This window comes from Haemaphysalis longicornis, unplaced genomic scaffold, assembly GCF_048455015.1.
Source record: "Haemaphysalis longicornis isolate Haplotype H1 unplaced genomic scaffold, Haemaphysalis longicornis Haplotype H1 scaffold_6, whole genome shotgun sequence".
Classification (NCBI taxonomy): Eukaryota; Metazoa; Arthropoda; class Arachnida; order Ixodida; family Ixodidae; genus Haemaphysalis; species Haemaphysalis longicornis.
Genome location: NW_027526407.1, coordinates 111946334 through 112090512, shown reverse-complemented (window position 1 = coordinate 112090512; position 144179 = coordinate 111946334).

Genomic DNA, 144179 nt, shown 5'->3' with positions numbered 1-144179 from the left:
TATGAATGGAAGAAAATTACCTTTACTCTTTTCTCCTAGACTGAAAATTGGGCGCACTAATCAGTTAGATTTTGCTGTTAAATAAAGCTGTCTCCTCCTTCTCCTTCTCCTCCGCGATTTGAGTGCCGTTTTTTTTTAACGCATATCTTAATATGTGGACGATATGGCTGTGGAAAATTAACTGAAGTATCCCTCCACGTCGGAGCAAACATAGTGTTACGGTACTTTTACCGTAAACGTGACTCGTTTTGCTCAATAAACCTCCACATTGGTTAGAAGCTTGGTATCAAACCAGCATGGTCCTATACACACAGGGGGTTATTTAGAACTCAACCGAGTTTTTGCAGCCCGTAGTCCATATTTGCATACTGTTGTGATGAAAACGTAAAGAGATTTGATAAATGCTTTTGAGCGTTCAAGAAGGTTACAAAAACTGTTTTACCATCTCCTCACCTACGATTACCGGGAATCGTAATGCCTTCTGCCAAAGCCGACAACCCCGAAGGTCTGGAATTTGTTTTCATCTTGCATTTTCACTTTGTCGGTTACTAGCAGCTGGCTGTTCCCTTTGTTCGAAAGATTGCTTACTACAGAAGCTGACGCCTAGCTCCGACTCTTCACGCTCCGCACAGGACCGGCTTGCCAAGGAATGCGGCGACGCCGGAAATGTGTCTTTCGTAGTGGTATCCAAATCTATACTTTAACTCATGCCTTGATCTAGTGGATGCAATTTTAATTCTATTATTGGGATAAAAACTTACGAACACGCAAAACCTGTTGCGGACAAGCATCAGACGTCAGCCGAGAGCAAAGAAACACCAGGTACAGCGAGCCGTAGTGAAGCAGACGAAAAATGCGAGAATCCCTAAGCTACGTCACAGACGCGCGCTTCGCAGCGCCGCCCGTGGTCGCGCTCACCGCCATAGCGCCAGGCTCATTGAATGAGCTCTGCCGTGAAGGTCGTTCCGCAGTCTGTGATTCAAATCAGGGCTTCATGCGGTAGCACCACTTGGCCGATAAAAAATTTGGTTACTATTTGTGCAGTACACTTGGCAGGAGCGGTCGTCTCTACATAGTACGTCATGTAGACTGTGGCTGCAGTATTGAAGTTATTTCCAGCTCCTTTCAAAGACCTGGCTTCTTTCAATAATCCTTTGAATGATGGGAAGACTCCACATGTAAACAAGGCAAAAACGCTTATCTAGCAATAGTGAGCTTGAAATAGCGACCTATTTAAGGCCCCTTTAAAATGGCCTGCCGTAAGCGTACCGGCGAACCGAATGCTTGCGCGTATGCACTGCAACACTAACTTTCCGTGGGGTTTATTTCTTGAACCTTCGAAATACATCCATAGCACTGGCCAAAAATGCCTAAAATTATAGTTTAGTGAAGGCGGGGCGAACGATTTTTTCTGCCAAGAGAGAGAGAGAGAGAAATCACTTTATTGAGAGAGAAATCACTTTATTGAGAGAGAAATCACTTTATTGAGAGAGAAATCACTTTATTGTTTCTGCCAAGAAAGATAGCCAGTGCGGCATACAACCGCAAGACAACGGAACATGCTCCGTTACTACATACCGACGCTGCCAAACACTGCCCCCAAAGCGCATAATAAAAAGTGGGGTTATGGTTTGTGGCAAGAATTTAATATTATTGCTATTAAATAAAAAGAATCCGGACTGTCCTTAGATTTCAGATGGAATAAAAGATGGTGATCTAAGGCTTGCTATTTGTATCAATCATGTTTAATTGCGGCAAAAAAAACGACGCGAAACAAAGCGAATGGGGACAGAAAAGACACCTTCACATGTTTAGACGCAGTGATGTTATAGGCGAAGCTTGGCTCCGCCTACGGATCTGTTCGGGGCATGCAGGCTCGGTGCGCCGTTTCCCCTGGGCGAATTTAGCAGGAGGAGCTTTTTTCCTTGATAGGCGCCGTTTCCCCTGGGCGAATCTAGCAGGAGGAGCTTTTTTCCTTGATAGGCGCCGTTTCCCCTGGGCGAATCTAGCAGGAGGAGCTTTTTTCCTTGATAGGCGCCGTTTCCCCTGGGCGAATCTAGCAGGAGGAGCTTTTTTCCTTGATAGGCGCCGTTTCCCCTGGGCCAATCTAGCAGGAGGAGCTTTTTTCCTTGATAGTTCATCGCTAACGCCACCGGACTAACTTCCAGTTCACACAGCTTTTCTGTTAAAAATTTTAAAAATGACCCAGGAAACCTCTTGAAGGTATATACTGTGGTCAACCGTATCGAGAGCTTTGTTTACTATGCCAATAAGATAAGAGGTTATTTGCCGTCATTCAAAGCGGTGTTTCTTATACACAACAAGGCCATTAGGTATATTTTAGCTTGTAAAATGCATGCTGCCGGGGCACTAAAATGCCGAATTTTCTAGGGGTGCCAAAACACAATAGCTATAAAGATTTTCATGCAATTTGTTATTAGCGCAGACTACAAGAAAGCGCCTTGAGTTTTCTAAAACATTATTGTGGCCACTTTTGTATATAGGTGTTACTGTAGCAGAGTTGAAATTTTTAACGCAGCACAGCAAGAGAGACCGCGTTAAACATTTTCCCTTAATATGTACTCAGCACAATTGTTGTTCGGCATTTTGCTGTAATTTTATCATATCCCACTGCTTTTTTGTATGACATGAATCTACGGTAGAGCTTATCTCTGCTGCAGGGATGCCCCGAAAGCAATGAAGTTAACAATTGGAGAGAGAGATAAAAACTTTTATTCACACCACTGGCCTAAGAAGCCGCCATGGCGGCCCGAAGGGCCGCCACCACGGCTTGTGCTCGGGTGACCAGTGGGCGCTGGGAGTCTTCGTCCGACCGGCCCAGGGCCTCCGTCCAGTGGTCAGGGGAAGTTATGGTGTGGTGGGGGTCAGAGGGGCAGGCCCACATGTGGTGTTGGACTGTGGATTTAGCACCACAATGTCGGCAGAACGGAGAGGGGTAGGCGGATGGATAGATGTGATGAAGGAGGGCTCGGTTGGGGAGCGATTCCGTTTGGAGGAGGCGCCACAGCCGTCCCTCCGAGGGGGTTAGAGATGGGTGAGCCGGGGGCAACGTGTTGCGGGAGAGGCGGTAGTAATTTGTAACCTCCCTGTAAGTGGTGAGGCAGTCCCTGGCGAAGTAAACTCTTTGACCGGAAGTGGTCTCGTCAGGCGCACGGGTGACGAGTGCTCGTGCAGCCTTATGAGCCCACTCCGCGCCGTCTAGTCCCGTGTGTGCCGGTAACCAGACGAGCTCCGTAGGATGCTGGGGGGCGGAATTTTGAAGCAGAATTTTGCAGGCTAGCGTGGAGATAGTGCCGCTAGCAAAATTTTTTATGGCCGTTTTTGAATCAGATAATATTAGATCAGGGGGAGGCCGGTGTGCGAGAGCCAGGGCTATGGCCACCTCTTCCGCAACGTGTGGGGTTGTGGTGGAAATAGTGAGAGACGTGAGAGGAGTAGTAGTCGGCGAGGAGACGACAGCTACAGTGAAGGCCGGCTTGTGCCTGTGTGCTGCAGCATCTACGTAGAAGGTGTTCGGCGAAGGGGGGAAAGTGGAAACGAGGGCACGCGCTCGAACAGCTCGTCGGGCAGTATGATGAGTAGGGTTCATATTACGGGGGAGTGGACGGATTGTTATGCAATCTCTGTAATCAGGTGGAATGCGAGCCGTGGGGGTTGATGTAAGAGGAGTATGTATTTGTGCCTCCTTAAGTAAGAGTTGGCCAAGTGTGTGTTTAGCCAGGCGATTTATCTGGCCCGTACGGTGCGCTTCAATTAATTCGTCCAGGGAATTGTAGGTTCCGGTGGCCCATAGTTTGGCAGTGGATGCGTGGTGAGGCAAGCCGAGAGCAGCCCTGTAGGCCTTACGGATGAGTCCATCTACTTTGGTGACCTCCGTGGTAGAAAGGGACAGATATGGGAGGGAGTATGTAATGCGGCTCAGTAGAAATGCTTGGATAAATCGGCAGCGGTCCTTTTCCGTCGGGCCGTGGCCCCTAGCAGTTACGCGCCTCAAGAAGCCTATGATTTGCGTTACATGCGAGGAAAGGGTGTGTAGGATTGAAGTGTTCCGGCGATTCGATTGTATGACTAGGCCGAGTATTTTTATGCGAGCTTGCAGTGTGAGATGGGTCAACGAAAGTTCTCGCAAACCCAGATTGGAGGTAATGTTTCTTAGACATTTTATGACGCAGTTTTTGAGCTGCATTTGAGATGAACATTATAGGGCGCCATCAGGAAGATTACGTGTTTTATTTCCTTGATGACTGAGTCAATTAACTAACAGGGCTTTCCTGGGTATTTTATTGCATGAAATTCTGCAGGTATATTATTGTCCTTTATTGCGGCTTAAGATAGAAAGGACTTTGTTTCTTTGGTTTTTATACTGATTTTGAAATAGATGGTGGCTTTATCTTGTTCACCTTTTCGAAACCAGTAGTTGTTTGTGCGTACAAGTGCAAGGGATCGATACCAAAGGAAACATTTGCTCTTCATAATTCTTTTCCGCCGGGACTGGGTTGTTATCATCATTTGTAACTCTATTAGGAACGCCGAATGGCAGAAGCACGAGAAGCGAGAAGAGACGTCTGAGATTTTAACAAGCCGAATGAGAACACACTCCATAAAAACACACGAGCAATGTCTTTTTTTTTCTTTTTTTCTAGCTGTCAGTTTATACCAGGTGTGGAAGCTGCCTTGACCAGAAGTAATCAACGGACTTGCAAAAGTCCACACAGTACAACAAAATATGCACTTCACTGCATTTAAATTGACGAAACCTGTATTCTGCCTTCTTCCGGGCCTTGAGCCGTTAGCAAACATTTTAAAGCAGCTGTTATAGTATGGTTAGTTGCCAAGGAAGGAAGAATTTCAAACGAAAAGGTGGAAAACTTATGAATAGTGAGCAACTTAGCATGAAGTCACACACAGTCTGGACAAAAGAATTTAAAATGGACCTTTGAAAGTAATTCGCGCTCTTAAATGGGGAGAACGCGAATAGTGTGGGCAGGTTAAGTGACAAGCTAATGAGGGCAATCACAGTATCTGTAACAGCTGTGGTACAGGCAGAGTGTAGGATACAATCTACACTCAGAAAAGAAAGGAAATATTTACAAAATATACGCTAATACAACTCTCGAGTATGCGGGATCAAATTGAATTATAAGAACTGCCAAAGATGATTACCCTGACTTACCCGCAATACAGGCATGTACACGATATGGCAACGATAAAAAGCACTGCAAATAGGAGGAAGCTTTAAAGCAATTATTATGAAGCTGGCTATTGGTAAATGCACAATGTACACGCTCAGACACGACCAGGCAACCTTACATAAAGCATATACGACAAAACCAATGTAACAGAGCAATTTTACACCCGGCTATACAGCACCGACGTTATACCAAGTGAAACCACACACCGTACAGCTAAGTTTACGATTTCTCAATAGTAAGTTATGAGGAAGTATAAAAGGTACTCAAAAACAGGAAAAGAAGAAAAGCTGCGGATGGCGCCAGCATAACCACCAGTGACTGAAAGGATGCTGGGGATATTGTACTGGAAAAGCTGGCTGCCCCATTTTCAGAGTACGTACGGTCTCAAAGAGTTGCCATAGACAGGTAAAACGTCAACCTAATTCAGATTCAAAAAAAGGGACACATCAAACACCTTAAGAATTGCTGACCCTTCCGCACTCTCGCAGTTCTGCACAAGCTTTTTGCGAAAGTAACAGCTAACCCCATACGTGACAGCCAAGATTTGCAACAACCAAGAGAACAATCTAGGTTCAGAGAACAATACAAAACAATGAATCACATACTTGAGGTCCATCCCATAACAGAAAAATTCACTGACTTCATTAGGCTCTTTTACATGTCCTTTACAAAATATAACAAACGCTTTTGATTCATTAGGCACCGCTGTAGTCTTGGAAGCGTTAACTGACCAACAAATAGACAAGGCCAACGTGAGACTCCTACAAGACATACATGCTGGGTGTACGGGGTGGACAACCCTCCATAAGCAAAGCGATATGTTCCTGATCCCGAACGCAGTGCGATAGGGAGATATCATCTTACCAAACGTGTTCACAACATGTCTGAAGGAGTAATCAGGCAGCTTGACTGGCAAAACGCAGTTTTTCGGATAAACAGAGAATACTTGAACTATTTCAGACTTCCGGACGACATATTCTGTCCAGATCAATCTTCAGAACAACAACGAAGTTGATTGACGAACTCTATCCAGTAAGCTGCGCCGTAAAGGCCAAAAAATATGAATAAATATGAATGCGCCTTCGTCATCACAGGCAACGAAACGCTAGAACAAGTTGCAGCATGTAACTACATTGGCCTCGTGATCAGAGCTGATCCCAACCACGGTGAAGAAAGCCGACATGGAATAGGAACGGGCTGGAGTGCACTTGCAAGCAGTCACAAATACAGAATATTAGGATGCCTCTGTCCTAAAAAGTGGTAGAAACTTTATTGGAGAGGAGGCACGAAGACCATCCTTTCTATTAATCAACCTGCTAAGTTTAAATATTAAGCGAATAAGGAAGGAAGGATAATACAGTGCATGAAAGGCAGGGAGGTTAACCAGGTTACAGTCCGGTTGGCTACCCTACGCATTGGAAGTGGGCAAGGAGGGATTTAAAGAGAAAGAAAGAGTACTGAAAAGACAGGAATAGAGCTTGAGAAGCAAGAAGAGAAAAATTAAAGATAACTACAAAAACAAAACAATAGGCGCTAATAAAGCCTAAACTGAAACGGTAAACTAACCAAATAACAAATGAACAATAGTGCACAGTGTCCCTACAATCGTTCAGACAGGCCTGTGTCCTTTAAGAACCGAAGTAGTGCTTTTGTGGCCTTTTCGGATTGTGATTGGCTACGTCTGTGACACAGAACAGTTTGCGCAGTTAATGGCTGGTTGTCGAGTTTCCGGAAAACGGTTGACAGGTGCAGTCTCTGTGTTGCAAACCGGACACAGTGACACAAGACGTGCTCTATTGTCTCGTCCGTGGCGCACACCTCACATGCAGGGCTGTCAGTCATGCCGATAGTGAATGAGTAAGCTTTAGTGAAAGCAACTCCAATCCACAGTCGGCACAGAACGGTGGCATCTGAACGTGGCATGTTAGTGGGTAAGTGGCGCTGCAGGTCAGGATCCAGCGAGTAGAGGCGGGGGTTTGAAAACTGTGGCGTATTCCAAACGGTCAGCGTGATTTCGCGGGCGATGTAGCGCAGTGACCTTGCTGTATCATGGCGCGACAACGGGATGTCGGCCAATTGGGCACTTTCATGGGCATGATGAGCCGCTTTGTCTGCACATTCATTCCCATAAATGCCGCAGTGGCTAGGGAGCCATTAAAAAATAATATTGTGCCCATGCCTTGTTAGAAAGTCATACGCTTGACGAATCTCGGCCACAAGCTGTTCGTACGGGCCGCGGCAAAGAGCAAAGTGCAGACTCTGTAGAGCTGGCCTGGTTTCCCAAAGCAGAGCCCATTTTTGTGGTAATTCTTGCTTTAGGTACAGAAGAGCCTCGCGAATAGCTGTGAGTTCGGATGCAGTTAAGGTTGTTAAATTGGAAAGCCTGAATTGAATGTGTACCAATTACAGCTCCCGCAGAACTGGAGTTCGTTACCGAGCCATCAGGTGTATATATGAATCCGGTCTCTGTAGGCTTTATGTAAAAGGTGCATAGAGAGCTGTTGGAGAACGTCTGATTTATTGGTTATTTCCGAGATGGTTAGCTGCACTTCTGGCTTCGAGAGGCACCAAAGGGGCGTTGATGGTCGTGCCGCAGGTGCGTATCCTGAGGGGAGGCTCTCGCAGTGAGCGGCGACTATCTTAGAAAAGGATGCCTGTGGTCTAGTTGACGGCAAGGATGCAGTGTGGTGATGAGGCAGCCGAGCGAGATGTCTAATGTGAGCCCGGAGTGCATCCACTGGCACGTAAGTCGTTATCGGATGGTCTTTTGCAGTGCATATGGTTGCCACCGTAGAGGCGCAACGCGGTAGACCAAGACACGTTCGGAGACCTCGGGCTTGCATCGCCTGAATTGCACGCAAGTTGGTTTTGCTTGTATTGGACAGAACGGGCCGGCTGTAACGCAGAACACTGAGAAATAGTGCATTGTAATGATGTAGCATTGAGCGAATAGAAACGCCCCACGTTTTTCCAGCCAGAAATTTGAAAAGTTGGATAATTCCAGTAAGCCTTTTTTTCAGAGATGAGATTTGTGCTGTCCATGATAAGTCCCGATCGATCACGATTCCTAGAAAGCGGTGACTCTTCACGTAAGAAATGGGGTGTCCATTTAAATAGATGCCATACTGCGACATTGTTTTATGAGTAAGTGCCACCACTGCACACTTATCTGGTGATGTTTCAAGTCCTTGTAAACGCAAGAATGCGCATGTGTGGGTCGCGGATTTTTGAAGGCGTGCCCGAACCTGAGGACGTGAAACTCCTGATGCCCAAATGCAACTATCATCAGCATACATGGAGAGATGTACAGTGGTTGGTATGGCTTTTTGAAGCCCGATCAACGTGAGATTGAACAATGTCGGGCTAAGAACAATGCCTTGTGGGACCCCCCGGAAAATGTAGTGTTGGGAGGTTGTGCCATCGGTGGTGTCAACAAAAACTGATTCTCCAGATAGAAAGCTTTGAATCCATCTGTACGTTCGGCCACCCACTCCCGCATCCTCCAGGCTATTTAAAACGGCGTTATGTAGCACGTTGTCGTAAGCCCCTTTAATATCGAGAAACAGGGCTGCAGATACTCGTTTGTGCGATTTCTCGTGTTGCACCGATGTCACAAGGTCAATCACATTGTCGATGGAAGAACGGCCTCGCCGGAATCCAGCCATAGCGTTTGGGTAAATATTGTGGTGCTCAAGATACCACTCCAGACGGAGCAAAACCATTCTTTCCATTAACTTGCCTATGCAACTTGCTAGGGCTATACGGCGATACGACGCGAGGTCGAGCAGAGACTTGCCTGGTTTAAGGATTGGCAACAGACGGTTCCACTTTTCAGGGACCGTGCCATCTTGCCAAGACTGGTTTATACGGCAAAGAAGGGTCTGACGGGCTCCTTGACCTAGGTGGCGCAGGGCAGCGTATGTGACACCGTCTGGCCCTGGAGAAGATGTACGTCGACACTGAGCTAGTGCAGCGTCTAGCTCTTCCATTGAAAACAGCAGGTCCATGCGGGAGTCCCGTGATGTTCGAGCAACGCGTATATCGTCTTGGCTCGGCAAAGATGGGCCCTGGGCGATTCTGCGACAAAAGTCCTCCGCAACCTCCACTTCCAGGCGTTTCTGATGAAGCGTCAAGGCACTAAACGGGCGTCGTTGCTGCGTCGTGCTTCGTAGACCCCTAACAGTGTTCCAGATCTGAGCTAAAGGCTTTCGAGGATCTAATTTTCCGCAGAATGACTTCCATCGTTCTGCTTGCACTTGGGCTATACGGCGTTGAATTTTCTTTTGTGTGCGTCTGGCCTCCCGAAGGTCATGAATAAACTTTGTGCGCTGGTATCTCCGTTCCGCACGATGACGAATAGCTCTTAGGTGTTCTAAAGCTTCGTTGAACTCCGTAAGTTTGTAATGTATCCGAACACACCGCGTTGTGTCCTCCGCAGTGCTAGTTATGGCGTTTTCGAAGCTCGAGAAAAGTCCTTTGCTGCAGATGTCTTCCATGCGGGATTTGAAACTTTTCCAGTCTATTCGCCGGATAATATTCCCTGGACGCAAACTGTCAAGGCCCTCAATCTTCAAGTACGTCGGAAGATGATCGCTCCCATGGGTTTCAATATCTGCAAACCACTGAACACTGTCAGCCAGACTTCTGGAGACCAATGCCAAGTCCACACAACTGAAATATGTTGCTCCATGAAGAAAAGTTGGGCTGCCGTCATTTACAAAACAAAGCTCATGTCGGGACGCCAGTGGAACAAGTCTTCGACCTCTAAGATCATTCTTCTGGCCACCCCAGAGCACATGGTGTGCGTTGAAGTCTCCCATTATAATCCGTGATCCAGGGGTGTCTTGGTGTGAGGAGGGAAGGAAAAGCCCCCTCTGCAGGTTCTTGAGTAGGGTGTGTTCGGTGACGAGTGGGGCTAGCCACAGTCGCCAGTTAATCAGACGAGGGCGCTTTATGAGGTTACGAAGAAAACATGCATTTTAGAACAAAGCATGATGCAGACAATAATACTTAGACTAGAGACTACCAGAGAGCTAACAACACAAAAGGAATAACTAGTCTACAAATGCGACATCAAGAAACCCAAAACGCTAACTGATGGACCGAAAAGCCTATAAATCTAAACACCGGAAAAGCGCAACAGAAAAGTTCATAAACAGTTCACCGTGACGTGGCGTAGTACTCGGGGTGTCGGGGTGTCGCGTTGCGTTGCGCTGAGGGCCGCGTCGGGAAGTCTCGCGTGCTGGGCCGTTGACAATGCAGCTCCGTCGCAGCTCTTCCACGAACGGTAGTTGCGGGAACGGTCGTGGCCGGAGCTTGGTCACCACCAGGCGCCACGTCACCGAAGGCCGCGGGCAGGCGGCACCCGGTAGCCGCCGGTAGACGATCTCCAGGCCGTTGTCGTTCAGGACCGGGGCACGACGCAGCGCGCGTGCCTGCCACGGGCCAGGACACTGGGGAATAGGACGCTGGTCAGGGGAGGCCTTGGCGTCAGGTAGATCCCTCCGAGCTTGGGTCCCCGAGACCCGATGAGCTCTCGATCTGCGCCTGGACTCCGCTCTCCTCGAACCGTCCTCTCGGAACTCCTCCACTGGAATGGCCGTCCTTCCTCGTTCCCCTCTGGCCTCATCACCCCACCGTCGTGGCCGGCTCTCATAGGGCCCTCGCTTTCACCGTCATCGGCTCGTGTGACCTGCCACTTCGTCTTTTTCGGCCGTGCCGAAACGAGGACAATCCCTTCACGGGCATGTGTCCGCGACGTCGTCGTCGTCATCGTCCCCGCCGACTGAGCGCTTCACCTTACATGTGTTCCCCCTTTAGAAAGTTTTTTCTTCCGTGAAAAAAAAACTGCACAAGGAGATGAAGAATCACTGCTGGGTGGTTGGACGGGGTAGACGTAGTTGGCATCACGGTGAACACCATCCCGCACACGGTGAACACAATCACTTACATTCAGAGACTGTCACGCACACTCGCGCACTATAAGTCTCCCGTGAGTCACCACAACACTTCACGATTCGTAGTGTCATGCCACCACTAAGTACAAAAAGAACGTCGTCAAGAACACTTGGCTTGAACCCAACAACACCAACCACTGCACCGTTACCCTATTACCTCAATTATCTTACTTATCGGCTGGCGGCAACAGGCGGCTCATGTAATCCGCTCCTACGTTCTCGGACCCCTTGATGTACTCTACTCTGAATGAATATTCTTGTAGAGTTAGACTCCACCGGAGAACTCGACTGTTAAGGTGTTTGGCGCTAGCGAGGTACTTCAAGGGCTGATGGTCAGTCTGGACAACAAATGTTGTTTCGTACAAAAAGATGTAAAATTTCTCCACGGCCCAAACTAGTGCCAAGCAATCCCGTTAGATGGCTGAGTACCGGGTTTCACGAGGCAGGAGTTGTCGGCTGGCGCATTCGGTGCACGCCATGTCGAGGGCCTCCGACGGTAGCTGGGTGCGAAGGCAGCGTCCCCTCCAGTGATAGCATCTGCCTTCGAGAACGCGCCTCGTCTACTCCAGTTCCGTGCTCGGGGCGCACATTTGGCTTCCGCGTTGGAAGTGGAACTCGCGCTTCTGTCGACTGCCTGAACAGTGGCCGAGCCGTCCCTGTGGCGGATGGGGCCCCGTCTTTCGAGTCTCTGTGGCGGGGACTTCCCAGCCTGCGGGACTGTAACCGGGCAGGATCCGTAGCTGCGGACCGAAGCCTCCTTGCCCGTCCATTGGTGCGACTCACGGTCCGTTGCGCGTCGTCGGTTGCCCTTTGATGACTTTGGCGATATGGGACCAATGATATCGACCGTTACTCGTTCAAACGGTGTATCAATGAGCGGAATGCACCGAAGTGGGGCCTTCAGGACTCTTCCTTTTGGAAACGTCCGCTGGCAAGCGTGGCACGAACGGACGTACCGCTGCAAGTGCGCTTGCACCCCGGGCCAATAAAAGGCTTCTAACAGGTGCCCAACGGTCTTCTTGATTCCTAGGTGTCCCGACATTGGACTCCCGTGTGCCAAGCTCAGTATTTCGGGACGAAACTTCTTCGGGACTACGACCTGTTGAAATACGTTGTCTCTTGACATTTCGTATTGCCTCCACAGAAGACCGTTTTTGACGAAAAACGTGTGAACCCCCACTCGCTTGCCGGTTACGGTTGTTCCAACCCTCTCCCAACATATCCGTAGAGTCGGGTTTTTTTCTTGTTCTCGCCGAAGCTCCTGCGGGGTCACTTGGATGACGTTCAAGGCTACGGCTGGGCTCCTTCTGCGTGTTCTAGGTCCTTTCGTCCCCATGAGGACTTGGGTGGAGGGTGCGGCAGTCACGTCACCACTTGTCTCTGTGGGCCATAATAAGCTGCCGTTTTCCCTCCACGCGGGATCTGGATCTGAGGCATCGCGTGCCCCTGGAATATTTCCCACAATTACATCATATATTGGGGTCTGCATACACCTTGCGGTAGCCTTTCCGGAGAAATAAGGCGGTTATACTTCCACAACTGCCTCTTCGAACTCGACGCTCTCCCCATTTGCTAGAAGCAACGTAGCTTTTGTCCCTGTCATCGCCGAATCGGTAACCAGGTACCTACGGACCACCAGTGTATTGCTTCCTGTGTCCCGCAACACAGAAACCTTCTTCCCGAAGAGTTCCCCTTCGAGCACTGGAAGACGAGGCCGCATGGAGTTCTTTTGTACCGCGCGGGCAACCCTCATTTCTTGCCCCCTCTCAGGACAGGAATGATCACAAAGAGGACTCCCATCCCTGTCCTTCGAAGAAACGCATTGGCGTTCTGTCGGTGACATACAGCAAGATGCCGTCTCCTTGCTGTTGGCTCGTTTAGGGCAAGACTTGACGTTATGACCAACTTGACGGCAATCTGAACAGTACGGTTGCTTTGTCCTCGACCGACAATCTGAGGATTGGTGACCCAGCTTGTCACACAGAAAGCACCGAGGGGTTCTGGCTGGGTTCGTCATATTCCTCGCCTCCTTTGACAACCCAGCGTCCTGCGCTCCCTTAAAGCGCAGCAGGTTGATTTGATGCTGGGCCTCGAGGAAGTGATCGGCGGCCTGCGTCATTTCCGAGAGTTTCGTGCAGTTCCTTTCCCGTAGGAAAACTGCTAACGCGCTGTGGCAGTTGGTCACGAAATTGCTCCGACACAATTAACTCTCGTACTCCGTCATAGGTTTTAGGAGTACCTCCCATCTCCACCCAGCGGTCGAAGAAACTCTGTAGTCTCGTCGCATATTGCTTCGCCGTCTCACTGTCTTGCGGCTTGCTCTGCCGGAACCTTTCCCTGTAGCCTTCAGCCGTGAAACGGAAACGTTGCAGTAGCGCCAGTTTAGTCTTGTCATAATCGACGGACTCGTCAGGAGACAGCCGTCCGAAGACCTTCAAAGCTTCTCCAGCTAGACACAGACTGAGCGCTGTGGCCCATTTCTCTTTCGGCCAACGCTGTCCGATCGCCACTTGTTCAAAACGCTTCAGATAAGCGTCCAAATCATCACGAGCTTCATTGAAGACGGGAATGAAGTTGTGCGGATTGACATTAAAGACAGGGCTTTCCGCAGACTGCGCATCACCAGCAGTCGCCCCCGAGCCCCTACTCTCTCCAATTTCTGCCAACCTGAGTCTTAGCTGCAGGTTCTTTTCTTCCTGCTCGAGTCGCACTCGTGCAGCCTCGCGCTCCTGACGGCTAGCCTCTCGCTCTGCCGCCCTCTCATCTCGCGCTTTCGCTAGAGCATCGTCAACCCACGCACGCAACTCCGCCTCACGCAACCCAAAACGCTCCCCGGTGGCAACTAACTCCTGCACGTTCATCGTACACCGATGCAGGGATACCTGTCGCACCGTAACCTCTCAATGCGCAAACGCCCTCGTCCTGCCGTGGACGCCAATTTTGTGAGGAGGGAAGGAAAAGCCCCCTCTGCAGGTTCTTGAGTAGGGTGTGTTCGGTGGCGAGTGGGGCTAGCCACAGTCGCCAGTTAATCAGACGAGGGCGCTTTGTGAGGTTACGAAGAAAACATGCATTTTAGAACAAAGCATGATGCAGACAATAATACTTAGACGAGAGACTACCAGAGAGCTAACAACAACCCAAAAGGAATAACTAGTCTACAAATGCGACATCAAGAAACCCAAAACGCTAACTAATGGACAGAAAAGCCTATTAATCTAAACACCGGAAAAGCGCAACAGAAAAGTTCATAAACAGTTCACCGTGACGTGGCGTAGTACTCGGGGTGTCGGGGTGTCGCGTTGCGTTGCGCTGAAGGCCGCGTCGGGAAGTCTCGCGTGCTGGGCCGTTGACAATGCAGCTCCGTCGCAGCTCTTCCACGAACGGTAGTTGCGGGAACTGTCGTGGCCGGAGCTTGATCACCATCAGGCGCCACGTCACCGAAGGCCGCGGGCACTCGGCACCCGGTAGCCGCCGGTAGACGATCTCCAGGCCGTTGTCGTTCAGGACCGGGGCACGACGCAGCGCGCGTGCCTGCCACGGGCCAGGACACTGGGGAATAGGACGCTGGTCAGGGGAGGCCTTGGCGTCAGGTAGATCCCTCCGAGCTTGGGTCCCCGAGACCCGATGAGCTCTCGATCTGCGCCTGGACGCCGCTCTCCTTGAACCGTCCTCTCAGAACTCCTCCACTGGAATGGCCGTCCTTCCTCGTTCCCCTCTGGCCTCATCACCCCACCGTCGTGGCCGGCTCTCATAGGGCCCTCGCTTTCACCGTCATCGGCTCGTGTGACCTGCCACTTCGTCTTTTTCGGCCGTGCCGAAACGAGGACAATCCCTTCACGGGCATGTGTCCGCGACGTCGTCGTCGTCATCGTCCCCGCCGACTGAGCGCTTCACCTTACACTTGGGTAATTTTTTCTAATCTCTTGTAATCAAAGCGCCCGGATGGAGATATATAAACCACTACTAGCGTGAACGATAAGCCCTCCTTTTTCACCGTGAGGCATTTATACTGGTTACTGTCATGTGGTTGAACAGAGTGTAGAACATATGTGAGCTCTCTTCGGATGAACACCAGCACTTTGCTCAATACGCCAGAGGTTAATGAGGTAAAATTTTCAAAACCAGAAAGTTTCGTTTCCTTATTTGCGTTTGGCTCACAAATAACGATGATGGGGAAGGTATTTATGAACACAAACTGACGAAAGTCCGACAAACGGGGTTTTAGGCCTCTAGCATTCCATTATAAAATAGTGGCGCGTTTTACTTCATCCCGAAAAGATCTTGAATTAGGGGCCATGATGTTGACTAAGGGGTGACTCTGGAGAGGCATTGAACTGTGGTAGCAGTGTCGCAGAAAATCCCAAAATGACATGTTCCAGGCTTAGCAGGGTCTCAAGGATGGTTTTGCAGAAGCTTGGAGCCATAGAAGTAAGGTGGGATCATAGGGCGGTAACGAGAGCTCGCACCATGTTGGAGTAGTCATCTACCCTGGCTGTCCTGGAATGGACACCACGCTCCCTTAAGACTTAGGCATATTGACCACGCCCGCGTTGCACGTCAGGAGGCTGGGACTGTGTATCGTGAGGAGCTGGTGTAGTGGGGATATCCCACCGTTTTGGTTGCTCAACACTGGTCGCATTTTTCATGCTTTCCGACACCTTTACGGACTCCTGTGCAATTAGGGCCGGGAAACTGTCACTGTCCGGCGGTGTCTGCTGTGGCGGTGGAGGGGATTTTGGTCCTTCGATGAACGCCTTCCTCCTGTGTAGCGCGCTAACGCGAAAAGGACACCCGCTGAAACTTGCGGGGTGATCGCCGCCGCAGTTGCCAGAGGTAAAGTTTGCCTTGCATTGATGAAAATCATGTGGGCCTCCACATCGCTTACAGCGCAGGTCTCCTCTGCAGAACTTGGCGATGTGGCCAAAACGTTGACACTTGAAGCAGCGGGAAGGGGTCTCCGTGTAATCGGCTGTTGTGTGCCTTGTAAACCCGAGGTTGATCATGGTCGGTCGTTTCGTGTTTGGCGCAAACGAAAGCACCACGGCATCAGATGGAGTGGTTTTCCAGTTGTCCACCGAAGAGCCAACGCGCCGCATAAGCCTTCGAACGTGCAGCACACCTTTAGGCCCGAGATAGCCTAGAAGGTCTTCCTCCGTGTACCACTTGGGAACACCTTTAATGATGCACGTGTTCTTTACGTAGGAGAGAGGCAGGCGGGCGGACACAAGAATTCCCCCGACCCGGTCGCATCTCAGACGAGTATTCACCTTCTCCGTGGCCACGTCGAGAAGCAAGGCACCCTGAGCAGTCAACCTGCTGCGAAGTGGGGCCTTGCCCAATAGAGACTCGAACGCTGAGAAGAGGCTGATAGGGTTCACCTTTCTGAGGTCCTGGTCGCTCTTAGCCGGGGACACAACCACACGTATGCCAACGGTACGCTTTTTGCGGTGACTCACCAGCTTGAATTCTTCCTCGTCCGCGTCAGTCATTTCAGCGACGACTTCTCCTTCACCCACAATAGTAGTATCGTCTCCTTGGGAAGTGGTATCATCAGTGTTCTCGTCGTCGCCCGATGCCGGTGGAACGAACGTGGAGTCCTCTGTAGAGGCAGCTAAGCGCTTCTCGGCAGGTGGGGGGCATGGCGTGATCTCCGGTGGCAGCGTCACTCGGTCTGCGGTGCCCTTTCAGGCCGGTGGACTCGGAGAGGGATCCAGGCGACGCATACGGAGTAAACCTCCGTAAAGAGGCAGGCGTTCTTGCCGGAATGATGGCTCAATTCGTGAAATACCAAAGAAAAGAGACGAGGTACGAGGCGATCGCAGTAACACTTAGGGAGATGCGATAGACCTAGAGAGAAACAACCTAATTGCAATCGAGAGGAGCTAGAAGGGGAAGGGCTGGGAGCTACCTGACCTTCTCTTAAATGGTCAGCTAGGAATCCCTTACCTTTGGCAGCATCTTCATCTTAGATCAGTAGTTTTTGTAGTGCTTCTGCCGAGCTCAACAGCGCTGTCTCCGATTGCTGGGACACCGTCAACCTGGATCAGTGAGCAAACTAGAGTGGAAGATATTGTCACGAACAGACGACGAAGAAGACGAAGTTGTGCGCGTGGTGCGTGGCTTTGCTTTGAGCTGTGACGGCCGATATAATGCAAATATATTGCTTCGCATTCAACCATTGTTCTATCATTTGTCCTGCAGCCACGTAACAATATCATAGTTGAAATTATGAAAAAGAAATGGCATTAGGTTGGCCATGCATCGAGATGAACCGACAACCACTGGACCATGAGGGCCACAAAGTGGAAAATAGAAAGAAGGGACTAAAAGAAGGAGAGGCCATCTACTCAATAGACCGAAGAATTAAGACAACTCGGAGGCAAAAAATGGACTCTTACAGCTAAGGAAAATAGCGGGTTTCGGCCACGAGGAAAGCGAGCAACATCAACATTCGAATCGGCCTGCCGGGCGTCAGAGGGAAGAGGCGCGACCCCCCCCAAAAAGGCCTTTGCCCTACAGTGAAGCTTAAAGCCTGTTGACGAGGATGTTGATTATGATACATGTTGTTAACATACGTACCATTCAGATTATTATTTCTTGCTCCGCACAAGCGTTCGTACCGGGGCTTATCGTCGACTCGGGTTGATGGCGGATAAAGTGGGTGAGCTCGCTCACAGTCCCGTATAGCAAGTAGGAAGATAAGGCAATAGTCGGTTACATCGGACTTGACAACGCCTCAAAGAAAACCTAATGTGTTGAGGGTGCGCAAAATATTGTTTATACGCCTACTAGATTCGTACCTACAAGTGTTGCATAACTAATTGGTCTGCGAATCTGAAGGATAGGAACATAGATTTATATACTCTAGTATTTTCCAGTAGGTGGGTATTTTGTACGACACAGTCCGTCTTTCTTTTGTGAATTGTAATATGATGTTGTAAGCTCTCAACATTGTGAACGTCTAAATTTGTTTCAGAATTTTTCCAAATGGTAACAACGTCTACACTTGTTCCATTGCCAAGTTCGAGAAAAAGCACTTCGTTTTTATGGCTACAGGCAATTTAGGAATGCGCACAGTTGGCAGTAGCATTTGTCCCTAATTAACAGTGGTACCCAATCTGTTAAGGTTTTTGTGGGACCACTGTGAAAACAACTTTATATGCAGGAATGTTATTTGATTCCCCAGGCTTAAGCGAGGTTTCCATGGCATCCATTACCTTCTTGTTCAAAATTATGTGCCCAGCATTAGGTGAAGGCTGTGTATGTTTCTAATAATGTCACGTATGTTGCAATCCAGGTGGCTGAAATTGTAGCTTGAAATGCAACAACTACTCAGATGGCTGATTGAAAGCCTGGTCTGTAGCATCAGTTGTGTTTCTGGATAAAATAATTTTTCCAGAGCGCTTTCCTGAGCCACGTGAATAGCTGTCGACTTCTCAGCCTCATGCACTAGAATGGACCTTTCTTCAATTTCTTGGAGATTCTAGCACGTTGCTGCGCAAATATTGGCATACAAACCAAGTAATCATATTTGGTCTTTGCCTTTTCACTACACCATGTGAACGACTTCGAAATCTTATATATGAACCTTGACGTTAAGTTTGGTGCTAAACGTATCAACTGTGTTCTTCAGCATCTTTTCGGGATGAAAATTTATTCCTTAATTTTGTACGCCACTTTTTATGCCGTACTTTTTAACTCAGTGATATCTGATGAACTAAAAGCTTTGGGAGTGGTGCTGTTCTAACAAAATGCTGTGGCAGCCATGCATAAAATTACTGGTGTCAACAATATTCCTGTGGAGATATTTGTAGTGTATAGTATCGATGGTATTCGTACTGTCGAAACCATGTGGGTGTGTCGACGATATTTGTGGTAATAAATAAACGGTGCCTTTATAAGAACACAGCATAAAAATTAAATCTGCATCAGTTCTATTATCTTTACTAAATCGAGAAAAAAGTAATTGCGAAGTTTTAATTAAATAAATGCCAACGACATCCCTGAATATACGTTCACCTATTACTCTATCGGTGCATGCCTGAAGACATGTCAGGACCATGCTTCCAAAACCAAATCTTCACTTATATCGGAACGATTACTGCTTACGCAGCATAGCTAAATTTTTCTGTAACTATCTGTTTTTGCTAGGAAAAAATAAGCTTTTTAGTTTTTAGTGATAGCAATTTTTTGCAAAGAGTGCCATACCATTACGTGATATTTGCAGCGAGGAATCTGGGATAAAAAAAAATTCGAGAGGATTAAAAGTTCTTTGCATGCCGGACCTCAGCTTTTCCGATCTGTATGCACCACGCGGTCAGCAAACGACTGGCTACACATAATTTGAGAAAAAATGGTTCCGACTTATACTTGTCTAGCCGTTATCCAAAGTGGTCACTCAAGGAAGTTCTTTTACTCTACGATGTAGATTATCTTCCCATGTGGCTTCCTAATCAAGTGTGCGCCAACTAACGATGACCTTTTCTTGGGAAGGTATCGCGTTTTCTACTACTTGGAAGAGACACCAGCTTCCGGACACTGATAGGCGACAGTACAAGTCCTGATGATTTAGTGTTTCCGAATCAGGTACTAAACACCACTTCGGAAACACGTAAGGCACAAACTACACAGTAATAGTAGTTGAAATCGTCAAGGACCAATATCACCAGGTTTTAAAAGAGAAAATCTTATTACCATCGTTCCATATACGGGTGCGTCCTCCATCAAAACAAACAAACAAATCTCACCCCTCCCCAAAAAGCATCGAACACAATTATAACAAGTTTTCGACGCGCAAGTAAGACGAACAAATATATTGAAAATTGTGTTTATTTTCGTGGGGACAGAACGGGCCACGTATGATGTTTGACCTTGGCGACTCTGCACTGCAGATCTGAGAAGTGAGAAGAACTTTTTTGAGCGAAGAAAAGACCTCGTCAGAATACAGGGACTATCAGTTGAGCTTTCGTTGAAGGGTAGGTTAAACGTTGGCTGACGGAATACGTGGAATCTTTTGTACTACCGGGTGTTTAAAAAAAGAAGAGGGTGAGCTCAGATTTTTTCCACAAGAACACAGCGCAAAAAGTACAGTTTCAAACATGCCCAATAAATACTGCATTTTGATATGACGCTGGTCGTCCGAGATAATTCCCAAGTAGAGTGTGCCTACGCATAACCTTATATAGGTAAAAAAGGTTGCTATTTATTCGAAAATATCCATTGGGAACTCGCCGCATTGAACGCACAGAAGTTTAAATGGTCGTGAGACATTGTTGCAAATTAGGGAAAAAGCAGTCAGGGCACTGCACATTTTTAACTTTAAAATAGACACTGCCAGAACCGAGGGAGTTCATTAGGTGCCTTTTAAAAAAGTAACCTGCGGGCAAAGACAATCTTATATTGTTTGCTGCTAGCAGACAACGTTTTTTCATGTTGTCTTCTACCAGCCTAGTTGCTCGTGGATAGAAAACTTAACCAGCCTGTTAATGTTGCGGATCGAAGCATAATCACCCTGCCATCGACGGCTTTACCTCGGGGGCAAGAAAAAAACAGATGTATTGTGCTTGCGGCTAGTGTTGGTAAACGCAGTAGGCGTGGCAGCTGCGGCACCAATGGCACTATTTCAGCTCTTGTGCTGCATCTGTAGGGACATGCACCAATCAGAAGGAAGTTCCAGGGGCGCAACCGTGAAGGATAGCCGATGGCAGCGAGGTGCACGTCAACTACTCGAGCGACACGTCATGTGAAGCCGTGACAGAGCAGAGACACCTGAGAAGAATTGACACAGCGCGTTTATTCCGAGCGGCAGCAGAGAAACATAACACCAGAAAAGATGATGTAGTGGTTTATGACAAGCAGGTGAGGTAAGACATGATAATTTAATGGTCGTGACAAGCCGACGAAGTGCAGGGTAGTTTAGACAGAATGGTCAAGGGCACTTTTCAATGTGTCTTTCATGTGTTCACTAGAATAGCGCGCAGATTGTTGCTCACAATGTTTGATTTTATTTAGAAGCAGGTATCATGCAGGACACTTGGAAGCTGTGAAATAAATAGACCATGAAGGGATTGTGGCAAGCATGGTAAATATGCATCTAAAAAGGCAAGTGATGTAACCAACAGTCAACTTGCCGTGTGGAAAAGACAAGATGGGGGAGTTCATAAATACGCATCAGGCCTAATTGTTGTCCTACTTGACGATCTTCCACCGATAAGTGATAATTTTAGCAGCGAACAATAAATCCGCAGTCCCCACAACCTATAAATAATCGCAGCCCTGAAATGAAACTTGACCCCGATTGCAAAACACGAAAAAAATCACAAAACGCAATTCTATAAATGGGCCAAGAAAAGAGGAAAATGAGGTTGATGATGACAGTTTGTGTAATGGTGCTACGTCAACTACCGTAAACAGCGCCAAGAGAGTTATTCATTGCCCGTGGTCCAAACGTATACAAAGTTCTATCAGTAAAAGCAAAAATAAATGACCCATACGCAAAGATGACCGGTGTAACAGGAACGTTGTCAATATGCATGGTATGCATTGTAAGAAATGAGGTGCAAAGCTTCAATATCGGTACGAAAATGAAAACTGCGCCCTTGACGAATAATGGGGTCGTAACTTAAAAAGTCTGAGGAATGTAGTGAAACGTGTTCTCTGTATAGTTGTCCAAGATGTTGGATCGTGTTGTGTCGCGTGCTTTGCATTGAGAGAGAGAGAACATATTAATAAGCGCAAATGTGAAAGTGCAACCCTATAGGGTCCGGGAATTATAGTCCGGGATACTATGTGTTGCCCTAGCTGTCTTGGCCCGTACACCAGGAGAGTCTCGTCTTCCCGTTGACAGCTTGTGTATTAGGAGACATGCCAGATCCACAACTCTTACATAGGGGTCTTGCAGATCCAGTGATAAGGTGAGCAGAAAGTGTTACATCTGTGTGGCCTATTCGTAACCTAGCTTAGGCCACTTCAGTGCGTCTGTGGTGCGATTGAGTTGCGTATCGTTCGAAGTGTGGTTTTATTACGTGTAGTTTTATTACGGGTTGTTTAGTGACTCGAGTCTGCTTGCTATGTTTTAAGATGATGTTGTCTGATATGTGGATCCAAGTCGGTGTAGGTTAGTGTTGTTGTATACACTGTATCTCTGAGTGCAGAATCAGCTGGCACTTGAACTTCGGCCTCGTTGCTAGCGATTCCACAGTGTCGCGGAACCTAGCCAGTAGTTATTTTTAGTTTTGAGGTAGATGCGACCCCATTAGTCTATAAAGAAGATCGGTTTCACAGTTTTAAGCGGGATTTCTGGATGACAATGAGCGAACAACGAAAGAGAATTCGTGTACAAGATAGGATGGAAGTTGATGTTAGGCAAAGTGATTTAAAACAACATGCCGTATGATTCTTCGCGCTAATACTCTCTACATTAAGTGGATCGTTTACAGACATGAAACGTCTACCCTTGTGCAGCCCAGGATACAGTGGTAGCAGTCCTTTACACTTCGCTGTAAATTCTCTACCGTGGTACCTTACACTTTAAAAACAAGAAATGCTCGAAACTCGCAAATATTAGTTCCCTGTTTTTTCTTCAAGCTCCGTAAAGGACGTCTCGCTCAGAAATTGGCGGAACTTCTATGGGGGTATAAAACCAATGACGGGTGTTTTTTCTGTGTCCCAGAAGCAGCGTTAAGCTCAGAAGCTTTTCCTTTCGCTCTGAGAGAGAACGGCAGAGAAATAGCATGAAGATTTAAAAAGAGTAGCTTTTGCGATGCGTCCAAATGGTCCAAATAAAAGGATGGTTAGCCATAACATACTTCTTGAGACATACAGCAAGTTCATGTGAATTCTGTGGTGATGAAGAAACCATTTACCACTCTCTACGTTTAAGCTCTAGACTGGGCTTATGCGACAAGCGCCAAACTCAAGGCGAAGCCCCAGATGCCGCACCGGATCCAGCATTTCGGTGCCGTTTATTTGCAGGCCGATAAACGGCACTGCCGTGCTCCAACCGGAACTATACCGAAACACTCCAGTATGAAAACGCAGAACCAATTGTTTGTCTGCCTCAGAGAATGGTACGAGACAGTACTGAAAAATGTCTATTGCTTTGAGGTGTTTTTGTCTTAGCAGTCTCTGGTGTCGGGTGAATGTCAATTTGTTTCTGAGTACCTAGCCTAAAAACTTGTGTTGTTTTCGACACAAATTGCCAGGCCATTAAAAGTAAGTTCAGTGTGCGGAAGGATTACCCTTTTGGTGCAGAACACAACGCACGCACTTTTTGCGATTGAGTTTAAACCCTTTCTTTAAGCCCAGCCAGCAAATGTTTTTGTTTTGTTTTCCGCCAAGCGGAATGTGAAATACAGATATTGACATGTTATATGATATACAAGATATGTGGATGTCGTCTACATATAGAATGGAAAGTTACAGACGTCAATGCCTTCCAAAGAGATTTCGTCTGAACGATAAACAGTGTGCAAATGAAATTGATGCCTTGAAGCATGCACTTTCTTTAGACATAAACCCTTAAAAGTCCTTTGCGAACTCTCGTGCGGAAGGTTCTGTCCGACATGTAACTTTCGAAAGTGTTACGCGTGTTTCCCGACAACTCGTGTGATTTCTAGTGGGTGAGGATACCATAATAAAAATCGGTGCCAAAAGCCTTCCCGAGGTCAAAACCATCAGTAAGAAAAAATGTTTAGGAATTAATAAAGGCCCATAGAATCGCTCAATATGAAAGATTCTCGAAGACTCGGACAGGACAGTACATCCTAAAGGATCTAAGTATATCTTATGAAGGAACACAAACAAATAAGAGAACCCGGTCCCTAGAGATGTATTTCAGCACCTCACTTTTAACACCATTCGTAAAACTATGCACCCTATTCCTCACAAGGAAAGGAGAAACGCTAGAGCCAAAGCACTCGAAAAACTGTTTAAACATTGCGAGGAGGTAGTGTACGTGGATGCAGCCGAATACAAAGTGCAGGATGCCTTTGAAGTTGCAGCCCTTCGATAACAAACACAAGCACATCACCGCAGCCACTGTTTATGGAAGGCGGCCTGAAGAAGCGGAAGCTGCTGCAATTTTTGTTGCAATTATTAGTACCAAAGCAAATTTATCTTCAGCGATTCCAAAACGGCTGTGCGTTTCACGAAGCGGCATCTGAAATACTATTAGAAATCAGTTCGAACCCCGCCAGATCCAGATTATCAGGGTTCCTCCGCACTCGTCCCATCCAGGAAACGAAGCGGCCCACAGTTTTTAACCGCGAACTTGTCAACCGGGCAGTGGACCAATCGTGCGTGCGAGAGTTTAACGAGCGTATGGTACTTTTCAAGAGAGAACATCTTACTACAGAAATGAAAGATTAGTTTACCCTGCCCCTCATTATTCACTAACGAAAATCAAGCAGGCGACATGGAGGCAACTCCAATCACATAACTTTCTGAACCCTTATAAATTGGCTCTAAGGTACCCAAGTCTGTACACCCCAAAGTGCAGAATGTGTGAGGCCGAAAAAGCCGACTTAGCCAACATCCTATATGAATGCCCTGAGCTCCAACCTAACGCCGAATGGCATCTCTCTAACCAAATAGATTGGGAGACTGCAGTGATCAGCTCCGAGCCTGAGACCGAAATTCAGGCCGTGGACTGGGCTTTGGAAGTCGCCACGAATCAAGGTCTTCTGGCCACTTCTTGGAGGCAAGAAGAAGCCCATCAATAATCAAACTTAATGATTGTTGACTAAATAAAGTTGTTCCTCCTCCTCTTGCTCCACAAAGAGGTTCTTAATGTTCAATTCAATGGCCGCGAGTTAATCGTTTGTCGATCGCTTGGCCCTGAAACCTGCCTGGTAGCTCTCCAGAACATCATTCTACTCTAAAAAGTAAACAAATTGACCATCTTCTTGAGAAGCCTGCACACGCAGCTTATCATGGCGATGGGGCAATGACATAAGAAAAATATATCTTCTTCTTCAAAAAAGCCATGACGATGGTCTTCCTCCGAGACGTTAAAGAGTGTTTCTTAAGCCCTAGTTTGTTTTATAAGTGCAAGACTGCTTCCAGTGCTTCCTTATGTATGTGTTGTGGCATGGCCTAGGCAATGTTGTCTGCCCCTGACGAGAGAGGTTGACACGTGCTAAGAGCCGCTCTCAGCTCATGAACCGAGAACTCACGATTATAAGACAGGCTTGAACTTTTGTTAGCAGGTAACGTCTTTGTTTCGACAGATATTTTGAGTAAAATGAAAGTATTCCTGTAGTTTACAGAGCTGTATACGTGTTCGATGTTTGAGAAAGAACGCCAGGCTGACCTTCAAGTGTTCCCTCTGTTGGGCTGACAAGGGTCCGGCTGCATGTCTGATGTCCTTTTAGTCTTCTTAATCGTGCTTATATGTTTTGTTCGTCTGTGTATGTGTTTATTGATAGAATATGGCCACACCAGACTTCCCTTTTGCCTTACGGCGCCCGCGAGTACAACGACCCTTTGACAGTTTAAAAAATATGGGGCTATCTGACGCTCGATATGAATGAAGGATACCCCAAGCTTTGTTCTCGGGCTCTCATGCCCGCTTGCAGTCCTAAGTACAAATGGGACCATTAAGGTTGCGCGGGGCACTGGCGGCCTATGGAATTTACCTTTCAGTGGCGTCGGAGATTGGTGCGTGAGTTGTGTGGTTTCCTTCTCCACGTGTGGGTGTTCTTTGGATCATGGGAACAGGTTAAGCGCCAGGCACAACTGGAGGAAGGAAAACAGACAGGAAAGGGGCGCACTAACAACTAAGCTTTATTCGTCATGGGAACAGGTTAAGCGCCAGGCACAACTGGAGGAAGGAAAACAGACAGGAAAGGAGTGCGGCAGCTGCAATCGTTTCCACACGTGATGCAACTAGTGTCACATGGTGTTTTTTCGTGCCTTTATAATCGCTTTCGGAACGAATAAAGCTTAGTTGTTAGTGCGCCCCTTTCCTGTCTGTTTTCCTTCCTCCAGTTGTGCCTGGCGCTTAACCTGTTCCCATGATGAAGTACCAACTAGCTCGCATCGGCACATTAATTCAGTTCTTTGGATCCCTAGCATGATGGGACGGCGATTTTATGCACGCGGACATTACTTCCGGCGCGCCTAGCAAATATTCGTTACCCACGGCTGCCAGACCGCTAGTTGTGTTGCAGTCGCTGTTCGGGCAGGCATTCAACTTCTCTGCGCGACGTGGTTCAGCCAAATGCAGTGCACGTTACCAGGGTGACCCAATCGTTTGGTCAAAGCGGCCTTCCCGACGGACTAATCCTTCTGACTCGGCGTTCAAAGTTACCACAGCCGGAACCAGCATCATATGGCCCATTCCAATCTACACATAACGTGCCGCATGTAGGCAACGTGTCCCGAGGGTCATGGGCTGGTAAGAGTACTGTAGACAGGGCTGCCAGTGCACATTCGTTCGCCTGGACGCATCCCGCGCTCTAGGCTGCTCTGTTGAAGGCATCGAGGAACTCATGCTACTAGCCTTCGGCAAGAACCACAACAACAGCCCAAAAGTGGCCTCGCCATCAGCTAGGGTGTGCAGCCAAAACAACGGGAAAGAAGTTGCCATCGACGCCCTCGAGTTGCCAAGCATCTGGGCCATTAAGAGTCGTCTACTCGCACATCAAACACCCAGAGTCATGAACGACCATTGTCATTTCACTGCTAACACTTCCCTTACCTCGGTTTACATTGCAAGACTATAGCAGCATCCTAATGCGTTCCAATTACTACTGGCCAGTCACCTCGGGTAACTTTTCACGGCGGACTTCGTATCGCAACAGCATAAAAACACGCTTAGGCTGGACCCTCCAGGGGGCACATTCTCACGAAAATAACTGTCTTGAGCTCAATACGGCGAAAACAAATCCCATGCCTCAATGCAAGCACCGTATACCTGCCGTAGAAGGATGTTTGACGTTAGGTTTGCGGGAACCGAACTATCATAACAGAGGGTGGCCGTAACAACTAATTAAAAATACCGAGGCGTTTAAGACTCCAAGGCCTCAAAAATGGGTACTTCTTCTAAAACACAAAATTCTGCCCTTCCGAACCGTTCCGGCAGTTTGATACGTGAATCCATGAAAATCTACAACGCAGCTTCGAACGAGTGCAGGAACGCGGTATTTGCGCTACAGAACAGCCTATATATGGACAGCTGTATCAAGCAGGCCAATTATGTACTTACACCAAAAACTACGACACTATACTACAGCGCTTCCTAATGCTTTCATCGCAGCGATCAGTGGTATTAAAAGTAATTGGCTTTCTTGCGACGACGTTACTCCTACCAATTCTAAGATCAAACGCTACGAACTAAAACCATATCCACCGAAAGTGTGCGGAGCAGTCCCTGCATGAGGCAAGACACTGAAGATTTACACAGCCTTAGGCGTCAGACGTCCATCCAAACCCTACTCCAAAATCAACACGCCATTGGAGAGAGAGAGAGAGAATCAACTTTTATTGAGCCCAATGAGGTATTGGCTAGTGCACGCAGGCACCGGATGGAGTGGAACCCTCTTCTCGGGTTCCATATGCGCCTAGCAGCTCCTGGCCCCTGGCTGCCAGCGCGAGCTGGATCGTCAGGTCGGGGCTAGACAACAAGGTCTCCCAATGCTCTCGGGGATCCGGTGTGGGAACAGGGGTGGGGGGCGAGCGGATCTCAAGAGACTCGCACTCGGCTAGGACGTGTGCCAGAGTGTCTTGTCTCTCCTTGCAGAACGGGCAAGTACTCTCGTACCTGTCCGGGTACATCTTGTTTAGAAGTGTGGGATGCGATAGCGACCCAGCCTGTATTATTCGGATTACGGTCTGCTGTTTTCGGCTTAATTGCGGGTGAGGCCTGGGAAATCTGCATCTGCGCTCTCTGCACATTTGAGTAATTTCTCTATAGCTCGTGACGGGGCGCTCGTGACAATATCTCATGTGCCGCGGGGGACACCCTCCCTTTTCGGAAGCTGGCGTACGCCTTCTTAGAGTCCGTTACTATAGTGCCGGCCGTCGGATCTGTTAGCGCGATGGCCACGGCAACTTGCTCTGCTTTGATCGATTAGGTCGTGCAGACCGATGCGCAGGTCACCAGGTTGTCTATGGTGGTCACCGCCACCATGGCCTTGGTTCCGTACTTGGGAAGCGCCGCGTCCGCGTAGAGGACGTCGGGGTCCTCTTCGAGCTGGCGGGACAGTGCCCTGGCCCTTGCAGATCGCCTCCATTCGTTTTTCCCGGGCTGCATGTTCCTGGGAAGGGGCTTGGTCTTTACGACGTCCCTCCACTCGGTAGGTAATGTCTCGGTGTCTGGTTGTGGTTCGATGCTCCATCCCACCTTGCGCAGGACGGCCCGTTTGTGTTCGGTCGGACTTAGTCTGATCCTTTGGTTACAGAGGTGGGCCTCCACCATTTCGTCCACCGTGTTGTGCCTACCCATGCCCAGAAGTTTCTGCGTGGACGAATGGACGGGCACTCCCAGGGCGAGCTTGGTCGCCTTTCTAACCACCGTGTCCAGGGCCTCACGGTCCGCCCTCGTCAGCTGGAGGTACGGGGCAGAGTAAGTGATGCGGGACACGATGAACGCCTGCACCAATTTCAGGGCGTCGACTTCCTTGATTCCTCGGTTCCTGTTGGTGACTCTTCTGATCATGCTCGAGATCTGCTCGGAGACGGTCTTGATTTTGTGTTGCTGCGGTGGCCTTGCCGTCGTCACGCAGCAACAGGCCCAGGATGCGGACCTGCTGTGTGGGCTCGATCTTCGTGCCGTCGATCGTGACGATCACGTTCGGTGGCGGTTCCTTCTCGGGTCTACCTGGCTGCGCCATCAACAGCTCCAACTTCTCCGGGGCACAGCTCAGCCCGCAGGTCGTTGCGTACTCATGGACGGTGGTCGCCGTCCTCTGCAAGGTTTCTTCCACCCAGGCTTCGGAACCCACTAGGGACGTCCACACCGTAATGTCATCGGCGTAGAACGCGTGGTCCACGCCTTCGATCTTTTGGAGTAACCTAGGCAGGGGCACTAGGGCCAGATTGAAAAGCAGCTGCGACAATACCGACCCTTGCGAAGTGCCCCTGTCTCCGAGCTCGATCGGGTCGGACCGCTCCTCTCCTATCCTTAGGGCGCCGTACGCTTGGTCAGAAAGTTCTCGCCATAGCCGTATGTCCTACGGCCACAGCCCGTCTTGCGGAGGTTCTCGAGAACACTTCCGTGGGACACATTGTCGAAGGCCCCCTTGAGGTCCAACGCAAGTATCCCGTGGGGCGAGTGTCTCGTGGCCTTCTTGAACACCAGTTCGTTTAGCTGGAGGAGGACGTCTTGGGTGCACAGGTGCTGGCGGAACCCGTACATAGTAGCCGGCATCTGATTCGTCTCGTCCAGGAACCCTTGGAGTCTTCGAAGAACCATGCGTTACATGACCTTGCCCACGCAAGACCGGCGCGAGATCGGGCGCATGTTCTCGATTGTCAGCGGTTTGCCCGGCTCGGGAATGAATCTCACTTCTGCTTCCTTCCATTCCGCCGGTAGTTCCGAGCGTTCCCAGGCCAGGTTGATGTGGTCTAGGAGCTCGGCCGTCGCCGCGTCGTTCATGTTGTTCAGGAGTCGGTAGGTAATGGCGTGCGCGCCGGGTGCGCTCTTTTCGTTACTCTCGTCGATGGCCGTCAGTAGTTCTGTGGTGGTAAAGGGCTCGTCCAGCTCCGGATTTTCGGGTCCCCCGTATTCCTCCGGCAGCGGGAACTGCCCGCGCTACGTCTTAAGATACTTCACCTTCAGGTCTTCGATGAGCCTCTTGCCGTCCCCGCCGTAGGCGTTGAGGACCTTGGTGAGGTTTCGGTTCGTGGCCGCCCTACAATTTAGCGGGTCGACCAAGTGACGCAGGAGGCACCAGTTATTGCGCGCGGACAGCATTCCCTCAGGCCGTCGCACGTGCTCATTCAGTTCTCCCGGCCGAGCTTGGCGGCGTACTCGGAGATTCGCTTGTTCAGTGAGGCTATGCGCATCGGCAGCTTTGTGTTCCTTCTCTGCCCTTTCCACCTCCGAATGAGCGAGTGTCGAGCCGCCCGCATGTGCGCGAGCTTGGCGTCGACGAACGGTGTCTTTGCTGTCGTGGCGACGGTCTCCGTGAACTTATCGAGCACGGCCTTCTGTTCTCTTGCCCATTCCGCGTACGGTCTTCCACTACTCTCCACCAGTGCCGGATTAGAAACTTGGGGGCGCGGGGCTACTGTGTCCTTGGGGTCGCAATGATGATAATGACGACGGCGGCGACGATGATGATGAAGGAAGGAAGGAAGAAAACTTTATTAAGAAAGGATGGCCCGAAGCCGCAGGGGAAGGGGGAGGGCAGGAAGGAAGTGCTTCGCGCCCAACACCGCCCGGCGTGGGTTCACTCCTACGAAGAGTGGATTCGGCCCTCTTGGCGTGTCAAGGACACCTTGGCAGCACTCTGGAGCTTTGTCTGTGCGGCGTCGATGGCTGGACATTACGATGATGATGACGATTCCGCTTTATTATGCTTATTTTTTCGGGGCCCATGTTATGTTGTGCGATCAGTGATAAATTATACATACTTTTACAGTTTCTGGGAACAAATTTCTCGGCTTGATGTCTAGTATTATATAGCAAATTTTATCAGGCGGAAAATTTAGCATGGTTCAATAAATGGTCCATTACAAATTCACCATTATTCGATGGGCCTCGTCGGCCTGCAAATGTCACTGAACAGAACCGTATTCTGTTATAAGAGGCACATTTTATAAGAGATTTAAGGTTGTAGTTTTATATGTATAAAAATCAACAGGACAAATTATTGTCGCGAGTTGTAATGAGTAAAAAATTTTTCGGATGTGCGGTGCCAGTTTGGAACCAAATCCCCGGTCTGTGGCTGATTTGGCAGGGGGCTCAGCATGGAGATGGTGTTGAAAGTTTCGGAGATTGTGACCAGTGGGACGAATTCAAGATGTTGTTGATGTAATGAACGGAAGTGAATAATATATATATATATATATAACTATATATATTAACAAGGCGGAGTACATGAGTAATAAAATAAGAACTTCAAAACTCCCGTTAAACTCCATCTACAAATGCGTGAACACCCCTTGAGCGCCCCAAACTCAAACTCTTCTCTCTCGCTAGATCCTAGTGCACACAAACCACGGTGTAAGAAATAACTATTCTTACACCATCACATAAACCGTTCAAGCGACAACGACCGGGACTCGTTTCATGAAGCAACATCCGCCAAATCAACCATAACCCAGCTGTATCCATAAATGAAACCATAAAGAGAAAACACAAGTTTATTTCTTTCACAGGATTGGCTCGTAAGAATTGTACTGACGCCACTTTTAACGTAAACGTCGCTCAAATAAGCTACATAACTAGGAAATAAGGGAACGGCCATTCGACGCACTACCTCATTTTCCGCAACAAAACCTATGATGCCATACCAGCTGGCTCCGCGATCGGCGGAGAGCGGCAAAGAAAACGCAAAGTAGGCAGAGCTTAGAAGCTTTCCGAACGAGCTATTTGCGCTTGAATTTAGGGTACATTATTTTAAAGCCGTAATAATGGTGGGCAAACAGTGGAAGTTACGAAATCACCTGTAAACATAGAAGCCTCTTCATTGAACTGTACCAAAGGGGGCTGGGGCATCTGTCAGGCTTTGTATCCTTTAGTCCCAGCACGCCTCCTCGTACTTCTGAGGTAATAAAATATTTGAATCTTTGAATCTTTAAGTACCGATGCGTACTGGTGTTCGTACTGCGCGCACTATGCTTAGCTACACTGGACTACGTGAATTTTGGGTTATCTGAGATGATACTGGCCGATTGACGCAAGCAACAGTGTCTTACGGGACCATATTAGTGTAGTGAGCGCAATGTTTCACGAAACGATAATTTTCTCTTTGAACAAGAACAAGCCAGATTTAAATACGGTAAAAACAAACCAAAGGCCGAAAACGGCTTGCCACGGTATGGTGGCGTCATCTAGGTTAACTATATGTCAACAAGTCTTCCCAATCGGCTGCAGAGCGGTTGGTTCCGGTGATGTCATTGCAGACCACGAAAACGCACTATTACGGAGAAAATCAAAATTTTATCTTAATAATTTCTGAGTGAATGAAACCTTGTTTGCGTTGAGACAAGCTCTGGGGGCATTATAAAACACGAAATCTTGCAAATAACACAAACTTGTATTTTTCTTCATGGCTCCTTTAACTTCCGATGCAACCCTCAATCTGTCTAGCATCAACGGTGGGGAACCCAAGTCTCATGAGACACTGTCTAGCTCGAATGAGCCGCCAAGAACCTTCTTCATGGTAAAACATGGCATTTCTACAATGTTCCTCTAGTTCTCCACCTGCATATATGAGAGGGCTCAAAGTCCGCGCAGGCAGCTGTCACTCACAGACATCTGCCAAACAGTTGGCCGCCACGGCTTACTGGCCAAAATCCTGTAGGTTACCCGCGCAGACGAGAAAGCACGCCGCGGTTAGAACACGCGCCGCCTGTGAAGGAGGTTGGGGGTGGCGTAGAGGTGCTGCGCAACTTAACCTTCCTATCGCAGCACGATTACCACAAATACGATAAGCAGAAAAATGTAGGTTCTTGGGCTAGACAGCGGTCCGTTTCATGGATGGGTTTGCGGATGGCCGTCGAGCGTTCAGTGGCAATGAACTTTGTTGCGTTGCTGTGATGGTCTAGATATTCGGCAAGCCGCTGCACATTACCGGATCCCCTTTGGGTTGGAGAGTGTCAGGTGAGTGCGACAGATGGCATCAGACAACAGTTTAATAGGGGTAGAATGTCTCTGCTCACCCCCACGCTGCTGCTCCCGTTGGTTCCGCACAACAGTTACAGCAGCCAGTAGTTCGTTGTCGGTCCGTGGGGTCATCGTTCGGTCGTCACTGACTGTGGAAACACGATGACGTTTCTCGTCTAGATCAGGGATCTACGACGGAGGCGAGTCAGGTCGACCTCTCGCTTTCGAGTCCTCAGCACGTCTGCCTCATTCACTGTTTTTCTAGCGCTCCTTCGGGGGTTCCTCTCCACCTGCTGCTGTGCCCAAGCGGGACCAGATCTGTGGGCCGCCCTTTGTTCTGAGCCTTCCGCCGGCTTATGCCAAAGCGAAAAGCCCCCACGGGGACAAACAGCTTACTACCCCCGAGTCGCGGCGCAGGTCCGTTTCCAAGACTGCATCGAAGGGGTCGCAAGCAGGATGGGTTTTTAAGTGGGCGCAGCTTTCATGGTCCCGAAAGGAAACAGACGTTGTTGTTCTTTGTCTGGCGACCACGCCTGAGTGCTTCATACCGCCTAGGCCTTCTGATTCCCCGGCTCTAAGGAAGCTGCTAGGGTGGAGCTGGCTCGACGGCTTCGGCGTCTACACGGAGTGGCGGCTCGAGAAATACGCTACAAATGGAGCCGCGCGGACGCGTAGCTTCCGCAACGCTTGTCCCTCGGACAGCCTGCACAGGTTACATCACAGAAGAGTGGGTTGAAGCGGAACGACCACGCGAGTAGCCTCTCAACCTTTGAACATATAAAAATCCATTCGCTCACCATTGGCGCAGGGGCAGGTGCATTCCAGCATACAAACATACATAGGTTGTGCGCAAATCAAGAAGCAAATGACAATGGGAAATCCTCGAGGCATTTCGCATTGGCGAATAAGGCAACGGCTGTGTCAGCGTCTCTTTCGAGGCATTGTCCAAAACAGAAGTATGGCTACTGAATCGCAGATTAACGAGCACGAGTGTAAAATGAATGAGGCTTCTCCTTTTTTTCTGTTATGCTTCAGGTTTTTTTTATTTGCGTCCAATCGATCGTTGAACCCCCAAAGACCCAAATCGCAAAGAACGAAGCCATGCGATGAATTTTCGCGCACTACGTGAACGTTTCTAGGAATGATCTGAATGTAAACATACGCGTGGTTAATGCGATGTAGGCATACTATTGTACTCCTGGCGGCCCATCTCACAAGGTTAGGTCTGCCCGCTGGCTAACTCACTCACTCACTCACTCACTCAGTGTTCAGTCTGCTAGTTCGGTACAGGAAGAGTTAGGTATAAACATAACAGCAATGTAAATCATATATTCTGCTTTATCATTTTGAAAAGATCACTCGCGAGTGTGTCTTAGAAAGTGCAACAGTTCAGGTAGTGCTAACAAACTGAATCACTTGAGCGGAAATATCGAGTCCAAAGCAATCGCCCTTATGCTATTTAAATTTCAAAACTTTATAGAACGGGTCGACACTAGGTTTATGAAACGAGTAGTCACCGCAATGAACTGTCAAGCGCTATAAATTGAGTGTAGGGTTTAACGTGCCGATGCAACGCTGGCGATGAGGCGCGCTGTAGTGGAGGGCTCCGGATTGATTTTGACCACCTGGGGATCTTTAACGTGCGCCGAAATCTCGTACAAACGGGCGTTTTTGCTTTTCGCCTCCATCAGAAAAGCGGCCGCCGCGGCCGGGAATCGAACCCGCGACCTCGTAAGCGCTATAAATTAAAAATTCTTACAAACTGTGTACGAAGATATCTGACCTCCTAGGGCAATTCTTAAGTTGTCAACAATCACATTAAATACCTCGGTTTCAACAATTTACAATCTTCTTCAGGCATTGTTTGTCTGATCCTTCGCATGTCTGATCCTTCCTTATATCGAAACGTCTGTGCACTGAAACGTTCGCGTACTTAGAGGTACGTTTACCGAAAAGACTACTGAAACGACCTGTGCCAAAAAGATAGGAGCTGAGCTCGGGGCCTCTTTATGTGGCTTCTTAGGCACTCCCAAGCTGTCTACGCGCGACTTTTGGTCCAAGGCGTTTTCTAAGAAACCTTGAGAAAACGAGGAGTTGGAGTAACTAAATCGAATTGAAGTTGACTCGAAGGTTGTCAACCATAGCGTGTGGGGCCCCTACACCTGCCCAGCTGTCACGAGTTAGCTTCGGTGTGAAAGTGAGGTTGAAGATCCTGTCTTCAAGTTTCGATGCGGACACCAAGCACACTCAAGAACGTTTTTTTCATGTGGACGAGCGGGGCCCCTGACAAGGGTGGGGCGCGAGGCTGCAGCCCCCATAGCCCTCCCCTTAATCCGGCCCTGCTCTCCACGGCTTCGGCGGAAGATTCGGCGGCTTCTACCGCGAACTTGCGCATGCGGTCCCAGTCGGTGATCGTCGCCGGGCCGATTTCCGCTCTGAACTTGGGTCCTCTGATCGTCAATCTCGGGATATCGTGGTCGGATCCCAGGCTGACGTCCTCGTTGCGCCAGGTCCCGTCGGGACTCCCCGCGAGCCACGAGAGGTCCGCGACGGTGTCCCGGTTCGTGCCGGTTCCCCTTCGGGTCGCTACCTCAGGCTCGTTGAGGAGCGCCAGTTCCAGTTCTTCCATTGTTTTAACAAGGGCCTTGCCCCGCTTGGATTGAAGCTTGTAACCCCATGTGGTGTGCGGGGCGTTGAAGTCTCCGAGGACCAGGAGCGGCCTGTTCCCCGCCAGCTGCTTCGCCTGCCCGACCGTCTCGTCGAAATCAAGGTCCCTGCGTGATGGCCTGCAGTAGGCGCTCATCACGAACAGGTTCCCTCCGCTGCCTATGGTTCTCGTGTGTATCTCTACTAGGGTGTGTTCGCAGCCCTAATGGGCCGTGAAGTGCTGGGTGGCCGCCACGTTGCTCCGTACCAGGACCGCCGTCCCTTCTTCCGACGGGTCCGCGTAAGTCATGTATCCCGGGATTCTGGGTCTGCCGCGGGTCTCCTGGAGCGCGATCACATCCGGCTTCTGGTCGAGGCTCTCGATGTGTAATTGAAATTCTGCCGATTTGTTCTTGATTCCCCTGCAGTTCCATTGGTAAAAGATTGTGGTCTCCGCCTCCCTCCCCCCGGTTGCGTCTAATATTGTTGTTCCTCTTCATCGTCGTCCGAGGTCACCTGGTCGCGCCTACTTGCGACCGCCCCCTTGATTTTACTGGTACTCGCGCGCTCCCTTCTCATCCCGGAGAGGTCCGTGTACCGCATTTTTGCTTCCAAGGGCGAGGTCTTGGCGGCTTGTTGATCCAGCTTGGTGGATAAGTACCCCATCCTGCTCTCAATCTCCACCATTTCGTGCTTCAGGCTTCCCACTTTGGACCCTAGGAGCTCCAGCTTCGTTTGCATGTCGTTCTGCTGTTGGGTTAGTTGGTTAACGGCCGCGACGACAGCCGCCAGGCCATCCTGTAGCTGTTGCATCTGACTTGGCTCTAGCGACGCACCCTTCGGCTTCTAGGTCTCGGCGTCCATTTTCTCGTGACGGGCGACGATGACGTTGACGGTTCCGCCTCCCGATCGGGTAGAGGTGCGGGTTTCCGCCGCGGCACCTTGCGTTTCGTGTTGGCGTGCCCGGACGCTTCGTTTAATATAACTGCCCCAGCGAGCCTTCCGCTAGCTAGCGCATCCATTTTCTTCATTAACGCCCTGATCTGCAGGTGCTGTTGGTGGACTTGAGCGTTCTGCTTTTCGGTTAGCTTTTTCAGATCCGCGCATTTGCTACATTCAGCGGCTGGTGCGCTTTGGTTAGAGGGAGGAGGAAGGAAGGAAGGGGGACTGAGGGGAGGGAACTCCTCGCATGCGAGAGGGACGGAAGACCTGTCGGTCCAGCCCACCTGTTTCTCGGCGTTCTTCCGTCAAGGGACCCGGCCCGGGACTTGGACCTCGATCCCGAATGGGACACGCGTCTGCGGCTGCTGCTCCGGCCACCCTTGGCACCGCCCGACGTCGGTGCACGATGGTGACCCGAGGGGCCGCCCGATGGAGTCCGGCCCGCGCCCCTTGGGCCGCGGGACGTGGAGCGTCGTCGGCTCTGGTGGCCGCCCTTGCGGGCCGGTGTTCCCGATCGGCGGCGAGGGCTGTTGCTGCGTTGTGGTCGCCCTGTAGGACCACAGCCTTCGTGACTTTTTTCGGCTTCAGTCCGTCGGCGTTCCCAGCGCCGGCACCGCACAACGTAGGGTGTCTTGAAACGGGCTTTGCAGGCCCGATCTGCGGTGAGGTGGTTGCCCCCACAGAGACCGCACTTTGGGTTACAGGTGTGCTTAGAGTCCGGGGTGGTGACGCCGCACCCCTGGCAGATTCTGTTTCGGAGATTGGGGCACACATTGATTCGATGACCGACGCGGCCGCACTGGTAACATATGTCAATCTGCTTGCGGTACAGCGAACCAGGAGGTTCCCATACCGGACGTATTATCTGGACAGCTTCGTGCGACACAGAATCAAACGCTGCTTTAACATCGACAAGCACTGCAATGGTGATGCGACGCAAGCCTTTGGCTCGCTTGACATGACTTACGAGGGCCTGGACATTGTCAATGCTGCTTTTGCCTTTTCTGAAACCAGACACCTTCTGAGGATATATGTGTGTGTTCGTCAAGTTTAAATTCAGGCGTAGGTGCACCATTTTATCGATACGCTTGCCGACACAACTCAGTAGAGTAATCGGTCTGTAAGTGTTGATGCCCGTGTATACCTTTCTGGGATTCAGAACAGGTAAAACAAGACCCAATTTCCAGCTAGCCTCTAAACAACCGGACTCCTAGGAACAATTGAAAATGGCAAGTAGGAATGTTTGGCCTTGTTGCCCAGGTGAGACAGTGCTGCGTATGTAATGCTGTCAGGGCCAGGAGCCGAATCTCGGTTAACCGACCTAAGCGCAGCTAACAGTTCGGCAATTGTGAAGAGAACGTCTGTGCTAGCAGCATTATATTGTGAGCTGTCGAAGCAGCGTGGACAAAGTGCTGAAGTGGTTGTTGGTGCCGAAGTGATTTTGACAATGCAGATTGTGCCAGTCGGCTTCTGGCGACCTGTTCGTCGCTCCGGAATGCCTTGCAGGACTCACTGACGCGGCACGTACCCATAGATGAAGTGGACAATGTATTGACCGCAAGGTGATCCGGTGGATTGCCATGTGAAATGTCAAGAGTTCCGTGACATGACCCCTCCGACCGGGAAGCGTCGTCTCGGTGCAGATTGAAAATGAGGCTCAGAGAACCGGTGGGGCCGCTGATTAATATGCTTGAGGCGGCCGACGTGGACGAGTTGAGCTGGTGGGTCCAGCGATGCTGAGGAGGAAGGAACAGGAACGGCTTCGTAGGTCAAAGATGTGACCATACGCTTGATCCGATAAGGGTCATTGACACGAGGCAGCTGTTTCTCGGAGACCCCCATGCGGTGGCAAAGGAGGCTTTAAAGAAGCAAGGAGTCGGTCGTAAAGTGGGCGGTGCGGTGTTGCTCGTCATAGCGGTGTCTATAAAAGGACAGAGAAGCCGAGAGCTTGGCACGGGCAACCTGGCGGGCCACATCAGCATAGCGACAGCATCGCGAGCACATTCGGTAGCCAGAGGTGTTGCATAAGAAGTAGGGCATCTAAGGAAAGAGTGGGTTTACGACCGTAGAGAAGGAAAAACGGAGAATAGCCCTCGGGGTCATGGCAGGATGAGTTATATGCGAACGTGACATACGGCAAAGTGACGTCCCAATCCAGATGGTCCGCGGAAACGTATATCGCTAGCCTGTCGGTGATGGTCTTGTTAAGCCTTTCCATGAAGCCGATAGTCTAGGAATTGTAGGTGGTCATTAGCTTGTGCTTCGTGTCACAAGAGCGAAGGAGGTAGTCAACAACCCGATACAGGAGCTGACGGTGAGCACCGTGTTGTAGGGTGACGTTGTGAACACCGAAATCAGCAACGTCCGGGGCACAACTGGTGGGGAAAGCAGGCGTAATAGTGTAGCGAGTCGCATAATCGGTCGCAACACCGATCCAGGGATTTCCCAAACGAGAGACGAAAAAGGCCGGGCAGGTTCAAACCAACACGAAAGAATGTGGCACACGGCACCGGCGCCAGTTCATCAACACCGCAGACGGCATTGTATACAATATCCCCCTCTCCTGTGGTAGGTCTTACGTGGGGCAATCAGGCCGCTGTCTCAATGACAGATTACAGAAAAATCACAATGCTTGCGCGCAACTGGCGGTAAATGTAACTTTTGGGCGCGCATGTTACGAGTTGCGATAAGAGTTTTTCGCGGCTGATTTTCAGGGGACAACCATTGTGTTTCGCTCCAAAGACAAGATTACAAGCGAAATCTTGGAAGCATTTGCAATGTTGTCAGAAGTGGAGGGAGAGTGCGTTAGTGCACTTTGAATACGGCGTTCGACGCGCGGAATACGTTTCTAAGTGATGAATATATATCTTGTCACGCGTCGCGTTGTATTGGTAGTTTTTGTGTGTGAGTTTTTTATGTCCATCATATATAACCGCCCCCTTTCACATGATAATAAACAGTTCATAGTTTGTGCATCTCCTCGTCTGTTTCTGTGTAATTCCCCTTGATCTTCCTTTTTCTGTCAGGCAGAGCACCTGTGCATTTCAAAACAAAAGAAAAGTTTGGAAAGGATCTCTATCAGTTGCAGCGGTCCGGCTGACGCAAGGAAAGGGTTTTCCGGCGTTGGCACTGGTGGACTGAACAGCGCCAGCGCCGGAAAACGGTCCCATACTGAACGCTGGTGGACTGAACAGTAGAGCACGGGCCAATAAAAGCGCTTACGTACACGGTCGTAAGTTCGAGCGACGCCAAGGTGGCCAGCTGTTGGCTCCGCGTGCAGCTGGTGGAGGATGTCTGGTCGGAGGTGTTCAGGAACAACGATAAGCTAGTCAGGACCGTCTGTGCGAAAGTTTCGGCTGAACAGTACGCCGTCGCGAAGCAAAAACGCGTTTAATGCAGGGTCGGACGGCATGGTGGTAAGACGGTTAATGATCGACCGCAATGGTTGGTCCCGGCGATAGTTTCAGCCATGTTGAGAACGTCAGATAGTGCAAGGACAAAAGAATCAAATTCGTTCTCAGATGTATCAGGTTGGTCGACCGGTTGACGCGACAGGCAGTCGGCGTCGCTGTGGAGCCTGTCATAATTGTAGGCCACGGAGTAGTCAAACTCCTGAAGGCGTACAGCCCAGCAACCAAGACGACCTGAGGGATCTTTTAAGGAAGCAAGGCAGCATAGGGCAAGGTGGTCAGTTACCGCAGAAAAAAGCCTTCCGTATAAATATGGGCGGAACTTGTTCACGGCCCATACAACAGCTAGGCATTTGCGCTCAGTGATTGAATAGTTGCGCTCGGAAGGTGGCAAAAGGCGACTGGCATACACTCTCACTCGTTCGAGACCGGAGTGTTTCTGAACCAGTACACCACCTAATCCGTGGCCGCTCGCATCCGTGTAAACTTCGGCTGGAGCGGAAGCTTCACAGTGCGCCAGAATAAGTGGATTAGTGATATCGTTGACGAGAGTTGAAAAAGCGCAAGCTTGCTCAGGGCGTCAGGCAAACGGGTTATCGTGCTTAAACAAGTCCGCGCGGGGCCTGGCGATCTCAGCGAAGTTTTTGACGAAGCGGTGAAGGTAGGAGCAGAGCCCCTCAAAGCTTTGAACGTCTTTTACAGATCGGTCTAGAGGGAAGTATTTTACTGCGCAAAGTTTGTCGGTATCAGGTTGAACTCCGGTAGCGTCGACGAGGTACCCAAGGGTGTTCATCTGACGGCAATGTTAGTGGCACTTTGACGAATTTAGCTGAAATCCAGCTCATCGAAAAACTGCCAGGTTATCGAATAGGCGATGCACGTGTCTCAAAGGTGGGGGAAAAGACGAGAACGTCATCCAGATGGCAACATCATGTCGTCCATTTAAATCTATAGAAACGAGAGTCGATCATCCCTTCGAATGTGGCTGGGGCATTGCAGAGACTGAAGGGCATGACCTTAAATAAGTACAGTCAGCCTGGTGTTAAAACAGTGGTCTTTTCACGGGCTATGGAGTCGACTGAAATTTGCCAGTATCCTGATCTCAGGCCAATGGACGAGAAATACGACGCGCCATGCAAGTAATCGAGGGCGTCGTCAATGCGAGGAAGTGGGTAAACGTTCTTTTTTGTTATTTTGTTTAAATGTCTGTTATGAACACAGAATCACCATGAGCCATCTATTTGACCAGCACAACTTGTGACGCCCATGGCTAGAAGAGGGCTCACTAACAATTTTTTGCAACATTTTCCGCTTCCTGCTGAATTACGGTACGTTCGGCGTGGGAGACACAATTTGGACGTCGGCGGATGGGGGTCGCATCCCAGTGCTTATGCACTGTGTCACAGGGGAAGTCTGGCCCAAAGGACGGTGGTCCAAGAAGGAAGTGTCCTGATAGGGCGCTATAAGACAACCGAGCTATCGAGCTTCCGGAGGTGAAAGGTCCGACGCTATCACCTTCATCAAATCACTGGTAGCCGGTAAAATGCCCCTTTGGCCGTCTGTAGAGGATCCAGAGGCGTCAGTTGTCACCCCGGAAACTTCGCATTCGGCCAAGGGGATCGGTGTAGCAACTTCCATTCCCTGGGAAGGACGTGGGTGGAGAAACCGAAGTTCAAAAATGGGAGGCCTATTTTGTTCTTTGCGACAGTCATGGCTGTATAAGAAAGTCTCACGTTGCGTTCAATTAGTATATCAGTTACGGGCGAAACAAGGTAGTCATCGTCTGGGACTGGCGGGCACGACGATAAAGGCACGTAGTTCATGACCTTTGGAGTTAATCGAGCATGTGCGGTGCCGCGAAGCCGGTAAGTGGACGTGATATCGTCAAGGTGTGCTGTGGACAGTTTAAGACGTAAAGCCCCGGCGGCGCAGTCAATGAGGGTGGCGTGGTCTGTCAGAAAGTCCCGTCCGAATATTATGTCGTAGGGGCATGTGTCCAAGACGGTGAACAAGACAGGGATGTCATGTCCGGCAATTACGACCCAGGCGGTACACATTCCTCCTACGCTGGTCATTCCTCCGTCGGCGACTCGTACGGCACTGCATATCGCGGGCGTCATAACTTCCCAAAGAGTGCGACGAAGGTCCGAACTCATAACCGAAATTTTGACGCCTTTGTCAACTAACTCACTAACACGAACACCGTCAACGTGAACATATATCAAATTAGGTCTTGGAATCGAAGTCAACAGAGGATTTGCAGGCAGGCCGGGTTGTTAATGCAGTATCACCTCCGGGAGCTGCAGTTGCTAGTTTTCCGAGAAGGAGGTTGAGAAAATGGGCGGCGGAGTCAGGCGGCGGGGCTGCGGCGAACGCGCTTGCGACGTTGAAGTGACGGCGAGCAGCTAGAGCGGTTGCGTCGTGTGTTGTCGGCAGCAAAGGGCTGCTGAGGCATGGAGGAAAACGTCAAGCTGTTCTCGGGAAACCGTTGACGAGGAAATGGGCTGCAGCAATAACGTACGACGTGACCAACGCGATGGCAGTTGAAAAAAAATGGGGCGGTCATCGGCTGTTCTCCATTCACCAGGGCTGCGCCGTCGGTAGCGCGGTGGCACATCGTAGCGCGGCGGGACATCAGTGCGCGAGGAAGGTGTACAGAAGCAGTCGCAGGGATCCTGGAGTCCCAAGGCACAAACCGAGTGAAGCCCCAGGGAAGTCATCTCGTTCCTAACGACGGCTTGGATGAGAGAAATCGTGGGGCCGTTCCGCTCATGCGCGCAGTGCGGAGCGATTGGTGCCATAGCCTCGTTCTCACTGCGTACACTCTTCGTCAGGCTCTCAGTCGGAACCACTATGTTAGGCGTCAGCGTTGTGCGGGGTGAAAGAGACACATCTTCACGCGACTGCGTTGCTGCCGTGTAAGGCATCCGAGTAAACTGGTGGGCAATGCGCCGACGTTTAGCTTCCTCGAAGGAGTGCTATATATCGGTACGCTATGTACCGGGCTAGGGTGCACGTGCCCACGGAAGACGAAGTTCCGGTGCGCCAGAGCGTGCAGCTGACTGACGCCATGTTTTAGCCGCAGCCAGCGGCTGGATTCTTTTCGGGAAAGCGTCGGCATTCCTCAAGAATGGCGTCGACGGTAGCGGCATCATTAGACATCAGCAGATGGAAGGCATCATCTGCAATGTTTTTGCGTACGTGGCTGCCAATATCTAGGAATCAACCATTGAGCAGAGGGTCAAATCATCGTGTATATACGTGATGTACGATCCAATGGAGTACTGGGCACGAGAAGCGAGGTTTTGGTGTGCGGCGCGATGCTGATCCGTGGGTCTTCAAATAATTCACGCATCTTTTCTTTGCAAACGTCCTAGCTGGTCAACGTGTGTTCATGATCCCATTCCAGGATTTGGCTGTGTGTTTTAAATGATAAGGCCGGGTTAAGCAGCATGATTGTGCCATCCCACCTGTTATGAGTGCTGGTACGTTCGATTATGCGCTATCATTCTTCTACGTCGGTTTCGTCCTTACTGGTGAAAAAGCATGGGTCACGGGGCTGATAAACAATGATGAGGGGCGCAACTGGTGCGGTCTCCTTTGCAGTAGGCATCGTGCATCGACGAATATTTCGCCCACTCCGAAGATCTGTGGTGAGGTGTGCTGCGCTGTGGACAGGCAGAGGGACAGGAACCCCAACCTCTACCAAAACGATGTTACGCATCAGATGCGAACTATTTACACACTGTGCATAAAAGCAATATATTCTCAAAGAATCAGTCTAAGGCGAATAGTCCAAAGTCGAGGATACCAGCACAACTCGTGCCAGTCTGCCTCTGGGCGACCTCTTCATCTACGCTTCGGCGTGCCTTGCACAACCCACTGATGCGACACGTACCCATAGATGAAATGGACGATGGATTGACCGCCAGGTGATCGAGTGCAATGCCATGTGAAATGCAAGAGTTCATTGACAATATTTTCCTCGCGCTTGTTTTGTGCTAAAAAGCACTTCAAATGCACCTCAACAGAGTACCAAAATATTATATGCGGCATTAGGCAAAAGGAAAGTTTGCCTAAAAGGCCAAACCTCAGCAACAGACTGGCCCTCGCGACAGACGCGATCTATCCGGTGAGGGCCTGTATACATGGCTCAGAACGAAAAGATCAACCTCTGCCAAGATCAAATGATCAAGACCTCCAGGCCGGTACATCAAGATTCTTGGCACTGCGATACATGAAAGCGGAGGCGCGGCACCATGGATGCCGCAGCTATAGCATAAATGTAAACAGCTTCTGCATTTTGTGAGACGCATACCTCACAAATCCGGAGCACCCAGCACACGCACAGCTCGTTTTCTCACAATTGCAATTCTAACGTCAAAAGCATGCTACGGAGCAGCCTGTTTTGACCTGACAAAATCGCAATACTGCAAGCTATAAAGACGACACCTTTAAATACCTTCGGGTGATAACGGGCTCCACCATTACTGTCGCATCCCGCCGCTCAGAGACATCATGGCAGAACGCAAGGCAGCACAGGATCGCCGCCTTCTCTACACCCGAGCGGGCCAGTCGCTGTTAGAGCTGGACGGGGAACAGTGGGTGAGCAGGAAGAAGTGCGCCGCGCGATCAATCCCTTGGAGGATGTCCAGGTTCGTGTAACGAAGCCGGTCACGCACAGACACACCAAAGGAGATCCCACTTCGAACAACCGCCATTGCCGAAAGGGCTGACTTCTAGGACAACGCCTTCTTCACAACGCCGCCTGGGATCCAGCTACGTTCCTGGAAGCTGTTGCTGCTGTCCGACGGTAGCATCAGGGCGACGCACAGTCGTTTCAATACTGCGAATAGCAACCATTGTGGTCACTTGAAGTGCAAGCCATCCTCTATACACTAGAGAAATTGGCGGAATGTGGAACGTCAAGTCCACTTTCGGTGCGAGGCAAAACCTTCACAGTGTTTACTGGCCCTCAAAGATCTGACGAGGGCAACTAAAGCCGGCATTACGCATAATGTGAAAGTCGCTTGCGGAACCTTTCGCGATCTCCACGACATGACGGTGCAGGTGTACTGGGTCGTGGGACTTGTGGGCAGCATCGGTGATGGTGCCGCCCTTGACGCGGCGAAGGAGCTGGTACGTTTCCGCTCGTACCCCTTTGAAATAGCCCCTCAGGCTCTGCTGCGCTTTGAGCAGGACGAAGAACGCGAGCGGATAAAAGCGCAAGGTAGCGGGAGCTCAGCGCGAAAGAGCCTTAAAATCCCCTCCCGCTTCCAAAAGGGTTTCCGTGCTATGCGAAATTGCCAGTCTACAAGGTTAGGGCAGCTGCTCAGATGTTCTGGCAAAGTGGCGAGCATACACCGCCAGCAAAAGAACTCGTGGCGCTGACCCTACACCACAGGTGGAAAACACCAATAAAAACGAGAAGGAGTCACTGTGACGTGGTGCACGTGCAATGCCAGTGCCTATACAACGTTAAGGCAAATGCAGTGGGACTGCCCCTGCCTTTCACCGCTGAAGAGGCACAAGGTGATGGCTTTACCACGTTGGAGGAATAGACAACCCCAACCCCTCACAAGGACGCAGCGTGCACGATTCTTTCCTTGTGAGAGTTCATGCGTGAGGCATACCTGCCTGGACGACTCTGACGGTCATCCCATTTCCTTTCCATACTTCCCCCTTCCCCAACAAGGCTACCAAGCCCCCTGAATCGCAAATAAAATTTCATTCATTCATTTCATACATTCCCCAGTGATAATTCACTGGAGCATACAATGCTCTCCTCACGCATAACAGGGGTTGCTGCAGCCCGCCTGGTGAAGAGAGCGTGGAAACGACAATTCCGCTTGTTGGAGACCATGTAGGGTCGTTTTGTGAGGACTGTCCTCCTTTGTTGTTTTCTTCCTAATTCGGGGAATTTCTATGGAGGAAAGCTTGCCCACGCGCAGATACCGCAACTAGCGGCTGCAAAGGGGCGAGGGTCCTGCTTCTCGCGCAGCCGAGGAGAGGGAAAAAAGAAAGAAAAATGTCTTCGACCCTGGGCGCTACGTGGTATCAGTTTTACGAATCTTTGGGCGGTACCCCACAATCATGGTCATGTTTATCTTTCAATAATTCTATGTTAGCATAATCAACAACACCAGCATCCATAGTTTTCTTTTGCAATCAGTTGAAGCTCGAGTACCCGGATTTGCACACAAATTTTGTTTTTTCTTGTGAAAAAATTTTTGTTAGGCGTGATAGAAATTACTTCTCAGCTTCAATATTTGTAAGCTTAGTTACTAGGTGTGAAAGCTACCACTATGGATTCCGTGTGTTGTAAAAGCTTCATCACCATCATCATCATCACCAGCCTATCTACGCCCACTGCAGGGCAAAGGCCTCTCCCATTATTCTCCAATTACCTCGGTCCTGTGCCAACTGTGACCAATTTATCCCCGCAAACTTCTTTATCTCATCTGCCCATCTAACTTTCTGCCGCCCCCTGCAACGCTTGCCTTCTCTAGGGATCCACTCTGTTACCCTTAATGACCAGCGGTTATCTTGCCTTCGCATTACATGTCCTGCCCACGTCCATTTCTTCTTCTTACTTTCTACTAATATGTCTTTAACACCAGTTTGCTCCCTGACCCACTCCGCTCTCTTCCTGTCCCTTAATGTTACACCTATCATTTTCCGCTCCATTGCCCGCTGAGTTGTTCTCAATTTAAGTTGAACCCTCTTAGTGAGCCTCCACGTTTCTGCCCCGTAGGTGAGTACCGGTAAGATGCAGCTGTCATACACTTTCTTCTTCAGCGACAATGGTAGGCTGCTATTCATGATCTGAGAATGTCTGCCATATGCACCCCACCCCATTCTGATCCTTCTAATTATCTCTGCCTCATGGTTTGGATCTGGGGTCACAACTTGGCCTAAGTAGATATATTCGCTTACCACTTCCAATGCCTCGCCACCTATGTCAAACCGCTGTGCTGTCCCGAGGTTATTGATCATTACTTTAGTTTTCTGCATATTAATTTTCAGTCCCACGGTTCTACTCTGTTCGCCCAGTACGGAAAGCATGCTTTGCAATTCGTCCCCCGAGTTACTTAGCAAGGCAACGTCATCAGCAAATCTGAGGTTACTGAGGGATTCTCTATAAACCCTTACACCCACCTGTTCCCAATCCAACGTTCTGAATACTTCGTGTAAACATGCCGTGAATAGCATTGGAGAGATTGTGTCTCCTTGTCTGACACCCTTTCTTATAGGTATTTTACTGCTCTCCCTATGGAGGATGATCGTAGCTGTAGACCCATTGTAGATATCCTCTAGTATTCTTACATAATGCTCATCTACCCCCTGGTTCCGTAATGCCTGAATGACTGCTAGGGTTTCGACCGAGTCAAATGCTTTCTCATAATCTATGAAGGCTATATATAGGGGTTCAGTATACTCAGCGCACTTCTCTATCACCTGATTGATCGTGTGAATATGGTCCATTGTTAAATAACCTTTACGGAACCCTGCTTGTTCTTTAGGTTGACTGAGATCTAAGGTTGCAGAAATTCGGTTGGCGATTACCTTGGTAAATACCTTATAGACGACTGACAGTAAGCTGATCGGCCGGTAATTTTTCAAGTCCTTTCTGTCGCCTTTCTTATGAATTAGGATGATGTTCGCGTTCTTCCAAGATTCCGGTACCATTGCGGTCATTAGGCATTGCGTATACAGGTTTGCCAGTTTTTCAAGGACAATTTCTCCGCCATCCTTCAAGAGGTCTGCTGTTATCTGATCCTCACCAGGTGCTTTGCCCCCTTTCATTTCTTTCAAAGCCTTCCTTAATTCTTCGGTCATTACTGGTGGGATGTCTATCTCCTGTGAACTACTATCTCGTTCGGCATTATCCTGTATGTCCTGGCTACTGTACAGTTCCCTATAGAACTCCTCGGCCACTGTGACTATTTTATCCCTATTTGTGATGACATTGCCTTGCTTATCCTTAAGTGCATACATCTGATTTTTTCCCACGCCAAGACGTCTCTTCACTGCTTTCAGGCTACCTCCGTTCTTTACAGCGTATTCGATCCTCTCCATATTATACTTCCGTATGTCAGCTGTCTTACGCTTATTTATTAGCTTGGAGAGCTCCGCTAGTTCTATTCTGTCAGCTGCGGTGGAGATTCTCATGGTTTGCCGTTTCCTGATTAGATCTTTCGTCTCCTGTGAAAGTTTACCAGTATCCTGTCTAGCTATAGTGCCCCCGACTTCTACTGCACACTCCGTAATAATGCGTGTAAGGTTGTTGCTGGCTTCCTGCGTCGTAAACTCGGCTTCCTCGTTAAGAGCGGAATATCGGTTCTGCAGCGCGATCCTGAATTCTTCTACTTTACGTCTTACTGTTAGCTCATTTATCGGCTTCTTTCGTACTAGCTTGTTGCGGTCCCTCCTCAAATCTAGCCTAATTCGGGATCTTACCATACGGTGGTCGCTACACCTTACCCTTCCGAGCACTTCCACATCCTGCACGACGCCAGGGTTATCGCATAATATGAAGTCTATTTCATTTTTGTGCTCCCCATTCGGGCTCCTCCAGGTCCACTTCCGACTCTCCCGTTTACAGAAGAAGGTATTCATTATGCGTAGGTTATTCCGTTCTGCAAACTCAACTAGTAGGTTCCCCCTGCTATTTCTACAGCCAAGACCATAATTCCCAACTGCCTTGTCTCAAGCCTGATTCTTGCCTACTTTAGCATTGAAGTCCCTCATAACTACGGTATACTGTGTTTTTACTTTAGCCATTGCCGATTCCACATCTTCATAGAAGCGTTCCACTACTTGGTCGTCGTGGCTGGATGTGGGCGCGTAGCCCTGCACCACCTTGAGCTTGTACCTCTTATTTAGCCTAATTACAAGACCTGCTGCCCTTTCGTTAATGCTATAGTATTCGTCTATGTAGCCAGCTATGCTTTTATTGACTAGAAATCCCACTTCCAGTTCTCTTCTGTCCTCTAGACCACGGTAACATAGGACGTGTCCATTTTTCAGCACCGTAAGGCCTTCGCCTGCCCTCCTAACCTCGCTAAGCCCTATTACATCCCATTTAATGCCCTTTAATTCCTCGAACAACACCTCGAGACTTGCTTCGCTAGATAAGGTTCGCGCGTTAAACGTTGCCAGGTTCAGATTCCATTGGCGGCCTGTCCGGATCCAGGGATTCTTAGCACCCTCTGCTGCGTCACAGGTCTGACCGCCGCCGTGGTCAGTTGCTTCGCAGCCGCTGGGGACTGAGGGCCGAGGGTTAGTTGGCGTATTCATGGGAGGTTGTGGCCATTACTACACCAGGGTGGCCAATCCTGCTCTGGTGAGGGAGTGCATTACCGGCAATGGTCGCCGGGGTCAGGCCGCACCCCAAGCCCCTTTGTGCAATTCCATCAATACGCGGATTTTTTTTTCCGGTGGGAATTGTCCGGCACCGGGATTCGAACCACGGTCCTTCTGCACCCGAGACGGGTGTTCTACCTCTACGCCATCGCTGCCATGTAAAAGCTTGCCTTGGCTGGATTGTGTGGCCTTCACATGCAATTATGTCTACTAAATGAGTGAATTCATTAGCTCACGTGCGCTGACGGGAACGCGCAGACTACACCCCCCCCCTACCCGGAGCGCCCCCGATGACCAGACTGACGGACCAAGTACCACTAAAGCAGCCCGTAAGCCGGGTCCCAGACAGATTGATAGCTTGTGCTGAAGCACACAGACCGACATCTCAACTGGCTCTGAGTGATCAAGCAGAGCTGTCGTTTGGGGCCTCGCCGCGTGACGTATGTGAGCGGCTGGGACATGAGTAAGCGAATACGTGAAAGCAAAGGCACAGCTTGTGCCCTAGCGGCTGAAAGATTTATGAATGTTTCATCTCAGCGCTTGAAGTTCACATTGGCCACTGGTGAGAAAGTTGTTAAAAATCTAACCATGCGCCATGATATATTTGACAAGTACGAACCAGGTGCAATACATGTCTTTTGTTCTGTTCCAGTTTTCTCAACCATTGCAATTGCATTTTAGTAATTCTATTGCTTCGCTGTCTACTGCACTAGTTTGTTAAATTTTTGCTTCTGAAGTGAGGTTGATAGCACTGGTATTTCTTTAAATTATGTGTCATGTTTTATATATTGGGTATAAATATATCACTCTATTGCGATACGTTTTACGCTGTTTTATTTACCATGTTTAGCTTAAGTTCCGTGGTTCATTGTCTATAATAGAAATTGTTCATCGTTTTGTAGGTCCGAACTTGTTGCAGAGCACCGGGGTAATGATATCTGCATACAACAACAAAGCACGTGCCGCAGCCGTGCAAATACAAATTTGTTTTTGTGCGTTGTGTAAACTGGTGCTTCCATAATACTAAAAGAAACGGCCTTACCCAAGCTCTACAGCCTAAATGAGAGCTCTATTTGGACTTTTAATCGTTTACAAACCCTTTTTCAGGAATTTGGTGTGGCTGGTTTTATTACGGAGATTCACAAAGTCCGGCGGGGGAATGTAATTATCCATTTACATATTGCTACCAAAAACTAAAGCTTGACGTAACGGAAACAACTTTAGTAAAGAACTATGGCTGCAGGAACAGCCCGTGTAAAATGTCGTATTAGTGCTTACTATCCCCATTCTCCTTTACCAATGTATCTTACCAATGCCTTACCAATGTGCTTTTCGCTGATGTAAAATTGCCTTTTTTGAGTTAAATAAAATCAGGTCACCTTTGCTGGGGACATTTGTTTGTGATTCCGAATTTTTCGGTTTTCCTAACTGGGTTTGTTGGAGTACGCGTTTTTACTTATGCATTTTCTGAACGATAAAAGGTGATGAGTTTGAAGAAGAGCTATCTTGTCGGCCATGTGTGGTGTAAATTACATAAAAATAATTGCGCTGATTTACCCAGTCTTTTTGTACACTGTAAAAAATATCTGTTAAGAGTAGAACTGTTTTACGAAATTTTTGTTCTTTCGAAGTTTTTTCATAAATCAGACAGAGCAGTCTTTTTGTTGAAAAACGCACATCTTATGTTAACGTTCAAATATGGAAGTCTTCATAAAAGTAAAGGAAGTATCCTTGAATATAAAGGAAAGCAAAAAAATATTTTAATGCAGACATGTCTACACAATATAGGCATAAGAAAATATTGCGGGAAATGCCCGGAACGTTCTATGAATGTGAAAATCAAAGCCTTCTTCTGGGCCTTCTCTTGATCTGTCGTACAAGTTGTTGTCGAACTTTGCGGTCGTGCCTGACCCCACATGATCAGCCCCCCGAGCAGCACCCTCCGAAGCTTGCTCCCCTAGCTCACCAAGAGCCCCCTGCTCGTCCGGGTCAGTACCTTCACTCCTCAAGGAGGCTCGCAAAAGCACATGCGGAAGCATCCTTGCTTCGTCAGGCACTACTGTTTCCTATTCCGGGTACGCGAATACGACTCGCGCATGGCGGTCCTAATTTCTGTGCGATTATGTCTATCTCACAGGGATTTTTTTACCGCAAGCATTCCATGAACACACACATCTACAGTTTCGCATAAAAATCTACATAGTTTTTATAAATATTCCACAAATGCGCAAATAGTTTTACGCCGCTGCAACGCTCTACCAGCCTTACATGTGTCTTGTGGTATTGAACTACACATCAACATAGACAGCGTTTTTTTGTGCTGCCCTTAGGTTATCCATATGAGGACGATGAATTAGCGTGCACCTGCACGATTGGGCTACTTAATTTTTCAGTTTTGTCTTACATATTTCGTTTTTTTAGTTATTCACGGCAGCGATGGATTGGGGAGAGCTTTGCAAATAATTTAGTGTTTTCAGTAATTTTTTTCTTTCTGCCTCTGTTTTGCGACTGGGGATGTCTACCAGATTTGGCTATCAACAGCTATATTCGCTGATTTTTGTTTTGTGGTGTATATTTTTTTGTTTTTTATGTCTTTTTTAGTCTGATCAATGATCTGCACTTAGAGTACTGCATCGATTACACGACAACTTCACCAATGACGCATTTTTGTGGAGTTATAAGGCCCTATGGGGTGCTCACAAATGGCCCAGATGAAAACAAAATTCATTTCCAGAAGGAAATTTGACCCAGTAACCTCTTACAGCTGGGAAATATTCTGCCTAAAAAGCACAATTATGGCTGAAAATGTTGGTGGAAACTTCTAGTTCTTATCGAGAAATGGGGTATTTTCCGACGGCATTTTCAGCAGCAAATACTTCCAGTTCCATAATACAGCTGGAAATATGTAGTTCCATCCTTAATTTACAACTGGAAATTGGGTTATTCGAGCTCCATTTCTACCTGGCAACGTGTAGGTTCAGCTTCCCGTCCAGCTAGTCATTTTCTGGGCTTCGCGTACAATTCCAGCTGAGACGTAAGTGTTCTGAAAATCTCGCCGCATTCCCATCTCGATTCAGGTAAATCTAACAGCAACGGGCTGTAAAACATCTCCTGTATTATGTTCCTGAAACTTTTGTTCTGCTACGTTCCCTTGCAGTGCAAAAAAGAGTCTCGTACTGTAGCAAAGCGGTTGCTTTTGAAGGTAATTCACACGAAAAACACTTCCGCACATAAAACATTACAACAGACATTCATTAAAATTTAAATATGAAAGAACTTGCACATAGTCACCGCCATGCTAGCAGTGTTATTATAGCCAACAAAACTAACGAATGTGGTAAATACAGCAATACAGTTTATTAGACTGATAAACTGGCATTAGGGTAACTTCTACACAGACAAATTGGCTGTTGAGCTGGGAGGTGCATGGGAGTTTACAAAATAGAGCGCGATAAGTCTGGACAAACAGAAGCGCAGCTGTTTGTCTCAATTAATCTGTCTGTGTCCAATTTGAGCGCTCTGCTTTGTATATTCACCTGGATCTGTTCTCAGAGGAACAGTACATTTCGAAATATGCAAATGGCACTCCATATGAGATGAACTCATAGTGAAACTGTTGGGGTAACTGCACTTTAAACATATACTGTACTACCTAAAATGGCTTACAAACAAGGAAATAGGAAAGCCCAAGCCTACCTTGTCATTGTGCACCATGATTATGTCGGGTAGTTGTTGTACGCCTTCAGCAAAATCACACCTCGGGCAATGTTACCGGGTTCCTCAATGAGCACACTGGCTTACGTGGACAGCCTCATAGATGCAGCTCACTTGTTTAAAGTCTTCTCAAATTTGTAACCCCGTATCTGAGCGCCCGTTACGGCTTCTGAACAAAACAACAATTTTAACCAAAGTATGACTGCCTAGCTGTGTTAAGACTTGGCTTGAGAACAATTTGTTACGAGCACTGTTGAAGCACACTTCTAAATGGGCTAATACACATATTGTGAGCATTCCTGGCCACACTACCGGTGGTGGAGAATTCCAGCGCACAATTCTAGAACCTGGTCTTCATCTGTACAGTCGAAAGCTTTATGACAGTAAACGCTGGAGCGGGTGTCGCTCAGTGCACACAGTGTGGTCTAGCCATAAGATGGTGAACTGTCGCAGTTCGTAAATTTGGCAGATCCACTCCCTGAGAATGGTTGATTGCACTGTTTTCTGCTGCGGCAGCTGCGTTAGTATCGGGAAACGATTCCAGAGAATGCATGTGCCGATGAGGGGCTTTTTATCAAGCGCGAAACAGAGCGAACCCTTTAAACGTTTGCTTTTCCTGCCGGATGGGGTGATAAAGAATGTGTTAGCCTCCGTGACGTAACAGATCCTGCAGGCAGCCTCGCGAGAAAGCGCTTTCAGGGAGCGCACCCACCCACCACACAAACTGCGAGAGCACGCCAGCCTCTCACCAGAGCGCTCTGCATGTATTCAGCGGCACGCGCTCCCGTGTTTCCTGTCATAAAGCTTTACACTGTACATACTCATCAGCACCAGCCAATATGGCCCTGTTTCATCATATTCGATGAACATAATCATTATCATTGTGTGTTTGGGGTGCTTGCTGCTCAAACGCCTCAATAAAGGCCGTTCCTAGCCCTTTTCTCTCAATATTTCTTTTGCATTGCGAGGCTTGTCGGCCTTCGTACATTCGTAAGACACACTATACTAATGAAGCTGTTCTGAGTAACACCAACTTGTTTAAGTCTTCCCGACTAGACAATATGTCTTATACTTTGATGTCTTCTTGTATCTAGCAGCTAGTAATTGGTGACTATATCTTTCACATTGCGGCTTTCACAGAAGCCACGCAAAACAGAAATAATTAGGGTAATGGCCACTTGAAATATCAAGGCCGGTATAGCTGGCTCAAAGTTCAGACCAAGCACATTTTCAACTTCCTCCTTGGAAAAAGTACAGCATTTCCAGTGAGGATGTAAAGTTTGTCTAACCGGAATGCAGGATGAGCTGATAGGCCAGTATGCTTTCTAGCTAGGAACAGTCATTTTCAGCTAGAGTGCCGCATTTCCAGCCAGGCTGGAAATTCTCTCCATCTGAACCAGCTTTAAAGAATTCTCAGTCTAGCTGGACAAGGCAGCTGCCATCTGGAAATGGCAGTTTCAGCTTAGCTGGACATTTTTCCACCTGGAAACGGCAGTGTCTATTTGGTATTACACACTCCACCTGAATATGAAACTGGAACCTTCGGTTGCAAACTGGAAACAGTGTGCTCATTTTTATGTGGAACACATACGCAAAAACAATTGCGCGGGGCACGTAAGTCTGCTTTCTGGCTTTGGAGGCAAAACCACCCCGCGCGGAGCACCTTGAGTAATCTTGGTGATGGTGCTGGCGACACCACGAACCCCGAGCCCCCATACTCTTGCTGTAATCTGCCGTGGCTACGAGTTGTAAGGTGAAGGGCAGAAACCACAAACGTGGCCGTCGGAGCCCAGGTGAAGCTCCGGCGGATCGGCTCCCTGCCTGTTTACCAGGGAGTGAGCTACGGGACCTCTTCGGCTATCAGGGTAAGGCTGACGACGAAAGTACCCCAGTCTCCGGCTTTTATACTATGCCATATGGTATTTTCTACCCCCCCCCCCTCCAAACGTGATCGGTCCCTAAATAGGGACCGCACCGAAGCAGCTTTTCCCCCATTGCCATCAGTAACCTATCCTGAACCCGATCATTACTCGCGATCAAACTACCATATGCGTATTCAGAACTGTATTGTTTATAATACTTTGTTCATATTGAATTGTACAGCCTCACAGCGTATTTGTTGCCCCCCCCCCCTTATTTAATGTCCTCGGGCCTTTAAGGATGCAATAAATGAAATGAAAATTTCTTGTCATGGAATCCCGCAGTATAGCCCACCCTCTTGCATCACAGTCAGTCTTCTTGATCGCAAAATATCTGAAAGCCATAATAAGGAAATCGCATAAGGCTAAAAAACAAAGCACTGGTGGGCTCCTCATCGAGGTAAAATGACAAGCAGCAGTCCACAAAGCTTCTTGTAAAGACTTGACTGGCTGATCTAGAAATCAGTGTTACACCCCATCTGAGCCTCAACAGCTCGCAGGGTGTGATATCGGAGGCAGATCTTCTGAACGAAGCGGCTGCAGATCTCCTTGCGGGCTCGAAGGATCAGGGCGTCACTGCCGTGAGACGCGTCACCTTCCGCAGAGACGACAAGAAGATTCCCACGAAGCACATCATCTTGAACTTTAACCACTCAACTCGTCCGCAATATATAAGTGCCGGCTTTATCCGCCGCTCCATCCGTACGTACACCCCGAACCCACAGCGCTGCTTCAAGTGCCAGTGGTTCGGGCATGGTACAAACTTTCACCGTTGCTGAACAACCTGTGCAAAATGCGCGGAGCACTATCATCCGAGCGACAACTGTCCATCCGACACCCTCTCGTGTGTGAACTGCGGCGGGCCGCAATCGGCATAATCGCGCAAATACGAAAAATTTCAACAAGAAAAAACATAATCAACATTAAGGTCACTGATAACATCACCTTCCCAGAGGTGCGGCAGAGCTTTGCCTCTTTCCCCCTGGGTAGGTACGGCCTCTGGTTTCCACAGGAGCGGCATCTGGTTTCCACAGGGACCCAGTTCAGGGAGTCTGACCTGATCCCCCCAGCGCCCCCCGCTGGGTTGCCTCAGGCAGCCCAACCAGTCACCACACCGCCTGCTAAGGCAGCACCGGGTGTGGTGCCAACCACTTACGTCGGGAGCGGTGCCGCGCCCGCCCCTGCCTCCCTGTCCTCCAGTGCGTTGGAGGGCGTCGAGGGGATAGACACCGGGGGCACCGCACCGGCTCGCAACGTTAACGCACCGCCCCTGCCACCTCTGGCCCTCCCGACGCTCTAGGTGGTGGCGGGCCAATCGAATGGCTCCTGAAGGGGGACCAAGCCCGGTAGGCATGGTCAATCAGGCACCCTTCGGACATCTGATGATGATATGGATGTCGGGCCGTTCCTGCCTGCATCGCAGCGCAAGAAGCGGCCACCGACTTGCAAGCCTACAGAAAGGCCCAATAAGCCCAATACCAGAGTAACAGCCAGTGTTGTGGAGTTACCAGTCCGGAATTGGAATGAATCCGGAATCATTCCACACTTTCGCGACCCCGGAATGGAATGCCGACAATACCTGAAGGAATGGAATGGGAATGGAAATAAGCGCCTTTTGCCCGGAATGGAATGGGAATAGAATTACATGTATTTTCCCCAAAATAAAGCGCGCTTTTCCTTCTGCGCGCTGTTTTTTGTCAAAATATGCAAAAATACGCAAAATATCCCACCAGCCCAAGTTCAAACATTAGTAAGCCGGACCCTTGAATATAACAATAACTCGGTACTGATAAAATGGTATGGCTCATTACAAGCACGGTATATTTATAAGCAGCGATTGTACTACAATTATATACTTAAATACAGCGCTGCTACGAAGTTCGTCGCGATTCTCCGCCTAATAAACGCTGCTCTAAGCCGTTGGTATCTGTGGTGGGGAACTAACGCGGTGGCATCCCCCCTATCTTCCCCACCAACTTCGCCTTGTGATTTTTTACCTTAGCGGCGCATTCGCTCCGGCTGCGAGCTGTCTCCCCACGCTTCACTTTTGTTTTTTGCGTCCGGAACAGTCGGTGATCGCATCCCACCTCGCCGTCATCGGGACGCTGGCGCGGTGCTTGTGTTCACTGCGAAATTTCGATATCAGCTTACGCCCCATCTTCCTTCGCGCTCCCCCCTCCTCCCCCAAGACGTTTTGCAATACTGGCCCTCTTATCTAGAAACTCGGACGCCTTTGCCCGAAGCAGCGTCTACGAACGCCTAAAATAATGGTTCGAGAATCCACCCGAAACAGGAGAGCCCATGTGATAGGAACTGCGGTCACGCCTGCGTCTGCAAGCTGCACGCTGCAAGCTTTGTTTCTAAACGATTCCGACCTAACGGAAAGCAAACGCTGGCCACTTTCCCTTGCTTTGCCGACTCGCAAGGGCAGTTTGCGTTGTAAATTTGACGTCAGCTGACGTGGAACGCGTGTTTTACACAGCATCTCTTTTAATGACAGACAGCGAAGCGAAACTGGCTCTCAAACAGCTCTTTTAAGCAGCTCGTTTGTCAAGTGCAACACACAGGCAGAAGGCGACTGTATTAGTTTACTTTTTTTTGTTTTTAGAACTGATCCTTGAAGCAGCCGTAGTTTACCCTTCGTGTTTTCAGAACTGAACGGCGAAGCGCCCATTTGGCTCACACAATTTTGTTACGTAATTTTGATGAATGAAACCAAAATAAAGTTTTTTCGACCTTTCACGGCAGCTTGAGACATTTATTGCAGCATATAAAATTCACGAGGAGACCTAATTGGGCTGCTGAGCACGAGGTAGCGGTTCGATTCCCGGCCGCGGCGGCCGCTTTCTCGATGGAGGAGAAAAACAAAAACGCCCGTGTGTACGAGATTTCGGCCAAAGGTGGTCGAAATTAATCCGGAGCCCTCCACTACGGCGCGCCTCATTGCCTGCGTTGCGTCGGCACGTTGAACCCTAAAATATATCAACGAGGACACCTACGCACTTTCTTCTGGCATAGGGATTTTCGCAACACTAGACTGACCGGCTGCCGAACGTGTCCTTCTATTATTATCGTTATCATTTTCCTTTACACTTTTTCTTTCGGTTGATCGCCTAGACAAGAGAACACTTGGGGGAACCTTCATTCCTACTCCACTGCATGAACTCGTCAAATTAGTTATACAGGCCTCAGTTATACAATTAGTTACAAAGACCTTGAACTCAGTTTTGCTGAGTCCAAGGACGCAACGCATTCCCTAAGTTCTTCTTCAGTTAGCTAGAGCCAAAGGTTGCATGGTGCTAAAGTGTGAACAATCTTCGAATTTCGAAAAGAAAAAAAAGCAAGACGCAGATTATTCTACGAACCAATGCACTATCACAGTGTACACTAACGAGAGAAAAAAGAATTTTCCCTGCGCATTGGTTCTCATCGAGACACCCATACAAACGTCGCGGATATTCTAACCACAGCCTGAACTTTCGCTCGTGTGCAGTAAATGACACATGACGCACGTAACTAAGCTTTTCGTCAAGGGCGACATTGCATACCTGCGCACACGCAAACACAGGAAGTTTTGAACCTATTCGTGCTTTCAAGGCGCGCTTCACTTGCGTGAGTGCTGACGACCTGTGCAGCCCGTGATTCGTATTTGGTGCAAAGGCAGGACAAGGTGCTCGAGCGGTAATTCTTCCAACTGATACCACCAGATCCGGAGGTTCTGTTCCTCGTCAACATAATTATAGTTTTAACCATGCTCACGACCGCTCCATACGCGTGTGAACTGCTTAAGGAATATAATGTCTTCTTCAACCATACTTTTGTCATCCCAAAAATAGAACATGTCCTCACGTTAGCATTAAGACATTCACTCTTATACAATATTAAAGCATCACAACTCGTAAAGACGTGCTGACCATGCAAATACTATAACACCTACCTAAAGAACTGCCCCCGTTGGAATTAGTAGTGTGATTGCACTGAACGAGATATGTCTAAAAGCCACTATCCCTCGACCTTGGTTACGTGTTTTCCGTATTTTAGCAGTTCTTAACGCGTGTATTAACATCAGCTTAATGGTGGGTTCATTGGTAACTTGATAGTCACCCGATAAAACGTTGAGGAAGTAGAGGAATGGAATTGAACTGCCCGGCAATTCCCGGATTGGGAATAGGCGATGTTACGGCATTTCGAGGAATTGAAAGGAATGGAATTTAGGCGATTTGTAATTCCCCGGAATGGAATTGGAATGGAATGCTCGAAACAACATAGCGTTGGATGTCAGTACCGGACAGCAGGTACGCTTGTATGGGTAGCTGTTTTTCAGCCGGCAGAAGAATATGGTCCAGGGCGCACAGTCGCTGTACAGCCTCAGGAGACGACACCCAGACAGACACTGTGTTGGTTCGGTTGTGCTATGCGTAACCAGCAAATCCGGATGTTCCTAGACATCCGTCGACTGCCTGCTCCAGTATCTTTGTCGGAAGAGAGAGGATGCTGAATCGCTCTCGACGTTTGATGGCAGCTTTGTACACCGAGGGACTCTGCCCATTGGTTTAGGGCCATGGGAAGTGGAGGCGGCGGTACAGGATGAAGTAGCTGTCGTTGTTGTCTTCCGTCCATCGGTCCCTTGCAGGGATGTGTTTGCGACAGATGTACACGACCGTTTGGCCGCAGGCGAGGGTGAAACCTTAATCGTAACTGGGGCCGCACCTTTGCCCGATGGCCGCTTTGATAGAGTAGAGGGGTCAGCCGGGGGTGGCGGGAACGGTAGCGTTATATCCATTGGGAGTGGGTCGTCCAGTGCCGGGTATGAAGCGACGCCAGAAGAGGCGAGCGTCGTGCCAGGTTGAGTGGATTGCGCTACGCAGAGCTTTACCGACATGCGTGACATAGGTACGCGGCGTCGCACCCACCCGTGATTGAGGGACAGAGTGGTTAGGCCTAGCGGCCGGTGGTCGGGATCCGATGCAGAAGAAAACCCAGAGGGGTCATCCTTTTGCTTGCCGTCGGACCGTGGAGGGGCCAGAGATGTCCCAGCGTCGTTACAGATCACTGGAGGTGAAAAACCAACCGAAAAACATGAGTTCAGGCGAAAACAACGAGCAGAGGAAGAACACAAACGAACCGCTCCTTCTTCGTCGTCGTTTAAGGTTGTGACAGTCCACCATGCGCTGTTTTGAGTCGCCAATTTGAAGGACCCCTCTAGCCGCCTTGGGCGATGGAGCTTGCGCCTGCAGGAATTCGATCTTACAATGTTCTACAAATCCGGCAAGAAAAACTCCGACTGCCGGTCCGGCACCCCCGTCTAGAATCCGATCAAGACAGCGCGTTCTTCGGAGTCGTTGCGGAGAGCGACCTAGCCTCCCAGCAGCGTGCCGACCCCGAGTTGCGCGTCATGATCGACTACCTCGAATGACGCAACGTCGCCATGACTAGGGCGTTGAAACAAAACTTACAAACATTCAGCCTCAAAAACTCCGTTCTCGTGAAGAAAAATTTCAGCCCCAGAACGAGAACGAATTACCTTCTTGTCACGCGGGAAGATCTTCGTGACGACATTTTGGAAGCGGGCCATCACGACCCGTCTTCGGATATCTCGGCGCAGCTCGCCCAATTGGAAAATACAAGGCGAGGTACTACTGGCCCCGCGTTACATCCGACGTCACTCACTACGTCCGGAGCTGCCGTGACTGCCAGCGACGAAAAATGCCGCCGACGAGACCCGCCGGACTTCTGCAGCCGATCGCCCTCCCATCGATGGTTTCCAGCAGATTGGAATGGTCCTTTTGGGCCCGTTCCCTACGTCACAATCCGAGAACAAATGCATTGTCGTAGCGACAGACTACATGACGCGCTACGCAGAGACCGCTGCTCTTCCGAGGGGAACTACCCAAGCAGTCACAAAGTTTTTCATAAGTCAAGTTGTGCTGTAACATGGAGCCCCTGAAGTTCAAATTACGGACCGTGGTACGACCTTTACTGCCGAGCTACAGCAACACAGATCACCGAAGAACGACGGCCTACCACCCCCAAACGAACGGACTAACCGAACGTAAACAAGACGATTCTGGATATGCTGTCCATGTACGTCGATGTTGAACGTAAGACCTGGGACGAGGTGCTCCGGTATGTCACGTTTGCGTACAAAACGGCTATCCAAGAAACCACGCAGATGACACCGTTCGAGCTTGTCTACGGAAGGCGGCCGACTACAATGCTTTACAACTTGCTTCCGCACGTAGAAGACGACGACCTCAACGCCGACGTCCAAGGATACCTTCAGTGTACGGAGGAGCCCCGCAAGCTCGCTTGAGCTTGCACAACAAACCAGCAGGTGGTGGATGCAGGCCGCTACAACCTCCGACGCCGAGACGCCGAGTACCACCCAAGGGATAGTGTGTGGGTTTTGGACTCCCATCCGGCGACGCGGACTGAGTCAGAAGCTTCTACTACGGTATTTCTCACCCTACCAGATTCTACGTCCTGTTAGCCAACTTACCTGCGAAGTGATCCCCGATGGTGATTCCGGCCCATCACGACGACGCACGCGACCCTACGTCGTCCACGTGGTTCGCTTAAAACCTTTCTACGCACGACGACAGACTTTAAATTTTTCTTTGTTCAGACTGTCGCTTATGTTAGCATCGGATCGATGCACTCTTAGAGGGGAGGTAATGCCGCGAAGTATGTATTGGGTTTTTATTTATGTTTTTCTTTTACCGCCCGGCTGCGCCGGTCTGTGTTATCTGTGTGCCACGGAAAGCGCGTGTTCCATTCTTTCTTTCTATGCCGCATGTGTTATCTCTTGTGATAGAGAGATCGTTCCGAACTAACGGGAACAGCCTAAAATAGGCTTCTTTGTTCTGGATGCAAATCAAAGGTTCCAGAGACATTCGCGCCTAAAGATGAAAAGCCTGCAGAACAGACGCCGCGGCATTCCATTCCACTTCCCGACGCTTGCCGACGCACGTCACTTTTTTTACTGCTTTATCGCCGCCTGTGTATTCTTTGATTTGTTAGGGGAGCACAAGTTCGCTCCAATTAACTTGTTTTCTTTGAAGGCAACTGCGTCGTCTTTGACTTGGTGACATTATTGTTAAAAGATGGAAAGTTGAACCAGCTGGTACGTATTCATGATGAAATGTAACAGCGCAATAAACGACGAGGGGCACAGAAGAAATTCAGATGATGCCTTGTGGATTTTTCTATGTCCCTCATCGTTTATTTCGCTGTTAGATTGCACCACTGATATTTTTATTTTCTTTTCGACAACCTTTTGGCGAAATATGTATCCTTCTATACTAAAGATGTCGGCGACCCATCTGCGTCTCTAACTTACGAGCAAAAAACGTTTTTGCCCTTCTCAGACCTTGTCCTAAAGATCTCTAACACAACGCGTCAAGGGATACCAGGTCTTCTGTATATCTCATAATAATTTCTGCGAATGTGTCGTAAGAAAATTCGTTATTTTAACTTGGTGCAGCGAATGTGAGAATCTTTATTCGATTGTATGGTCTTTTTAGTTATGGTGGCGGGACATGTTAATCACGGCTCAGTTATCCACGCGCGTGCCCTATATGTTCTCTAAAGCGTTTATTGAACTTGGGCTGCAAATAAATTTATAAAAACAACGCGCAGAAGACATCTTTAGCAACGTAATAATACACCATAAATGGCATATGCGGATGCGGTGCCAAGTCGTGAATTAAAAATCAATTGCAATGTGTCGGGGTAAATCGGTGCAATGTTCGTTCCTTCCGTCTAGTTGCCTCATTTGGAAGACACACAGCTTTACTGGGAGTGAATGAGTCCTGATTTTGTCACACTACATTCTCAACCCAAATACCTGCCCTTTTTAAATCCCAGCTGTGATATTTTGCACCCAAATAAGTTCCCTGATTCGAGACTGTCGTTTGCTATTGCTGAACATTATTTCCCTTTCATTCTTTTTCCCTGGGTAATTGGGCTGCATTAGATTTTCTTCCGACATGTTTATAAATCGCTAACTTTCTACATCGTATTTCATCACCAGAAATACGAATTTGCTCCACACCATTACTTTTTCTCAAGATGGCGGCCTAATTCCCACAATTCGCAGAGTGGTTCCAGGTCATATATGTATATATATATATATATAGGGAGTAGTAGAACTTTGAAGATGGTAGAGAACACAAGAGAAGAAAAACTGCGAACAAGGTAAAAGCACGATTGTGGCCTACGTTTCAGCAAGCAAGAAAGCAAGCTCTCTTTGCTGAAACGTAGGCCACAATCGTGCTTTTACCTTGTTCGAAGTGTTGCTTCTCTCTCTCTCTCTCTCTCTATATATATATATATATATATATATATATATATATATATATATATTTATATATGAACTGGTGAGCGATGAGCGGTGATTCACTAAGAGTAAATGTATACAGCTACTTGTTTGAGCACGTTGTTACCCATGGTATTTATTGTTTTCTGCATGTTTACATACCACACCCTTACAATAGGTTGGGTGAATGTCTACCGGACCGGGAGGTGCTGTGTAACTCCGTAATTTTGATTTCCGTGTCGTAGAGCTAATAATACAAAACCTAACGTTGAGGGTTTTCATTATAACCCTACTATACGGTTGAGAGGCTAGATAAGGAAGCTTGATAGACGGCGTTTATTCGGCGAGCGAGCGCCAGGCCAGAACGTACCGAACACTGTGATAATGATTGTTCGCGCCCGGGAAATGAAGATGAAGGTGGCCAGTTGCGGATGTGCGATGATGATCAGCCTATACAGGAGGCAGGGAAAGTTCAGGCAGATGTTCACAATTCCCCCCGTGGACGAAGCCACGACCACGCCGCAATTCAGGGGGGCAACCAACCGCGAACAATCGGCGTGAGTCACGAGACGTGGGCGTTTTCTACTCCGCGGCAGCTGTGGTCGGGTTCACCACGAAGAGGAGCAACACGGTACTTTACTGGCCATGTCTTCTCGACAACCATGCATAAGCCTATCAAACGAGGTAGGAGATTTGAACATAACGCTAGGGAACCTAAATGCTTACAAAGGAGAGTTCGGTCCCCCGATTGGAAGTAAACGCCAGGATGGGCCTCGCATGACGTGATTTGGGCTCTCCTTGGCAAGCTTCCGTTTTCATCCGGGCCAAGTGCCGACAGTGTGCAAAAGAATCATACGTTAGTCGTGAAGTGTTGCTTCAGGAGATACGGGCGCAGAAAACAATGAAGAATCAAGCGCGAGAAGGAGGCCGGCCGTAAAGAAGGAAGAATGACAAAAATCTAGTGGGGCTTTGAAGTGTCGTGTTGTAAGCAATTGTGATGAACGGTAAAATACTGCCCCAGCTTGTGTAGTCGGGATGAATGTAGTAGAAAATCATGTCGGACAGGATCATGTGGACGCGCTGAGTTAGTCAATTAGTCTGATGGTGATAGCTTGATGCAGTCTTGTGAACTGTTTGCGTAGGACGGATCACTTCTGCAAGAATAGCTGGTAGGTATGTTCGGTACTGGTCTCTGAGGATCACACGAGGCGACCTACGGTGAAGAATATGGCTTTCCAGAAAAAATCAGAGACCTCAGAAGCGCTGGTGGTATGAAAAGGGGCAGCTTCCGCGTAGCGTGTTAAGTGGTGTACAGCCGTGATGATATATCGATGTCCTGCAGGAGCCATTGGTAAGAGCCCGTAAATACCAATGCCTACGACATCTAATGGCACACAAGGACATGGAAGAGACAGTAGCGGCCCTGAAGAGGTAAGGCGTTGGTCGTTTGCGATGTTGACAGGAAGCACAGGATGCCACGTATTTGGCGATGCTGTTGACAAGGCCTAGCTAGAAGGAAGGGCACTTTACTCGATCGCAGGTCTTGTAAAATGCAAGATTACCTGAAGTGGGATCATCATGCAGGGCTGCCAAAAGGTCGCTACGCATACAACGCACTACAGCCGTAAACAGGTTGTCGTGAGCAGGTTGACAGCTGTAGCCACACAGTACGCTATCCAGAAATTGAAACCTGCTGAGGTGGCGTCACTTGCGGCTGTTGCATGGTAGGGCAATGCCATTTAGGAGATCTTTGAAGGAAGGCTATCCTAGAGGCTGTTGTGGCGCTGACTGGGTCAACAGTGCCACAAAAAAAGAAACAGTTTGAAGGGGTGGTAGGTAGCACAATGTCCTCGGCCAGCAACACGGAGCAGTGAGAAAGTGAGCCGGCAGCCTTACGCTTTTTCACACATTGATAAATACCTTGTAATCAAGCTTTGCAGATGCCGGACCCACCACCCAAGGCGTCCTGATACGTTTTTAAGGGACAACAACCAACAAAGAGACTAGTGGTCTGTTACTACAGGCAAATAGCGCCCGTACAGATAAAATGTCTGAACTGACCACACAATGGCCGAGCATTCCTATTCTGTGATAGTGTAGCTCTCTACGGCAGGTGTCAAAGCACAGTTGGCCAAGGCACAACCCGTTTTGATGAATTTGCCTTGCGCGACGAAAGGTTGGCGCCAATGCCGTGACCAATCCCATCCACGGAGAGTGTTGTTGAAGCGGTCCTAACTAACTGGAAGAGATGGGGTCCACAAGTGTGGGCTTCTTCCAGATTCTCGTACGTGGTTTCGCAATCCGGTGACCACACAAACGTGAGCGTCAGTTGTCAACAGTTTGAAAAGTGGTGAAGCAATAGTTGCGAAATTCAGAGTAAAGTATCAGAGGTACGACGCTCAGCCAGAAAACGCCGTAGTTTTTTTGCGTTAGGGTCGAGGGAAATTAGGAACGCGTTAATTTTGCCTGGGTCGGGGCAAATTCCATCTTGGCAGAATACATGACAAAGTACTTTTATTGATTCACTACTGAACTACCATTTTTTGTGTTAAGCTGGAGGTCTGCATTGGAAACGCGTGTGAGAACTTCGTCGAGGCGGAGTACGGACTCAGCAAATCAATGGGTAGGGTTAATAATAAAAACTCACCGTTGAGTTTTTCCTTTTTAATTATACTAGGAGCTAGTAACATTAGTTAATCTTCTAGGGCATACCACAATATTGGTGATAGTCCCTGGTAGCACACACCGTACTTTAACCTCAATTGTAAATCTGAGAACAATAAATTTAATAACATTGTTCGGTTCTTCAGTAGCCTGAACAACCAGTTTTATTTGCTTTGTGATCAGAAACATTGCAAAGTAAGAAAGTATCTCCCTGGAACACTTTCCAATTATCAATGTTCCGATCATTTTGGACCAACGTGAAGAGTGGGAGCTGTCAGCCTACTGGTTCCGACAACTTTTGATGTTTTCTAGTTGAAGACAGGTCCCATGTTACCGAATATTACAATCAGTTATTTGTTCTCTGAGCATGCACTGTGTATTCGGTTTTCTAACACCAGCCACAAGTAAGCATTCAGTATGTACTTTTGCTCCTCAAGCAATTTTTATGATATTCCTGACCTAAACTAAAATATCTGACGTGGCGGAATTTAAAAATAACAGGCTAACCGAAACTTCAACGAAACGTGACCTAGAAAAATACAACAAAAACGGCTGCAGCAATGTGATATGCAAATCTACAAGAATAACATGCGATCAGTAAGCCTCAATTGATCTTTTATGTACCAATTTCAGCCGGAGCAAGCAAAAGGAGGTGTCCTTGCTCGTACTAAGAGCGACGAGATGCCAATTTGTGTTAAATGAAACAGTTAAAGCCATCCCAAAGGATCGGGTCTATGCAACAGTTAATAACAACAAAATGCGCTGGAAACTTTCTGATCTCAGTAATGTAGAGTGAGGTGCGTTATACAAACGGCAGGAACATTACATTGCTAGTTAACATTTTACTGACGAATTTTACCATGTAACAAAAAAAATTACCTGAACAATTTACACTTATCTACAGCTGCTTAAATATTTATTGGCAGTAATTACCGGGTACGTGTAACGATCCCTGTACTGAAAAGAGTCGTCCTTTTATTAGCATAAACACATGTAGTCACGTTCCAGTCGAATGCCCTGAAACCATATTTCGGCATCCAAAGTGTACAAAAAAAATTACGTATCTTTATTTTCTAATACGCATTGATGCAGTCTTTGATGTTCACAACCTGCGAATTATACCAACCAAATACGCTTGTTACATGCTTCCAGCTATTTTCACACATATAGACAAACTTTGTTCTTGCAAGGATCTTTTCAAACTAAAATTTAAGATGTAAATGTGCGGGCAGTGTTCAAAACTGGTGACAGAACATTGTTCTGAAATTTTATTTTGATGCCTAATTTCTTTAGTTGTTCCAAAGGCGTCCAAAATATTGCTTTTTGTGCACGTTCCGGCTTCAATAAAAGTAAATTAGCAATCCCAAAAAACAGTTTTGTGTTTCTTAGCAGATATCTCTGTACACCGTCACTGAAAGAAATAATCTCTCCTTAAAATCTCAGAAGAATGCGTTTTATTATTGGGAGTTTTTTCTTGGTCTCAGTATAAGGATTGGTTCTAATGTGCAGTCGGTACTGCGTAACATCTAGCACACCTTGGAATTCACGCGGTTATCTACATATAAATACGAGCTATCTAGAACACGGAAGATTTGATGCATTGAGAGACGACGGTTTGCGTGGCCGTTTATTCCAACGCTCGGGCCAAGGAAGAAGATCAAGCGGTAATGATGAATATTTACAAGTGATGATGATGCCGAGCCCATCGGGGCTAGCACTGATGATAGTGGGTGATTACGAAGAAGCGCCGGTAACATAACCCAAAGTACTGGGAGTGTAGTCACTGGGTCTCACATAATTTCCCTTCGGCGAGCGGAAGCGGCCTCCTGGCCGCGAGTCAGTCGTTGGTACGGCGGTTGAATGGCTTCAGGCGGGATACATGAACGATTTCAGTGCCACGGCGACGGCGGTCTGTAGGCGGAGTTACCGGCGTGATGCGATAATTGACAGGAGAAGTCTCTTCTAAGATTTGGTATGGGCCAAGAAAACGGTGCAGGAACTTCTCGCACAGCCCGGGGACGTGAACGGGTGTCCATAGCAACACTTCATCCCCGGGATGGAACCGCACAGAGCGATGCTTCACGTCGTAGCGGGTTTTCCGTTCGTGCTGCCGAATTTCTGTTCGACGTCGTGCGAGGTCTCGACGTTGGGCGAGCCGCGAAACGTAATGCTCATGCGATGGTGCGTTCAGAGGCGACAGGAGCGTAGAAAAAACTGGATTCGAAAGTAATCGATGGGGAGCGGCCAAAGACGAGAAGGAACGGTGAATAGCCGGTAGTCTTTTGCTTTGCGGAGTTGTAAGCGAAGGTTACAAAGGTTAGGATAACGTTCCAGTTGCGATGATCCGGACTAATATACATGAAGAGCATGTCCGACAGTGTTCGATGAAATCGCTCAGTCAGACCATTCGTCTGGGGATGGTAGCTGGACGTTGTTTTGTGGGCCGTGTTCGAAGCACGCAGAAGCTCTTCAACAACGGTTGAGAGAAAAACCCTGCCGCGGTCGCTCAGAAGGACGCGTGGAACTCCATGGCGCAAAATAATGTTGTGCAGGATGAAGACTGCCACTTCTGCGGCGGTGCCAGAGCGAATAGGCGCAGTTTCGGCGTACTTAGTCAAATGATCTACAACCGTAACTATCCATCGGTACCCAGATTGGGTCGCAGGTAGCGGTCCATACAAGTCGATGCCCACTTTCTCAAAGGGAGCCGAAGGACAAGGAAGAGGCTGCAGTAGTCCGGTCGGAGGAGTAGTCGAACGTTTGCGGTGCTGGCAAGACGAGCACGAGCGGACGTACTTGGCCACAGCTGCAGAGAGGCCAGGACAAAAGTAGCGGCTACGTATTCGCTCGGATGTTTTTGTGACGCCAAGGTGCCCAGCAGTTGCCGCATCGTGATATTCTTCGAGGATACGACGTTGAAGTGGACCAGGGACTACAGGGACCCATTTGTTGCCATTGGGATGGTAATTTTGGCGGTAAAAGACACCATGGAGGAGTTGAAACTTGGCAAGTTGACGTGCACGGCTAGTCGGAGGCGGCACACGTCCGTCGAGGTAGTCCATGATGGGGCGGCAGTATGCGTCTGCTCGCTGTAGCGAGGGCAAGTCACTGTGTCCAGCAGAGCTAGGGAAAGTGATGGGTGCGAAAGGGACATCGTGGTCGGGGCTTTCCTGGAGAGCAGTCGACGGAGACGACAATGGGCAACGAGACAGAGCATCTGCGTCCGTATGCTTCTTTCCGGAGTTATACGCCACGGAAAAATCATATTGTTGGAGGCGGAGAACCCAGCGACCAAGGCGCCCAGACAAGTTTTTCATTGAAGATAACCAGCATAGTGCATGGTGATCTGTGACCACTGTAAAGTGACAGCCATGGAGGTAAGGCCGGAATTTTTGAACAGCCCAAACGATGGCAAGGCATTCCTGTTCTGTAATGGAGTAATTCTCGGCGGGGGTCAACGAACGACTAGCATAGGAAACGACCCTCTCCCGGAGCTGAGCATCACTTTGAAGGAGAACAGCGCCGGTTCCGTGGCCACTTCCGTCTGTGTGGAGGATAGCGGGCTTGCTTTCATCAAAGTGGCAGAGTACCGGGCTAGACGTTAAGGCGGTTTTCAATGCCTCAAAGGCTTGTTGGCACTCATTCGACCAAACGTAAGCTGTGCCGAAGTGTAGGAGCTGGTTGAGGGGTGCCGCAATGGTGGCAAAGTTCCGGACAAAGCGACGGTTAATACGAGGCCAACCCGAGAAAACTGCGCGGATCTTTTTGTTGGCATAGACGCGGAAATCCGACAACAGCAGCGATTTTGTCGGGGTCGGGTCGTATGCCGTCTTTGCTAATGACATGGCCGAGTACCTTGATATTTTTGGTCGCAAAACGACATTTTTTTTAGTTGAGCTGTAGTCCAGCATTGGAGATGCACGTAAGCACTTCGTCCAAGCGTTAGAGATGCTCAGCAAATGTCGAGGAAAAGACAACCACGTCGTCAAGATAGCAGAAACAGGTCTTCCATTTTAGTCCTCTGAGCACTGAGTCCATCATCCGCTCAAAAGTTGCCGGGGCATTGCACAAGCCCAACGGCATGATATTAAATTCATATAGGCCGTCGGGAGTAGCAAACACCGTCTTTTCCTTGTCGGGCTCGTGCATCGGTATCTACCAGTAACCAGGACGCAAGTCAAGGCTCGAAAAGTATTCGGCTCCTTGAAGGCAGTCCAGGGCGTCGTCGATCCGGGGCATAGTATACACATCCTTTTGGGTAATTTTGTTGAGGGCCCGATAATCTGCACAAAAACGCACAGAACCATCCTTTTTCTTCACCAGGACGACTGGGGAAGACCAAGGACTGGATGAGGGCCGAATAACGTTACGCTGCAGCATGTCGTTCACGTTCTCCTCAATTACTTGCCGTCCTGATGGGGAGACTCGGTACGGGCGGCGGTGAACAATAGTTGATCCATCAGTTTTGATGCGATGCGTAGCTGCAGGGGTGCGAGGAAGGAACTTTGAATGGGTGTCGATCGAGGCACGGTGCTTGTGTAAACGTTCCAGTACTGAGGATTTCTGTGATGGGGTAAGGTCCGGACCGATGGTGACCGCAACAGACGACGAAAAGGAAACGGTCGTGGAAGGCCCACTGCCTGTGGAAAGAGTACCAGACGGAAGGATGGACACGTCGTCGGCCGAAACAGAAGCAATCGCACAGCCTTGCGGGAGCAGAACCGCTTGGGAGGTCGTATTACGCACAGGGATAAAGGCGCGCCCTCGGGAAAATCGTAACAAACAAGCGGCTACTGCAAGACCTCGTGAAAGGAGGCGGCCGCAGGGAATGGCCAGCACATCGCCGTCAACGATTTTGTCAGCGGAAACTGAAAGAATGTGCTCTTGGCGGGCGGGCACAACGTGATCGGTACGTAGCACCAGACGAGGCGTACTTGTTTCCGGGACAGCTGAGTGATGAACGTATGTGATGCTAATAGCAGGAGTGCGGCAACAAATAACAGCGGAAGTCGACGAAAGAAAGTCCCAACCAAGAATAAGCTTATAGGGGCACTCCGAGATCACCGCACACTGAATGTGATGACACAGCCCGTCGATAGAAAGGCGTACCGTGCACAAGGCAGAAGGTTGGATGGACGTGTCGTTCGCACCACGTAATAAATGGCCACTGTATGGGGTTTTTAATTTTCGTAGTCTCTTACAAAAGTCAGCTCGAATAATAGCAATACTTGATCCAGGGCGAAGCGGAGACACAGATCGTCGAAATGGTGATAGGGAACGACGTCGCGACGCACGAGAATTGGTTGGGGACTCGGAAGTGGCAGGAGGAGAGGACCGCCGTGGCGGAGATGGGTAACCCCTCTGGCGGTAGTCGTAACGAAGGTTTGGTCGGTCACGTTCGTACGTGTCGTAGCCACGTCGCTCATCAATTAAACGCCTCCTACAGAACCGCGAAATGTGCCCGCGCATTCCGCAGTAGAAACACACCGGCCGGTTGAAAAAGGGCTGAGGGCGCTGCGGTCGCCATGCTGGATAGTAAGGCTGCGGCCCAGGGACCAGGTTGACCGCTGCCACATAGCCAGGAACTGGTTGGGCGGGGACGCCTGCCACGGACAGAGGCGGCCTGCCAGCCACTTCGGAATAGGATGGCGTGACTGGAGGAGGGGGTAAGATCTGCGGGAAGTCTTCCGTGAGTACACGCGGCAAGCTCCTCTCTAATGATCTCTCGCAGGTTAGGTGTAGACGAGTGGGGACTGGTAGAAGAGACGTGCACAGAGGTGCGGCCGTCAGGTTCTTGCCGGATGAGTTCGCGTATTAGAGCTCGGAGGTCCTCATCGCCGCTGTTCCGTTCCATGGTACCCTGCTGGAGACGGAGCGACTGAAGGTCGTCCAGGCGTTGGCACGTTGTCCTCACATCCGAAACGTTAGTCGGATTCTGAAGGGCCAGGGCATTAAAGGCGAACTGGCCGATCCCTTTCAAGATGTGGCGCACGCGATCAGCCTCCGTCATGTCTTTGTTGACCTTTCGGCACAGGGCCACATCTTCAATGTATGACGTGTACGTCTCACAAGGATGTTGCAATCGTCCCTCCAGCTTCTTTTTCGCGATGTCTGAGCAGGCCGAGGAAGAGCCAAATATCTGGCGCAGCTGCGTGGTGAAATCGTTCCAGTCATCAATGCGGTGCACTTTGTTCCGGAACCACGTTTTGGCCACTTCGTCCAGGGACCACGAGACGTTTTCAAGCTTCGCGCGGTCGTCCCACCTTTTAAAGGCGCTGACGCGTTCGAAGGTATCAAGCCACTCGTCAACGTCCTCATTACGAAGGGCAGCGAACATCGGTGGATCCCGCTGGCTGCTGGTGACGAAATACGGTGGGACGGCGGCTGAGCCCGCCCCACCGGTTCCGCTGCCGGTTCCACTGCCGGTACCGCTGCCGGTTTCGGTGGCACGTTCCGCTGTCATAGGCATGGCGTCTCGCAGCAAGCGACGACCCGAACGGAGCTCCAGGGGTGCACTCAGAGATGGAGGACGAGGGATCAAGACGCACGCTCCACCACTTGAGAGACAACGGTTTGCGTGGCCGTTTATTCCAACGCTCGGGCCAAGGAAGAAGATCAAGCGGTGATGATGATTATTTACAAGTGATGATGATGCCGAGCCCATCGGGGCTAGCACTGATGATAGTGGGTGATTACGAAGAAGCGCCGGTAACATAACCCAAAGTACTGGGAGTGTAGTCACTGGGTCTCACAGTATTGTAAACACCACCCCTGAAACTAATATAAAAAATGGCGTTCTCTGAGGAAATGTATCAGCAAGCTGTTGATTATTGATGTAACGTTCCAAGTAAGTATTGGTGGTGTTACTCCGCAATTGGGATAAACTATTGTGGCAAGCCAAATAAGCTATGCTTCATATCTGGTAATAGTTTACGAATAGCAAGTCAAAAAATGGTCTAGACTATGGAGGCATACCAATCTAAAGCGATGTTTTTATGCAATGCACAGAAACCACGATAGAAGCAAATGTAACTATGTCTTCACCCAAACTAAAGCCGTATTTTCGGTCAAGTGAGGTTGTACACCCACCAAAAAATATAACCAGCAGCCATCCCTTCCACAGGATTGTCGGCAGAATTTCTCAATTACCCCGCACGGGGCACCTTGAGCAATTTGGTGACGGTACTGGCGATACCGTGGACCCCGAGCCCCCAAACATAAGCTGTATCCAACCATGGCGATGTGTTTACAGGTGCAGGGTTAGAAACCACGAACGTTGGCCGTCGGAGCCTTGGTCAAGCTCCGGCCGATGGGCTCCCTGCCTGTCTACCAGGCAGGGAGCTCCAGGACTTCTTTTACTACTAGGCTAAGGTCAAAGAAGAGAGTAGCTCCGTCTCCCTGCTTTTAAACTATGCTGTATGGCATTTTCAGACCCCCCCCCCAAACGTGATCGTTCCCTGAAAAGGGGCCGCACCGAAGTTTCATTCCCACCTCTTCCAACAACTGTCTGTTCAACAACTGCGAATAACTATGCTCGTATCCTTGTGATAGAGTCAGCTGAATCAGCAAGACCTGTCGCTTCCCCTTCTGTTTTCCTGGCTTCGAAATTCCTGCAAAACACAATAGGTGGAAAGTATCAAACTAAAAAGCTTAGGACGGGAGAAATCCTTATATAAGTCCATGCCAAACAACAAGCCCGCACTCTTCTTGAACAAACCCGCATCCATGATCTGGACATCAGGTTCATACCACACTGGAGCCTCAACAGCTCCCAGGGTGTGATTTCTGAGGCAGATCTTCTTACGGAAACAGATGCCGACCTGCTTGAAGGTTTAAAAGATCAGGGCGTCATAGCTGTGCGCCGCATCACGATGCGCAGGGATGATAACATAATCCCCACGAAACATATTATCCTGACCCTAAACCGGTCCTCACTTCCTGAACATATCAACGCAGGCTTCATTCGATGCTCCATTTGTCCTTACATTCCGAACCCGCGCCGTTGCTTCAATGGCCAGCGGTTCGGGCACAGTACAGCCTCTTGCCGCGGCAAAACAACGTGTGCGAAATGCGCCGCGCAGGACCACCCCACCGACAACTGTAATTCTGACATCCTCACCTGTGCAAACTGCAGAGGCCCACATGCGGCCTACTCCAGGAAATGCGAAAAGTTCCAAATAGAAAAGAAAATAATCAATCTCAAGGTAACAGAAAACATCACCTTCCCAGAGCCGCGGAAGAGGTTCGCCTCTTTTCCCCTGGGGAGGTACGCCGACGCAGCTCGCCGGGGGGCGGAGTGGCGTCTGGTTTCCACAGGGACACAATTCAGCGAGTCTGACCTGGTCTCTTCCCGCCCCCCCCCCCCCCTGGGTTGCCTCTGGCAGCCCAAACCGCCACCACGCCGCTTGCTGAGGCAGCAGCGGTTGTGGTGGCAACCTCTCCCCTCGGGACTGCTGCCGCTCCCGTCCCTGCCTCCTCGTCCTCCAGTGCGTTGGAGAGTGCCATGGACACCATGGGCCCCGCACCGGCTTCCACCGCCCCCGCACCGCCCGTGCCACTTCTGGTTCCCCTGACACCTGCGGCGTTCGCGGGTCAAACGAAGGGCCCCCGAAGGGGGGCCAAGTCCGGGGGGCCCGGTTCGACGGGCACACCCAGGACATCGGACGATGAGATGGATGTCGTGCCGTTCTTGCCTGCGGTGCATCGCAAGGAACGCGTCCCGACGCCAAAGCCTCCCGACAAGCCAAAAAATACCCCGCATTTCCCCGAGGGGAAGAATGTGAAAGTGCGAATGCACGAGTTGAATTTGCGCGGTTCGGTAATGTTCGCGAAAGAGAGATCACACACACACAACTACAAAGACAGAAAGATGCATTTATTCATCTCCGCATTCAGCTCCGGTATTCAGCGCCGGGGTATTAAGCTCCGCTCCGTTGCTAGGGGAGAGGAGGCGCCCGATAACACCTCCGGAGGAGCGGCGGACGACGGCGGCGGACGATTCAGGCTCGCTTAAGAAGTGCATTCGCACTTAAAAACGCCGAGCGGCCGCCATGACAGGATGTATCACGTAACGTCACCATTCTTGCTGCCTCTCTGGAAGCGCTCGCGAGCGAGCGCACGCGCGCGCCCAGACCGGTCGAGGTCTTCGCCGTCCCCACAGGCCCGGGCAGCATGTCGTCAGTCCCAAAACCATAACGTGTACACACGCCCGAGCAGCTCGCGCCAACCACAGCCAGCGCCTCGGCTTCGTCACGGGAGCCCCGACGTCGGCAGTTTGGGGCACGTAGCAGATGATGTTACGTCGACCCGCTCTGGCCTTTCTGGTGCGGGCGAAGATTAAAATAGATTTTAAATATCTTTCGCTGAACGGTTGCTGTTAAAACTTGCTGAGAGATATCTCCTGATAAAAAGGAAGCGTTTTACATAGTTATCTCAGCTTTGAAATTTCGTGTCAGTACTCCTTTAAGCGGGTGCATTAGCCCTTCTCACGCCCGATTCCTGGGCAATCCCCCACGTGGGTATGTGCCATGTCAGCAGGAACATCTCCCCCCGTTGCTAGGGAAGACGAGGAGCGCGCGCACCCGCAGCTGTTGCTATGCGGACGACGGCGGCGGACGATTCAGGCTCGCTTAAGAAGGGCATTCACACTTAAAAAGGCGAGAGTCACAGCCCCGAAAGACGACACATAAACAAACACACACACTCCACTAGCTCTCACACTAAATAATGGGAAGAGAAAACATAATTCAATGGAACTGTAGAGGCCTTCTTAAAAATCTTGACGATGTATTCGAAATACTGCATGGTAATCAGCCAAGTGTAATGTGTGTTCAGGAAACACATTTGAATTCCAAGCACACAAATTTCTTGAATAGTTACATGGTCTTCAGAAAGGACAGGCATGGCTGCACACACTCTCCTGGTGGTGTGGCAATAACTGCCCGGAAATCCTTAGCCTGCCGCCCTGTCACTCTGAACATTGTCCTTGAGGTTGTAGCCATTCGAACAATATTATTTAATAGGTTGATAACGGAATGCTCAATATATATTCCTCCTCATCTTGCACTTTCGAGCTCTGACTTCGAGGCGTTGGTTGACCATCTGCCCAAACCATACATCTTAACAGGCGACCTTAATGCTCACAATTCTCTATGGGGCTCTCTTCGTACGGATTCCCGGGGTCGCCTGATAGAGAGGTTTCTTACATCCTCTGGAGCATGCATTTCAACAATAAACAGCCTACATACCATAACATAGGACACAACACACACTCGTATCTTGACAGTTCTCTTTCCTCTTCTCGAGTGGGGTGTGGGCACTAACCCATATGGCACTAAACATTTCCCCACCTCACTAACATACTAGGTAAAGGCCCATGCAGTCAATCTTCCCATAATAGGTTCAATGAAGCACGAGCTAACTGGAATACATTTACAGAGACATCCAAACTACACCACACATCCATAGGACACCTACACATTGAAGAAGCTACCCAAGTTATCACGGCGCACATCCTCGACGCCGGCGAAAAGTCCATTTCCCACGCCTCTGGTGGCCGTGGGGAATGGACAGTCCTCATTCCTACAGTCCTCATTCCACCACGGCCACGCCAGCGGTGGCCATGGTGGAATGAGGACTGTAGGAGGGCGCGAGAGGCCCAGAACAAGGCGTGGGGTATCCTTCGTTGGTACCCCACGTAGGGAAACCTGCTCTTGTTCCAACGGGCCAAGGCGTTAGGAAAACGTGTGTGCCGTGAGGCAAAACGAGAGAGTTGGCGTACATTCATAACATCAATAAACTCCTACACAGACACATGGAAAGTATGGACACGAATACGCAAACTCAAGGGACAACAAACACACAGCCTGCCTCTGGTCAGCACTATAGGGGACACACTCGAAGACCAGGCTGACACACTCGCACAACACTTCCAACACGTTTCTAGTTCAGCACACTACACAAACACTTTCATGAAACACAAACAAATGGCCGAAAAGAAGCCTATACTAGATAACAATAGGTGAACATCTTCTTATAACTCAGAGTTTTCACTGTATGAGCTGAGGGCTGCTTTGAGCAAGTTTAAACCCTCAGCTCCAGGCCCAGACAACATCACATATACAATAATACAACACCTGCACGCAGACAGTCTTCTAACACTCTTACACCTATATAACAAGATATGGCTTTCGGCGCACATTCCAAACTCTTGGAAGGAGGCTATAGATGTAGCTTTCCCGAAGGAGGGAAAGGACCCGTCGTCCCCCTCAAGTTACCGTCCTATTGCCCTGACGAGGTGCCTGTGCAGGCTCTTCGAGAAGATGATAAATCGCAGGCTCGTGTAATTCCTTGAGTACAACGGTCTTCTCGAGAGCAGCCAGGCAGGGTTCAGGGTGGGGCGATCGACGAACGATCAACTGGTAGCTCTTGACTCGTACATCAGGATGCCTTAGCGCATAAGTAGTATTGTTTAACTGTGTTTTTCGACCTTGAGAAGGCATACGACACTGTTTGGCGTTTTGGGATCCTTAGTGACCTCAAGTCATTCGGTGTTTCGGGTAACATGTTGAACACTCTTGTTAGTTACTTGCCAGACAGAACGTTCCGAGTAAGAGTTGGTTGTGCACTCTCGAAGGTTCACGTGCAAGAAAATGGCGTTCCACAAGGTGGCGTGTTGATCTGCACTCTCTTCATAGTTAAATGCGGAAAAAATAGCCGCGGAAGCACGTGGTTGAGCGCTCAGCTGTTTTATTAACTAGGTGTTCTGTTCTCCCCAACGTTGCCGGCGAAACACAACAGACACACCTCACGTGGTGATATTCCACCTGTAGTGTTGAAGTAGAAGTTGCACTGTTGGCAACCTAAAGCTCACAAAATAATCCATTGCCTACCGACGTCCGGCAGCTCATCGTGGTGTTATATTACAAAAGCACTATTTATGTACACTCTTGGGCATTGTGGCATTCGTGGGACACAAAATGTGCGACGGACGGTCCCCAAAGTAACCCATGCAGGGCAGGGAACATTGCCGGCTCCTCAAAAAAGAAAACACAAATACGGATCGGTAGGAATGGCCCTATATTTCTCAGTGAAGTTTCCCCAAAGCCACTAGTTGAGTATTAAAGCTGCGCGCATGTTGACTGTGTAGATTCAAACCTTAATTTTTGTACGCGAGCGAATGGTATTCCAAACTTGTCCAAATAAGCATTCCGACGACCGTCTTCAATGCCGTATCTATAAATTTGTGTGATCTTCCTTCCTCTATGATTTAGTAACGTAATTGACTTGCCCAGTTTGTATTCCATTATATATTCCGTTGTTTTGTTCTTCATCTAGTTTTGGCTCGTACGAGCGCGAATTTTTTTGCATCATTTTTGCGTATTTTTTTCTACCTTTTGCGTACCTTAACAGAAAAGCTTTATTATGAAAGCAATAAATTTTTTATTGCCAAAAAATCTCGAGTGCAGAATCGGCTTGACACAGAGATGTTCGTTAAAATAACCACCAGCGCAATTTGGAATGTTAGACAGGAATTATTTCATTTCCGGTTCACACAAGGGGCATGCAGAATGCGACTTCAACACGCATGGCCTGGTTTATAGCCGATGCTTTGCACCAGTTGACATAGCGTAAACCTATTTGTAGTGTTCGGAACTTCGATTTTAAAACCTTAGTTTATGGCTCGTATAAGGCCCTACAGGCGTAGTTTGAGCATGGTAATTACAGCTCCACAAAACTACGTTTGCTCTGGTAGTGTGCATCTAGGCATTACCCAGGCGAAGCAAAAGCTCGAGAAAGTACTTTTGAGGCAAAGGGAAAAAATCTTCGACCACTTAATTCAAGATACAATGGTAGGACCTGATACCTACAAGATTCAGGGAGCATGCTAGTTACAGAAGAAGAAGAGCACGTTTACGGTAATGGTGTGTACATATAGTAATGCTAATGGAGGCGATTAAGCAATGCTTTCATTAAAAATGATACAGAGAAGACACGCAAGATGTCATCGCAGAAGCATCAGTGCGACGGGTAGGAGAAGAATCAAACGCATCTTTGCACACATTTCTAATATCTTGTATGGTGTGTGCTGAGCTTGATTCTGGAGCGTTTACCTCAGGCGGCAGCGCGAGGCTTAGATGACAAGAAAGCATGTCAAAGAGGGAACCTGCAAAAACACACGAAAATGCCGCATGGCGTGTAAACACCAAGATAGCAAGTTAGGTGAGCGCAGTGTTTGTAGCCTTCCTTGCCCTCGTCTTTCTTGCGGTGGTTGTTTTGCATTATGAACAGCTTATAAAAACGCAAGTGGTCACTGCTAATAAAACCACCAGCAGCAGACACCACCAAACTGCTACGAGTCGATGCTGTATACCATTAAAAAATATAGCTCTGATGACAAAGAAATGGTCGCAAGAAACAATGAATGATTCACGCCAATTTTAGCATCGTACAATTGCACAGTTTCAAAATAAAATGCACTTTAGTAGAGTTAAACGAAACCCGTAATACCTGCTCTCAAATATTCCTACACCCAACGCCAATAGGGTTGCAAGTTCTCCGTTATTTACTCTGCTGAAGAATGTCAACGAAGCATTTTTCAAAGTTCACAAAATATCTTGGGATATTTCAGTATTTTTATATAATAACAAGTCGTCTTACTTTTTACAGCACACATGTATACAGCTACCCCGGTCACTCCTAATTGACTCTTAATTTATTCCTCCTGTCAGCCCAAAAATACTTCTGTATCCAGTTTCGTTAGAATATTTTGTTCCTTTCAATCTTAAGCAGATAACCCAAATACAACATTCATATTACATAAATGTCAAAAGTCATCTATGCACATAAAATTTAAAGAAGTCGGCTACCCACGTTAGAGCATAAAGCACTATGCTTCTGTTCTCTTCAGCCACAAATGCATATCGCCCTAATGCATCACCACGGTTGACAACTGCCGGTAGCCGTGGAAACTTCCGGCTTTGCCTGTGTTTTGCTGCCACAAAAAATTACCCCAACCATGTCTGAATATTGCGAGATATCTCCAGATACAACCGAAGGCTTCTGTTTACACATCAGTGCTTTAAATTGAGCATCAAGTTTTCATGAGCCTGCCCACAATGGAGGCCACAGTCGTTTCAGTGCAACTTAAAATCTTGTAGAGAACACAGTTCCAAACAACTAAGATTAGAAACGCCAAACGAAGCTGCGATGCGAATGATGTTCATTTGCATTTTATTAATAAAAATAGATGAGGAGGAATAAATGTTTGTTTTACGAGCGCTGGTGCTCCTTTTAGGGCACCCACCTATTGCGGGGGGGAAGAAAAATATTCATAAAAACTTGCAGTTGGGTGACTTGAACCATGATTCTTTGTAAAAGAGTGCAAAAATAATACACGAAGAAACAAACTATACCGGACAAGAGCGCTCGCCAAGGGTATTTTGCGTTTTGTTAATTTCTTTCGATTTTAGGAAATACTATCCTATTATTGAAACGGGCGATTAAACTACCTTTATGGCATTCAAAATAGTAATTCAATAACGCTCAATCTAAGCATGATAATACCTCGTACTACGAAGTCATTTTTTTCCTCTTGGGATTGCCACAAAGAAGTGTGACATGAAATAAAAATGGACTGGAGCAGTACTGCAAACTACGAGTATGAAAAATGAACAACCCAAGACACAAAGTGGGAAGCTGACACGCCAGCTAGGTAATCGATATTTAATGCAAAGTGGAGGCTTTAGTTTGACAGGCTCTGTGGTGGTCGGAACACTGTCGTCGCAAAAAGCACATATACTAATTTTTTTTCCTTCTCCATAGCGTCGGGAGAAAAATCAAATAACATAAAATAGGCCAATTCCAATACCGCTTCGGGTTTGCTCAAGTACATGCTGCCCATATACCATTCTTTAAAAAATGTGGGAGTGACATTTTAACTCCCGTTTGTTTAAAAAGATATAAAGTGGAACATTTCCTTATACATTCGAACCATCAATGTACACAACAACGCATAGGGGTCGGAACTGACGCTACAGCGAGTAAATCATGACAACACCTCTAGAAGCACAGCACTGAAAATGTGCGGCAAAGAGAACAGGACGTCTGCACTGGTCAAGCGTATTTACCAACTAGACAAGTTGAAATTCTTCTGCAGCGAATAATCATCGGCCAATATCAGTGATGCTGCCATTTCTCAAAGCATGCGACAAAATTTTAAATGAATGGTTCTGAAGTTTTCTAATAGAAACGGTATTATTGCAAGGAACAGGGTGTATTTAGGAAGAACAGGTCCAGGAAGTAGTCCTTACTGAAAAGAAAACCTAACTGTTATAAGCAGTGAACCAAATTTGAATACTATTAACCCCCTTTATTTCCGGAAAGAGTTTCATTCCCCATACCGCTGAATGTTTTCACAAAACTTGGGAAAAACATTATTTGGGGGTTATTCAGGAACTGCCTAGTAAATAATTATCACTACGTGTTAGGATATAATATATTCCCAAACTCTGTAATTATAACAACAACGTTGCTTCAGCGGGATCACATATGGGGTTCTGTACTATTTTTGTTTGTTCGTTTGTTTGTTTGTTTCTTTTCGTAATCGCACACACGTTATGGCGGGAAATAGGGTGAGAAGTTTCACACAGCAACTTGACCAAGCGCTACTTTCTTCACAGAGTCTGAACAAAAGCGGTGTGGAAAAAAACACAAAACATAGATACAGCCTGTGCGTGTCAAACAAATCTACTAGCCCCGAAATACAATATTGTCACGTGTTTCTTAACCCCAGCGCCAAGAGGCGACTGCGAGTACGAAGAAGTGGTTGAGTGCGCGTGCTCTCTCATCATAGTCATGCAGAGTTCTGGCGCTCGCGCTTGGAACATTGTGCTCGAGCTCTCCTGAAAAGGCTCCGGCTGCTTGTCCTCATCTGGTCGTCACCTTCAAGGACCCCGGCTCACCAACTGCGTGTTTATAGCACGATACACTGGTGGAGTTTCGGGGTACGACTACCTCATGCAAAGAACCCCTTCGGCCAGCCCGGAACGGCCTCGCCCTGTCCGCACTCTTGTCCATGGTACTAGTCGTCACCAACGCAGACTGTCTCCAGAGTGCCGTTACCTTACTTTCACCGCACGTAGACGCCAAGCCCCGGACCCCCAATTATTAGCGCAAGCACTTACCCACGAGGTAACTCTCCAACAGCCAATTATTCCGGCCATTTTTTACGGTAAGGTGTTTGAGGACGTCGAGGACTGGCTGCAGCAGTTTGAGCGGATCGCATCGTTCAACCTGTGGGATGCTCGTCAAATGACGCGTGATTTCTATTACTCGCTCGAACATGGTGGAAGGACGTGTCTCGAGAACCGCGAGGCGAGGTTGTCTACGTGGGTTGAATTCGGGCAGAAGCTTCTGAAAACTTTCGCCACCACGGATCGTCGGGACCATGCGCAGCGGCTGTTGAAGTCGCTGATCCAGCAACCTAATTAAACCGTGACTATGCTTTCGGAGGGCACCACGCTGTTGTTCAAGAGGGTAGACCATGAAATGTCGGAACAGAAGAAGCTGCACTAAATGATGCACGGTGTCTAAGAGCGGCTCTTTGCAGGACTCGTAGGAAACCCTGTTTGCACGAAATACTTCGTCAGGCAGGCAACAGCCATCGAGCGAGCCCTGCAAGAGAGATGCCGGCAGCACGACTGCGTGAACGACACTTCGTCCAGTACTGCTGGCGGCCTAACAAATATGGCCCATCACACAACTCTTCCAGAGATCACTCGCTCAATTGTACAAGAACTGCCATCGAATGGCCTTAGCGGCTGGCACCTCGAACTAACCCCCAACTCCAGAGAGCAGATTCGGCCACGTAATCTTGGTCCCAACGACAAAATTTATATAGAACGAAGGTTCGCAAGACGGACGTGTGGCGCGATGACAATAACAAGCCAGTGTGCAATCAGTGTGGCTAAGCAGGCCACGTGTACCGCCGTTGCCCGTAAGGTAAAACTGGGCTTCCTGGCTTTTCAGCAGCCGCCTCACGACCTCGCTTTGGCCAAACACCTGCAGAAATTGTAACTTACCTCGACCTGTTCGCCAAACTCCGGATCGTGTGTCTACTAAGGAGCGCGGCGCCATCCGAAACCAAGTAGAACACATGTTGCGAGACGTCATCATCCAGCCATCTCGGGGTCCGTGGGTGCCCTTCGTGGTTTAAAAAAAAGGACAGGGCATTCATACTCCGTGTAGGCTACAGGAAGCTGAACCAAGTCACAGGAAAGAACGTGTACCCGCTACCGCGGATTGATGACGGCCTCGACAGGCTTCGTCATGCCCGTTACTTTTCATCGATGGATTTGAAAAGTCATCATCATCATCATCATCACCAGTCTATCTACGCCCAGTGCAGGGCAAAGGCCTATCCCATTACCTTCAATTGACCCGGTCCTGTGCTAACTGCGACCAATTTATCCCCGCAAACTTCTTCATCTCCTCTGCCCATCTTACTTTCTGCTGCCCGCTGCAACGATTTCCTTTTCCAGTGATAGACTCAGTTACCCTTAACGACCAACGGTTATCTTGCCTTCGCATTACATGCCCTGCCCACGTCCATTTCTTCTTAATTTCTACTAATATGTCCTTAACACGCGTTTGTTCCCTGACCCACACCGGTCTCTTCTTGTCCCGTAACGTTACACCTATTATCTTTACTTCCATTGTGCGCTAAGTCATCCTCAATTTAAGTTGAACCCTCTTAGTGAGCCTCCAAGTTTCTGCCCCCTAGGTGAGCACCGGTAAGATGCAGCTGTCATGCACTTCCGGGCTTCGCCACCAGGTGGCCGAGCTGTTCGAACGCCCTTCGCATCAGCTCCGAACAAAACCATGGTTCTTCAATTAGTGCGCCTCTACACCGGACAAGTGAACCGCCTCAACGAATGTTAACCTTCCGGGACCCTGAAAAGTGAGTTCCCTGACTCTCCCGTGATTTTACGCCCGAGAGAAACATCTTCCTCTCGCGACCACGCCGCCGCGGAGCTAAGCCTGACCTTCAGAGCCAGCTCGGTTCCACCAGCTCCTCGCTGCACCGGCCTGATCACGTGCGCCTGGCTGTGCACGGGCGCGTGCTACTAGCACGCGCACCTCCGGCTGCGGCGCCCAGCTCCACATCGTCAGCCTTCATGGCAGACGCTTCAAATTCGTTTGCTCCCGCTGCCGAAGCCGCGGCAGACATGGAGCTCGAGGAACCCACTATGTACACGAGCACGGACCCTACTGCAGCAACGATTATGCTAAATCACGAAGACGGCCGGACGCTCGCCATTGTAGCGAGCGATGACGCCTCACCCACGGACAACGACGGCTGGATTACAGCTGGCACGAAGTTACAACGCCGACATGCCGAGGAACCCACAGGTAAGCCAGTCCTTACCTCCGCAGCCTCGCAGCCTACACGCACCTCGTGTTTCGTAAAGCAGGTTACCGCCAAAGTCAGCAAGGCATCTCGCATGCCCGTTTCGCTACCGAGAGAAGACATTAAGATTATAATCCGACCACGTGGAGGGTACATGTAGCTAGGACGGAGGCCACTCGCCTCATGACGGCCATCTTCTCAGCTGTAGGAATCACCATGCAGGAGTCTAGAATAGACACCATATGTACTGATCCCACACAGAATATTATCATAATCAGCACGCCCAGTGAGGACCACACTCGCAAATATGTTCAAATCAAGCAGCTGCAGATCGGTAACACCGTGCATGTGACCTTTGCGTACGTCTCCGCACCCAATGGAACTACAAAAGGAGTTATCAGGGGTATCGACCTCTCCGAAACGCACCAAGACCTCCAGGCCAATATCTTTAACGAGGCGAATCCGCTCGCCCTAGAGGCCCACAGAATAGGTAACACCACGACAATTATTGTCGCTTTCGAAGGTACTAAGGTCACCAACACAGTCAAATATGGAGCCGTGATAGTGAAATGTAGCCTCTATAGGCAACACCATGAAGTTTGCCGCTGCTGCCATAAACTGGGACACCGAGCAGATGTGTGCCCCTTCCCGCAGACCAAAGTGTGCTTTGCGTGCGGGGAGCCTAACGCAGGCCTAACGCACGAAGCCACGTGCAAACCCCGATGCAAGCTCTGCAACGGGGCTCACCCCACTGGAGCCACGGGCTGCCGCAACCGTTATAGAACACCTCATGTCGTAACCCAACGACGTTGGGAAAAAGAGCGGCAAAGGTCGGGAGTGGTGAAACAGCTGCCGCCGCCGACCATGGAAAATTTCCCGCAACTGCAGCCAAGAGCGCGCGCTAATACACAGAGGACGGACATCAATGGTGACGTCAAGGCAAATGCTATCAGCGGAGCGGCGAACAATGTGAACCGCCAGACAATGCAACGCGCAGGCAAGGCATGGGCCACGGTGGCTGCTGGGCCAACTGCTCAGCAATCCAGCCTTAACAACACCGCCGCAGATTCTAGAGTTAAGCAACTCGAGACGGAACTGCAACAAATGCGCGGGGAGAACGCGAGATTGCGGGAAAGGATGGAAGAGATGAATCGCAAATTTGAACTGCTCCTGATCAGCGACCACAAGCAGGCACCACAACCTTCTGTCATGCAACTACCATCACCCCCGCAAGAGGAAGATCCGAAACCCATAGTAGAAGATCAACCAGAGCACAGCCCCCCCACAGCGTGTCACACAACTAACGACGAAAAGCAAGACGGCACCCTAAGTGTTGAGCGGGAACCTAAAGTGGAGCGAAGGGCCCTCCTCACCAATAGACCCACCTGCCGGAGTGTGGAGGAAAGGATTACGTGACTAGAAGAGGCTCACAATCAACACGTCGAATCTGCCAACAAGAGGCTGTCGACCCTGGAAGCAACAGTGGCAGACCTCGTTGTCCGCGTCTCCAACATAGAGAAGATTCTCTCCCAAATACAGGAAACACTCAAGAAGCTTTGCCTGGCATCACAAAACCATCCAGACACCCATCCAAGATGACCTCGACACCACCAACAGAACTTACGGTATGGCAATGGAAGGTGAACGGGATTCACGGCAAGAAGGCAGCACTCATCCAAACTATCAAGCATGCTACAAAACAGCCGGAAATCATCCTCTTGCAGGAAACACATTGTGAAGCCTCCCCGGACATACCAGGGTACCGCTCCTACGCCAATTCAGTCCCCAAGTCCACAGAGAAGTGGGCACGGGTTAGCGGAGGAGTATGCACCCTGGTGAAGAAGGGACTAGTCTACCTAGAACACGATCTCAAGCACACGACGAACACGAAGCATCTCACGATCGAGTGGTCGTCGGCAAGAGGGACATCAGGCATAAAGAGCACATTTACATCACGAACATCTACACAAAACCCAAGTATTCATCACAACGCTACGGTACCCTCATCCGCAAGATCAAGCAGCTGGCGAAAGACAATACTACACTCATCTGTGGCGACTTCAACGCCCAACACACTACATGGGGATACCAGCGCACGACCGCGAAGGGACGGAATCTCCTGGAGGAGACCCAGAACACCGATTATCATCTCATCAACGATATATCCACCACTACGAGGCATGGCACATCAGTGCAGCTGGACTCCAACCCAGAACTTGCATTCAGCAACATTACGAAGGTGCGGTGGCGTAACACCCTGGAAACACTTGGCAGCGACCAATTCATCATAGAGATCATCATCCCTCTCAACGGTCATGCTGCTCCTCCACGCAAGCAAAAGCTGACGGACTGGAACAAGTTCCGTGCCAGCCTTGAGACCATACCCAGCCACATCGACGACATCGAAGAGGGGACAGAGGCACTTCTCACCGAAGCACAGCAGGCTACTACAGAGATAGAGACCGATGAGGACATGCCAAACATGGACAGCCGGTTAGCACACCTACTCGAAGCCAGAGACTCACTGAAGAAGAAATGGAAGAAGCAGCGTCATAACCGTAAACTCCGCAAGCGCATCGCTCTGCTCAACCGCGAAATCGAGAAGCACTGTGCTGTGCTATGTCGCCAACAATGGCATGCAATCTGCCAAGAGGCTGATGGTTCCGCCACTTGCTGGATGATAGCCAGACCAAAGGCACACAACAGTACACCCTAGCACGCACCCTGCCCAAGGCACGGAAGGAGTTGGGGGACGAAGAGGTCTGTAAGCACCTCAACGACAAGAACTTGCCAGCAACGCCACCTTCTCCTCTTCTGAGCTACACGGGGGATGCCAAACCCAAGCTCCACGCAGACATTGAGGAATGGGAGGTACGGACAGTACTCCAAAAGATCAACAGCAAGTCTGCAGCAGGACCCGACGGAGTCTCAAACAAGGCGCTCCACAACCTCAGCGACGGGGCAATTACGGCACTGACCAAGTTCTTCAACGAACGCTGGTGCAGTGGCACGCTGCCCCCCAAGTGGAAGGAGGCACGAACGGTCCTCATCCCAAAGCCAGGCAAACCACCGAGTATAGAGAATCTTCGTCCGATATCCCTAACATCCTGTGTCAGGAAAGTCCTCGAACACGTGCTGCTCAACCGATGGCAAGATTATCTCGAAGAGCAACGGCCTCTACCCGAACAGCATGCTAGTCTTCCGGGCGGAACTGAGCACTCAAGACGTCATGCTCCTCATCAAACATGAAGTCATTGACAGACCATCCACTACCACAAGCCCAATGGATAACCGTGCGATACTTGGCCTCGACCTGAAGAGTGCGTTTGACAACATCCACCACTCGGCAATATTACAAGTATCGCACCTCAACATGGGAGAACGCACGTTCTATTATATCAAAGACTTCCTAACCGACCGCATCACCACCATCGTGGCAGGTGATCTGGAACTGCCAACCAAGAAACTGGGGAGTTCGGGCACACCGCAGGGGGGCCGTGATCTCGCCGACACTGTTCAACCTGGTCATGATTGGAATGACCGAATGCGTTCGTGCCCTCCCGAAGGTCAAACACACCATATACGCAGAAGATATCACTCTCTGGATGGCCGGTGGTAGTGACGGCGAGATTGAGGCGTCCCTGCAACAATCCATGGACGTGGTTGAAAAGCAGCTACAAGACACGGGTCTCCAATGCTCTCCGGCCAAGTCAGAGCTACTTCTACTGCCGCGTCGCAAGTTCAGAGCCGCTCACATGCCTGACATACAGCTCCGCACAAAGGACGGCACTACCATACCACGCGTCCACACGCTACGTGTTCTGGGTCTCCACATAGAGGAACTTCGTTACAACGGTCACACAGTAAAGCTACTGGACTCCAAAGTCTCAAGAGCCATCAGTCTGATCAAGAAGATTTCAACCAAGTATGCCGGGATGAGAGAGCACAACCTGCTCAAGCTTGTCCAATGCTTTGCCATCAGCCGCCTGGCCTATGTTGCGGCTTTCCATTATTGGACCGACCTAGAACGCAGAAAATTAGAGGCACTCATTCGCAAAGCACAAAAAGCTGCACGTGGTCTCTATAATCACACCAACACCGAGCGGCTACTAGGGTTAGGCGTGCACAACACACTAGGTGAGATCGTCGAAGCTCAACAGACAGCACAGCTCACGCGTCTCGCACAAACTAGAACAGGCCGGGCAATACTGAAGAAGCTCGGGTATCAATCGAGGCTGCAGGAGGGTAGGGACTGGCTCCCGCTTCCGCGGGAGCTACTCCGACAGTAGCAGGTCGCCCCCTCCCCCGCCACACGAACCCAGAAGAGAATTACGAACGAAGGCTCGCCAGAGCCAGAGCGCTTACGGCCACTCATTCCACCGACACCGGGGCCTTCTACGTCGACGTGGCTAGGTACCCGGACCGAAAGAACACCTCTGCGACCGCCGTCATCGCCGCCACCACTGGCGAGCTCTACATGGCCGGCAGCATTGTGGCATCTACCACCGAGCAAGCAGAAGAGTTAGCCATAGCGCTGGCCCTCTCCAACCCCAACTGCACTACCATCCTCAGTGACTCGCGGACTGCAGTCCTGCGCTTCGCCGAGAACAAAGTACATCCCAGTGTAGTGAGGGTGTGCGGGGCCCTAAGACCATCATCGACGGGCGTGTCCATCAAATGGTTCCCAGCCCACATGGATATGGCAGGACCCGAAGCGAACCGCAATGAGGACGTGTACCCGATGGCGAGTGCGCTCACTGGACGAAACGCCTGTCCAGCTCCCCCTCCTGCGGAAAACTACGATAGCGACGGTGAAGACTTCACCCCGATTAACACATACGGAGAGGTGCTGAGATGGTTCAGAGAAACCAAAAGACAGTACCCAGGTCCACTCTCCAACCTCTCTAGGCAAGAGGCAGTGATCCTCAGACAATTACAAGTGCGCGCGACGTGGACCCCGGTGTGGGCCAAACACGTGCATCCCGAACTACAACCCAATGACGTGTGTGTGCTATGTGATGTTAATCGCGCTACTATGGCGCACATGCTGTGGACATGCTCAGTGACCCCGGAACCCACGGATGCGCTTCCTCCTCACCTTGCTCGTGCGGTGTGCAAGGAAGACTTTGACTCCCAACGAAGGGCCGTCCAGTTTGCTGTGGAGGCCATCCAACGACAGCAATCGAGGGCGCTGCCTCCCCTTCAGGAGGCTGGTACCCCTGATTAATTTCTAGCCGGCCAATAAAGATGTTGTTCTCTCTCTTTCTCATACACTATGATACACTTTCTTCTTCCTGGACAATGGTAGGCTGTCATTCACTATCTGAGAATGCCTGCCGAATCCACTGCACTTCATTCTTACTCTTCTAATTATCTCTGCCTCATGGTTGGGATCCCGGATCACAACTAAGCCTAAGTAGCCATAATCGCTTACTACTTCCATGGCCTCCCCACCTATCTCAAACCGCTGTGCTGTCCCGAGGTTATTGATCATTACTTTAGTTTTATGCATAATAATTTTCAGGCCCAATGTTCTACTCTGTCCAGTTCGGTAAGCTTGCTTTGCAATTCCTCCCCCGAGTTACTTAACAAGGCAACGTTATCAGCAAATCTAAGGTTATTAAGGCGTTCTCCATTAACCCTACTCCAACCTGTTCCCAATACAATGTTCTTAATACTTCTTGTAAACATGCTGTGATTAACATTAGGAAGATTGTGTCTCTTTGTCTGACATCCTTACTTATAGGTATATAACTGCTCTTCTTATGGAGGATGATGGTCGTTGTGGACTAATTGTAGATATCCTCTAGTATTCTTACGTAATGCCCATCTACACCCTGTTTCCCTAATGCCTGAATGACTGCTGAGGTTTCCACTGAGTCAAATGCTTTCCCATAATCTATAAAGACTATATATAGAGCTTCAGTATACTCAGCGCACTTCTCTATCACCTGATTGATTGTGTGAATAAGGCGCATTGTTGATTAGCCTTTGCGAAACCCTGCTTGTTCTTTAGGTTGCCTGAAATCTAAGGTGGCAGAGATTCGGTTAGCGATTACCTTGGTAAATACCTTGTAGACGACTGACAGTAAGCTGATCGGCCTGTAATTTTTCAAGTCCTTCATGTCGCCTTTATTATGGATTAGGATGATGTTCACGTTCTTCCCAGATTCCGGTACACTTGCGGTCATTAGGCATTGCCTAACAGGTTTGCCAGTTTTTCAACTACAATTTCTCTGTCATCCTTCGAGAGGTCTGCTGTTATCTGATCCTCACCAGGTGCTTTGCCCCCTTTCATTTCTTTTGAAGCCTTCCTTACTTCTTCTGTCGTTACTGGTGAGATGTCTATTTTCCCGTTCGGGAGTACCCTGAATGTCCCGGCGACTGTACAGATCCCTATAGAACTCAACGGCTACTCTGAATATTTTATCCCTATTTGTGATGACAATGCCTTACTTGTCTTTAAGTGCATACGTCTGATTTTTCCCCACACCAAGATGCCTGTTCACTGCTTTCAGGCTACCCCCGTTCTTTGCAGCGTATTCGATCCTCTCCATATTATACGTCCGTATGTCAGCTGTCTTACGCTAATTTATTAACTTGGAAAGCTCCGCTAGTTCTATTCTGTCAGTTGGGGTGAAGATTTTCATCATTTCTGTTTCTTAATTATATCTTTCGTCTCCTCGGAACGCCTACCAGTAACCTGTCTAGGCATCGTGCCCTCGACTTCTGCTGCACACTCCATGATAATGTGTGTAAGGTTGTCGCTGGCTTCCTGTCTCGTAAACTCTGCTTCCTCCATAAGAGCTAAATATCCGTTTTGGCAGCGCGATCTTGAATTCTTTTACTTTACGTCTTACTGTTAGCTCATTAATCGGCTTCATTCGTACTAGATTGTTACGGTCGCTCCTCAAATCTACCCTAATTCGAGATCTTACCATACGGTGGTCACTACACCTTTCCCTTTCCAGAACTTCCACATCCTACACGACACCGGGGTTATCACGTGATATGAAGTCTATTTCAATTTTATGTTCCCCATTCCGGCTCCTCGACGTACACTTCCGGCTCTCCCGTTTGCAGAAGAAGGTATTCATGATGCGTAGGGTATTGCGTTCTGCGAACTCGACTAGTAGGTCCCCCGTGCTATTTCTACAGCCCAGACCGTAGTTCCTAACTGCCTAGTCTCCAGCGTGAATCTTGCCTACTTTAGCATTGAAGTCTTCCACAACTACGATATACTGAGTTTTTACTTGAGTCATTACCGATTCCACATCTTCATAGAAGCGTTCCACTACCTGGAGGGTGCAGCGGTGGCATAGAGGTAGAGCATCCGCCTCGCCCGCAGAAGGAGCGTGGTTCGAATGCCGGTGCTGGACAATTCCCACCGGATTTTAAAAAAGGAACCCCCGTATTGATTGAATTGCAGAATGGGGCTTGGGGTGCGGCCTAACCCCGGCGAGCATTGCCAGTAACACACTCCCTCACCAGAGCAGGATTGGCCACCCTCGTGTAGTAACGGCCACAATCTCCCATGAATACGCCAATTACCCACGGCCCTCAGTCTCCAGTGGCTGCGAAGCAACTGACCACGGCGGCAGTCAGACCTGTGGCGCAGGCGAGGGTGCTAAGAATCCCTGGACCTGGACAGGCCCACATTGGAATCTGAACCTGGAAACGTTTAACACGAGAACCTTATCTAGCGAAGCGGGTGTAGAGCTTTCGTTCGAGGAATTAAAGGGCAATAAAGGGAGGTCATAGGGCTTAGTGAGGTTAGGAGGACAGGTGAAGCCTTTACGGTGCTGAAAAAACTTACACCATCTTCGCGTTGGGAACGCTGATGAGGATGCGAAGCATCATGGGAGTTCCGTTTAGTTTCATTGTGTTGCCGTTATGTTGAGTGATCTGGTGTTTAGTAGCGCCAGTGGGAATTCCGCGTCCAGGTCCACACCGGTGGCAAAGGCACGCAAGTATTGATGTATGGCGCTTGGTAGGCGGTAGTTCTCGAGGCGCCAAAACTCGTCCATCATGTTCTTGTCGATGTTGTCGTCTCTGTGGTAGAATCGGTAGTCTCCGTCAGCATTGGTAGTGTAAAGGTTGTTGACGTTGGTGCACCGGCTGAGAGCAACGTACATGCCCTCCTCTTTGCAACTTTGTCTTCCTCTCCTTCTTCTTCAACGGTTCTCCTACGGGGAGATGATGACGGTGGTTAAATACGAGGCTACGTCGTGATGGATTAGCAACGTACACGCCCTCCTCTTCGCAGCTTTGTCTTGTCCTTCTTCAGCGGTTCCCCTACGGGAAAATGACGACGGTGGTAGAACTTGCCAATCCTTAGGGGCATCCTACCACAATCATCATCAGAGGCGCTGCGCACAGACAAGTGACATGCCCCCGAGCAAGGTCTGCTTCGCATCTAGGCGTTGGTGAGGTAAAGGTTGTTGACGTTGGTGAACCGGCTGAGAGCAACGTACACGCCCACCTGTTCGCACCTTTGTCTTCTCCTTCTTCTTCTTCATCGGTTCCCCTACGGGAAGATGACGACGTTGGTTGCAAACGAAGCTATCTCGTGATGCACTTTTTGGTTGGCCAATCCCTAGGGGCATCCTGCCACAATTATTATCAGAGGCGCTGCGGACGGGGCATGGACAAGTGACATACCCCGAGCAAGAGATGCTGCACATCTAGGCGTTGGTGATGTAAAGGTTGTTGACGTTGGTGCACCGGCTGATAGCAACGTACACGCCCTCCTCTTCGCATATTTGTCCTCTTCTTCTTCTTCTTCAGCGGTTCCCCTACGGGAAAATGACGACGGTGGTTGAACGCGAAGCTATCTCGTGATGGACTTTTTGGTTGGCCAATCCCTAGGGGCATCCTGCCACAATCATCATCAGAGGCGCTGCGGACGGGGCACGGACAAGTGACATCCCCCGAGCAAGAGAGGCTTCACATCTAAGCGTTGGTGAGGTAAAGGTTGTTGACGTTGGTGCACCGGCTGAGAGCAACGTACACTTCCTCCAATTCTTACCTTTGTCTTCTTCTCCTTCTTCTTCAGCGGTTCCCCTACAGGAAGATGACGACGGTGGTTGAGCGCGAAGCTACCTCGTGATAGATTCTTTGGTTAGCTAATCCCTAGGGGAATCATGCCACAATCATCATGAGAGGCGCTGCGGAAGGGGCACGGACAAGTGACATCCCCTGAGCAAGAGATGCTCCGCATCTAAAAAGGATTTCCTATGTTACCGTTGACTAGTGCAAAAACGAGAACCGGGAGTGGGATTTCTATTCAATAAAAGCATAGCTGGCAACATAAAAGAATACTACAGCATTACGACAGGACAGCAGGTCTTGTAATTAGACTCAATAAGAGGTACAAACTCAAGGTGGTAGAGGTTTATGCGGCCACATCCAGCCACGATGACCAGGTAGTGGATTTGAAACGTGGGTATTGGAAAATCGAGGTTGATAGCGCTACCTCGAGAAGACAGCCTTTATAACACCAGATGGTCTATAGGAGTTTAAGGTTCTCCCTTTTCAGCTGTGTTCCGCACCTGCCACATTTCAAAGGATGATGGACACTGTTTTATCTGACTTGAAGTGCAGATGTGCGTGGTTTATCTTGACGATGTCCTCGTGTTTCCGCCCACATTTGAAGAACATTTGCGACGGCTATCTTCTGTAGTTGACTTTATTCGATCGGTCGGTCTCACGCTGAGAGCGGAAAAATGTCATTTTGAATAGCAGGAGTTACTTTTCTTGGGCCATGTTGTCAGCCACGCCGGAATCAATCCCGATCCTCACAATATAGCAGCGGTGACCAAATTTCCCACGCGGGTGGACAAAAATGCCGTTCGGCGATTTCTAGGCCTTTGTTCTTATTGCTGTAGGTTTATAGAAAACTGGAGGTTTATCGAAAGGTTTATAGAGGTTTATAGAATAGAGGTTTGTAATTAACCTGTCTCAACCGTAATGATTTCAACTTTCACTAGACTGGGAAGCATCAGTCTGCTTTCGAAGTCTCAGTTTCGCTTCAAAATGCCGCCGGTACTCGCCCATTTTAACGACAAAGCTGCAACCACGGTTTATACCTACACTAGTAACGTCGGTGTTGGAGCCCTGCTTGTACAGTCGCAAGACGGTGTGGACAGAGTCGTCGCATATCCACTCCGAACCCCTTCTCTGGCGGAGACCAACTATTCGGCTACAGGAAAACAATGTCTGGCCGTTGTATGGGTGGTCATCAAATTTCGCTTTTACTTCTACTGCCGCCCTTTCCAAGCAGTAAGCGACTACAACTCCCTGTGTTGCATGGCCAATTTAAAGAATCCCACGGGCCGTTTAACTCGCTGGTGCATCCGACTACAGGAGTTCAACCTAACGGTAATTTATAAGTCCGGAAAGCGACACTCTGACGCTGACTGCCTTTCACGAGTGCCAGTCAAGCACGCCGACAATGAAGATGACGACAACACGGCCTTGCTAGGAGGGCTATACGCTACCATTTTGTCTCAGCAAGAGGTGGAGGACGAGGAGTTGCGGTCTTTTTACAAGGCCGGAATGGCAACGTTCCAAGGCCCTTCTCACGCGGGTTGAAGTTCTGCTTGCGCAACAACATCCTTCACAAGCGAAACTGTGCTCCTTGCTGAACGGACTACCTCCTAGTTGCCCCCGCGTGTCTCCAAAGTGATGTATTACGGGCGTGCCACGGCGACCTAGCGTGTGGCCACCTGGGTTACGCTCGGACGACGTGCAGGATAAAACAGAATTATTTCTGTCCGAACCTTGCCGCCACTTGGAAGCATCACATACGGACGTTCCGTGAATGCAACGACACAAGACTCCGCCGGGCCGACCAGCCGGATTACTGCAACCGGTTCAAGTACCGAAAAGACTGTTTGAGCAGATAGGGCTGGATTTCTTGGGACCCTTTCCAACCTCTCCCGCAGGCAACAAGTGGATAATTGCTAGTGGATGCTGGCGACCGTGTATGGATGTGGACCCCAATGAGACGTCGAGATCTGTCGGAGAAGCTTCTTCTTCGGAGAAGCATTACTTCGGTCTCTACAGGGTTCTTCAATAACTTAGCGACCTCACTTACACCATGATTTCAGAAGACTGTACTTCAACAAGACGGCGTCACTTGCGCCCGGACTTAGTGCACGTAGTGTGCTTGAAACCTTATTTTTAAGGACATAACACACCTGCGCTGGTTATCTGTATGTCCACACAAGCATCGGTACGATGCTTCCTTTGAAATTAGGGGTTACTTTCACGTGTTTCTTAACACCGGGACCAAGAAGCGACTGTGAGGACAAAGAAGTGGTTGAGTGTGCGTGCTCTCTTATCATCGTCCTTCACAGCTCAGGCACTTACGCTTAGAACACTGTGCTCGAGCTCTCCCGAAAGAGCTCCGGCTGCTTGCACTCATCTGGTCGTCAACTTCAAGGACCCCGGTTTAGCAACTGCATGTTTATAGCACGCAACAGTATATTCAAGGGCACAATGTATAGCGCTTCAAACAGTGCACAAAACGACGTGAAGTCAATATTCGTCAAAAAGAAAATATATTAAACAACTCCAGAAAATCAGCAATAACCTAATACCAAACATATTTATTTGCAAATAAACACGTTATACAGCATAGATCTAGCAGACGAGTTAAAATCAAAACCATTAGGTACAAGCCCATTCAAAAACGTCGGAACGGTGTACACAATAATCTGCAAGGGGTAGTTTGTACGTGGCCGAGGGTTGTTCCAACGTTCAGACAGCCTAGTCACATGGGAGTTTAATAAATTTGGATATTACATATCGACGAAATGTTAAAATTGTTTTTGCGTTCTAAAGCATATGTGTTGGATACGCGGTACTTAGGCCCTGAATCTGAGGTAGTCGAAGTTTACTAAACTAAGGGGCAGTAGGAGTATCGTAACCTGCATTACATAGAAGCCAAATAACTCTTTTTTGTATTAAAATACCCGATAAATATTAGTTGCAGAAGTTGTGCTCCACACGACACAACAATAGCAAATGACTTAAACGTAATGAGTTGTAGAACAGTAACTTGACTTTATACGGAAGATCACGTACAGAATATATCATCCCAACTATGCGCGAAGGTTGCCCTGGTTGAAAATTGATGTGTGTGTTCCAAAGTATGTCTTGGTCGAAAAAAACACCTTGCGTTTTTGCAGACATGACAAGTTCAATTTTTGGAGTGGTTTAACATAATATAAGCCAGTGAAAAGATATTTCTGTTTTTGGACTGCAAAAGCATCGCTTTCGTTTTATCCACGTAAATTCGTAAGCCGTTGCCCGCTGACCGCCTGTGCATTTTTTCAAGCACTTTGTTAACAGTTTCTACGAACTGCATGATATCGCAAGATGAAAAGGAGAGTAACATCGTCAGTGTAAAATACGTATTTTATATCAGGGCCAACGTTCACGATGACATTAATATACATGTTGAAGGGGAGGGGTCTTAAAATACTGCCTTGTGGTACACCTAGGCTTAGTTGTCTAATTTGAGAGCTGGGAATATTTTCTTTAAGAAACCGGCTTCTACGACCTAAGTATGACGTATACGTCCTAGAGCTATGCCGCAGACGCCATTGCAATACAGTTTTTCGAGAAGTGGTTTATGATTTGTACTATCAAAAGCTTTGCTGTTGTCAATTAGAACTCTTTATGTAGGTTGTCATTTTTCAATGTTTTTCAAAATGAATTCTTTTTGTTCAAGTAACGCTAGATGTGTCCACCTTCGTTTTCTGAAAACTTACTGGCAATTTGATAACATTGAGGTCTTTTCAAGAAAGTTGGATGAGCGATTGAAGATAATTTTTTTCTAAAGCTTTAGAAAAGTTCGGAGGTCTTGAAATCGGCTTGTACTTAGATACTGATGCTCTATTTCGCTTATAGAACAAAGCAAGAACCTTCTCAACTTGCATTTTTACAGGGAAGGTGCCAGATGACAACAATAAATTATAAACATAAACTAATACTGGTGCAACAACATTAATCACATACTAGGCTTGCTTAGTTTGCACGCCGTCGGCATCAGAAGTAGTACTGTTGTTAATCTCCTTGAATATGCCAGTTACCTCTGACTTAGTGGTAAGATAAAGGTAGTGTTGTTGGAAAAATCCGAAAGGAAGAAGAGGTGGCCATTAGCAGCTGCCTCCTACTATCACTATCATTGTACAGTTCCATCCGCCATTAAAAGGAATCGCTCACGTCCCGCGGTCCTCACCTCGGTTCTTTAACAAAATGGTGCCGTGACCAGGATAGAAGGACTACACAGTTGAAGAACGAAGTCTGCGGACCGCCCCAAAACGATGACGTGAGTAACCGCAACGATGGGACTAGACTGCTGGTCCTGACCATTGACCGAAAGCGTCCGCGAGAAAACACAAGGACTTGAGGACGCGCCATACCGGCAGCGGACCCCACGCTCTCAACAATTTACCAATTCCCCGCGGACGTCTCGCGTAGACCACTGAAAGACAACGACAACTGCTTCGACATCAACGACAACGGCTTCAACATTCAACCGAGCGTAATCCTTCTCGACGACCACCTAGACATTAACGACGTCGAGAATGGACCTGCAAGGCCTTTGCCAAACAAGAAGCCTAATCCGACAGGACGTCAAAGCACTGATCGACGACATTAAATCCCGCATGTGTGACGAGACATCATCAATCGGTGAGCTAATGTCCCTGAAAAAACGTTTATTAGAAAAATATGAAATCCTGAAGAAACTGGACGGTGAAATTGAAGAGCTTGTCGAATTGGATGATTTAGAGAAAGAATGTGAAGCATCAATAGAATTCGAAGATTCAATCCTGCTGACAAAATTTAGAATGGAACGATTGTTCCCGGAATTACAAAAATATCCTAGCAATGACTCTGTAGCAATAGCCTCCGAACAAGACGACAGCACCATAAAAAGAAAGAGTCAGCACTAAAGAACAGTGGCCGTCCTAACGAAAACAGCGATTTGGCGGCACCTCCGAAGGACGATCGTCAGGAGCCCCATGTCACCGAACGAGCTGGTACTTTCAAAGTACAACATAATGCCTCAATTGACAAAGTGCAGGCAGAGGCTCCTAAGGCTTGCTCAGATGAACTTACAAGAACTTTTTCCACAGTTGACGCTGCAAGCGATGAACCTGTGTCATTACCTCCAATGAATATAAAGAGGGATAGAAGCGACGACACTACATTGGAGGTACCAAAAAAGAAGTCTTCTGCAGAGGATTTTGAAGAGATTAAGAAGTGTGCACCGCACAACGAACGACTTCATGGAACCCCGAAGGTGAACCAAAGAACACTGCGGAAACATCGACAGATTGACGCAGTTACAGGCGCACCTGTCGATCGTTCAATTATATGTTGCCATCACGGAAACACGACTTTGGTGGGGATTTTATTGAATAGAACAAAACGTGAAGATTTTATAACCCCGATGGCAAAACAACGACGGCGAAAATGGCGAAGCCGGACAACCCTACGACAGGCAGGTACAAGTAGCACAAATAAGGCTCAACCGAAACGTGTGACCAGTACAATGTCAGACTAAAAGCAAGGAATCAAGGGAAAGCCCCATGTCGAAGGACCTGTATACACCTGAAGAGATACATCCGGTACTTGAATTTCCTTAGGACCCGACAGTCAACCCGACGACCATGCCGCATGAAGTTTGTACGAAGTCTGCAAGGTCGTCATCCAGGACGGACGACGGTGCAATCGAGTCGATTACCCTGCTCAGATTCTGCAAGGCGCAGGTATCACAAACGCACCAAGCATCGATGGAAACGAAAGTATAGACTAGACTAACACAGGGCGGCTACGACGTTCATGACAAGGATTTTGAGCACATTGAACTGATCACGGGACCTTAGACGAAAGGGTTGTGTTGAAAGACGAGTGCTTGCTTGATGACCGTTGAAAACTGCAATCCTTCACGTCATGCCCATTGTCCTCCGCCATTTATCGCGTGGCCGGGAGGATGTTGGAAAAATCCGAAAGGAAGAAGAGGTGGCCATTAGCAGCTGCCTCCTACTATCACTATCATTGTACAGTTCCATCCGCCATTAAAAGGAATCGCTCACGTCCCGCGGTCCTCACCTCGGTTCTTTAACAAGTGTCAACCCAGTTGTTCGTGAGAAAACAGCAAGCGTTTAGATCGCAGTTATTGCTGCCTATGCTGGTGAAATGCTCGTTGAAAGTATCAGGCACTAATTGTTCGGCAATTATAACTACATCTTTACAGATTTGTACAGTATGTGGCACTTCAGGTGTACAATTCTGAATTGAGTTAAATTTATTCTTACATTTCTTTCTAGCCTTCATGCAGGCTTTCAAACGAGACATAATAATAGTTTGTTCTGGCTTTACGTAGTTTTTTTGTGAGTTTATTACAAAAAGACTGAAGTGCCTAAAAATTAGCCAGTTTACGTAAATTCAGAAATTTTGTAAATAACTTATACTTGGTTTTTTTTTTCAAGTAATTACCTCGTGATCCACGGCTTTTGTATATTACGTGGATGAGCCTGAGTGGTAAGCAAAGGGAAGTTCGCCTCATACGTTGTTTTCAAATTTGCAAGAATGACTCCTAGGCTGTTACTATATATAGCGCTGTAAACACCGCTCCGGTCGAGCTGACATAACTGGTTACGAAAATTCTCAAGTCTATTTCCCGTGATGCATTGACCTGTCCTGGTACTTGGTACGTGTGTTTAGCTTATTGATTTTCCAATTTAAACTATGCAATGTAGGCGGCAGAAAACAGCACTTTTGATAAAATCAGGGGGAAAGTTATCCTCGTTATCCGCGTTCTAGTCGAAAGAACATTATAAAAGCCGTGCTTGGGTATTAAGAGGTTGAAATTTTTGTGAAGTGGTTGCGAACATGTCGATGTTAAAATCGCATCCAAAAATGTCCTTGTACTGAATATTTCATATTTAACCGAATAGGTTTCAAGGAAGCAAGAGAAAGACACCAGGCTTCCATTTAGTGGCAGGTAGAAAACGTTGGTGGGCACCAAGGCACTGAGTTAATTACGCACCATGTCTCCGACAAAATTACTAAATCAAACTCATGGTCAAAACTGCTAAAGAACGCGCAATTGTCATTACCCTTTTTTGTAATTGATTCAAAGCTTAAATCATATATTATAGTTGATCTGACATGGTCTTGTCCTATGAAGCGGGTAAATTCAGCACAGCATATCTGATCATAACATGCCATGTTTTCGACAAATGCTTAAATTTTAGCAAATTACAAGCCCGAACGAAACATCGCAGAGCCTTCAGTTTTGGGGCAAAAGAGAAACATTCGATAATAACCAGATTAGTGCTATTGCGAACTTTTCTAACAAATAATGAAAACGTGCACACGCAAAAGAAATTGCTTTTTGATTGCAAGAACATATAAGCGTAGTTCTTCATGGTTACTGAACCCATCAGAAATCATCCTCGTATTGCTGTGCTTGTTGAGCAGTTAAGCAGCATTAAATGTAAGGACGCGGGACGTGGATACTCGTTCGAAAAGCCTTGCATAGACAAAACTATAAAACCTCAGTTGCACAGCGCGGCGCACAAACATCGCGAAGGCATCCTAGTAAGAGTCAGCCTAAAGTAACGCACTGAACACCAGTGACGATCACAGACTCCTGGAACCCTATCAGACGCTATGTGGAGCGCCGTTAAAGACTTCGAACAACGTACACGCACATGTGTTTAAAAGGAGCGTGATTTGGGCGAGTTGGCGAACGTTCATGATTGAAAATCAGCGCCGAAAACAACAACGCACAAAAAAGGGAACGAGGAGTAGACAAGTAAAACGAGAAGTCCTGTCTACATCTCGTTCCCCTTTTTGTGCTTTGTTTTTTTTTCCGCGCTGGAGTTCAATCATGAACGCGCAAGTGTGTAAGCGGTATATAAATAGATAATCATTGCCAACATATAAGTCAAATCAAGACGCAAGTGACGGATAGAGTATTGCCTCAGCGAAAGTAAATATTTCATGTTCACACAAAGGAAAATGCTGAGGGGAAACTCCACAAAAGAATGTACAGGCAAAAGCCAAAAACCGGAATCGCCACACTTAGAATTCGCTATCGCCATCTTACAGTTGGCCATTGGCGGCGCATTTTGGACCTGAGCTAAACACGTCCTCTCTGTTACTGCAGATTCCTTTGGATCACCAACACCCCGCAAGTTCGAAATTATCGTGCCCCGCTGATAGTGGAGCACACCAAACCGGTACGTGCTCAGGCAAGCGCTGTCGGAAACCCAGCGGTGCCTTAGCCCCTGGGATACTTCATCGGAACGTCATCACCTACCGCGAAGTGGTGCTTCGTTGTGCCGGCAAACGTCTCAAAAAGTCTATGAGCCAGCACCTCAGTTGCAGTAAGCGGCGAATTTCAGACCTGCGCTGAACCCGTCCTTTCTGTCACTGCAGGTGAGCGTCCCCGCATTAAGCTGTAAGGTGTATTGATACTTGCAACAACTGTATACTACCCTCTGGTCTGTATCACCATGGATGACGTGTGCAATGTGCAAATTGATGATGACACTCTGCTTCTAAGCTGTTCTGATTGTTCTTGCAAGTTCCATTATGCCAAGGATGCTCAGGAGTTGCAGCTAACGAGCTTAAAACGTTGAAACCAGAAGTAGAGAACCTGAAAGAACTTGGTGGTGGATTTCAGTTGTCCCTGGACGCATTGTCAAAAAAGTACGACTGGTGAGTGTCCGACGCGTGACATTGCCGCACTTACAGAGCGTGTTGCTTCACTTGCAGGGTGCGTATCTTCACAGGCTTCAATCATAGTAAGGCTGCAGCCGGAACTTAATGACACAACGCAATACAGCAGGTCGTGAAGTCTTCAAATACAGATTCTCCCCGTTTCACCTGACGAAAACCTCGGGGTATTCCTGTCAGACTTGATCCAGAAACACATAATTTCCTCATTTTCACCAAATCCGGTATCAGCTATTCATAGGTTCCCAAGCGGACCTGCATGCGACACGGCTGGGCGAGTGGGCCTGCGACACGGCTGGTCAGGTTCCCATCTAAAAAAGTTCATGACCGTTGTTTGGCTGCTCGCTCTAAGCTGCGTGCTTTGATCTACAGAAACGATCACCGCCCTCTCTATTTCTCAGAGAACCTTATTAGATCAAACAGGGAGCTTTTCGTTGCTTTGCCTGCAGTGGCTAAAGAACACAACATCCAATTTGTGTGGGTAAAGAACGGCCGTAGCTACCTCCGGAAGGACGAAGGCGAACTGGCCATTCGAGTTCATCAACTCTCCGATCTCAAATGGCTGAATTAGTCGGCCCGTTTCCTTCATCGCTTCGGGCTTACATGGCACCTGACACACTCGTATTAAGAGATTTTGATGCACTTCAAGACTCCCTTTTTGCAACCACGGGTGGCTCTTTCGCCTTCATTCATGTAAACATTCGCAGCATTCGGAAACCATGGAACGGTCTATGCTGTATTACCGATAAACTAAAAAAACCACACACGCCATTGTTTTTAGTGAAATCAATATTCCTGAATGTTCAACCCAACAATTTTCAATGGGAGGCAACGACAGCTATTATTTTCACTCGTGCTAACTGCCTGAACGAGGGCGTTGCATTTTTGTAAAGCAGAAATGGCTGTCTTCTGCCGTAACGATTTCCTTTTCCAGTGCAGAATCTTTAGCTATTCGCTGCAGAACCCACTATTTGATATTACGCTGCTCGCATTCTATAGTCCGCCTAATCAAAATGCTTCCCAATTCATCGAAAATTTGAAGAAATTTCATTGGCCTATTGGACGTATTTGCAGGACGGGTGACCTAAACATCGACCTTTTAAAGCACAAAACGTTCTCTGGTAGAATATCTAAGCACTCTGACGGACGTCGTTGTCAAAGCTGCGTTTTGTTTATTTATTTATTCACAATACTGTAAGCCCTGTCGGGCTGTTACAGATTGGTAACTACATCATACAATGACCATTCTAATTTACCAACAAAAGATTCAACTGTGTCTACATTTTCAAAGAAATCGGTGGCAATGCAGTTCCAGTCGACAATCGTTCTGCCAAGAAAAGTCTTTTTAAATGTGTCAATTCTTGGTGTATAGGGCATAATAACGTGTGGGTGATTGGCTCGTGATGAGACTTTTCCTTGGGGACGCAAATAGAGATTAGGGTTTAAATTGAGCCTATTGTTGTAAAGCTGATATAAAAATTTTAGTCGAGAGATTTTTCGGCGAATGGCAAGTTGAGGGAGTTTAACCTCAGTGAGCAGGGTTGTTATTGACTGCCCCCACTCATAAACGGAAAAAATAAATCACGCTGCTGGTCTCTGAACACGCTCCAGTTTATTTATTTGATATTGGTGATGCGGGTCCCAAATTACACTGCGTATTCTTTGTCCTAGCGTACTAGCGTATAGTTTTCTACGCTTGAAGTTTAACCTCAGGAGGAGCACCTCTTAATTTACGTCTCAGTAGTCCAAGTTTGCGCTGAGCTGATCCGCAGATATTGTCGATATGTGCATTCCAATTTAGTGTATCTTTAATTGTCATACAAAGATATTTAATTTGGGTGGATCTTTTCATTTGGTTCGTGTTCACTGTATAGTCAAACAATAAAGGCGTTTTCTTGTTTGAGACCGTCATGCAGGCAGACTTCTTAGGGTTGATTTCCAATCCCATTTTGCACACAAATTGTGAATAATGTTTAAGGCATCATTTAAACAAGTTTGGTCACACACAGTCTTCACGCGTGTAAACAAAAGACAATCGTCGGCAAACAATCGCACTTCAATGTTGGGATGTACGCCACTTGCAATGTCATTAATGTACAGCAGAAACAAAATTGCGCCTAAAACCGAGATAGGTTTGAGATAGGTGGCGAGGCAGTGTAAGTGGTAAGCGAATATATCTACTTAGGCCAAGTTGTAACCCCAGATCCCAACCATGAGGCAGAGATAATTAGAAGGATCAAAATGGGGTGGGGTGCATATGGCAGACATTCTCAGATAATGAATAGCAGCCTATCATTGTCGCTGAAGAAGAAAGTGTATGACAGCTGCATCTTTCCGGTACTCACCGACGGGGCAGAAACTTGGAGGCTCACCAAGAGGGTTCAACTTAAATTGAGAACGACTCAGCGGGAAATGGAGCGGAAAATGACAGGTGTAACATAAAGGGGCCCTGAAAGGCGTTTTGAGCACACCAAATGAACTAGCGCAATCGTTAGATTGGGTCGTCAACGTCATCTGTGCCAAGTATTACTCTTTTACGCGCAGCGGAAAGCTCACACTTTTGTTGCAAAGTTTGTCGCTTTTTTCTCACCCTTCACTTCGTGTTTTTGGACGCCGCCATCTTCACATGTCTACGTCAACGATTCTCAGATGTTCGTCATGAGCTAGACATCCTGCTATTGGGCGACTTTTTCAGGCACTTCCGGTGAAGAGATGAGTCGTCTGCTCAGCGGCGGCTCGCCGGCTTATCTGCCAGCGGAGGGCCGGAGAGCTTGGACATTTTACGACAAACGAAACAAGTGTAAACAAACGGCTAACTGTTGGTACTGAATGCAACACGGCCATAACACGACATGGATATTCTCTTACCTGAGTGCGTTCCATAAAGAAAGCGTTGAAGCCCCGTGGCACTTCTTTCGTGCAATCGCAGAGAACGCCCTGAGCCGAATGCCCGGGTTTGGCGCACACAGTTTATTCAACTTCAAATCAATCCAGAGATGTGTTTCGAACGAACACAACGTCACGACATGCGTTGCAAGTCTCAACAGCGATTGACAGACTCCTCCTGTCGCAAATTCGGCACTCAAATCGCCCTCGGTTTGCGGGGATAAACAGCAAGTCACTTAACTCTGGCGCACAAGCCGAGATGGCTTTTAGCCACGCACACTGCACATACCCCATGCGAGGTTAAGTCGTACGTCGCTCGAGAAAGATAATCCAGAACATGGGAAGTACTATCCACCCGCAGAAGCACAACGTCGCATTTCATCGCGAAACAAAGGCGTCCACAACACACACACCATCGACTCCTGTAATGCCAAACGCATCTCGCACTTCCAAATGGGAGTGGGTGGTACGCCTGCAGTACCCACGTCGCAAGGTGGGGCCCCGAGCTGAACCTGGATCACGAAACCGTAACTGACTTCTAGAGTGGTTTGTGCCTTGTTGCCAAGGCAACCGATGTTTGAGATTGTCAAAGAAATGGCGCCAGCTCCAGCGCTAGAAAGCTCAGAGCCGCAGCGGAGCATGTTTGGCCAACGTTGCCCCTCTCCACCACGCGTCGCCCCAAGCGGAACTCATTGAAGCGTTTTGTGCATGGGTTCTGTATCGGTTTAAAATGTCTTTTTCACATGCCGCCGGCAGGAATTACCACCGCCGCAAAATAAGACCCGGCACCAGCGGGGCCGCATCTGATACGGCGCTTTTTAGATAAACAGTGCGCGGTGCATCAGAGAACGAGCGCACGATCCTCCCAGTGCGGCTGCGAGTTCGCCGCCGATAAAAAGTCGACAGAAACTGCACCAACGTACACCGCAAAAGAGCAAGGCCAGGCCGCCGCACACATGCAGCCAAATTTTTCGTTCGCTTTTCCAGCCTTGAGCGGAGGGCGGGATACATGGTGTGAACAAAGCTTGCCCGTGGCAGACGGCAGTCGGAGGAGCGTAATAGCGGAATTACGTCACCGCTGAGGAGCGCAGCAGCATGGGAGGGACTGCTCGCGCGCCGTCAACAGCGGAAAGTAAGTTGAAAAGAGGAGGAAACGCGGCGCTACGATAATGCGCGGTTTTTGATTTACGATTTCTCAGCTAATACTCATCGCTTTAACAAAATTCTTGCGGGAGGACATTGCGAATACATTGCTTTATTTGGTTACATGTACATCCATGCATCGGCGGAAGGTATTTCAGGACCCCTTTAATAAGGGACAAGAAGAGAGCGGAGTGGGTCAGAGAGCAAACTGGTGTTAAAGACATATTAGTAGAAATTAAGAAGAAATGGACATGGGCAGGGCATGTAATGCGAAGGCAAGATAACCGCTGGTCATTAAGGGTAACAGATGGGATCCCTAGAGAAGGCAAGCGTTGCAGGGAGCGGCAGAAAGTTAGATGGGCAGGTGAGATCAAGAAGTTTGCGGGGATAAATTGGTCACAGTTGGCACAGGACCGAGATAATTGGAGAATAATGGGAGAGGCCTTTGCCCTGCAGTGGGCGTAGATAGGTTGGTGATGATGATGATGATGACTGCACGGCTTTGCATCCCCTCAGGGTTCCCACGTGGGAAGATGGTGTTTTTTCTTTTTACTGGCAGTCATGTTTTCTCTTCTTCGGAGGCTACGTGGCAAGGCCCCTTGCACTACGATAGAGTGGAAATATTTGACAGAAAGCAATGGGATTGGCAGTGCAACACCACGATTGGAATTCTCTCCTGACTACATACCCAGTTGATGATCTGTACAACTGGGTTGTAGAGACATTTCAGTCTTCAGAATTCTCGGAAAAATCAATTCATACTAGACAAAGAAAAGTTGGATGTACGTGCATTACTGCTCCTATGCTATAAGCCATTGCCGAGCGGGAAATTGCTTCCGCTCGATGGAGGCATGCTCCAAAAACTGCGTATTTTAGATCGCTATACGGAACCGCCCGCAATTGAGCAAATGGCTTGAAACGTGCAGAAAAGCGCAAGAATTGCAACACAAAGTTCAGGCTTTCTAGGACAAACCCGAATTAGACGTCGGCCACAATTAATGAACTGCACGGCAGAAAATCCAGAGACGCATGCGCTACCTGCCGATACTTCGGTGCTCCGTCTATCACACTCGCTGACCAACTCAATGATTTTTCTCCCGCTGGCCAAGCAACGCATGTGCACTGCCCCCCCCCCCCCCCCCGGCAGTCGATATCTGCAGTCGATATCTGAATCAGCTTTTTTACCCTCTTGTACCGAAGATGATCTGCGTAGCATTGTATTCAGCTTCAAAAGAACTATAAGCTCTACGAAGTCACGGCATTTCTGTTGCAGTTCTCTGTAGGCATTTTAAGAGTCTTAAACATGCATTACTCACTAGAAACAACCCCATCTTGATACACAAATTGTACCTTTGGGCTTAAAAAAGGCCTTTGTCACCCCATTGTACAAACATGGCCCAAAAAATTACATTACACACTATCAGGGAATTTCCATTCTTCCTACCGTTGCCCTTATTTTGGAAAAACACAATGCAAGGGAGATGCTGGATTTCCTTCGTGCACATGGTGTTGCCTCACCCAACCAATTCGGTTTTGTCAGAGGGCGTGGAACACAGAAAGCTCTAGAAGATCTTTCTCATCTTCTAAATAATGCTTTAGAACATAATGAATTTGCCTGTGCCATGTTTTTGGATGGCTCCAACGCATTCTGTTCTATTATTCACTCCATTGTATCTGATAAACTGTTCCAGTAAGAATTCAGAGGCCCGTTTCTAACTTTATTTACCCAGTACTTATCCAAACGTTCTCAAATTGTGTTGCGTTCGAGCAAGAGCAATCCACAGCATTTAACCTCAGCCGTCCCTCAGGGCTCTATTCTTGCACTTTTTTTATTTAATATATACGTTGAAGGAACGCCCTCGAGCCTAAAGGGTTCGCGAGCCCGAACCCACCCGACGAAGTAACACCCATGCACATGAGAACAAACTAGCGGTTTATTCTGTGAAAACCAAGGTGTAAACAACAAAGAAAGCAACTTCGGAGGCACTGCACTTTTATAACAGTGCAGCAAGCGTGCGTCGAAAGCGCGTAAAGAAAACATTGCGGCAGTTGGACTGCTTGTCCAGAAAGTTATGGCCTGGTACTGTACACTCACGACGAAGTCTTCAGTCACGTGTGCCGACTGCGGGTGAAGAGCGTCCGCCGCTAACGGTGGTTGCTCCTCGCTCTCCGGGCGTCGTGGTTGTGGCTCGCCGCCCATCGATCCCGGCCGCAGCCCGCAGCCGCAGCTGCGCTCGCGTGTGCCCCGGTGCGCACTGCCCCCACTGCTCATTTGAGCGCCGCTTTTAAACAACAACGTTGGTTGTGCACATTTTCCGGGTTTTATGCGCACTACGCGTATTTGTTGCGGGTCCCTGTTCATCACACACGCGCGCAAGGGCACATGACGCACTGACGTCACTATCGCTGTTCGACGCGCTCACTGCACTGTAAGCACCCTACGCGTGTTCTCGCACCCTAGGGCTGCGTTCCTACACTCCCCCTCCCGCAAGCCCGGACAACTCCCGAGTTGTGCGAGAAGCCCTGGGAGAATGCCGCACAAGATTTCTTAAGGAGGAGGTACTGTGCATTGGCTGTGCAGCCATCTCAAACCCGACCCCCTTTGCGACGACTTTGAGGCGGCTTTCGCTTCATAACTGCCGAGGAGCAAGTGCTGCGTGCGCTGCGGTTTTACGCGACCGATGCCTTCCACGGAAGCGTTGGTAGCGACCGCACCAGCGACCACCCTCAGTCGACAGTCAGCCGGTGCGTGCGCTATATGATTACTGCAGACAAGACTTTCGCCTTTTTTAGGTGGTTAGCCGGACATGGCTTCCGCAGGTTCTACTATGCGTTTATCTGTCTTCAGCCAGAGCGTACGCTTCAGTCGCGACCATGGTCGCGACCGCTCGATGGAAAGAAGGTTTTCATTGAGTGGCCGTACGTACTTCCGTTATCGTCTGCTAGCAAACCTTTCCGATGTGACGTTGCATTACCGTGCGCTTCATTTATCGTCGGCGCGGCAGACGGTTTTCTTGAGGCGTTTCGCGTCACATCATTCTTGCGAAAACTTTACTCGCAGGACAGTATATAATCAACGGCGTGTGTCTATTTTCGGAGGCGATCTTTACGCACTTCAACAGGTTTTTTCCAGCGTCTTTGTCGTCTGGCTGGAAGCGAATCATGAAAGCCTTGTGAAGGAAAAATTCAGACCGAAAAAAACAGCGTGACGCCACAAGAAAAGTGAAGGTATAGACGCCATAAAAAATCAACGACTGTGGAACGCCTCGTTGAACAAGAGCTGTGAAGAGCAAAGTGAAACAAAGGAAGCAGATTTCAAAAGCTGTGGTTGTTGCTATTTTTTCCTTCGTAGCACATGGCCAGTTGGGTGACTTATCCGCAATTGAGAGCTTTGAGGAGCGAATGGGCTCCGTCTTGAAAATTCACAAAACTGTGATTTGGAAATTAAAAGTTGTAGAGTAATGCGTGACACGTGAACGTGATGGCACATGCGAATGACAGGTGCACACCAGCTGCGCAGAACCACGATTATAGGGCGGCTTTGCTGTGTGCCAGTCTTCTTGCTGGCGAGTTCACTACAAAATGAAAGTGAAGAAACTGATGCAAACACGGTATAGCAGAAAAGAATGCCGCCGAATGCCAACATTCATGCCCAAAGACACAGAAATAAAAGCGAGGAAAAATACGCACGTGCAATGTATCAATTAAGGATTACCGCAAGTACAATTATCAGTTGCTAATAAGTATCGCAAGTACAATGTATCAGTTGTTATTAAGAATCGCCAAGCTTTCAAATCACGTAAGCAGGCTGAAGTGGTTCTAACAAATTTCGTATCTGAAAGTGGACGGAGGGTTTCGATAGCATTTAGCAGCAAGTACTTTGAATGTGGCGCGCTTCTATCACTCGCTTTCTTTTTTTGGCAGTCGGCCTTAGTCACGTGATTGCATTGTCTGCCACCGACGACAGAAATGGGCAGAAACTGCTGCTTGGGACGGCGAATTTCAAAGGAAAAGCTCACAAACACGCCTAAAATAAAAATAAATAAATATTGTAGTGAAATACTGATTAATAAAATAAAAGCGCGATAAAGTACTGAAGTTGGATTTGCTTGCCCCCAGTAGCCATCGGTGCAGCAGTGGAACGAGAGACAGCAGGGGAAAACGCGCCACGCCCTAGTCGCACCTCCTTGGAACGCGCTGCTCTGGACCGATTACTTCACCCCAAAATCAGCAAATAGCATGAATTGCATTTTTAAAGCGCTTGAACTCCGCCTCGAAATATTATCATTACGTTACGAGTGTTCATCGGTGAAGTCTCTAATGTAGCGTTGGTAGACACTGGCGCAACTGTTTCTGTAATGAGCAGTGCTTTCAAAGACAGCTTAAATTACAGTCATGTTCAAGTGGCACAAATACATTTCGTTTCGTGGAGTGGGCAGCGAGCCACTGCGCCCTCTGAGTGTTTTTACAGCCGACGTCTCACTTGGAGGATGAACGTTTAAGGCGGAATTCTTTCTACTCCCAAATTCGATGCATGCCGTCATTCTTTGCATTAATTTCTTGCGTGACTGTGGTGCTACCGTTGATTGCGCAACGGGCGAGCTTTCTGTAAGCAGCCTCTTCCTTTCTGCACTTGCTGAAGAGCTCCAGAGCATCAAAAACGCTGTCTTGGTTCCTGATGACACGGTGATCCCTGCGTAATCCTTGTCGGTTGTTCTAGTAAATACTTCGACTGCTGACACCCGTGCGTTTGATGCTGTGGTGGAACCAATCTCATTGAACTGTGTCAATAAAGACAATTTGGTGCCTCATTGTGTTGTGTCCATCGAACAAGGACGCAGCTCTTTGTGCGCGCTCCACCTTTCAGCTCAAAGTATCGTTCCACCACAAGGTGTGTAGCTTGCTAAGCATTAGGAACAAGAGACAGCATTAGTTGCTGTCCTTAGTCACAATGAAGCGGCCTCTGCCGAAGTTTGTATAACGGACTTCAAGAATCTTAGTATCACCGTGACGTATTGGTCGATGTCCTCTTAAAACACGTTGCCATCTTCGACTTTGCACAAGATTACTCCAGAACCACACTTCCAGTCTCCTGAACTCGCCACTCCATAGACACTGGACCAGCACACCCAATTAGACAAAAACCTTGCCGCGTGGCGCGATCAGAGCACCAGTTATCCCTAACTAGGTAAAAAAATCTACACAAGGGTGTAATACGGGAGTCGTCAATTCCGTGGGTGGCAGGAGTGATTCTTGTGCATAAGAAGGACGGCTCCTGCAAATTTTGTGTCGAATACAGGCGTTTCAACTCCATCACAAAAAAGGACGTGTAGCCGCTACCCAGAATCTATGAAGTGACAGAATGTCTTCATTCGGCATCCTATTTCCCGTCCGTGAACCTAAAGTATGGTTGTTGGCAGATACCTAAGGACCCAAAGAACATAGAAAAAACCGCATTTGTTACTCCGGGTGGTCTTTTTGAATTCAACGTCATGCCTTTCGGTCCCAGCGAGATTCCAACAATTCAAGGACACGATTCTGCGAGGCTTAAAATGGGAAACCTGTTCTTGCTCTCTGGATGACGTTGTGATATTCGGACGATCATTGGACGAGCATAACACGCGCTCAGTGACCGTTCTCCAATGACTACAAAGCGCCGGCCTAGTGCCAAATTCAAAGAAATGCCGTTTTGGTGAACGTCAGACGCTGGTTCTCGGCACCTCATCGACAAGAATTGCGTCAGACCGGACCTTCAAAAGATTGCAGCTGTCAAGAGCTTCAAGCAGCTTCAATCAGTGCGAGAACTCCGTAGCTTCTTGGGACATCTCCTTTTACTTCCGTCGCATTGTTCCTCACTTCGCTGACCGGGCGTCTCCTCTGACTGGCCTATTGCACAAAAACGCTTCCTTTACCTGGACACGGGAAAGTGAAGCCGCGTTCTATCAGTTGAAATTTATTTTGACATCGGGACTGATTCTTCGCCACAATGATCCTCGCGCCGCTATCGAAATGTATGCAGACGCTAGCAGCATTGGACTTGGGGTAGTACTAATACAGAGGCACGAGAACGCAGAGCATGTGATCGCTTACCTAGCCGCTGCCTAAATGGGGGGAGTGGAATTACACAGTAACCAATCAAGAATGCTTGGCTTGAGTTTTTGCAATAACCGAATTTCGCTCCTACATATATGGTCCCCATTTTCGAATTGTAACCGATCATCACGTGCTCTGCTGGCTGGTTGGCCTCTGTGAAGAAAAGACCCAAGTTTCGTTTTTTTACCTCATGTGTTGTGTTTTTTTTACTTATTACACTGTGACATGGGATGTGAGTGAACTCGAGCTACCAATGCAACACGGAAGAGAAGACGACGAAGGCAGGTGGCACGACAGCTGGGCAAAAATCGAGGGAAGAAGAGAACGAAGCCGGGACACCTACGAGAGGAACGTGCGAAGGGGCTCGTGCCACGGAACCACGGGCTGGGGGAGGTTCCAGAGGAAGAGCTCCTGCCGTCGTTTCTGCTGCGGGCCTTCACCCAGGGTGTGCCTACCTCATCCGGTCCTGGTTGCTTGTTCAAGGGTCAAGAGGCGGCCTGTCGAGCGGCTCCTGCCAGGGCGCAGTTGCCGAGTGCGGGCCTTGGCCGATGCTACCGAGGCGCTCATCTCCGGGGTCGTTCGTGGGACGTGGTCCTCGCGAGCTCAGCTGGGATCAGACATCGGTGCACTGTCCCGTGGCAAGCACCGCACACGGTAGAGCAGCTGTGTGCCGGCGACGATCCAGTTGCAGCAGTCGCGCCACCCCTGCCCTCGCTCACTTCGATGGCCACATCAACGGACGACGACAAACCTGAGAAGCCATCGGGGCCTGTCCGTGATACGACGCCTTTAATATTCTGAACCCTACTCGCGAGTAACGTTGGTGTGGGGCAGAATAGACAGTAGCTCGAGCATTGCCGAACTGTATGTTGTGGTCAATTGTCATGTGAGACTGACGCGAAATTCCGATGTATTTGTTTTCTCCCTTCCGTAACTCAGGACAAGTGGGACAGATAAACATATTTTTTTCCCGTTCACAATGTCTCTGTCGCCTCCTTTCTTGTCCGACAGCACATGAAAGCGTGAGGAACGTCCAATTACCATCACACTTTCTTGCGTCCGCGACAGGAGGAATCTCTCTGTCTACATCTGAGAGCTTCACGGTGTTCTTGTGTAAGAACGAGAATGGAAGAAAAGAGAATGCTAGTGGAGCTAGGAAAGGAGATGGGTCTGAGTGGAGAGGCGTTGTGGGCATGGGTGACCGATGAACAAAAAGATATGAGGGCGCAACGAGCAAAAGAAACAGAAAAGACGCGCATAGCAGCACAGGCTGAGCATCAGCGAGAAATGGCTCGCATGGAGGCTGAGAGACTCCTCCTTAAGGAGCGACGCCGAGTTTCAGAGGCGTAGCGTCTGAGCGCGAGTTTGGTGGGCGAGAGTGTAGGTTCCGGTCAGAGTTTTAAAAGCCCGCACAAGATGATTCCTCTCTATAATGAGGGTACGGATGAACTGGATGCATGCATCCAAAGATTTGAAAGGGTTGCCACAAGCCAAGGGTGGCCAACAGAAAAGTGGACTTTGTCCTTCAGCTTATGCTTGACGGGTGAAGCCTTGACCGTGATGGGGCGGATGTCTGCTGAAGACAGCACGGACTACACAAAGCTCAAGGAAACGCTGCTCCATCGGTTCCGATACACGGAAGAGGGATACCGCTTGAAGTTTATGGATGCGCGACCCGAGAATGCGGGGACGGGTCGACAGTTCGCGGGACGTCTCTCTGGGTACTTCGACCATTGGCAAGAGCTGGTGAAGACTCCGAAGACTTACGACGCACTACGAGACAAGATGATCTCCGAGCGATTTCTCAGGCGGTGTGACGAGAGGTTGGCGATCTTCCTGAAGCAGCGAGGAAGTAATAACTTGGACATGTTTGCGACAACGACAGATCAATACTTAGATGGCCAAGGAATCGTGAATCTCGTTCGAGGGAAGGAAGAAAAGGGGAAACCGATGGTTGCTGCCAAAGCTGGCACCTCGAACGAGAGCAAAGGAAAGCCACGTTGCTTTCTGTGCAACAAGCCGGGTCACCGAGCTTCGGATTGCTGGACAAAATCACGGGCACAGAAGTCCCACCGTACTGGAAGTGTAAGAGGACAGGACACAGACCAGAGAAAAATCCCGCAAATACAGCAAAACGTACGGAAGCATCATGCTCTGTATTAGGACCCAAAAAAGTGCAGTCTGACGAAACGATGGAACCTGGGGATGACAAGCAACAGGTCAATCATAGTCATGACATGTGCGATGGTACCCAAAACACTGCAACTTGCAATAAAGGTTCGAAGCCGTTACGGACAGTACAGGGCTATCTGGAAGAAAAACTTGTAACTGTATTACGGGATACTTGATGTAATACAGTACTAGTGAAGCGGTCACTGGTTCCAGACTGCAAACCTACTGGTAGCATCCGTACCATCCTCTTATTGGACCGGTCGGCAAAGAGCCCACCAGAGGCTAGGGTGTACGTCGATTCGTCGCTCTTTAAGGGGCAGGTGCTTGCTGTTTGTAGAGAGAACCCGCTGTATGAAGTAGTGCTGGGAAACGTTCCAGGTGTGCGTGCAGACCAACAGCAAATCGCAAAGCCGGAACAACGACCGAGTCTCTCTCAGACTGACCATGAGCATGTTGGCCGCAAAGAGTAACCTAAAGACACAACCGCTTTGAACAGAGAACGACAAGTGGACGTGTCAGCAATTCACGGAAAGAAGTAAAAAAGCCATCAGAACTGCGTGTGCCACTCAATACTCCTTTAGATATCACCCCAAAAGAGGTGCGGAAATTTAAAAAAACCTCGGAAAGCAAAGGGGAGGATGTAGTAGCTCAATGAAACACAATTCTTTATCTGTTTCAATGACCTACCACATCCTCCTCTTTTATTTCCGAGGTTTTTTTGACTGCCAACCCCCATTTCTGTCTTATTTCAACGAGTCCCTCATTTCTTGTTCTCATTTGCAACATGCAAAGCGAGGGCTTGTGTTCTGTCAGTCTTGGTGCCATAGGGAGCTTAAGAGGGTTCAACGCTGGTCGACCACTCTCGACATGTCGTAGACACTCGAGTCAGGTCCAGGGGGTTAAAAAGAAGGTCCCCTTCACCCCGAGAAATCGCATAGGTAAAAATTACACTGATATAAATGCCCCAGAAAGTGGAGGGGAAAATAGCCCGCTGGTAGCGCACCAGACCGGTATTCTGGAGGTCGCGGGCTCGTATCCCACCCGGCGGGGAATTTTTGCTCTACTATATTTCTTTTCTAATTCTTTATCTGTTTCAATGACCTACCACAACCTCCCCTTTTATTTCCGAGGTTTTTTTGACTGCCAAGCCCCATTTCTGTCTTATTTCAACGAGCCCCTTATGTCCCAATTTCTGATTCGCTATATATATATATATATATATATATATGCTTGAGGTGTGGGTTCTCTGGAGGTCGTGGGTTCGGATCCCACCTGGCGGGCATTTTTTCTTCACTTTCTTTCTTTCTTTCCAAATTCTTAATCTGTTTCAATGATCTACCACATCCTCCCCTTTGCTTTCCGAGGTTTTCTCGACTGCCAACCCTTATTTCTGTGTTATATATATATATATATATATATATGGAGGCGAAGCGTGCATTGGGATATTTTTTTATGTTTTGGATTTCCGGCCAGGCTGCGCCGGGCTGTGGTTGGTATTATCTGTTGGCGAAGTGAAGCGCATGTTCCATTTATTTTTTATGCCGCATGTGTTATCGGCATTGGTCGGGAGAGTGTTTTGAACTAACGTCACCAGCCTAGAATAATCTTTTTTGATCTACATTGTTCTGGGTGTATTTCGACGGTTGGAGAAACACTAGCGCCGAAAGAAAAACGCCCGCAGAGCGGATGCCGCGGTATTCGATTCGGCGACACTCACATTTGCGCGGTACTTTGTTTACTGCTTCTTCTCCGCCTCTACATTGTTGTAGTTGTTAGGGGAGCACAAGTTTGGTCCCAAAAACTTTTTTTACCTTCGAGTCAGCAGCGTCGTCGTTGGCTACGTGACCATACGTATATACAAATTTTAGAGACTAAAGCAATGTGGCAAAGTGCGCGAATGGTTATTGCGTGTGCACACAAGCTGCAAGAGAAATACGCAGTTGAAATAATGTAGGGCGTTTGAAAACGGAAGGATCTGATATTGCTTCCACTCGAGATAAGCAGCATAAAAGGAGTGTATACATGGAGAAATAGGAGAACATAAAAAAGCAATAAGAAAGAAGGAAAAATGTTTGTTTCGCTCGCGCTGCACGCCGGAATAAAAGCGTGAAGGTCAGTCGTAGATCCTGAAGACCAGACTGAAAAAGCGTAATGTTATGGCATGACAAACTAACGGACATGCTTGCGAAAGCCAGTGGATAAATCAATTTATATGTGTAAGTATTCAGTGTACCGATTGTAAAAACACCTTATTTGGAACACGGGGGAAGAGCCACGCAGACATATCCGATTAGTAAACAATCGTGTTCGCTGGTACATTTTTATGGCACATACATTGGAGCATGTTGTAGTGGCACTACACAGGGTACTGTCATGAATAATTGAGAATACGCAAAGGACACCAGCGTCATTCCACCTGGAGTATAATCCTGGTAGCGTCCGTGCACACGATGATACAGAGTTATTACCAGCGAATCGATAGTGAAGGATATATATAACCATATTTTTACCCTGTTAATGAGAATACAGTTTGTGTTAGAAGTGCTATGCCAAACTCAAACTTACTCAAGCTGCGGGTGACAAATATTAGTGTAGAGCTTGAGAAGAAAATTAGGTTCTTTGAATTGCTTCGATAGTCGACACACATCGCCAAGGAATCGAGGAGATCTACGCGTAATTAACCGGATAAACGACGACAACCTCCTCTTGCTGTCAAAAATGACGCCGAGATCATTACTCTTTCCAACCTTAAGTAGCACATCACAATTAATGCTTTAGGGGAAGAACATGTCCGTTTTTCTCGAGTATGTAATTTTCCTAGTTTTGATGGTATTGATGAGAACGCTGTTGCACGCGCACCAGTGAGAAAATGAGAAGATGGCTGTCTAGAGAGCAGAACAGGTTGCGGGGCTCAAAACGAATTTAAATATTATGACGTCGTCAGCACGAAAGAGGAAATTGCAAGACTTTAAATATTGGCAAAAAATTCTTTATAAAGATTGAAAAGAGAAGTCGTGCGAGAACAGAGCCCCGAGGGACAGCCGTAGTAGCCACAGTGACAAAAAATGTCCTCTCACAGAAGTGATTCCATCACAGGCAGGTGAAGGATGTGTGTATATCTCGTTTAGACAGTTTGTTAAATAATAGGTCTTGGCAGACGACATCAACAACCTAACTCAAATCAAAGTAAACGACACGAAGTTGGCCTCTCCCTTGCAACTGACAAATTTGGAGGTGGTTGATGGCCCCGTAAAATGCCATGGCGCTCCGGTATTAACATGTTTTAAACAGAACGTTAGTAGCATAGGCAATACTTTCTAAAAGAGCTTAGAAGCAGCGAATAGAATCAATATTGGCCAGTAGTTCGCGGGGTAAGATTGTGATAATAACGTAAAAACTGGGAGAACTCACGCAGTCTTCCTGCGAGCGGTGAATCGGCCCGTTTTGATGAAAGATTGAAATAACATGTACTCACAGGTGCAAGGATATAACCCAGATCATTACGTTCGACTGGGGGAATGCCGGGTTGGGCGCATGAAATGAACGCCTTTTTAGCTTTCGAGACAATATTTTGTGAGATTACCATTTCTAAAATTTCTGAGCATTTGTAGAGCTCCGGAGATAGTTGAGGGGGCGAAGTTGTAAATTACGTCGATTTCATTATATTTAAACATTACTCTTGATGCTGCATTGCATTCGCATAAATATGTAGCCCATGTATGTGGGAAATTTCGAAGCGCGGTTTTCGTGCTTTAAAACATTAAATCTTTAGTTCCCTTTCACGTCAAGAAAAGCATTGCGTATGCACTTGCAGGCAGTGTAACTAGGTACAGAACAACCATGTTTTATTTTTTTTCATATCAATAAAAATACCGTGTTAACAGTTGATTGAAAAATATATATGTGCATCGCTAATGAATTGGTGTTAACAGGTGGGAAGGATATAGGGAAGACGTTGAATGTACGGTCACTTCATGCTCTATTTATTCAAACAGTGGATGGTAAATATCTTTGGTTTGCCAGATTTTAAGCATGAAGTGAAGTCAGCCCACCCTCTAGGAAATAAGCCTCGTTTTGCAGTTCCCACCCTGTACATCGTATGACATGGCTCTTAAATGTGTTTATGTGCCTTAAATATTTAATGAATTACCCCAACAGTCCTTGGCACGAAACCAACAAAACCATTTAAAAGATGCGACGTCGACCTGTATTCTTAATTCGTGTGACCGACGTTTATTTGACATATGCAAGTATGTTTGTGTGTGTTATAGTTATTGAGGTGATTATGTAAATGGGAATTTTGATATATTTTTGTCGAGATTTTTATTACTTGCTACTGTCTCTCTGTTTAGTTTTTATACCGCAAAATTATTTTTTTTACTTGAGGTTTCTTACGTATGCTATTTCCTTCTTTTCTTCGCCTCCCCGGGTTGCCAGTACTAATAACACACGTAACATTGGCTTCGACGGGCATGGTACTTTGCATTGTAAATAAAAGGACGATTAAGTATATTGCAATTATTATATTTTCAAGATAGCGCCATTGCAGACACCTGCATTGTGTGTTCCTCTGTTTTTATAAAGAACAAGTTTTTTCCGTGCGCATAGTGCAAGACTCGTGCACAGTTGAAATTCATTCAGTGACCGGACATAGAACTGCAAGGTATGAAGACTGGTGAGCCGGTCTTTCAATGTAACCTGTGCTTGTGTTCGGCGTCGGAGGTGGCCGGTAGGCCTAGTGCATAATACGCACAACAGAGCCCCTGCATTCCTCCGTCCTCGCGAGCATGCCATCAACAAAACGACACTACCCGACCGGGCGACCTTCGAGGAGAAGCATCCAAACTCCATCGAATGCTTCTCACCGCCCTCGATGGCCTTTAGTTCCTGACTGATGAAGTGGCTAAGTTAAGAGTCCAACGACCCCTAAGAAGAACGTGCGTGCTTTCGGCCAGCAGACAGGCATAATTCCTTCACTGCGGGCGGAAGTACGCAGCCTTCTAGGAGAGCGATTACCGCGGGCCGGTGCTTCCTGAGCTGCCTGAACCACCCTTGCCTCCGCCGCTTCGACACGCGAGCTCAACGGGACAACCGCAATACCTTCCTTGCAGCGAGGCCTCCTGGCATCGTTTGCTCGGTTGTGTCGATGACCGACGGAAGGCCTGCTGCTCCTGCTCATTCAGCACTCGAGCAGCGGACACCAGCACTGAAAACGTCAGCCCCTTGTCCTTAGTCAAGGTCTGAATCTGGCGACGCACATTGCAACGACTGGGCCGAGGCAAAGAAAGGGAGAGGGCGTGCGGTGTGTTTTGTTGCATCTGATTCATGCCATATCTGCGTCATCAAGTGACCTAAGCGTCCAAAACGTATCTTCGTATCCAAACTGTCACCCTGCACCTCCTCATCTACCCTGACGGAGCACCTGCCAACACTACATGTCGTACCAGGGGCGTATATGATTCTGCGTATTCTATCTTTGATTGGGGTCTTGTAACTGCGCATGTACCTGGGATTTTTATGGCGTAGCTGGCAAATTGCTTCGTGTCATGCTGGCTGACTACATTGACTAACACACGGTGAAACTTGTGAGCTATTTCGGGATTCCTATTGCGTAATCGTGACAGCTTACGTATTTGACGGATTAAACGAAGCAGCCCATCCCACGTGATGAGCACTGCCGAATAATGTCCTTTGGATGCTATTGTCTAACAGGGCCTTTTTTAGCAGCTCGTTCTTCGGGCTCATTGCGTACGTGCGGCAGGTGTGTAAGTAGACTGGAATGCGCCGTGTATGCTGTTTGAGGCTGTCTCAAATATACTGACCGCAGCATTTTATCCATTATCACGAAAACTAACAACACCCTCGACCACTGTAGTATGCGGACAAGTGAAGTACGAGCGTAGTTACTTTTTTTCGACAAACGTTGGCTCATGTGGATGGCTGCTTCGAACTGTTACTAAACTCCCTGATGTCAGGATGCTCTTGAAAGAATGGCGCTATGTGCAGCTTGAGAAGGGTGGCTCGGGGTTTGGAATGGCAGGATGATTAGTTAGTGTGCTCAGCATTTGTGCGTGGCTATACGTGGATAGTTGAGGATCTTGAATTGGAGAATGCGCGTGCCGCAATATTGGCTGATGCTGTCTTCGTAGTCCAAGACTGTGGCGTAATTTGCATGAAGGCTTCTTGCACGTGAGGTGGGACCAAACCTGGGCATGAAGTCCGCCTGCTTGTCGGTCGTGAGGTTGACTTCGCTTGGAATTGCGTGCTCGGGGACAGCGGGATCCTAAGGCAGGGCTTCAAGCGGCGCGATCGTCTTCGCGATGGCAGCTTGAAAGCACTCTCAAAGTTTGCATTCGTGCTCTCATGTAGGAAGGACCCGTGGATCTAAGCTTCTTTTATACGCCAGCGTATGATGGATCAAACAGGTAAAGCTTCATTTTAAACGAACAGTTATGGTTTAAGCAATATAACACTCACACCTCAGATTCGCGAGCGGAGCCAATACACCTTCATTCAACGTGCCAAGGCCAGCTGCCTTCGCCTGTGTCCCCTCCCAACCCGTCCTTTATTCTCCGAGTTTTGTTAACCGGTGCAGCAAACCAAAGACGCAGAATAATAAACCTTCTTCATGCACACAAACCTAAAAAGTGAACCAGTACATTGCAATAGTGGCAAACGGGGCATCCGGAAATCAAATGCGGAAATATTGAAAATCACTATGGCACTGCTGTGAAGCACCATAGGAAAACATCATACTGGATACTGCGTCTGTCTGCCGCTGGAATTTTTTGGTTTCGAATCCCAGTATATGATGTCGTTTCTCTTTTAGATATGCATGAACCGCGTGTGAACTGTGCTCTGCAAGAGTTCTGGGGTCAAATTATTCGTGCTTTGGTATCACGAGGAGAAGGAAGATTTCTTGACTGCAGCACCCCCGGCGTTGATGTTTTTCCGGAACCCTAGAAGTTGCTCCTTTAGCGCCAACCATGTTGTCACTGATTCACTTTTAGTCTGCCCTAATTAATCAAAGTTTGCAGGCACACCGGTTTTGGAAACAGCGCTGCCAAAAAACTGCCTTGATCTAATTCTACAAAACTGTGGAAAAAGATATGGTAGACGCAGATTATCCGCAGCTGAGATGTGACGATTTCACCCATCGCTTTCAATACGGTTAAAATACAAATAAACCCCAAATAGAGAAAACGACGTTGCAAGGGCGCAATTAAAATGCGAAAGAACATTGAATTTAAACAGGAGTGAAAATAAATGGCACAGAATTCCAGTGTCGGAAGCTTTATTCACATCAAAATTTTGTTTTAAGTGCGAATGCACTTCTTAGGCGAGCCTGAATCGTCCGCCGCCGTAGTCCGCATAGCAACAGCTGCGGGTGCGCGCGCTCCTCGTCTTCCCTAGCAACGGGGGGAGATGGGCGCGCGCTGCCTGGCCGCGGCACATACCCACGTGCGGGATTGGCCAGGAATCGGGCGTGAGAAGGGCTAATGCACCCGCTTAAAGGAGTACTGACACGAAATTTCAAAGCTGAGATCCGCTCTAGCAATCAAGTACAACGACAACACAAATAGGTGTCAGTGAATAAATGCATCTTTCTTTCTTTGTAGTTGTGTGTGTGTGTGTGATGTCCCTTTCGCGAACATTACCGAACCGCGCAAATTCAACTCGTGCATTCGCACTTTCACATTCTTCCCCTCGGGGAAATGCGGGGAATTTTTTACTAATGACGTCATAAAACCTTATATTAAGCCATATAAAGGAGTGTGGATGTTATCAGGATAAATTTTCAGAATAGTGCGTTTAACAGGCTGGCTTCAAGCCTCAAACTGAAATACGGCAACGCAACTGACCCGGTGAATGCTACTGATTCACGATAGATTCAAAGAAAAGCCGCTCTTGATTTAGCCCGGTCATCTGGGCAATACAACAATAAATGGCATGAATACACAGCGTGCGGATTTTGATTGACCCATTACACCTCGACAAGGGCGTGAGCGGGATTAGATTACAGTGGAGTGGGAGTCGGGGCAGAGAAGAATCGTAACCTAAACTGGTGGTGATCGTGATAACAACAAAAAGTACCCAAAAGCAAATCAGACTCAAAAACAAGCATTTAAGAGAAAACCGAGACCAGTGAAGCATCAACGGGACGCGCCGGCGCTGTGCATTGACAGCAAACCCTACGTCGACGCCAGGCCCGCGTCGCTGCGCGTAAAAACCACCGATTTGCAGGCATCAATAAAGTTACACATAACCTAACCTAGCCAAAGTGAATATGAAGAATACGTACGTGTGGAAGCAGTGCTACACCCCGTAGGTTCGCGATTGCTTTGTGGATTTGGGCTTATCAAGGAGCATCGCAAAATGTCTGATTGATATGCTTAACCGAGCCGGCGACTTCACGCCCCAAAGCATATTAGTGGTTAATATAATAGACAAAGGGCTCTTCCGATCGCCCGCCAGGAAACCAAAAATTACCGGGCTGCCTCCCACGTCTCCTCGTATATGTACACACCAGCTTTCGTGGGGATTGGGAAATCTCCCTTTTTGAATAAATATCACAAGAAATAGGAGGAGGAATGGCGTATGTTCGAAATTACAATCGTCTTCGAATGATGTAGGAAGAGCTGAGTAGCATAAAACTGTGTGCACTGCTACTCTTTTTAGGGAACGGTTCGTCGCCACCCGACGTCATCTACTCTGCCTATCCCATTTTCGATGCCAGAAACCCAGTAAGCTAGCAATAACGAGGAAAATGAAGGTGATAGCGAGGGAAATGTTCCCAGCCAATATATTTTCCTCATTTTTTTGAAATTACAGCTAGTTACAAGTTGTAACTTTTTACAAAAAGACAGCTAGGCAGAGGCACACCAGAAAGGCAATCATAACGGCTATTGGGAATCTAAAAGCATCTACACGAGACGTTTCGAAGTGTTCAGAAACGTCGCATCCAAGACGCTATTTATGTTGCTGTGCAAACGCGACGCTAATTGCCTTCTCTTTGGGGGCTTTAAAGACATCAACAAAACTTGCAGGACGCCTCAGCAACTTTTTGCTGCTGGCTAAAGAACTTCTTTTCAAGCAGTTTCAAGGAATTTTTTCAAAAACGCCTTATTCAAATTTACTCCAGTCTTTATCAGTGGCATCTACTATATGCTTGCACCATTCCTACAAGCACGCCTCGGGTTTTTCTACGAGCTGTTGACACAATCCAGACGACAAGCGGCTTCTTCTGGAGCACTCATTACAACTCCGCACTGTTCTCGGAATAAATATATTATTTGCTTAGACTAGCACAGTTTAAAATATATTTATTTAGAGATGAGGGGCTGGTCGTTGTTGACTGTTTTGGAAGCAGCCACTAGTCATGTCAATTCTTGATAGCTGGCGGCAGTGTCCTGAGCCAGCCTGTGGAAAAGACAAATCATAAAGAGGGCTGCACAACTAAAGACAACTAAAGACCATGTCAGCACAGAACAGATAGGAGGTTCGCATAAACTCACATGAATTGAGTTCCTACTCACGAGTTTTTAGTTGATCGCCCTCTCTCTTTCTTATATATATATATATATATATATATATATATATATATATATATATATATATATATATATATATATATATATATATATATATATATACATCGCGTGAGAAAGTAAGGTAACTAGAGGCGGAAATACACCGCGAAAACAGTAAAAATAAAACTAAAAATACATAAAAAATTCATACATAAACACACACACACACACATATATATATTTATATATACATATATATATGTACATATATATATATATATATATATATATATATATTTATATATATATATATATATATATATATATATATAGTCTGAAAAGCTAAAAACTCACACAGAGCGCGAAAACAATAAGGTTAGTAGAGACAGAGACAAACGAGAAATACGTAGAAAATAGACATAAGTTTACTGACGTTTCAGGGAGAAGACTCCCTTTCTTCAAAGTACTCTGAAGAAAGGGAGTCCTCTCCCTGAATCCCTGAAACATCAGTAAACTTTTTCTATTTTCCACGTCTTTCTCGTTTGTCTCTGTCTCTACTAACCTTATATATATATATATATATATATATATATATATATATATATATATATATATAGATATATATATATATATATATATACACAAAGTAGAAGTACGCTCTTCGGAGACCTTCGGAAAGTCTCCCAAGAGAGTACTTCTACTTTGTGCGTATTCCTGCAGGAACTAAGGACTCCACTTCACGACTTTATATATATATATATATATATATATATATATATATATATATATATATATATATATATATATATATATATATATATATATATATATATATATATATATGTGTGTGTGTGTGTGTGTGTGTGTAAGTTTATACATCTTTATTGTCCTGTGCACAGCCAATAATTGCAATTCCTGTAATCAAAACGAATCTGTGACAGTTTGCAAGCTAAGCGTTATTTTTATAGCAAGGTAACCGATAGGTGCTTATTTAGTAAGTGCTGCACCAGAAAGCTCTTTAAAAAAAGAAATTGTGACGTTCAACAAGCTATTCACCTGTGAGCAGTGATGGCGACTTTGTGAGGTAGGCATTAGAAGTACGGCGTGGTCCAATGAATGCAAGCGTACTTGTTTCTTGCCTCAAGCCATGCCCAATGCCAGCCGGATGCCTCGGTAGAATATAACTCTTAGTGTCCCTAGAACGGGTATATGTATTGAATAATAAAAGTTGTCGGACAGAATACCACCTACCCAATTAAGGGCACAGCTAGATGCATTGCATGCATCAATTTCGATTTATCCTGAGGATACAAATATAAAATGCTAGAAAGCAAGAATGAGAACAAATGCACCTATCGTCTTTAATCTTCATAACTTCTGACCAGCAATTTCCCTCCCTCATCTTGGCCTTTGCTGATTACAACAAAACACACCAAAAGCTCACGTACATCCAATCTGACCTGTCTTACGAAAAAGAAAACAATGCATGCTCTTGCAACAGCAAGCCACGTTATTTAGAGAGAGCACCCGAGTAAGTTCCTGCTGTGTATAGATCGATACGGGAAAAATTATTATATACTTCATTTGGCGGCATGGGAACTAATACCATTTGTATGTAAAAATCCGTCTGAGCGCTTTTGAGGCTCCAGAAAATGTCAAAGTTTAGAGAAAGAATAGTTTCCCGGTTATTTTTCCAACCACGTGTGTGCAATTATAAGGAGTCCTGTATTTTAAACCATTACATAACGACATTAGTAATGTCCTTCCTGATAAGGGCATATTAGAGCTGCTCCCAATAGACAAACGTAGAACGCTCACCAAGGCAACTTGATGGGTGAGGGTCAAATGGAAAAATTAATACAGGGTATAATTTACTGATTGATATAAACTTTGTCACCAAGATACAGCGCGAATAGCGGAGGCTTGACAAAAAGAAACAACCCGCGCACTGTATGTCAATTGTACCAGTTATTCTGGAGACGGCAACACACACTTTTCAACAAATAAAGGTAAAACAGGCAGGGAAAAGAAGATCTAAATAATAACAAAGTGTCGCGAGAAGTACCGGGTGAAAATGGGCCGAAATGGCAAACCTGCGTGTATCAAAAGGTGCTTTTTGTTGGAAGTATGCTGATGCATTGGTCATATATATTATTATACAGAAAACTTCTTTGGGCAATCGAAGTTTCATTTAAGTGCCAATAAGGCTAGGCACGCGATACTGATCCAAGAACCACTTTTCATGACAATGGATTCTGCCGCAAATATGTTTTGCCTAGGTGCCCCGTAACGCTTCAGGATTGTGCATTTTGCCCAATGAAGAGAGCAGGGGCATGCTTTGAAATGGATAGCCTGGTTGCTTTCCATGAATGATCGCAGAGAATTAGCGTTCTCTTAAAGGAAATGATACCATTCACACAGCAGCATTTTGTAAACAGCCCCTTCAACGCCAGGATCGTAAGTGCATCACATGCCTACTAATTTGTTAGCAGGTGCGAGACAGCTTCGACGTACGGAATGACTGCTCGATTGGGGCATTTTTGTAATGGTTTTACTTCCTTGAACCGGACTCTGCTACAATGCTGTCAGTCGCGCTGTGCAAGAATCGCTGGGGAAACCAACGGCTACCAGTTGCCGCACTTGAATGCGGAAGCTTGAAGTAAACCTCATTTCAGCAATAGCGCATGAGGGAATTTCTTAATGCGGTCTTCGTATACCTGTTTCACAAGACTGTTTTGTCAACCTGTTGGAAACGCTTTGTACTTGTGCAATTACCACAAACTTCCTTCCCCTATTTATTGAATGCTTATCGTTGCTCAAGAATGAAGCACTCGCTTGTTCAGGAGGGACACAAGGAGTGGTCCAGGTAGACACTACAAATCAGTTATTCAACGTGTTACAAAACGCAATTTTTAAAGTGACTTGGTGACTACGCCATCTACTAGGTAGCAACAAATGAATTTTCAAGCACTTAATCAGTGAAGGTCACCTATAAATAACAAATTCATGACCTTAATGGGGCATGCTCTAATAGAAGAAAACCTGTCGTTGCAAGTCAGTTGCGTTCATCACGCCTTGTCGTCACACGTATTTTTCACTGTAGTACAGCAACTACGATATACATATTTAAGGCTTTGCGCGTGGCTACGTTTGTGTGAAGGATGAACGGGAGCAAAACGCCCAGCCTTAGCGTACGTCACAAGTTTGCAAGCACAAGCGCTACTTTTTTTTCCAAATCGTCTTGTGCTGCGCAGAAGAATTCGCATAATTACGGTATGGTACAGTGATACCTAATAAACGACGAGCAAGAGTAAAAAATACTACGCTTCTTTGCTCTGTTCGGCGAGTCGTTCCTAAAAGCTTCCATAAACTTATGAAAGTGCCACGCATACAAATGCTTGAAGAAGGTATTTTGAAGATGCACTAATTAGAAAGCCTCACGATTTTCTTTCTAAAGCTATTGTTTTGCGTAAATCACGACACAACTCGCCAACGATGCCGCGTACGACTAGAAATACGAGCAGTGGCGGCTTGTCGGTTTCAAATTGGAATTAAAGCGACAAGGGCCATTTGTTTTGGTTAAAGCTTCCTCCGACAAAACGTAAACTGGAAAATAGACTACTCGTGATAATACGAATAACAAATTAATGCCTAACGTGTAAGAGTTTGAGAAAGGAAGATCTCATTCGCGTGCAACTGCCAATGAATAAACATTTTTCGCTTGGGGCATAGTGCGCGTTTTTATAGTTTTCGGGGGCGTCAATGAAGTCTCTTGGGTTTGAAGCTGTGGCGAGGCAATTTTTTACCACCATTGAACCTTCGTTATTTTGTTCATACATTCTCAGGCATTATATAAAAATGAATGTGTTGCGTCGGCAGCCCACACAGCGCTGGAATAGTGCCGTCTGCTTTGGTCCAGAACGCTGGACGGCACAATTCCAGAACGCTGGAATTGTGCCGTCTGCTTTGGTCAGCACCGCGAGCCTTGATGCAAAAGTACTTTTCATACAAACATAGCTCGTTGGTTCACGCCTCTGGTTACTATCTATTATGTCATATGTGATATGAAAAAATGTGTCATTTGTGCTCGCCTTTCATCATTCGTCAGGGTATGGTACCTGTGTCCCAATATACGCAGAAAAACCTACACTAACCTAATTATCTTTCTCCAGGCGAGCTGGAGAAAGTTAATTTCGAAAAACATATTGTGAAGTATAGTTTCGAAAACTTGCTAATAACAGGGCTTGCAGTAGAGTTGTACTGAACTTCTTGTGTAGAACAGAAATAAGTCTTAATCACGCTGTTTTAAGATGTTTCCAGGCCGTCTTGGTGCAGTGGAATAAGTACGTTATTTTTTATGAAGACCTCTTCAAAACGCCAATAAAGTTTTCAACCCTGCTCGCACTAGACGTTTACAATACTTGATCGAGTGAAAGTAGGTTTCCAGATGCTTTAACGTGTCTCGAGACGACTTCAAGACGGCTTGTGTTGCATAGGAATAGTGGAGAATATGAAGCCGCCGCATCCTCTGAACGTCACATATACCAAGGGTGACCAAAGAATGCCCTATTAGACGTTTTACGCCAAGGTGTATTCCTATTGAAATAGTTTCAAAAGCACGCCATGTTCGTCCTTTTACAATTGTGGAACGTTCGTTAATTGGCACACAAAATGCGAGTGAATTCCAGAATCCGAGCCCAGGGATAACGAATGGCAGGCGGTGACTGTGTCGACTTCGTTATTTCCGGTACAATATTGTACAGCCGTGCTGATTTCACATTGCGGCTTTTTGGCTTCAGTGCTTCGTATTCAAAATTCCGATCTTTTTGCCAGTATTACAATCTTCTAGTTCACTGTACCATTGTGCTTCCTGCGTGTTATATCTATACTTATGCTGAATGATCTCCACGATGTTTTCTTTTTTTACCGCACAGTATCTAAACCAAACACCACTTTTTCAAAAGACAATTTTTTTTTCAAAACACAAAGAACACACGTGCATTAGGCTGTGAATTGGCGCGTCTGACCTTAGACGAACAGCCGAAGTAAGATAATGCCACAGAGGTGTGTCCCTGCGCGTCCCTTCCAGGCAATCTTAGTGCGGCTACGAGAAAACTTGCCCGCTTGCTACTAATCAAGTAAGGGCATGCGCGCCACGTCTGTCCCGGAGCCACAATTTTCGCCGCGCGCTTGTATGGTCTGGAAATTGTGACCACGCCTGTACCTCCGTTTGCCAAAATGTGTGTATGCCAAAATACTACAAATCCCTGTTTCTGGCAGAATTTTTCCATTTTTTGCCATTCTCAACACACCTGATACGTGATTTTTACAGAGCGTTCGTCCGCAAATCGATACAGCTCATACGGTAATCATTATACGTTCAGAAACTACACAGTTTACGGATGAGAGTGGGAACAGGTATTGTATTCCGTGGAAATGAAATGAATAAATCTCCGGCAAGTTCTCATTCCTCCGAAGGGAGATGGAATAAAATGTGATCACTACTCCACAGCAATGGTGTAAACTATTCCAACAACTATTTATTACAAGTAATGAACGGGAGTGGTTCATTACTCACTGAGCTATCGGCTGCCTTGCATTTGTGCCGCTGCACCACATGCTGGAGAACGTTTTGGATGTCGGGCGAGGTTGTCTTCTACTTTGAAGTCCGCTATGACAGGTGTTTAGGCTGCCGCGTTGAGGAGCGCTCGCTTCGTGTCGCTGTTTTGTCGTCTTGCTAGTTGCTGGCTTGGTCATGTCACGTTCCCGGCAGCCAGTGGGGCAGTCGTCGTGTTTGGAGGTGACGTCCGGGTTACATCGAGTCACGGGCTTGTGCACTTGTGTTGAATTGTGGTCGGTGGTGCATCGCCATTTCGTTGATGTTTTTGGTGTTTTTTCTGAAAAGAAGCTTTATCTCCTGAAGCTAGTGTTTTTTTATCCATGTTTGGTGGCAAATCTTTCTCATGCCAAGTGAACGCTGATACGGCCGCTCTGTTATTTGCAAAGACCGAGTGTAGCGCACGGTTTCTGCTTAATAAGATAGGGCGTGTGGGTGAGGTACTAATCGATATCAATCGGCCGCTGGACGGAAAAGAGCGCATGCGTCGAAAGCGATTCCTTCCATTCATAATCCCTTGCAGGGCCAAAAGATGCAGGTGTGGCCGTTTTTCTGCACCAGTAGCAGTGTGGAAGGCGTTGAGAGATCCGCCAGACGTCGGTTTTTGTTGATGCCGGATGTTGCACGGCAGGTGGTGTAGGAGCGACCGACGGAGACGATATACCGGGGTCTTTTGTAAATGATGTAGATCTTGGCGAGGACGACCAACAGCCACGGCATTAGTATTAGCGTGCGGCTCGCAGGGTGCAGTAGTTTTACTTCGGTGTAAAACTGGCCACTATCTCTGGAACTTCACGGATCACGTTGGTTATATGAACGACTTCTTGGCACCGCACATTTGGGTGTAATTTTGTTAGGCCCTCCCAAACTACTTGTTTGAGGGCTTCGTGGACTCTCCTAATGGGAATTCCCAGCCCGTAAAACTAGTTTGCACTGCAGTACCAGCTTGGCGGTACTGTAGGTACAGTAGGTACTGCAGGTCATGCAGGTACTGCAGGCATATCGAGGGACTTGTCTATTGGACTATGCTCGGACGAACGTTTGACAAGGCTTCGCGGTGTATTACGGCCCTTCCACCACAACACTTTTGATTTTGCCATGCATTAAGAAGCGTTGCTTCTTGTATTGCGCCATTTCCGAATAAAGTCATCGTTAGAGAGTCGTCATATATTAGACGGAATGAACTTCGCGAGAAAATGTATGGTATATCAGCTTCAATGTAGTGCTTTTAGTTATTATTTTTCCTACATTATAAATAGTAGTGTTTTCTAAAAAAAGCTTATGATTTTTTAGGTAATGGCAACGGCATCGCACTCCCAATTCCTACGTTCTGGGTACGTCAACACCATATTCACACGTTTTTGGACGCATCCAAGTCTGGCAAGACTAACATTTGCGTTTATGGCTGACCTTTATCTTGCTCATTGTCGTTAAAAATTATCTGGCTCTTTCTATCACACGAAATTCAGTGCTGGTGGTCGTACTGACTGCAGTGGAAAGGTGGTTTTGGCGTCAATAGCGTGTAGCCTTAGGGTGGCTCTCGCATCTCGGCTGCCATTGCTGGCATTCGTGACATCTGTAAGCAGCTCTGTCATTATTTATGGGCGCAGATAATATTTTATTACTTAAAGGGGCCACAGAGACAAAATACACGTTTCTGTTATTTGAAAGACTTCATGCTTTTTTATGTCTTATAGTGCCCCCAACGCTAGTCTGGCAGCAAATGATGCCGTATTCATTCAGGAATAATAAATTTAGGAGAAACGTTTGATTCTACCGCCAAATCATGTGTTTTTGTGACACCTGCCGCGAAGTCAGAATGACCGGTATTCAAACGAACGTCCTGTATTATGCGCCAGTAGGCTGCCAGCCTTGCTACCATCAGGCCTCACATATGGCACTTCCATGCTCAACAGCGAACCGATGGCCACCGTTGCTTTGTTTTTGCCCGTGTTTGCACCTCGCTCGTTTTTGTTGCGGTAGAAAGTAATCGTTTCGTGAAACATAACGTATGTCCGATAAACAGGGTCACGTAATGCAACTTCGCTTACGCCAACCGGCTAGTCTGTGTAGGACAAATGCAAAGCATCGGACTGCTTTCCAGCTAAAACAAGCATAGTGGGCCCAGTAACAACAACAGTGCATCTCGGTACTTCTTTGTTTACGTGTATTTTCGTAACTTGCAGTCTTTACTCCGCCATTCTCACTGCAAGATGAATAGGCATTACATATACGCTCAAATAGTTTGTTCTACAGGCTTATAAACCTTCTCTACTTTCTATTTGCTTTTGCCAGCGTCATCCAATCGCACAGCCGCGCATAAGAAATCATAGGTTCTGTTGAGGGAAAATATCTAGTGGGTCACACGGCGATTTCTTTTTCTCATAAAAATAGTTCATGCGTTTTTGCAGCCGCCCCTTTACATGAGGGCGATTTCCCGTGCAAGCCGGGTGAACTTCCCAAGCGTTGTAGACCCACACAAGGGCCGAGCGCCAGGCCAGGGAGTCACTTGTACCTATTTTACCGGTACGTGCCCGGCGCCACCAAGGCACACGAACGCACATGGCGCCTTCCACGGCCACGGTGGACGCTCAACTCACAACCGCCTGTGGCAGGACATGCCGCCAGACTCTTACCCCCGGCAATGGCGTAACGCGGCATGATGGCCGGGGGCCCCGCCAGAGGGACAAGGGTCAGGGGCCCCCCGTAAGGGTAAAGGCAGTTTTCCAGACGGGAATTTTCATTTCAGGGGTCTGCACTCGACCAGGAACGCCTGTACCCATTAAAGAAATCAGTGGATGCCCGGCGATACCAGGATTCGAACGCAGTACCACCCACATACGAGGCGAGTGCTGTACCTCTGAAACATCGCTGCGGTTCTAAGGTTACGACCATTTCCACCGGTGCATTTCCCGTCAAGGTCGGGTAACTTCCCACCCACTAGATCCCCTGGGCAGGGGATGCTTGTACCAATTTTACTGCTTGGTGTCCAGCGGTACCGAAGTACCTCCCACATTGTCGTACCCCGTGGTACAAACCGACGTGATGGAACGGTTATCAGCACTCTGGATCCCCCGTGCGGAGGGCACCTGTCCCCATTTGTATTCTGGTGGGTGACTAGCGGCTCCAGAGGAATCTATCACGTCTGCCGGAGTGGTAGTGCGCGTCCAAGCCCGTCATCCCCTGCCGAGACAGGGGGTGCTTTGCCCTTTGAGGTGGTGGGTGCCCAGAGGTCCAGGACCCGCCCAAAGGGGTTCGAGGAACCTACCACATGGCCTTGCATGGCTGCCTGTGGTCAAGTGCAAACGTTTTTTTCCACCAACGAGACGAGCTATTCTACGGGGACGCTTGAGCTCTTTAAAGAAACCGGTGGGTATCCGGCGGCCCAGGATTCGAACCTGGTACCTCCCGCTTACGAGACGAGTGTTTTGCCACTCGACCATCACCGTTGGTACAAGTTTCGGCCCCTTCAAGTGGGGCATTTTCCGACAAAGTCGGGTAACTTCCTAAGCATCGGTACCCTGTGCATGGTGCTTGTAGCAAGTTTGTTACTGAAGAAACAGTAAGGCAGTCACTGACCAAGTCAAAAAAGTAAAAAGACGTTTCGGAGCCCGTACGGGTTCCTTGTTCACAATGAGGCAAAAATGGACAAGTTTCGAATTTAAAGGTGCAGTTTGTGACGCAATGATTGCATGTAAAGCAATGGTAACGTTCCTTCATTTCGATTCATCGTGTCGGAGTGCGTTTGTATGAACGATGATTCAAGTAAAAGACGTGAGGTGACGTTTTCTTCTTTGCGCAGAATCGCAGCCTTGTCCCAGTCAATATCGTGCTGGTGCGTCTGCGCATACTCGGCAATCGCATTAGAAGCCACCTTTTGGTTTTTCACGTCGCGTTTGCACTCTTTCATCCTTCTGGGGAATTTTCCAGTTTCACCGATGTAAACACGGTTGCAATCGGCGCAGGGGATACGATAGACAACACCGAGGAAACGATTATCGGGCAGCGGGCCCTTGACTTTCGCCAGCTCATTCCGAAGCTTGCTGACCGGCACGTGTCCAATGCGTAGGTCATAATCCGCAAACGTACGGGCCAAAGCTTCGCTTATGCTACGTACAGCCGGTAAAAGGCTTGTCTATAACACAGCGTTCGTACTCTCAGCCCTATCCTGCCCCGCCGGAGCGGGATTTGAATAAAACTACTGCGGAATTCTGAAGTCTTAGCCCTTCGCTTTTGCCTACGACACGTTTGGAACAAGTATGTTTCGGCAGTTTTCGGATGTAGCTGGTTGAAGTTGAAATCGCTGTTATAGACAAGCGTTTTACCGGCTGTACATACGGAATTCTGGCAGTGGCGGTGAAGACCTTACGATTGGCAGCCTTAGGTTGTAGTATTTGCTTCTCAATTCTTTCAACAAAATGTTGTGGGTTGGCGTTGGCAGAAAGTTCCCGGCGTACTATTTTAAGTTCTGCTTTCAGGTTGTTCCCGTCTTTGCAGATTCTCCTCGCACGCGTCACCAGCGATGAAACGACGGCTCTTTTGTGGGCGACCGGGTGGTTCGATTGAAAGTCCAAGTACTTACCGGTGTGTGTTGGCTTCCGGTACTCACTGAAGGAGAGCTCAGCGTTCTTGCGTTCTACCGAGACGTCGAGCCTTACTGTTTCTTCAAACAATGCCTGACCAGATGAACTTTCGTCGTACAGTTTGTTACCGGTTGGTGCCCAGCGGTACCGGAGTACCTACCCCTTACTTGTAACCAATGATATGGTCCGGCGTGGTATTATGGTTTCCAGGAACCCCACAAGGCAGCAGCCTGTTCCCACTTTGAAACTTGTGGGTGGCCAGCGGCTGAAGTCGGGGAGCAGCAGCCTTCCACTTATGCCGCAGTGGTAGAGCGGGCCCAAGCCCTTTATCCCCTGCCGAGGCAGTTCAAGGGGGCGCTTGTACCCATTTGACTGGTGGGTGCCCAGGCATCCGTGACTCCACCCGAAGAGGTTCGAGGGACCTCCCACATAGCCTTTCACGGCTGCTTGTGGTCAAGCTCCAAGCGTTTATTCCAACGTCCAAGGCGTCTAGAGCCTGCGGGGCCGCTTGTCCCCATTAAAGAAGCCCGTGGGTATCTGGCGGCCCAGGATTCGAAACTTCTACCTCCCGCTTACGATACGAGTGTTTTACCACTCGACTATCACCATCGGTTTCTGAAAAAAATTCTCCCGCACCTCCCCGAAGGGAATCGTGCAGAAATACGAATGCATTGGGTGCACGGATGAGTGTGTTGCGAGTAATGGCGTAATTACTGACGAGAGTGTGAACGTAATCATTTATTCATCAGCACCTGTTTGTGTCACCGTTGTACCTGACGGCCACAATCACTGCCTTGTGATCGCTAAAGTGCACGGTCAAAGGGTCTTTGAGAAGCATACGTGCGTCACAGTTTCGCGTAAAGACCAGATCAATGCAACTCCCGTGAATGGTAGTGGGGCACGTGTCGAAGCCGGCAGAAAGACAATGCATAGAGTGCCTGGTCTGCATGTACGCGAGCAGCCACTCGCCACTCTTCTTGCGCACGTCAACGTTGAAGTCGCCAACTAAGACTATGAGGTCAGAGGGTTTGGAGCGCACGCGCACACTTTCCATAGCCGCGTGCAGCTGCGCGGCAACGGCGTCTCGAGCGAGGTTGGGCGCGAGGTACACGGTCACCACAAAGACTCCGTCTCCGGTGCAGGCTAGGGTGTACAAGTCCTTGTACGGAGACGTGTCTCGAACGGGAGACGTGGCAACGGCGTGCGATATCAAGTTCCCTCGGGCGTGTCCTCTCCCCTTGCCCTCCACTACTCCCGCCCGAGCTACCACCTGCTCCGGTTGCTAGGCGCGCCACAGCTGTTGCTAGGGGCGAAGAGGAGCGCGGAGAGATAACACCTGCGGGCGCACGCCGACGGAGCACGACAACCCCCGACTAAGAAATGCATTCGCATTTACGACGACGACGACGACGAAGGCAGAACTACGAGGCGCGCGCTCACGTGCGCTCGCGCTGGACGAATGCAGGCGCACGCCGGCCAACGGAGCAAGGCAGCCCCCGGCACGACGACGACGACGACGAAGGCAGAACTACGAGTCGCGCGCTCACGTGCGCTAGCGCTGGAGGAATGCAGGCGCACGCCGGCCAACGGAGCAAGACAACCCCCGGCTAATAAATGCATTCGCATTTAAAACGCAGGAACGTTTTTTCCCTTTTTTCCGGTTCGTCGTTGCCTTACGGACATCGCTGCTACGGGCCGGTGTTCACCAAAACCATTCCCTTCATCTGTGGCGGGAAGCGGTTCTTTCTCGTGTATTTTCTCGCATCGCTCATCCGCATCACCATCCTCATCACCTTGCCGCAGCTTCGAACGGGACGGTCGCCCTCAGCGGGGTAGGGGGTGGGGGAATGTCACGGGGCATAGTGGTGGGCAATACCACTCAACGCCATTATACAGGACCAGCGATGAAGACGATGAAGAGGGTGCTGGCGTACCCTGCGCTGGCCATCTCATCGCCATCTTGTAAATAATGTAAATAGATCCTTCGCCTTCTTCACGTTTCGTCTCATCTGCTCTGCCGCCACGTTACAATATAGCTTATTTGAGCAAGTCTGCATTAAAAGTGGTGTCAGTATGATTCTAATGAGCCAATCTTTTCAATGTTCAAAGTTGTTCTGTGTCTTCATGTCCCCTTTAAGCTATGACAAAGAGCGACTTTCTGCCAAACGTTTACTTGTGGCTTCTGGGAGAAGCTTCCCCGGCTATAAGACATGAACAATTCGTGTTTTCTGAAAGGCGTGATGGAAATTGCTACGTCTTGAACTACACTAATTGTGTTAACCACTCCACAAGTTATGCACGTGCAGAATTTTCTCCCAAAAAATATTTCAGTGAGCAGTTCTTGGGAAAGAAAAGGTTTCTTTTATTGAGCAACCCTGCAAATCCCACCGTTTATGACATAATTTTTCAATTCAAATTTTCAAACCTTCTCAGGGTAAAAAGCATGGTTTCTTTCGCAATTAGCTTGAGTTACGCCGTTTACAATATTCTTTTTGCACTTGTTGCAATGAGATAGTTTCAGTGTGATTGTTATGACTCAAAGACACCACGGCGATCCGCTCCTTCCCCTTCACATTCTCCGTCCTTGTTGCATTCTCCGTTAGGGCTTCCTTCCAACTAGAAATGAAAGGGGGATGAAAATACTCAAGTTATTATACGATGCCAATACCAGCCATATTTCATCATTTTAAGCCGTCAATATTCAAACAGTTGTCACTTTACAAAATTTTCTGACCCACGTATCTGTCTTTTTTTGCAAAACGGCTTCCTAAGTTGATCCTATTAAACCTTGAATAGGGCACATCAAGAAAAAATATTGCGCCCTTTCTTGAGCTGAATTTTTTGCGCGGGACGACGCTCACAAACACACGCGTGCGCACTGACATATATTAATATTTACCCATATTCCCACCATTGCTTTGAGTATGAGTATCTGCAAGCGAACTACAAGACCTGTTGCCTGGTCTAGCGTTTATTTCTTCTATCGAATCATAATGCTTCCTAGGACGCTTTTTTTGTGTTTGGTTCATGATTCTTCGCTAGACGAATCGGAGGACTGATGCACCAGTGGGTCTTCGTCATTAGGAAAACAAGACCTGCTGACCCAGACCACTGAAATGGGGATTTTTCTTATGCGGAGTTTCTCAATAGCAATCTCGCCATAGGTCGTTGAGCTGACCTGTGCTTCTTTTTAATGCGCTGGTTTCCCTCTGGCTGATGACGTCCCCTTACTGATGAAAGTAGCTGACGCCTCAAGCGTTGTATCTTTTCACACAATGCATGCTAGACTAGACATCAAAATTTTTACCGCATTCTTGACACAAAAGTGTTGTAAAATCTTGTCCCATGGCTCACACATTCGCAAGGTGTATTGGCTAAAGATTGTCTAAATATGAAGAAAGTCTGTCCTGGTTACCTCGCTAAATAAGTGATTAAAGATGAATAACACCCTAATTTAAGGGTTTGGGTAACGCAGCTACGCCCGGCATTGAGGATCGGTTGAGCGTGTGTCACAAGCCCCCTTGCCTGCTCGCGCAAACAAAGAGGTGCGACCAGAGTTATTTACATTTGTTTGGTGGCCAGCCCATGCGTATGCACTTGTGCCGAATTTGCTGGAGTAGTAAGAGTTAACAGGGGCACACGGCTACGTTTTAATTGAAATACTTTTACTACGTACACAAGACGAGAACACACGGGGGAGACAACCCTTGAGAAAAAAAAGGAAAGATTAAAAAAAACCTTAAGCGGACCTCGGCGTTGTGGCGCAGGCTATAAACTGGGAGATGCCGAGCAATGGGCGCACGTGCGCGCTCGGCGGCGAATAAACAGCGTTAACTAGACAAGCTTCATCCACAAAACAAACCGAATGCACAAGTGGGGGGGGGGGATAGAGACACACTCTCTGGGAAATCCTACATTTTTTTCCCAAGGCAACACAAACAAAAAATATAGCACGTACGAAAGCTGTAAGCGACACGAGAAACACTATAGGAGGAGGCATAAATCTTAACCCTAAGCGTGGTTATAGATAACCGCGAAATCAATGAAGGAAAGTTACGGCGAAGTCGAGTCGGCTGCGCCGGGCAGCCTCTTACGTTTTTAGGGGCTCCGGAGTGCGGCGCCTGGTCGGCCTCGTGACCTGCGACGACGAGGCGAACTCGATCCTGTAGACGAGGCGCTGGTCGTACCGCCGCAAGATTATCAACGGACTTCTGCTAAAGCTGCGTCACCCCCGGACCCTCCCCAGCATCTTGCACGTTGACAAATCTTCGGTCCACTGCCTCGAACTACCGCTCGCACACCCTGAAATAGACTTTACCCGATCGCCCCACTGTCCTGCACATTTGCACGTCCGCAGTCCACATTGTTCCGTTTTTTCTCTGGGCCCCCGCCAACACTGCGAACTTGGGAGTGCGGGGCTGCTCCTCGGGTTGTGACGTCGTTTTCCTGGAGTCGCGGAAGCGCCCGAGCTGCACAATACCGCAAGAGAACATGTAGCTGGGCGTATTGGTTTAGGTCTACAGACACACTGAGTTGCGCAAATTGTAAACTGCTGGAAGTGTATCGTCTGTCCGTGTCTTCTTTCTTCGTGTTTTGTATTTGCACCACTTAGTATGTTTGTGGACCATACCGGTTGCCCCTGGCGCACTGACGCCGCCTCCCAACAAATTGGGACAGCCGCGAGCGAGCCGAACTGCCGCGTCCCCACCACGTGTCCTCTTCGGAGCAGTGACAACGAAGGGCAGGGAAAAAAACGAACACTGGAAAAGCAGACGGGGTGACTCCGGTGCCGAAGCGCAACCAAAAATGGTCACCCCCTGCCGAGGAAGCCGTCATGTCGGCTACCCATTTGAAAAAATTGAGGGCCTGGCCAGTCGTTTGTAAGAGCATGCAGCACTACATACTGACACAGTGAACACGCAGAAGTCACACTTGGACCACGCAGTAATTTACCAAGAAATAGTAACAGGATGATAGGGGAGAGTGTGATACACTGTTTTGATCCAACAATAATTTACCGCACGAATACAGAAGGGTACAGTTGACACAAAAGGAAGAGTTCTGTCATAGAAGCAGGACAGCGTAGCCCACGGTGTCTACATATTTGCACGAGACCGTGCTGACACATAATTACACAGAAAAATGATATAAGGTACAGGAAAGCAAGTGGAGCATAAATGGCTGCCTAGTGCATCAAAAAAATAACGTAAATAAATGTTCCGGACCCTACATTACGAAAGACAAAAATGTGGCCTGAATAGAAAGATCAAAATTAAACGAGAAACGAGTAAACAAGAGATGAAAATGGTGTATATGGCAAGTAAGGCTTACGCGTACGCTTCCCGTGTGGAGTGTTTGTCTCTCCAGTTAGTTTTTTTATTAAAAAAAATTGCCGCCTGATCAACTTGCCCCAATTCCTCCGGCAGTGATTTGTCAGCTTAGGGTCCTTTGAGCACACTCGTCGTCCAGTTAATTTGTTGAACAAAGTGACGCCAGGTGGGTTTTGGACTCATAGTCAGTACTCATACTCATACACCCATCCACGCCAATGCGTGTTCTCGAAATGAAATGGTGGTCCAGGACGAGCATGAAGTCTTGAAGGACGGGACATTGTGCTTCCAAACGGAGGTATCTGAAGGTCGACCAGGGAATTTGCCATTTTGTACCAAAGATGGTGTGTACTTCGTTCAAACAGTAGTGGGCAGTGTTACATTACAGATAGACGTGCTTAGGCGTCTCTGTTTTACCGCACAGGATGCATACCGTTCCATAGGTCACAAGAAAGCCCCAAAACTCCTGCCGAGCCAAAACGCTCACAAAACCGGCGTCAAAGCAAAAAAAAATGTTTACTTCTTTCGGGAAAGGGCGAGCTCCCACATGCTTCAAAACGTTCCTGCCTGGTGCGCCCGCGGGACTTTGCGAGTACAAATGAGGCATATTAACGTCCACTAGGAGGTTCCTGTACATTATTCGTGGCTTAGCGATGAGAGAGAGAGAGAGAGATAAAGACATTTATTCGGTGAAATCCGGCACCGGGGGGTGCGTCACGCAGGACTCCGCCCCGTCCGTGGAGTCCCCGAAAGGACCGGGCTGGATGACTAATGTGCCTGGGGAGACCGGGCGTGAGGGGCATTACAGCCACCACCTTGGTGACTGCCCGATCCGCCTCGTTTCTGTCTAACCAGGGCTAGCTCCAGCTGCTGGATCACCGTCCGTTGCGCACTGAGGTCCGTAGAGTTGAGCGCGCACTGCACATTCGGGGGGAGCACCCGCGGGTACCCCTGAGTTTCGTGTTCTACACATCCCCACATTACGTGTGGTAAGTCTGCTAGCACCAGTTCACACACACAGCACGTGTCACTTGCGTAGTATCCTGGACACACATAACGCGCCAACGCCGGCGTAATCACTGTGTTTGTCTGTAGTTGACGATAAAGCACTCCCTCGGTACGGGTGAGGAGTGGGTGTGGCTGCACTGTCTTCCTCCGTTGCTCCCGATGCCAGGCGAGTACGTCTCCATAGTTCAGAATTGGGTGCATTTCATTGGAGCTGTCGCAGTCAGTCTCATTTCCCTCCGCCCGCGACGTGAACGGTTCGGCAGTCGCTACACGGTGTGCGAGCTCTCGTGCAACTTTGTCCGCCTCCTCATTGCGGTTGGGGGTCCCCTTCGATAAGTTTCCCATGTGAGCCGGGAACCATCTGAGGTATGCTCGGGCCATTCTGTTTGTGGGTGCCAGTTTCCACGCGACGCTGCTTATCGCATCTCTGCTGTATCTGTGGACAGCAGAGAGGGAGTCGCTCAGTATCGTGATGGTTTGACCGGGTTGACAGGTCAACGCAAGCGCTATGGCAGCTTCTTCAGCTTGCACGGCCGTACGGGTCCGAACACTGCCGGCCGTTACACACTGACCATCGCGTGCTCGTATTACCGAGAGTGCAAAGACCCCGGTCTTGTGCTGATGTTCGGCTGCGTCGACGTAATATGCCGCAAATTATGCCGCAATAATATGCCGTAATTTGTAACCGCAAAAAGCGTGCCTCGGACCGGGGTTAAAGCCTTTATTGTGGCGAGAAACGTAGGTGTGCGGATCCAAGGTGCTGTAATGCCGCGCTGAGGAATGAGTCCGGTTGGCCACAGAAGTACAAGAAGCGCAGTACGAGCAGCTCCATGTCTACACTCACAAGGCCTACAACTCCTGTCTCCAGACCCTAAAACAGATTAGAGCAGCACATAAGTTCAGATGCTGAAAGCCAAAGGAAGACGACCGAAAATGGTTAAAGTTTGTGTATTGTGCTTGTGTCAATGGTAGCTATGCGTGCTTCGTACAGCATGGTAATGTACACGATGTGTGCCCTTGAGAACAGAGGGAAGTTCCTCGTTTTCCATGGCTGAAATTTCCTCTCATTCGCTGCACATTTCACCCGCCATGTTGTCACGCACGCCTTCCTCAGGTTGAGGCGATTTCAAGCACTCTCTTTCCAAATAGATGCGGAAGAAATGACGTGCTTGTAAATTCGCTTACCAACCACGGCGACAAGCTGCGCTCGGAAACCTAGTGGAAGAAATTACAGGCACGAGAATGGGCGCTCAATAACAGCTGAAGAATTGTATTGTTCTCAGGCAAGAAATGAAACGATACAAGAAAGGCAAAAACAAAAAAGTAAACATAAGGTATTGCCAGGAATTATGTATAAGTTTATTGATTGCGTTTGCTGCCTGGCCATGCCCGGCTGTGTTATCTGCGTCCGAAGCGAAGCGCGTCTTCCATTCTTTATTTTTATGCCGCACGGGCTATCAAATTCAGATAAGCAGACTGTCTCGCCCGAACGTCACTAGCCCAGAATGATCTTCTTTGATATACAATGTTCTGGATGTAAATCGACGGTTCCAGAAACACTCGCGCCAAGAGATAAAAGCCTGCAGAGTAGGCACCATGGCATTCAAATCGCCGACCGCAGGTTACGCGCGTCACTTTGGTGATTGCTCTATCGCAGCAGGAGCACAAGTTCGCTCGAATAACCTTTTTTCTTGAAGTCAACTGCGTCGTCTTTGGCAACGTGACATCTGGTAGAGGTGCGGAGTACATGCACCCTCAACCCTCTTCAAGTCGTCAAGCAAGCCCAACTCGTGCCAGCCGCTGACAGCAAGGCCTAGAGCCGGAGATTGGACTACTGCCGGATAAATTGAAGGCGGAAGACGTCACGGCCGTTGCCACGAACAACGCATCCACGATGACCACGAGCCATCCTGTTGTTCTGCAGCAACCCCGGGAACCACCATTATTTCATGGATCACCCACAGAAGATCCTGAGGACTGGTTGGAGAAAGTGGAGCGTGTTCGGATATTTAACCGGTGGGATGACGAAAAAACGTTTCGGTATGTCTTCTTCTATTTGCAGGATGCAGCTGGAACTTCGTTCGAGAACCATGCAAGCTTTTTGACTTACTGGACTCTCTTCAAAAGCGAGTTTCTTAAAACGTCCGCCAAACTCGTGTGAAAGGCACGAGCTGCACTTTTGCTAGAAACGCACACGCAACACCCCAACGAAGGGGTAGTGATCTTTGTTGAGGATATGAAGAGCTTGTTTCGACGTGCGGATCCGGAGATGACAGAAGAAAAGAAACTAAGGATCCTTATGCGGGGGGTAAAGCAGGAGCTTTTTGCTTGCCTTGTATCAACCCTCCTAAGGCTGTGACCGAATTCGCGTCTGAGGCGGCCGCGATGCAGAAGACGCTGGAAGTTCGAACGAGGCAGTACGATCGCCCTGTCACCGCGTTGGTCTCCGAGACGATCGGTGCCTGGGCTACAACCTGCGACACACTGTGCGAGACCATCCGAGCAGTGGTCAGGGAGGAGCTTCGGAAGCTTCTTCCGACGACGCCGCAACCTGAAGTGGCTTCCCTGACTGACGTCATCCGCGAAAAGGTTCAACACGCTTCCGCGGCACCCCGCGAACCACAGCCGATGACCTACACCACGGCTGTTCGTCGACCCCGCCCTACTCCAGCCCGTGTACAAGAAGCTCCGCCGTACCGCCGTCCCCTCTCACCGCCGCCATCCACCGTACCGCCGTCCACAGCACATAACCAGACGGCGAGAAAGACCGACGTTTGGCGAACCGCCGATAATCGTCCGCTGTGCTACCACTGCAGAGAGGCCGATCACATCTATCGTCGTTGCCCATACAAGAGACTCGGACTGTGTGGTTTCCCTGTCGACACACCTCGCTCTCTCCCTGGACAACGACCACGTGATATCGACGACTACCGTTCTCAAACCAGCCGTGGCACAGCCCGTTTCAACCGTTCGCCGTCGCCCTTCTCATACCAATCGCCGAGCCGCCGTAGCAATGCTGTCTTCTCACGTGGAAGGTCCCCCAGCCCACACAGGAGAAAATAAAAGGAGCAAGTTTGGGAGGTAAAGTGGCACAACGGCTGAAAAATGAAAACCCTCCAAAGAGGCAGCGACTCGCCGAAGACAGTGAATCAGGACATGCCCTCATCCCGACGATCCGACCTAACCCTGACGATACTCCCGAACACGACGACAGCCACACGGCGCGACACGTACCCGACATGATCGAATCTGCCGCTGAGAAGACGACGACAACGACGACGCACAGTGTGACACCGTCAACACGCACAAGCCGAGATGCGACGCCCCGACGCAGCCGGAACTCGAGGAAGGCGGCATCTGATGTCAAGGTGTCCATTGACGGCTTTGAAGTAGTCGCCTTCATCGACACGAGAGCTGACTACTCAGTCATGAGAGGACCATTTGCGTCTAAGCTGAGGAAAGTTATGACTAAATGAGACGGTCCGCACATTCGCAATGCAGGAGGCCACCTCGTGAGGCCAAGTTCAACATGCACATCCCGCATAACCATAGCCGGCCAACGTGCCCTATGGCGTTCGTCATTTTGCCGAACTGCTCCCGCGCCGTCATCCTTGCAATGGACTTCTTGACGGACAACGGTGCAATAATTGATATATAGTCCAAGTTCATAACTTCTCCTCCGATCACTCTATGACGCCGGAACCGAACCCCGAACACCA